This window comes from Dysidea avara, chromosome 7, assembly GCF_963678975.1.
Source record: "Dysidea avara chromosome 7, odDysAvar1.4, whole genome shotgun sequence".
In the NCBI taxonomy this organism is placed as follows: Eukaryota; Metazoa; Porifera; class Demospongiae; order Dictyoceratida; family Dysideidae; genus Dysidea; species Dysidea avara.
Window position 1 is genome coordinate 21,466,222 of NC_089278.1, and position 140,131 is coordinate 21,606,352.

Consider the following 140,131-nt stretch of genomic DNA (forward strand, 5'->3'; position numbering starts at 1 on the left):
TTCCCCTTGAGGTTGCAAAAATAGCACAAACGTGAAGTTTGTGCAGACTTGATAGCACTGCTGACACGTGAGCTGACATGGTTTCAAATGAGCCTGTCAGTATGCAACAATAACCGGAAAATAATGGAAGAATACGGAATAATGGAATATAATAGAGCTGACAGTAACTAGATGCGGGCGGCAGACGGGAAACAGAGAATTTATTTGGAGTGGCCTAATGGCCTTTTTGTTGGACCTACTTGACATAACTACTATAATGAGGTGGTCTTATTATACAGGTGGTCTTATCATAGAGGTAGTCTTTGTTAAGAGGTACCTGTTAATATGAAGTTTTGACCAATTTTAGTCTTTCGGTTTCAGTTTTTAATTTCCACTATTTCCAATGTCCCGCCTCAATCCTAGACACTATACATGAAGCTTAAGTGTGCCAAGAGGTAGTCATTCCACACCATCGTTTGATACACTTGCAAGAATTTTGATTGTCAACATTTGCATTGATTACTTGATTTCACCTACAAATGAGTGCCTTGATTTCACCTATAAAAGAGCCTTGATTCTTGATTATCTGTAAAATAAATTCTTAAAAGTTACCTTATTATACACTGCAACAAGTCATAATGGTATTGTCAAATTGTAGCTATATAGCCTTCTATAGAACACCAACACAACTTTCCACTTAGCGTTATTTGAAGAAAAGCACATGTGTGTATATATACCAGATATCAGTTGGACTTTGACCCCAAAGTTGTCTTAAAAGATAATGAATGTATATATGGGAAAAATTTAGACACCTAATATGACAATGCATGGAACTGAAGTGCATTTTATCTCAGTGATTTGAAGTGTATCTTATATCAAGTGCTTCATGTCCATATAGCTAAATATATTTTACCATATATAGCTACATGAACTCATAGAGCATAGAATGCTCATGTGCAAGTCCAGCAGTGCATGTCTGGCTATATCATGTGCATGGTATACCTATGGTTATCACACTTTAGCTATAAGGGATGAACAATGACAGTATATATTGTGGTAACATTGATATATACTCATGTACATATGTATCTAATCCAAAACAGTCAAGCTGTAAAAAAAGAGTGCAGCCCTCAGAAAGGCTATGGTGAAAAAAGATATGAAATCCAAGGTGGCGGCCAAGAAATGGCTGTGATGGTAGGTTAATGGTAAAAATTTTAATAACAACAATTCAGGTGAATTTTGTGTCGCTTGGTAAAAATTTTAATAACGACAATTCAGGTGAATTTTGTGCCGCTTGGTCTTGGCACAAAATTCACCTGAATTGTCGTTAAATTAAAATTTTTACCATTAACCTACCATCACAGCCATTTCTTGGCCGCCACCTTGGATTTCATATCTTTTTTCACCATAGCCTTTCTGAGGGCCGCACTCTTTTTTTACAGCTTGGCTGTTTTGGATTAGATTTCACTTCTTTTTGTATTTGTATACCCCAAAGCTAGCCATAGACTTTTTAAACATATCATATTTTCTTTACCACAGGAAGAAGAAAAGATGAAGCAGATGTACTTTAAATATTTCTGATTTTATCAGTAAATGTACAAATTATATATATATATATAATATGTATATTTATTACAGAACTCTCCATGGTGATTTCTTTGTAACTGAACACTCTACAAGGTGACTTCTTCTAGCTTCTCTCTCTACAGGGTGAATTGTTTGTAGCTGAACGATCTACAAGGTAACTTCTTCTAGCTGATCTCTCCACAGGGTAATTTGTTTGTGGCTGAATTTTCTACAGGGTGATTTCTTTGCAGCTGAACTCTCTACATGGTGGTTTGTTTGTAGCTGAACTCTCTATACTAGGTGACTTCTTCTAGCTGATCTTTCTACAGGGTGATTTGTTTGTAGCTGAACTATCTACAAGGTAACATCTTCTAGCTGATCTCTCTACACGGTGATTTGTTTGTAGCTGAGTTCTGTACAGGTGATTTGTTTGCAGCTGAGCTCTTTACAGAATAGTTTCTTTGTAGCTGAACTCTCTACAAGGTAACTTCTTCTAACTGATCTTTCTACAGGGCAATTTGTTTGTGACTATGTTTTCTACAGGGTGATTTGTTTGTAGCTGAATTATCTACAAGGTAACATCTTCTAGCTGATCTCTCTACAGGGTGATTTGTTTGTAGCTGAGTTCTGTACAGGTGATTTGTTTGCAGCTGAGCTCTTTACAGAATAGTTTCTTTGTAGCTGAACTCTCCACAAGGTAACTTCTTCTAACTGATCTTTCTACAGGGCAATTTGTTTGTGACTATATTTTCTACAGGGTGATTTCTTTGCAGCTGAACTCTCTACATGGCAGGGGCGGATCCAGAGTTTGGAAAGAGGGGGGCACCTTTCTGAAAAACAGTTGAAGACCAAAAAAAAACTTGCTGAAAACCAGTTAAAGACCAAAAAAAAAAAAAAAAAAAAAAAAAAAAGGTCACGACAATAATAGCTAGTTATCCCTCCCAACTATATCACGTCTGTTATGTAAAATAAAATCCTATTTATAGCTTCATAGGTAAGCTACACTGAGTCATGAACATTGTGACTGCTTTATTAGAGTAATTGACTGCTCTATTAGAGTATCTCGATCTTGTATGCAATTTCTTGAAGGGACATTTGCCCCAAATGCCCCATCCTGGATCCGCCATTGCATGGTGGTTTCTTTGTAGCTGAACTCTCTACAAGGTAATTTCTTCTAGCTGATCTCTCTACAGGGTGGTTAGTTTGTAGCTGAATTCTCTACATGGTGGTTTCTTTGTAACTGAACTCTCTACAAGGTAACTTCTTCTAGCTGATCTTTCTACAGGGTGATTTGTTTGTAGCTGAATTCTGTACAGGTGATTTGTTTGCAGCTGAGTTCTTTACAGAATGGTTTCTTTGCAGCTGAGTTCTTTACAGAATGGTTTCTTTATTTATTTATTTATTTATTAATGCTTTACAGATCAAATAACACAAGTACAGAACATTAGACAAATCAAAAAGGGAAATTACGTGATCTGAGGGTCAGCTAGCCACCAGTGCCAGCTGCCTTAAATTAATTAACTACTTAGCTACTTATTTACAACTAAACTTTACTTACGTACAGTACAACTACAAAATATTAAAGTTACATGAGTGGAGAAGCTTACTACAGTTCCTACAAGGACATAAAAAATGCAAAGTACAATTACTTTTAGTGTCAAAAGTATTTGTAAAATGATTCCATAAAAAAATAATAAGTTTATGTTTGATAGTAGGGAGGGAAAGGGATAAGTCAATGATAGGTAATGCATTCCACAATCTAGGGATTCTGTAAAAATATGAATTTGCTGTAATGACATTGTCAGAATTTCTGCGGCATAACTTGCTGCTGGATGATCTGGTACGACTGTTGTTGAAGCAAACATGGTCGGATATGTTGAAGCTACTAGTAGGGGAGTTCAAAGATTTTATTAGAAAAAGAACATCATGTAATTCTAACACATACATCAAAGGTAAAAGCTTCAGATGAAACAATCTTGTTTTGTAATCCATAGTATAGTTATTCAATATAAATTTAGTTGCACGGCGCTGGACTTGCTCTAACAACAAAATGTCCTTCATAAGATGGGGTCGCCATAAGACAGAACAATATAAAAGCTTGGATCTCACTAGAGTCAGATATAGTGTTTTTCTAGCTTGAATAGAGAAAGTGTTCTTAAAAGTTCGGCGGAGTAGGCCAAAGGACTTATAAGCCTTAGCCACTGTAGAATCAATATGACTGGCCCAAGACAAATTTTTGGAGAAAACTATTCCGAGGTCACGATGTTCTGTGACATTAGATAGTTGAACACCATTAATGAAATAGTTTGTGTCGTGTAATGTGACCTTGAAATGTAGTAGCTGAACTCTCTACAAGGTAACTTCTTCTAGCTGATCTCTTACAGGGTGGTTAGTTTGTAGCTGAATTCTCTATATGGTGGTTTCTTTGTAACTGAACTCTCTACAAGGTAACTTCTTCTAGCTGATCTTTCTACAGGGTGATTTGTTTGTAGCTGAATTCTTTACAGAATGGTTTCTTTGTAGCTGAACTCTCTACAAGGTAACTTCTTCTAGCTGATGTCTCTACAAGGTCACTAGTTTCTAGCTGAACTCTATACATGGTGGTTTCTTTGTAACTGAACTCTCTACAAGGTGACTTCTTCTAGCTGATCTTTCTACAGGGTGATTTGTTTGTAGCTGAACTCTCTACAAGGAAACTTCTTCTAACTGATCTCTCTACAGGGAGATTTGTATGTAGCTAAACTCTCTACAGGTGATTTGTTTGCAGCTGAACTCTCTACATGATGGTTTCTTTAGCTGAACTCTCTACAAGGTAACTTCTTCTAGCTGATTTCTCTACAGTGTGATTTGTTTGTAGCTGAATTCTGTATATTGGTGATTTGTTTGCAGCTGAGCTCTTTACAGAATTGTTTCTTTGTAGCTGAACTCTCTACAAGGTAACTTCTTCAAGCTGATGTCTCTACAGGGTCACTAGTTTGTAGCTGAATTCTATACATGGTAGTTTCTTTGTAAACTGAACTCTCTACAAGGTAACTCATTCTAGTTGATACAAGGTAACTCATTCTAGTTGATTTTTCTACAGGGTGATTTGTTTGTAGCTGAATTCTGTACAGGTAATTTGTTTGCAGCTGAGCTTTTTACAGAATGGTTTCTTTGTAGCTGAACTCTCTACAAGGTAACTTCTTCTAGCTGATGTCTCTACAAGGTCACTAGTTTGTAGCTGAACTCTCTACATGGTGGTTTCTTTGTAACTGAACTCTCTACAAGGTGAACTCTCTACAAGGTAACTCATTCTAGTTGATTTTTCTACAGGATGATTTGTTTGTAGCTGAATTCTGTACAGGTAATTTGTTTGCAGCTGAGCTTTTTACAGAATGGTTTCTTTGTAGCTGAACTCTCTACAAGGTAACTTCTTCTAGCTGATGTCTCTACAAGGTCACTAGTTTGTAGCTGAACTCTCTACATGGTGGTTTCTTTGTAACTGAACTCTCTACAAGGTGAACTCTCTACAAGGTAACTCATTCTAGTTGATTTTTCTACAGGGTGATATGTTTGTAGCTGAATTCTGTACAGGTAATTTGTTTGCAGCTGAGCTTTTTACAGAATGGTTTCTTTGTAGCTGAACTCTCTACAAGGTAACTTCTTCTAGCTGATGTCTCTACAAGGTCACTAGTTTGTAGCTGAACTCTCTACATGGTGGTTTCTTTGTAACTGAACTCTCTACAAGGTGAACTCTCTACAAGGTAACTCATTCTAGTTGATTTTTCTACAGGGTGATATGTTTGTAGCTGAATTCTGTACAGGTAATTTGTTTGCAGCTGAGCTTTTTACAGAATGGTTTCTTTGTAGCTGAACTCTCTACAAGGTAACTTCTTCTAGCTGATGTCTCTACAAGGTCACTAGTTTGTAGCTGAACTCTCTACATGGTGGTTTCTTTGTAACTGAACTCTCTACAAGGTGACTTCTTCTAGCTGATCTTTCTACACGGTGATTTGTTTGTAGCTGAACTCTCTAATAAGAGGAAAACTTCTTCTAGCTGATCTCTCTACAGGGAGATTTGTTTGTAGCTGAACTCTCTATATGTGGTTTGTTTGCAGCTGAACTCTCTACATGATGGTTTCTTTGTAGCTGAACTCTCTACAAGGTAACTTCTTCTAGCTGATCTCTCTACAGGGCGATTTGTTTGTAGCTAAACTCTCTACATGATGGTTTCTTTGTAGCTGATCTGTATACAGGTTACTTGTTTCTAGCTGATCTCTTGAATTCTGTTCAGGGTGACTGCTCTATTAGGATGACTGCTCTATTAGAGTATCTCGATCTCGCACTTGCTACACCAAGTTGGATTTCGTGTTATAACTCCGTGGCTTTATGTCTGATTCTTCTACACCATTGAAGATCCTTTGATTACTCCATCTATACAGCGATTTTCAGAGCATTACCCTAAACGGTTTATCTAGTAGGCGTGGCAATCAGTCGTTATTTATTAGCTAATCTCGATTGCGTAGTTGTTACACACTGTTGGTTTTTCGTTGTATCTTCCTGGTTTTAAGCTCGATTTCTTTCAAACCACAAAAGGTTTGAGGTTCAATAGTTAACCTATTCACCCACCGAGTTTCAGCTTCTTTCCATACGCGGTTTACCCTGTAGGCGTGACAACATATTGGTGTTATTTTTCGTGAATAATCGCTCATAACGCTTTGCCTGTTTATCGTATTCCAGCCAAAGTTGGTACCGAGATGCGCCTTTATACCCCCCTTCTGTGTGCCAAATTTCAAGGCAATCGAGTGAAATGTCACAGTGAAGTAGTAAGTCACAGTGACATTGAATGTTCTCATAGAACTTTGCAAATTCTGTTTCAGTTTGAACTTTTTTGTTTTGTTTCAATACCATATAAAATATTTCTGTAAGGAAAGAAGGACATCACTAGCTGTCAAACCAGCAAGGCCCATGCTATGTTTTCAATCTGGGTGATTACAATTATGATAATGTTCTGTTACAGCTATTATAAGAGTCATACTTGACTGATGTGTAACCTAATTTACAAACTGTTGCAGGGGTAGATAGGATTTCACAACAAAATGGGCTAACAAAAGCGGGGAAAATGGCAGTGTGTGAAACACTATCTAGGGCAACCTGGGGATGTGCCCCCTAGTAAGACAAATTAAAAAAAAAATTATCTGATGATTTTTGACTGAACTTTGCTGTATAGCTAAGCATATTATTTAGCGCGTGAGTCACTTCATATTAAAAATGATCATTATCAGTCTCTATAGCAATGGTATACAGAGGACACAGTAACAATGGTGGATCCAGAGGGCCTCCCAATCCTTAGAAAAATCCATACAAAAGTATAGCTAAGTATGAAAACTTACCCAATTCACATGGGCACACTTATGCAGTTGGTCCTTTGTATGTCATTCTATTCTGATAATTCACTTTGCTCATATCTAAACTCATGCAAGGCTAAAATCCCCCACTCTGCTTTATTTATGTCTACCTACTACCTTGGTGGTGCACCCCCTTGCAACCTGATATAGTTTGCTGAATTTCAAGGAGTAAGGTGCAATTACAGTCAGCAACATTAACTTTTGTTCAGTTGTTGTAATTGTTCAATTTATTTTCACCAGGGGAGGGACTATGTTTTCATGATAGGGAATATCTAGTCAAAGTCAAATATACTGTAACTATTGTAGATATCTCCTGAGTAAGGAAGTTCGATTAAAGTTGCTTATGTAATTATGTTGATAAAAAAACCTTCAAATGCATCTGACTGTTTAAGAGTATATGTAAGAAATTGACTGCTCTATTAGATAACTGTATACACCACCTCTATACTCCCTTTTGCAATGCTTTTATGGGTAGCTATAGTATATCCAAAATAGAAGGGAGATAGAGTGATCACATTTTTAAAAGTTAGTAGGGCTGTACTGATACCACATTTTACATCCAATACTGATATTTATTGTCTATTTCCAATACAGGTTTTTTTATTAATTGATACCCCCCTTTAATTTCACAACTTTTTTTTATCCAGGATTTTTTGATGGCTGCACTCTTTTTTTTACATGCAGCTTGGCTGTTTTTGAGTGGATATCCTACACACAGCCGATACCTCAAAGCTGAACTGATATACATTACAACATAACAGAGTATGTAGAATACAATTATTACGCTTTTCAACAATCTAACCTTTTATTCGTTGGTACTTATGACTGTTCGCAAAGGAGGGATGGGGGAGATTTTTATTCAAACTTGTCTGTTTTTGTCGGTGCTATTAAAGAACAAAAATTCAACCACTAAAAAACAAAAAAGTGGTGCAAAAGCCCTCAGAACAAGAAAAAAAAACTCTTGACCAACCTGGGTGAACCCAGACTAACTCTTGCTAGGAAAGGCTACGAAAGAGTGGAACTTACCAGTTTTACCATTTGACAACTAAGTAATTTCAGCCAATAAGGCACTTTTTATGGTACTTTGACTACTTTTAATAGTGCATATAATTCTATCTGTGTTGTAGACTTGCAATTGACCGACACCGATACTCGTAATATCAGTATCAATACCATAATATAGGTATCGGTACTAAGTTAGATTATGCGTTGAGCTTGTAAGTAGTAACATATCCCATGAATTTCCAAGACAGAAATTAGAAATTTGGGTTGGCAAATTTCTATATGGTTGATGCATTTTGTCTATGTGAAGGACCCCTCAGCAGTCACGAGTTGGGTATGAGTGAAACTGCTGAGTGGACTACATTACTGGATAATATGGTGCAATTGATTTATTTATGGTAGAACAGACAAATGCCAATTCCTACTGTCAAGGTCTGGCATGTTGAATGGATAGGGCAGGAGGCTGAGCCAGCCCACCATTAAAAATGAATCATTTCATGGCTGCATGGGTTTGGGATATTTGAAATACAATAAGAAGTAAAGTACTGTAATTCGCTTTATTTTCATGCAAAATTTTTTATTTTTTGTGACAAATCTTTGTGTAAAAATCTTTTCATATGATTTATGTAAACGACTGTTCTATTAGAGCAGTTCGATCTTTTGTAAAAATGTTTGTGTAAGAAATTTTCGTACAAGTTTTGCATATGAGAATTATTTTACAATGAAAAAAAAGCAAATTACGGCACAAACTTAGTCAAATAAAATTACTATTGTAACTTCTGTCTTTGAGAAAAACACTGACTGAAAATACAAAAGGAAGTGAAATCCAAGCAAAAATAAGCTGTAAAAAATGATCAAAAACCAAAGTAAAGGTGGCAGCCAAGAAATGGCTGCAATGATGTAAATGCTATTATTTTTGCTACAACTGGAGGCAAGACTAAGGAAGATCATTGCTTCATTCAAGCTCTCTCAATGTTGGATATGAAATTATGCATAAAGAGCTGTATGTAGGGTTGGGCGATATTGAAAATTTCCTCCCACGGTTATTGTGGAGCTTATTATCACAATTATTGCAATATCACGGTATTGAAATGAACTACAGCAAGTACACTCAAAACTGTTTACACAGTATATTTGCATGGATGAACTTTGTTTACCAGCTACGGGCGACCAGCTACCACAACCGCAAGGAGTTTGGAAAAACCAGCCTAACTTATAGAGCATGGAGCATATATAAATTTTGAAGGAGACATAGCTAGTTTCTATGTATATAGCTAGCAGATAATTTGCTAAGGCTTACTAATGTGAAACCAGAATTGTTATCCCACAATCACAGTAGTGCTACATCCAGTATATGTGCCTCGCGTATATTCTAATAATTAGTGCATCACTTCGTGTAGTAGCGCATGGGTTAGGCTTGTTTGCGGGGGTCCTTCACATACAAAATCCATCTACGAAATTTCGAAATATGGAAATTTGCCAACCAAATTTCTAATTTCTGGATAAATTTCTACCAAATTTCCAAATTTCTGGCTTGGAAATTCTTGGGTGCTACGAAGTTGTAGCTTGAGTTGAAGTATATTCCGTGCCTTAGGCTACTGTATTCATGATGGTTTCAGTATGGGTTCAAGCCGAGCCAAACGGTTCACTATGATTATGGTTATGATTATGATTACTGAAAACACAGTTACAAACTGATATGTTCAGGTAAGGAAAAAACATTACAAATCACATAGATGAGAGTCAGTTATAATTTATCTAAAAATACTTGTAGAGATTGGGATTCTATTGTGTCAGTTGGTAAATTGTTCCAATCGCGGATAGATTTGGGGTAATAGCTGAATTTATAATGATCTGTTCTAGCAAACGGAATCTCAAAATGGAAGGGGTGGTGGTGGCGGGTGGGATATGTGGTGTTAGTGAAATAATTTGGGACTGTTAAGACTGATGAGGAGTAAACAATGTTGTAAACACTAGCGGTCTGGTAAGCTGTCGTGACTCTATCATGGTTGGGGTGAGGTAGGAATTTGACTAAAACACTCACCAGTAATCCACGGACACACCAAAACAACTTGCACTGTGGCCTTTGCACCGTGGGAATCGAATCAGCTCGAAAGTATACAACAAATTTACGAAGCAGATTACGGATAAATGTTAGTGCGTATAATCTAGATGGCGCTATACGTCTTCTATTGATAGTGACCCCTCTTCCTTGCATCTGGCCTCGTGTATATACACATATAACAATGGCGGATCCAGGATGGGGCATTTAGGGCAAATGCCCCCCCCCCCCTTCAAGAAATTGCATACAAGATCGAGATACTCTAATAGAACAGTCAATTACTCTAATAAAGCAGTCACAATGTTCATGAGGCAGTGCAGCTTATTTATGAAGCTATAAATAGGATTTTATTTTACATAACATACGTGATATAATATATTTGGTAAAGGATAACTAGCTATTATTGTTGTGACCTTTTTTTTTTTTTTTTGCTCTTCAACTTTTTTTTCAGCAAGGTGCCCCCCTCTTTCCAGACTCTGGATCCGCCCCTGTATAAATCCGTGCAATATAACTTACACTAATGAAATAATCAAAATTCAATGCCAAACATTATAAAAATTTTAATCATATGGATTTATGTATTTAAAATTTCAGTTAATATTTCTGAATTCCCAACAAAAATTTCTACATTTCTAATAAAAATTGCCAAATTTCTATGGTCATCGATGACATTTCTGGAAGTGAAGGACCCCTCGCTTGTTTACTAGTACAAGGAAGCTGAAACACTGATTGACAAGTACAATATGGTGTTGTTAACACGTGTAAGTGTGTAGTTGCAGCTGTATTCCCGCTATGATATTGCAATAACCGTTTATACCGGTATGGCGGTTTTTCAAAAACAAGGCGGTATCAGTTATTACCAGCTGTAATATCGCCTTGTTACCGTCATACCGGTATATCGCCCAACCCTAGCTGTATGCAAGCACAGAAGAATGAAAAGAGATATACAGCTGGGCTCAGAGAGCTAAGATTATAGCTAAGTCAGTCCATCATTGTTTAGCTTCTATATTATTCATGCAGTAATTTTGATAGCTTAGTGAAACAAGCTGCACTAACGACAATGCAGTAGCTAGCTATATGTACAGTGGAAACTCTCTTAAAGGACCCTCCCTGTAAAGGACACTGTATAGTTAGCCTCTTTATAATGGACAGTTACTGTGGTCCCTAAAAAACTATTATCAATGCAAATTTACCTCTGAAAGAGGACAACCTAACTATAACAGTAAAATTTCACTACAATTAGTTGATCCCAAAGTGTCCATTAAATAGAGGTTACACATGTGCACTTAACAGTTTTTCAAAAGCAAATGTGTAATAAATAGTCCACAGAGTTGGGCTCACATTTCTTATTAAACAGTTTGCATGCATGGGAACATGCAGACATTGTTCCAGTATTCCTAAAAGTCCCTGAAGCTGGCATAATTTTGTTGCATACTACATAATGATATTAGTTCACTCCTGGTACATGGTCTAGATTGTCCATGCTCACGACACTGCAGCAAATTAAAAGTTGTCCCTCTAGCTGCATAGTTTGGTACATTGCAGATCCTTCCACTGAGGTTTATTCTCGGGCTTATCAATCAGAGATTATATGCACCTGGTGTTTAAGCCTTTCTAGGGTCTGCAATGTACTATAGTGTGTACGTGTTGAGCTGAACTCTCAAAATATTTAATAGCTCATGAATGCAATGACGCACGTTCTTGAAATTTGGTTCATTTATTTGATCCACTAAAAATATTTCACAATATTTTTGCTCAAATGCCTGTTTATGTCCAATAAACTATACATTTTCTATGGGGAAGCCATAAAATGCACTGTCCATTATGGTCCTTTCCTGAACTTGTAATGGAGCCAAACCACATGATGTCTGTTGCTGACACCTTTACTGTCACCACTAATCATCTGGTTGGTTGAAATGCATATAAAGTAGATTGCTATTATCAGCGGCGGAGGAAGTAGTTCATATGAGGGGGGGCTGACCAGGGGCGGAAATGAACTGAAGCACTTACATTGTCTCTGGTTTGGTGAGGTGATACCAAAAAAAAGGGTCACAGCCAGCTGACAATAGCTGCCCACCTCATTTATAGCTGATACTATATAAAAATCCTTACACTGCTCTAATACTGTGACTGCTTTATTAGAGTATCTCGATCTTTATCACAGTTTTCAGCCCCACTTCAAGAAGGATAATTTCGGCGTGATATCATTCTGAGGGGGACATCAGCCCCCTAGCCCCCCCTTTCAGCCACCTATGGCTATTATTGGTTGATTAATAGCTAGCATGAGACATTTGCTACAATTGACAAGTACAGTTACAGCCTATTATATGAGCATTCTAAAGTTCAAGTGAATTGAGCACAAATACCAAATAAGACATGCATATTGGGCATATATACACAACATCTTCACATGTATGTCTGTCTGTACACACGTCAGTTCATTTAAAACAAAAAAAATAAACCACAAGCAGCCACAACTGAATGACCTTAAATTTGATACCTTACAATAATGATAGACCAAATCGTGACTCATATTTTATAGATACACAGTATTCAATATAATTATTGTGTTTATTTATGATATGCACATATACACAGAGATGAGGAATAAGTGTGAAGGCAGAAAATGAACCTTTATTAAACAAAAAAAATAATTGCGAGTGCAATGCTTGCAGGTAGCAAAATACCAACACAACAAAATCCAGCACCAAATCCACAACCAAATGGTGAAAAACAATTAGATACTTCAGCTGCCTTTTTAGCATTTTCATATCGACCAGCTTTGAAGTCAATTTCTGCCTAATAGTATAAACACATGTAACTACAGTGGAACTACAGTAGAACTTTGTTAAATAGGGTCATCCATGAGACCCACAATAAGTGGTCCTATAAATGAGGTGGCCTTATTCATATCAAAACATATGTATGGGATTTGTCAAATCAAGCATTTTCAGGTGGTCAACATTAAAAGTTTTCAAAACACTGGGTTAAACCTTTAAAAATTAAGAATTATGCAGTAAATAAATCTAATATCTGTTTAATATCTTTTTTGAAACCTCAACTTGGTAAAACAGGCTGATCATAAAATCTCATCATTCCTGGTCCAATACAAAATATACATTACATACAAAAACACTAATTTACAACCTTTAACACACAAAATCTCTACAGTGCACCATACAATGAAAGAAAGCTCTTGAATTTCTCTATCCAATTCCGACTGTACAAATGGGAAAATTCTGCCATAGTGACAGTTATTTACTGCTGATGATGACAAAATACACGCTCCATACATTAACCTATTGGAAAATTTAATTATCTCGGTGGGAAAATCCCAATTTACAAGTTGTTATCCTCAACCAAATTTGCTAAATTTGGTATCATTCTACGCAGCAAAGGATGCTTAATAAGTCTCTGACCGTACAAATTGTTAAACAGGTTAGTTTACAGAAATATGTTTAAAAACACGTTTTTACAGGCATTCTGAACACATAAATTTCATGGTACAAGGTTCCTTTTCAGCTTCCCCTTCGTTACTACACAAAGAACTTACACATTAATCGAATCACCTTTCATCAAGGAATCTGATAAACCAAATTTCGTGTCTGTCAACCAGAGTACGTGGAAGTTATGGCGCCTTGTTTAGAAGGCAGTGTTATTTTATATGAAACGGGCATAACCCATTCGGAAATCCGGAATATCTTACACAAGTTTGATATGTACTGAGAACCTTGGCCTTAAAACTGGTCTTGTAAAGGATGTTAACAAGCACACAACTGCATGGTTAGCTGTTGTAACATTCATCAATAATTTATGGGTTGAAGACATAAATACACCAGGAAGTGAAATCCATGCAAAACCACCAAGCTTTATAAAATGAGCGCGGTCTTCAAAAAACCAGGATGTAAAAAAGTTGTGAAATCAAAGATAGGCAGACATATTAATGATAATAAATTTATTATACCACCAAGTACTAAAGATAATACGAAATGCGGTTAAAATTACATCATTAATAATGAATGAATAATGAATGAATAAATAAATATAATAATGTTTGAGAAAACTACAAGGCCTAAGGCTTCGTACTCACTGGGAATAGAATCCATGTTGTATGAAGAGACAATGGGCGGGTGTTTTTGTGGAGGTGATAGAAACGTATGATTCTATTTAATGCCGATCAAAACAGTTAGCATGTGACACCCACTAGACAAGCGAACTACTGTTCATTTGTGTTTGAAAGTGGGCGACAGCGAGTATTTCGATTGGAAGATGAGTGGTTGCTACACCTGCTTAATAAACAACATGAGTGGAAGTTGCTACTAATCGCTGGAGGTTGCCGGGTCAAAACGTCTTGTTTCTTTAGTCTTGCATAACTAGGGTACCTTCACTCGTGTATGGGATGGGAGAAAGCCTCACCTGGCAAGTCATTGTGCGAAGAAGGTGCAGTTTCCAGCTGGTAAGTTTGTGTGATGATGCATGGCTCTCCACCTGAAGCCTTTTAGTGCCAGGAGTGCCCAGACTGATCACTGATATGGGCCCTGAGAAAACTACATAAATATTCGCTGCTAAATTGCATCCCATGTACTGAACGTTGATGGAGAGAACAAACACAACATACACAAAATGTGCCCTTAGGCTGATAATTGCTGTGTGCATGGTTGTGCTATTGTTATATGTAGCTAAGTGTGCCGCCATCAGCAATGCTCCACATACTTGTGCACACTGACATATCCATGAAATTCTGGTATTGCATTTCAGTCACATTTGTTCTCCAAATTTTTTTTGGTCTTGCAGCATATCCACAGCATCATGTGATCATTTTAGTACAAATAACCCAGCTCATGTTAAATATAATAACTCAGATATCAGTTGTAGGTGACAGACAGTTGAAATACTCTGCTTTTATCCCAATCTTACCGTGGTCTGCTCTTGGTAACTCCAGCCATGTCTTAATCCAGCGCTCTAATCCATCCTCATTATGTAATGCAAATTGTGTACAATTACATAAAATTAATGTAATAAGTATTCATTGGATGTTTAGCTTTACTGTTTGTAGGTGTCAGATTCAATACCATGATTCTCACAATTTAAAGTGCAATCTCACGTCCTCACATCTCCATGGTCGGATAATCACTGATTGTAATTGCATACTAATGCATCCCTTATGTTTAAGTGCCAGTCAATTCCTTTAGAATTGTATTACTGTGCATCTTTTCTACCTGCACACACTGTGTTGGCCATGCACTATTTGTACATACCCCATTAGTAGGTTGTCCCATTGGTGGTTGTACTTGGTTGTATTTGCCCTAGGCCTAGATAATGAGTATTAATAAATAACTAAATAACGCACAAAGGCCATTATTAAACTTTATTATCATTGCAGCCATTTCATAGCTGCCATGTTTGATTTCATAACTTTTGTTCACCCAGGCTTTTTGAAGGCTATACCCTTTTTATACAGCTTGGCTGTTTTTACATGCACTATTTAGTGATTTACAATATATATATAAAAAAACTATCCCAACATATAAGGGGCAATAGCATTAACACAATATTGCCATAATACAATTCTGGACTCTGCATGAAGAGCATTAATTAGATTGAGATACTCTAAAAGAACAGTCACACATGTGGTAAGAAATGTACATTTTCATAGATAGCTTGACAATGTAATGAAACTTTTAAAATCAATACTAGTTAAAGTACTGTGGCAGTAGCATGAGGGTGTGGTTGAGAGACAAATATAGCATGGGGCAAAGGTAAATATGTTATATTTGACTCAAGGCCACACCCAAGTGCTACATTTTCCATAGTGCACAAGCGTACATGGTGCTTAATGTATGGATCCAGAGTTGCAGTCAAGGAGAAAAAGTAAGCAATTAATGTTGACCTGGAATGGTGTGAATAGATTAAAGTGATCAGTGCTGAGTTATCACACAATTTCAGATTCAGAATTCACTGGACTTACAGTGATGGACAGTTTAGTGGACTGAGTTATACGATGGAATTACAAACATTCGTTGTACATCCACTAATTTGCCGTTAATTTCTAATAATAATTATAATATGGTAACATTGTTGACAGCTTTGTTAGTGAGGTAATTGTGGTTCTATCCCTGAAGCTATACATCAAAGTAAACAACTGGGAGTAAATGGTGTTTAAACCCCAGTACATATGTGACCCAGTCTGAGAAAACCGGTTTTATCGCCCATGTCAACAGATTCGATTGTTCACCCAGGACACACAGCTACATGAATAAACTATCTAATTCCACATTTAAAATCAGCTAGACTCGAGTGGTCTGGTTTTGCTGGCTGCTTTTCCCAAGCCCAGTGGCGATCCGTACGTGTGGTGTGGGGCCTTAATGGAGCTCTGGTCAGCCTGGGAATGACTGTGTGTGGCTGTACAGCTCTGTGGTGTTGATTAAGTACCTCTGCTGTGAGTTTCCTTTCATTTTAGCCAGTTTTGAGACCTCATTGGCTCAAAACTTGGCCTAATTCATCCCTTGGCCTTCCTATTCAATTTTTGAACACCATCTTGCCCGCCTTCCAGGGTCCCCGCCTCCCACCCAATTTGCAGCTCGCCTGATACAGTCAACCTCGGTTTAAAAACTATTTAAAATGGCGGGAAACTTAGTTGTTGGCTACTTGCACAGTGGATGCTCTGGAAGGTAAGGGATTGGTGTAAAACATGTGAAAATTTGGTACACATAGCTTCAACCATTGGCGAGCTACAACATACTAAATACTTAAAACCGGCATTTCAATACTTTTAAATAGGCGATTTTGATACTTTTAAATAGGCGATAAGCCGGGTTTTGAATCAAAGCAAATGGAAACCATACACACCATAAAATCTACATGTTCAGCAAAAATTGAAGCCATACCATTACAAAAACTACATATTTAGCAAACAATTAAGCCATACACAACTGACATGCTTATTAACACATTGTTTATTAACTTGACTACTTCAAAGTGTGGGATAGAAGATAGTTAAATCCCACCTGCACTTGTAGGATATCTAGTTATCAACACCTTGGCTTCATCTCCGATTGATAACAATATCCTATGAGTGCAGGTGGGGTTTAACTATAACTCATTCCAGTGTCTCTGTGGGTTGTGCATGGTTGTGTCACATTCACACAAAGTGTGCTTTATGCATATGTCAAAGCATTGCTGCATGAAAAATAAAATGCGAGGCACACGGCTGAGATGCTAATAAAGCACGAGGCAAAGCCAAGTGCTTTATTAACATTGAAACCAAGGCCAGGTGCTTTATTTTTCATATAGCACAAGCAAGGCAATGCTTTAAATGATTTATGGAACTTTCTAGTCGTGTAGCTAGCTGCACCATACACTAGGACTCGTAATTAACAAGCGTTGCACAAACTATTATCAGCCTGAATGCACACAAACTAGTTTAACAAAGTAACTCATGTATAGTTCACCATATTTTGGCATAGAAGACGTTCATCACGTATTATGGCAGGTTATAGTCAAAACCTACAATCGATTCTATTGTGACACATGGTGAAGTATTTCCGTGATATCTCCAGGATTTATCCGTTTACATTAACAGCAACGTTACCTTCTCCTACCCATCATCGAAGCATCTAGGTATGTCTATAAAAACAAGAATTTGTATTCACTGGGGGTGATTGATCACTCAGCGCAGCGAGGCTATCAGCCTTCACCGGCTTGGGTGATTAGTCGTACTAGCGTGAGCACGCACATGGGCAACTGTGCTTTATTGCCCACAAAGGAGGAAATTATACCATACTTTAATGAAAATATAGCACACTTGGCACAGTATGGAAAATAAAGAAAAAAATTTTAACAGAATATTCTACTAGCTAACTAACTGCCTGTCTGATTCCCTCAGACATGTGTAACTCAATAACAGCTAAGGGTACGGGCTTGATTTTTCACTGTTAGATGTTGCTTTAACCTGACAGGTGCTTTTTGGCATACCGGAGTATGTACAATGTACACATCATGGACTTGCCTTGCCCTCCTTATAGTGTCCAATGACAACACAAAGTGTCAATTTGTGGTAGTTAGCTAGTGTGCGATAGCTTCTCTATGTTTGTAACAGAAATTCTCTGTAATGACTGGATTGATTGCAGAGGTGCTTCCCATGTTTTCATTTGTAACATTAGGCCAATGAAACTTGATTACCAGTTTCTCGCTCAGATTTTTGAAAATTTGATGCGGGCGGGCGGTTATTATTCATTATTCATTATTTTTCCAAAAGCACAACACACATCCAAACATGAAGATTTCTGCCAAAAAACAGTGAGAACTACACTGATTACTCTTGAATTAAATAGCTAAAGTACGTTACTAATCTATAACAAGTGATTTTTCCATTAGAGTATAGCTGATTGCTCTATTAGAGTAAAAGTGACTGTTCTATTAGAGTATTTCGATCTGAATACCAATAATGAAATTCCATGCGGGCGTATCAAAAACATGCGGGCGATGATGCGAAACTGCTAATCAAGTTTCATTGGCCTTATGTATCAGGCTGAACGTAGCTGAAAACAAAGCATAATCACAAATGATAGGTGGGGTGAGCATTCAGAGGTATGCACTAGTTCACCAGTCCAATTCTAGTCTATTTCTACTGTGTTGGTAGCTACAGGTAAACTAAGTAACATTTTAAAAATACAAATGTGACTGCTGTATTAGATCTGAACATTTCATACCTTTGCTTGACCAGTTTCAGACCCCCCAGATATCCGCCTCTGGGTTTATAACCTCTGGACAGGGAAGAGTAACAACTTACCTGTCTCATAGATTGTAAATATAAACTCCTATCATTGTTTCTACTATAGGCATGATACTCATCAATATGACTAAAAATGTTGTTTACTCTGTAAATAAAAGTTAACATCATTGACTGTTACGGGAGGTAAAGGGGGGATAATGGGTCATGTGAACCATGCAGCATTACTATTTATAGCTGTGCATGTACGCACTCAACTCATGGCACAGACAAAAGTATTGGAGTTGCAGATTCTGTCCAGCTCTATCAGTTGAATAGCAGCCCATCATGCCGAAAACGTCGAAGAAGTCGAGTTCTTCAGCTGACCAAGACCTAACACAGGCCACTATCGCCCAACTTGCCAGGCTGACAGCAGAAGTACTACGTCACACCCTACACCCAACTGCAGCAAGTACAGCCGCAACCACAAGTACAGCCACAACCACAGCAGGTACAGCCACAACCACAGCAGGTACAGCCACAACCACAGCAGGTACAGCCACAACTGCAGCAACTACAGCCACAACTGCAGCAGGTACAGCTGTAACTGCATCAAGTACAACTACAGCCACAACCACAGCAGGTGCGGCCACAACTGCAGCACAGCTACAGCAAATACAGCCACAGCTGCAACAAGTACAGCCGCCATTGCAGCAATTACAGCACCAACTACAGCCTGTACAACTGCCACCACAACAGCTCCAACAACTTCAGCTACCCCACTACACAGCCCAGCAACTGTCAGTGCCAGTACCAACCCAACTGCAGCAACAGATCCTCAGAGGTGAGTATGTTGATTTCTCTGTACTGCTTGACAAGGCATCATTTGTTGATACTACACACACCACACAACACAGCATGCACAAACCTCCACCAATATCCTCATTTCCCATGTGGATGCAGGCATGGAACACCTACCTGACAGTTATTCTCACACACAACCCTGCACGTGCCCTTGAGCTGGTTGGCTACCAGAGAATTATCACCTCCACCAGCCAATCCCTTCCCTTAAAGACTTGGTTCAGGTATGGCAGCCAATCCCGCACCATGGCTGCCTCCAACCCTCACCTTAGGTGGGATCAACGCCTCCCAGACTTATGGCATGAAACTGTTACCAGCACTACTAATACTAACACACAGCATTGGCCATGTCCCTATTGTGGTGCCAAGAACTATTTCCCAACAACTTCCTTCACTCGCCCGTTCGTGACAGCTCGCAATGCACTAGACCACCTAATCGCAGAGAACCCGGACCTCCAATATGCGGTGACTATAACAATGGACAGTGCTCAAGAAACGCATGCACCTATCAGCACATCTGCTTGTCTTGCAAGGGCCTCCACCCCCGTATCTCCTGTCCAGACAGGAGACCAGTTACCCACAAACAGTGAGGCCATGCCTAGCCATGCATACACAACATACACTACAACTTTGGAACACACTCCATGCACTGAAGTTATAGGGTACACACGCACTAAACTTCACAACACACCTCATGCAGTAGCAGTGTAGGCAGTGGCCACAATGCATCATACATTGAACCTTTAGAATACAACTCATCCATGGAAGACTTACTCTATGTACACACCCCTTATACTAGTACTTTGGGACGTAATTCCTACATATTCACGCACTCTTGAACTAATACACACTCATTGGGCACAAAAGTTCCCCAGCCTACACACATACCATTCACTAATCCCCCAAAGTCACTATGCACCCCTGCAGAGCACCTACCACTGCAACTACAGAATCTTATTACAATACATAAGGTACACAGTACCCCAATCAACATACATAATCTCCATAGGGAACTTCTATCTCACCCCAATCAAACATATGTGCAAGCTCTTATTTACAATCTCCAACATGGCTGTGACATCGGCTACACCGGACCACACTTTATGCATTTTAGCAACAACCTCCCCTCCGCATCCCAGCAACAAGACATACTAGATGCCAACATCACCGCAGAGTGCCAAGCAGGTCGCATTTTGGGTCCTTTCAGAACCCCTCCACTCCCCAACTTCTGTTGTTCAGGACTGGGCTTGGTCCCCAAGCACGATGGGAGCTGGCATGCAGTTTACCACTTATCTGCTCCTTACGGATCCAGCATCAATGATTCCATCAATTCGCAGGACTATATGCTATCTTACTGCTCAGTGGACGATGCATTTTCCATGTTAGGAAGGGGTGCTTTAATGGCCAAGATAGATCTCAAGAATGCGTTCCGCCTCATCCTGGTGAGACCAAAGGACTGGAATCTCCTTGGAATTAAATGGCATGACCAATTTTACATCAATACCTGTCTCCCATTTGGCCTCCAATCTGCCCCCTTCCTCTATAACCAACTAGCTGATGCTATTCACTGGTCCCTCCAACACAACCATGGTGTGTGCCATGTTCTACATTATCTGGACGATTTCTTTACTGCCGGCTCACCTGGCTCAACAGAATGCTCACACAACCTGCAAGCAATGCTTTCTCTCTGCACAACCATCAACGCTCCTGTTAAGACCTCTAAAATTGATGGACCCTCAACCAGACTCACATTTCTGGGGATTGTCATAGATACTGAGGGGATGACCGCCGGTATCTCACCAGAAAGAAAGGCAGACCTCATTTTATCAATTCAGTTGCTTAGGTGAAAGGACAAATGCACCAAATATCAACTACTTTCCCTAGTAGGAAAGCTGTCATTCGCATGCAAAGTAATCCCAGCTGGTAGAATCTTCCTCCGCCGCTTGATAGACCTTAGCTGCACAGTATCACAAATGCATCACTGCCTCCACTTATGTACAGATGCACACTTAGATCTCGATTGGTGGCTGGCCTTTCTCCCCACCTGGAGTGGAACATCATACATCCTAGAGAGCAGCTGGTCCACCTCCCTATCAATGTCTCTGTATACAGACGCTTCCGGCACCTTTGGCTGGGGGGCTTACTGGTCTGGACGTTGGATCTAAGCAGACTGGTCACCTGACCAAATAGGCAGAGACATTGCATGGAAGGAGCTATTTGCCATAGCATCAGCAGTCAACACTTGGGGCCACCATTGGCCTCGAAAGAAAGTATTAGTGCATTGTGACAACCAAGCAGTTGTAGACATTTGGAAAAAAGGTTCCACAGTTTGCTCGCAAGTTATGGCCTTTGTCCGCATGCTTTATTTCTGTGCAGCACAACACAACATACATATCATAGTTACTCACATTGATGGCACTAACAATTGCATTGCCGATGCTCCAGGTACAATGTTTTCACAGACTTGCCCCGGAAACAGCCAACAACCCAGATACCATCCGTGCATGGCCGATCCAGCTCTTAAGGGACTCCTCAGCCACTATCAATCCTTAGGGGTTGCTGCATCAACCAGGAGAACATACCAAGCTGGAGTTAAGGCACTTCATCAATTCTGTGCTCAATACGCTATTGTAGCCTTCCCAGCCTCATCACTCACCCTACGATACTTCTGCTGCTATATGGCTTGCCAGGTATCGTATAAAACCATCAAAGTATACCTTGCTGGCATCCATCTGGAACACCTAGAGAGAGGCTTTGAAGACCCTACAAAAGATGAACTGCTTCACCTGCTCTGCACAGGAATCAAGAGGTCACAAGGCATATCAACTCGCACCCACCTACCCATTATCATCAGCGCCCTCCAAACATTAAAATCACGACTCCGTGTCGACTCTTCTTTCTCTCCCCTTGAGAAACGTCTGCTCTGGACAGCATTTACCATGGCTTTTTATGGGTTCTTGAGAGCCAGTGAATTTGCAACCCCATCCCTAACCTGGCAGTATGTGCAACTGGTTGGCAATAAGTATACAATTTTCATTGAGCAGTCTAAGACAGACCCCTTCTGTTGTGGCCATACAATCACCATTCATGCTAGTGGCACATCCACCTGCCCTGTCAGAGCACTGCAGCTATATGTTGAGGCAGTCCTCCAACCTCAGGACAATTCACCAGTTTTTAAAGGTGGCAGATTTTCCCCATTAAATAGACAGCAGCTCACAAACGCCATTCTCGCCTTCTGCAGGACACAAGCTACAGCCAGCAGAACTACTCTAGTCACAGTTTTAGAAGTGGTGCAGTGACCACTGCTGCTGCAGCAGGCATACCAGATTGGCTCATCAAAGTCCTTGGGAAATGGAGCAGTGCTTACCAACTGTACATACACTCCTCTCCAAAGATGTTACAATCAGTACCAGCACTCCTTGCCCATGCCAACATTTCCAGTGGGAATAAAGCAGCCTCTGAAGGTTAATCTCAGTTCCTCATATGTTAGCCCTGTTTGTTGTGTGTGTACTGCTAGATAGACTCATTCTGTATGTGTGCTGCTAGATAGGCTCATTGTATGTATACTGCTCAACATGTTCAGCTTATGTGTACTGCTAGATATGCTCATCGTACTGGTAGATATGCTCATCATATATGTGTACTGCTCAATATTGTATGTGTACTGCTCGATATGCTCACTGTATGCCCACTGTATGTCTTGTTATGCTCGTTGTTTGTCTGCTTCTCATCATGCTCAGTGCATTGCTCAATATGTTCATACTGCTTGACATGCTCATTGTATGTCTACTACTCATCATGCTCAGTGTATGTGTATTACTAGATGGGCTTGTTGACGTGTACTGCTTGTCATGTTCAGTGTATGTGTACTGCTCATCACACTCAGTGTATGTGTATTGCTCAATAGGCTCGTTGTATGTGTACTGCTTGATATGCTCGTTGTATGTGTACTGCTTGTCATGTTCAGCGTATGTGTGCTGCTCTTCATGCTCAGTGTATGTGTATTGCTCGATATGCTCATTGCGTGTGTACTGCTTGTCATGCTCGTTGTATGTGTACTGCTCGTCATGCTCAGTGTGTGTGTGTACTGCTTATCATGCTCAGTGTATGTGTATTGCTTGACATGTGTACTGCTTGTCATGTTCAGCGTATGTGTGCTGCTCTTCATGCTCAGTGTATGTGTATTGCTCGATATGCTCATTGCGTGTGTACTGTTTGTCATGCTCGTTGTATGTGTACTGCTCATCATGCTCAGTGTGTGTGTGTACTACTTGTCATGCTCAGTGTATGTGTATTGCTCTACATGTGTACTGCTCATCATGCTCAGTGTATGTGTACTGCTCGACGTGTGTACTGCTCATCATGCTCAGTGTATGTGTATTGTTCATCATGCTCACTGTATGTGTACTGCTAGACGTGTGTACTGCTCATCATGCTCAATGTATGTGTACTGCTCGACGTGTGTACTGCTCATCATGCTCAGTGTATGTGTACTGCTCGACGTGTGTACTGCTCATCATGCTCAGTGTATGTGTACTGCTCATCATGCTCAGTGTATGTGTATTACTCGACATGCTCAGTGTATGTGTACTGCTCATCATGCTCAGTGTATGTGTACTGTTCATCATGCTCAGTGTATGTGTACTGCTCATCATGCTCAGTGTGTGTGAACTGCTCATCATGTTCAGCGTGTGTGAACTGCTCGACATGCTCAGTGTATGTGTACTGCTCATCATGCTCAGTGTATTTGTATTGCTCATCATGCTCAGTGTATGTGTACTGCTCGACATGCTCAGTGTATTACTTGATAGGCTCGTTGTATGTGTATTGCTTGTCATGCTCAATGTAATGCTTGTCATGCCGTGTACTGCTCGACATGCTCATTATGTGTGTGACGCTGGATTTAGCTTATTACATGTGGGGACCCTAACCCATCTGCGTGTGCAATGTGGTTATTGTTTGTGCATAATTTTGAGTTTGGGAAAATTGGGCGCAGTGAAGCTGCTTGACCAGAATAATGCTCGCTACTTAATAACTATGGTGACGAGATCACGTCATTAATGCAGAATGCTGTGCACTAACTTGGTCAGGCACTTCACTCAGCCACATTCTGGGCTGCTCAATATTTTCCCAAATTAGGCCAATCATGCACCTGAGCTTGGGTAAGCTTGGCTAATACAATAAGATGTTTACTCTGTAAATAAAAGTTAACATCATTGACCGTTACAGTAGGTAAAGGGGGATAATGGGTCACGTGCACCATGCAGCGTTACTATTTATAGCTGTGCATGTGCGCACTCAACTCAAGGCACAAGTGAAAGTATTGGAGTTGCAGATTCTGTCCAGCTCTATCAGTTGAATAGCAGCCCATCATGCCAAAAACACCCACCCACCCATGTGGACATACATGCATACACCTGGTCAGTAACCCAGGACTAACAGGGTGCAGTGGAGCTGCTTGACCAGAATGATGCTTGCTACTTAATAGCTATGATGATGAGATCACGTCATTAATGCAGAATGCTGTGCACTAACTTGGTCAGGCACTTCACTCAGTCATGTTCTGGGCTGTCCAATATTTTCCCAAATTAGGCCAATCATGCATGCACCTGAACTTGGGTAAGCTTGGCTAATACAATAAGATGTTAACAACACACTTGGGTGCCATACATCCATAACCCTCATAAGTGTGTTAAAACTATATTGTACATCGTACATATATATATGTATGCTAATTGTTTAGTACACTTACTTTTATAGCATATATTAGTGCCATGATTCCTACAGGACAGCATAAGACTAAAGCAGCAATTGTACAACCCCAAGCAATGTCAGGCTTGTTTGTTATCTCTGGTTCAGTTGGAGTTGTTTCCGCAATACGTTGGCGCTCATCAGTCTAAAATTGACACATATATTATACAGTTTATACTAGGTCCCACACAATACATGTTTATGACTCTGATGTATGTGAAAACAGTATAGTTTAAGTAACACAATGCTAATATTGATATCAAAACAGTGGCCACTTCTTTTTCCAGCTTTGTTGGATTACCCAATAGACACACCAACAATTTTAATTGTAAATGCATGTTTAATTTTTCTTTATAACTCCATGGCTGTTAACCAACTACCAAAAGGTATTCCTAAGCAAAGAATTGAAATTCTATCAGCCAGCTTACTCTGTATTCACGACAACAAATTAGCCTTTTAAAGCAAGCATTTGTCTAAAACACTTCGGATACTTAATACCTAACTTGCCTTTAGACCCCATAAAATTTTATTTTCAAGCCAATCAGATTATGTACTTGTCAAGTGTGCTGAAGGACAAAAGAAACAAAATTTTGGTCCCTCTTACCTCATTGGGGGTGATTTCACTCAAATTTTGTATGTAAACTGCAGAAGCATTGGAAAGATAGAGAAACTGGCTAATGAGCAAATAGAGTAGTATTGTTTGGTGAGGCTCTTCCCTAATGTTAATGGCGTCCACCAAAATGCTGCTGTAATGCTGAACCATCATGGAAATATTAAGCAATGAAAATCACTTTTACAGAATAACCTTGGTGCATCAAGCAATCAAATTTAGCGTTAAAAACTTGCAGATGGCTGGATATCAAATTTTGAAAGTCATCAAACCTGATTTTTGGTCTGCCAGCTAGCATCTTCCTGCCTGACCGCAGTTGCAAGACTAGAGGCCAAACAAAGCAGTGCACTGCCACCATTTCATGTCACAATGACAAATTCTCATGGTTGGCGTGTGCCTTTTCTGGTTCACCTTTCTGTAGTTCCTTTTATTTTCAATTACATGGTCATCTTTTATTATTTATTAATGCTTTACCTTGTGCTGAAGGTCTGTAGGACACTTGTAGGACACTTGGTCCTACAGCCTGCTCAAAGACTTTAGCTACAGAAGGTGTGTTTGAAAAGTTGGAGAAAGGAGAAAAAATCCATGACTGGACCTAGGTAGCCTCGAACCTGCAGCCATCCGATTTACGCTCGAACACTTACAGGAGTCTACCAGGCAGTCAGGATGTTTTCTCCTTGTTATTTTCATGTAATTATATCCATAGGAATTCTAGAGAGTAACTCATTATCTCTAAGTACCCCAAGTAGAACCAAATGGACACTAGTTTATTTATATAATGCTTTACAACTTCTTAGAAAGAGAATCATACTGAGGTGTTAATTTTCCCTACTGAAATTTACCTTAGAGGAGCATATTAAGACACCACAAAACTATTTTTAACACTAAAAGGGAAGGTATATGTAGTTGCTCTTATAAAATGATTGCATGGGAACATGCCCCAGAACGACAAGAACATGTCACCATGCCCTTAACGATCTGAGCTTGGTAACCATACCTCTTTATGATCTAGCTGCAATCAGGTGCAGTTTTAGAAAACAAGATATGGTATCAAACCATGCCCATTGCATAGCTCAGCAGTGAGATCGAGATACTCTAATAAAGCAGTCATAGCCATATACACGTGTATCAGAGCTATGCTATAATAGAAAGGTAATAAACTAGTGCAATTAAATAATAAATGAAGCAGGTTAGATATAATGATGGTATATCACTATGAGGAAAAATTCCTACTATGGCATTGAACAGATGGTGGAATAGTGATGCACTGATAAGAGACTTTGCTGATTATCCGATTAACTGATATTGAAATTTACATAGTGGCTGATACTGATAACCGATCAGATGTTTATGTTTACCAAAATTTCACACATACACGTGTATTTGAAAAACTGCCATTTTTAAACTTTCATTGTTTTGAAAACAATAACATCAGGGTCAGTAAAATTACTCAGTTAAATAATATTACCAATACCAATATTGCTGAAATTTGGCCGATAAACCAATTTCTGATTATTTACTGATAAATCGGTGCACATCACTATGGTGGAAACATGCCAATGTAGGGATTTTCTCACATACGTAGATACCATCATTCATGTTTCAACACTATTTGTCACTAGAACTCTACTTCATTTTAAAATATCTTATATTTATGTGTTTATTACACGTGGTTTTGGCTTTCATGCATTACTAGTAATCACCAAAAAGTTTACAAAGCACTCTTACAATGTATCCACAGACCAAGATTCCATAAGTAGTTTAACCCTGATAACTAATTTTATACTGCTTTGAGTGCTTTCTACTAGAGTGTTGAACTAAACTCTGTATACAGATGAATAGGCTTTGATTATCTGAACAATTCACTTATGTGAATGCTTTCATTGTTGCCTGAAAGCATTGGAGTTAAGATAGCTAAGGATTTACTATGTTAAAGCATTGCAGCGAGTGCTGTATGAAAAATAAAGCATAAGGCACACGGCTGAGTTGCTAATAAAGCACGAGACAAAGCTGCAAGAGTGCTTTATTAGCATTGAAGCCAAGTGCTGAGTGCTTTATTTTTCATATAGCACGAGCAAGGCAATGCTTTAAATGATTTATGGAACTTTCTAGTAGTAGCTTGCAGATATACACTTGGACTCATAATTAACACGCATTGCATGAATTATTAGCAAATTAGTTTAACAAAGTAACTCACGTGTAGTTCACCATAGTTTTGGCATGGTAGATGTTCATTGCGTATTTTGGTCACAACCCACAATCGATTCTATTGTGACACATGGTGAAGTATTTCCGTGATATCTCCAGGACTTGTCCATTTACATAACAAACGTAACAGCAACTTTACCTTCTCCCACCCAGCATCGAAGTATTTAGATACGTCTATAAAAGCAATTCAGTGATAGAACTTGTGTTGGCTGAGGTGATTGACCACTCGGCACCTGCACTGGCTTGGGTGATTAGCTGTACTGGTATGAGCACTGCAGGCTATTAGCCTACACTAGAGCACATGGGAAACTGTGTTTTATTGCCCACAAAGAGTGCTTTAATCCTACAATACAGTGCTCTTTGGGTAATAAAGCACTGCATATTTGCATGCACTTTATGAAATTATAAAGTACACTTTTTCCTTTGATCTCACCCATACAAAGTACTGTACATTTTGACAGAAAGAAAAGCTGACAAATCATAAGCTTTTAGATCTAAACACTTTAAAATGCATTAACTTTGAAATACATTCTAGGTTTGATACAAATTTATCCAGAATTTGTCAAATTTTTCAGCTATTCCTACTGTGCCTATGTACATTTGTAAGCCACTCCATCCAATAGAAATACCAGCACTGCTTTTCACACTCAAAAAAATCAATTGCATGGATTGCATTTTTGCAATACTACAAACCTAGAAATGTTTGCATGCATTTCACAAAATAAACTTTTGTAACAAGTCCACACAATTGTCTCCAGATTTGCGGCATTTGATAATTTGATTATACTGACAAGACATATACCCTAACAATCAATAACACAGTAAATTATTAACCTGACGGTGTTCAGCAATTCGTTGTTGATATGCACTTCTACTTGCTCTATCTACAGACTGACCAGTAATAACTCCAGTTGTAGCAGTAGGGAAGGTAACTAGAGGAATTCCATTATATGGTGCGTCTCCATTATTAGCTTGAGTCTGTATATAACACAGTAACACTTATAATATATCTTTGTAGGGACATGACAGCACAACTCCTGAGTCACTGTATACTATATACACACACATGTAATGGTATCGCATATTTATCTAAATGCAATTGACATGCTATAGCATGAAGGCCTTTAAAATGTCTATCAAAATAAAGCACAAATTATGGTATTTAACATGAAATTGTATTGCATATAATATAATTTATTTTCATGCAAAAATTTTCATGACTATTATGTACAGTGGTCCCTCCATTATCCAGCTATTGATTAACCAAACATTCCATTATTTGAAATTACTGTTCTATTAGAGTATTTTGCCTAAAGTGTGCAGTCTATTAGAGTAATTGAACAGGTCTCTGTATGTAAATGAATGGAGTTCACTTTTTGATTATATATCTGGATTTTCATAATAGAGGCACTGTAATTTACGATGAATGAAGTCTTAGCTAAAGTCCTATAGCTATAACCTTAAAGGCAGTAAATCACCCACAGTTAATGCTTGGAAACAGCTACAAATTATAATAACGTAACAACATTCCTACTAAAAGATTTAAATAGATTTTTTTTTTTTTACAATAAAAAGAGTGAATACGATATATACAGAGTACATATCCTTGAGTCAGTTATATCAAATTTTCCCAATATTGTGTGCTCTATATAATGCTACACAGCATTACCTACTATTACTACACTTCACCTGACTCCAAGATGATTCTGATGATGCTACAGGGGGTACAGTAGTATCAATTGGCACAGAAGGTAATGGTGAAACGTGGTGAGGTAGTAGAGTATCAAAATATGATGGAGGTGGTATATTGGTATTACCACTAGATGGACACACATCTTCATATGAAGGTGGTTCCTGATCAACATTAGAATAGGCTGGTGGCAGATCTGCAGAGAAAAAACAATGCAATTATAATCATGATTGCAAAAATGTGTCCAGGTAACTTATACAGTAGCCACACGGCCTCCATAGTGGACATTACTTTTGTAATGTATTAGCTAGTTTCCTGCTATAAATACATTTGTGTGATTACATTGATATAATAATGAAGAATGCACAGATGGAACTGAGTAGAAAAGGTGCAAAGAATTTGATAATTGGTCTATTGCAATTTAAGGGAAGTTTGATAATAGGTAGTGGTGTTTGATTATCAGTAAAATTACGGTGTGCAGAATCCGTTCATATTACATGGAAAGTAAGTGGAATCAAATGCTCAAATTTATATATTCTACAAGGAAAACGCTACCTCCTGGTGAAAGTATTTCTGGAGATATTTACAAGGTAAACAGGGGTGTAGCAGGTAATCATTAGTGGTGCCCAGGCAGCAAGCCTGGCAAAACAGCACCCACCACACGTATTTTCTATTTTGGAGTGTACATGTCTTGTAACACTTCTGCTGGAACAGTTGCTATTTCATCAAAGATCGATTTAGTAAAACTTCTATATAATTTCCAGCATCATGTGAACACATTTTGAACTGAGAGGTTGTGAGTTGAATAACAAGGAATTTTAAATTTTAAGTGATTAGGGACCAATGAGGGAGATCACCTATATACCTGAAGATATAGTAGTAGACATTTAATCCTGAATGTCTACTGGTATATCTTCAGGTGTAGGTGATCTCCCTTGTTTCACTACTTTTGTTTCTTTGATTCCTAATCACTTAAAATTCCTAATGTTTACTTGTACTTGTTACTTTTTTGTAACATTATTGTGACTGGTGAATCCGTGCATACAAAGCATAATGACCACTTTGCTATTCAGTAATTGATAGCTAGGCTACATGCTCAGATGAAAACAATAAGCCTGGCACCGTTCTTATAATATGGAAGTTCAGCTATGTTCAGCCAGTTACACAGCTTTACAAATTATATAATTAAGTATACCATGAGAAATACCTCTGCTCACAATGGAAAACTCAAATGATTCCTGCTACAATAGTATAGGGAAGCCATCATGCAGCAGATTGACAGCTTGTACTGTCAGCAAAGAAAAAATGGGACACAAAGGAGAACACATTAAGTATGCATTGTACATACTGCAGTATGTCAAAAGGCACCAATTGGGCTCAATCAGTGAAAAAATCAAGCCCATAGTCTTAGCCAATATCGAGTTACGCTTGTCTGTCAGTCAGTTAGTCACAGTGGCTAAACTGAAAACTATTTTTACAACTAGCCCTAACCTGAGACCGGGGAGTACACATAGTGTTTGAAGTAAGTACTTTTTATGCTGTATATTACTATGATTGTCAAAACAGTTAAAGAAAAGAGAGGGCTGGGCTTGTGTGACAAAGTACCAGTAAAGAGGAAAACTGCAGGGATTTTAACTAGTGAGGTTTGGGGTATACTCCCAGAGGGAACTTTTGAAATGTAGGTGTGCCAAGATTGAATCTAGAAGCAATTTTAGAGAAGTGATTGAGATCTGGAAGTAGCTATAATTTATAGTGGACTGTAAGAAAGAAAATTAAAACTAGTTGGATTGTAAGGCAATTTTAATCAACGAGCAGACCCTTTTTAGCCACTGGTTAATCAGTAATTCAGTGTCAGTAGGAAAAATTGTAGCAACCTATTGGAAGCATTTCAGGTCAAACTGAAGGCACTTTTGGGTTTGGTTATACCTAACCAATACTACCAAGGTGCCATGAAGGCATTGTAAGGCTAGTTTTAGGGCCAGAGCCCAGAGATTTCAGGTTATCAAACTACACACTTTTTGTTGATCTGATGATGTGTAAGAGATTGTGTGATAAACAACTGCATGTATGGCAAAGCACACACGGTATGTTTAAGTATAGATAATACACATAATATTACGTGTATTATCTATGGTGTAAGCATGCATAGCTATATAGGAGAGTCTGGGAGAAATGCTCCCCCAGGAAAATAGATGTTCTGAAATGGCATCTGGGGGCTAAACCCTCTTTCTTCTTTTTGTTAGTGCTAAGGATATAGCTATCCTAGCTGGTAAATTTGTGCTATAGCACAAATGTTCAATTTCATTGATGTATAATTGGAACATTCTTCTGAATACTCTATTGTGATATTAGACCATCTCAATCTTTCAAGTAGCTGAAAAGTGGTCTGGCCAATTCCAGACCAGCCAGAACGTGCACTCTGACCCTGGGATATATTTTTGGCCAAACTGTCATGATCCTTAATATACAGTGCTATGATATGCTGCAGAGTGGACAACAGTACTGGATAATAAAATATTTGTTTTATAATGGTAGATTGATGAAAAACTAACCATACTGTCACCTGCCAGACTGTGCAGGCATGTTGTAAATGGATGGGGTGGGAGGAGCTAGTCTCATGCCCACCATACTGGAAGTGAGAGACTAAGGAGAAGTGAGATAATTGTTTCTCTCATTGAAATATGCATAAAGAGCTGTATGCAACAGGGATGGATCCAGGAGCTGGCAAAGGGAGGGGCACAAACCAGCTCAAAGCCACACCATTAAAAAGGGGAAGCCACTTTGAGCAGTATACCGTACACAAGGAAATTATGACGTAAGAAAAATTTGATGAATTCACACTTCAGCAGATTTGACGAATAAAATGTTGACGAAAATCAAGAAATTGTAGACAAAACCTGTAATTTTAAAGGTGCTTATAAGCATTTTACGAATTTAAATTTGACGAATTAAACCGATTTTGTCAAATTTTTCTGATGTCAAAATTTCCTTGCATACGGTAGCTAGCTACAGTAATATATGTTATTATGATGATGTTGATGCATACATTATAGCAGCAAACAATCATGTGTTTCTTTGTTGAATACCATTTAGGATTGTGAAGTCTTAAAAGCTGTTGCAAAAGCTATTAATGGCTTAAACGTCTGCCAAACTATAATTATTTTTAGAGGTGCTCACTATACATGAAGGTGCTAGGTGACATTTTGAGTTTAGTTTCAGGTGAATTTGTAGTAAAGGAAGGACATATTTCAGTAGTTCTTGCTGAGCTTTCACTTTATAGTGGCATATCAAAGTGATAGCTGAGCTCTTCAAGGAAATGCTGGATCCGCCATTGTGCAAGTACAGAAGAGTGAAAAGAAAAGTCAATAGTAAGGCCAGCTGGAGCTGTGATACCATATAGCCTAAATATTTCGAGGGGGATTTTTTTTGCTGATTTTGCGGTTTTGGGGGTTAACAACAAAAATTTTATCCTTGAAATATTTAGTCTTCCATTATTATAGTCTAATACATTTTGGGAGTGTTCAGTTGCAAATCCGTGAAAAATTTATAATTAGCAACAATGCTCAACCTCGAAAAATTTGTCCCTCGAAATATTTAGGCTTACGGTATGTCAGTCAATCATTCTTTAGTTTTATTATTTATGCAATAATTTTGATAGCCTAGTGAAATAAGCTGCACAAACAGTACAGCCTTTAGTTGTCTTGAAGTCTCCAATTTCTGTCTATTAGAGTGGCTGGATCCAGTTACTTAATTAATCTGTAACTTATTTATTTTTGTATAGCCACACCCTTGCCATGCCCACACAGGCCTTAGGTCATATTTGTGGTCACATCAGTGTCCGAGGACTCACCCGGGGGGTAGCCAGCGCCCACACAAAAGCCCAACATAGTGTACGAGAATCTCAATATTTAAGTATTTCAAAAATATTTCTGTATTTTGTAAATACAATATAATTCTTGATTTTTATCGTGATGTTTTTAACTCAAGGTTTTGCTAATAGTTGTACAGGAACACCTGAGAGAGTAGCTGACATGGATCAGAGGAACTTCAGAAGAGACACAGGTGTACTTTGCACTGTCAATTTGAAATGTTTGTACAGAGCGGTGACCGTAATTGAACTCATGAACGGACGAAAATGAGAATAACCTATTTTGCATGTGTTTCGGGATTTGGGATTTCTAAATAGTTAATGGCTTTCTCAGATAGTGTACGAGAGTCCCAAGATGTTGGCTACCCCTCGACTCACCCACATTTGTTTTTATAGCAGTTTGTATAGTGTTTACATCACTCCACTATAATGATGGTTTCTCTCTCAGACCTTCAGTGCTGGTCACCAGGGGCATAGCCAGAGCTCGGGCCACCCGGGCATCAATAATTCGAGATACTCTAATAGAGCAGTCAGATCGAGATAAATCAGTCTCAGTATTCAGAGAAGAAGTGTAGCAAGCAAGGTATGTATGTAGTTATAAATAAGGAGGTATAGTTGGTGGAGGGAGATCAAGGGCGTAGCCATGAAGGAAAAGGGGGGAGGGACGAACCCCCCCTCCCCACTTTCAGAGGCAGAATATTCTAAAACTAAAAATCACATCAAATCTTACAGTCTTGGAGCTCTCCGGTAGCTACTTGCACACTACCACTCTTCTGTACTATTCTTGATGGTCGAATTGTATTAATCGAGATCTATTGCATCACATGATCAGTAGTGCATGTGATGCATGGTGGCAGAGTGTTGATTGGTCGAGGCAGACATATTACAAGGCAGCAGCTGCGATAAACTTCAGTGGCCGTGTTATACATGTGTCAGGTGAGCACAAACTGTGAATAGTTGATGTATATCTGATGAATGGTTTGTTTATTTCTCACATGTTGCAGGCACATGATGTCTCGAATACATTGGAGTACAAGCCAAGTCTAAAAATACATTGGAGTACAAGCCAAGTCTAAAGTTACTGACCATCAACAGGAGGGCTGACCAAGAATAATGTATACCTGGAAGAAAGTATTGCCAACTAAGCGACTCGAGTGTGGAGGGTTCCCGTGTGCTAGAAAATTTGAAGTTGGTTGTCTGGAAGTGAAGATTTAAGTTAGTATTAGCTACAATAGGTTTATAGTTTCTGTAAGTTGCATAAACAGCAGTGTGTAAGTTTTAGCTAGCTAGATGCACAAACAGCACCTTACTGCCTAAGGGCACAATTTGTGTATGCATCATTTTCGTTCAGACATGGTCTAGGGGGAAGCACCTAGGCCTTCCCCCAAGAATATTCCACTTGCCTTTTATTTGGTCTTCAGCTTACAGCTAGGCCCTGGCATCACCAAAAGTCTGGCTACGCCCCTGCTGGTCACTCAGCAAAGCCATATAGATCCATAAAGGATCTATGGCGAAGCTAATAATTTTGAAATTCATACTGATGAGGTGTCTGACCTCCGAACTATAAACCATGAGCTTGGCTGGCTATAAACCTGAACTGTGTTCACCCTCCAGTGCCTAGTTATTAATACCTTACTCAATAACTAACAAGCACACCCTATAGGTAATTCTAACCAGCCATGCAGCCCCGCTACTAGGCTACTTGCGCCGTGATCACGGCAAACTGGCGTAACTTCGTAAGGTGTACCCTGCAGTTTAGGCCACTCCAAATAAATTCTCTGTTTCCCTCAAGCATTAGTTTGCATGCGGGCGGGCGGTCCATTCCATTATTTCATAAGACTGGCACCTTTTCAAGCCATTATTTACCTGGCACAACCATAAAAAGCTGATGTTTTTCAAGTTGCAAAAATAGTGCAAACGTGAAGTTTGTGCCAACTCGATGGCACTGCTGACACGTGAGCTGACGCTGTTTCAAGATGGCTTTTACCAAGAGTTAAGGTGGCGCTGAAGTAATTATGTGAAGCCGTACAATGCCTATTTGTCACTATTAAAATTAGCCCACGCGCTTAATTAGCTATTTTAGGGTGGTGGAGAATTCCACTTGTGAACCATGTAGTCTAAGTTTAAAGGATGCTTATGATAGTCTGTAATGTTGTAACCTAGCATGCCAAGTTTCGTGAAATCAACCGCTTTAATTTCGTGGCTATTAAACTCTGAACTTACGAGCCGATTTTAAAAATAACTCACCCCAGAAACAACCTAGCGCTAAGCCGCCTTGGCTCTTGCGGTTTCTCACCTTGTAGAACAACTCTATGGAATCCTTTTTAACGATAACAACGTGGAAACTGGTTAAAATGCAAACCCGAACTTTTCAACAAGTGATATCACGCCCGTCAACAGCGAATCGCGAAAAATCTTTTCATAGCCCTGTAAAGAAACGCTTCACCAGTGCCTCTGCCAAATTTTGAGGGTCTATGGTACATAAATACGGAGTTATTTCACGAATTGTAAGACAGTGTAACTGGCCAGGGCGCGCTCCGTAAAGCAGTAATCACGCGATGACAGCTGGTGTTGTTCACCGTGAAGTTACCAGAGTTTTGACAAGGTGATGAAGTTAGGACGTGAATATCGTTACTTGTATCAGCAATAGTAGCCTGACAGTCTAATAGAGTTGATTCTTTCAATATTTCGAAGCGCTTCGCTTTGTTTTACAGAAGTTTTCAAGTCGCTTGCGAAAACGTAGAACAGAAACGTTATCGTACACGTGACCCGTGATTCAAATATCTCGAACTAGCAAAGATTCTAGTTCAGTTCGCCAGCAAAATTTGATGTGTAGACTACTGTATGATAATCTTTGAATGATAGGCGAAATACACAAACGTTCATCAAAAATCATTTTAAGTCCTCACGTGAAATACGCACGTGATCACGTTTGTGTTTACCTTTTCGCAAGTAACTCGAAAACTTCTGTACTAGTTTTCCGTGTTTTTTGCGCATGGCCACAAACATGATGTCCCATTAGCATTGTAAGGCTTCATTTGATTACTTCAGCGCCACCTTGAGCCTCTCAGTATGCAAAAATAACCGGAAAACAATGGAAGAATACGGAATAATAGAGCTGACAGTAACTAGATGCGGGCGGTGGACGGGAAACAGAGAATTTATTTGGAGCTCGATTTGGAGTGGCCTTATCGTACATAATATGTACCTGTATTTACTCCTGGTGTTGGTTCCTGATTGTTCATGTTCACGGAACTTTTAAATCTAGACTAGTTGTATAGAAAGACCCAGATCTTTCCCCGCCCAGCGGGCACTACAATCCGCTCGATTTTCACCATTCCGTAATTGTATTTGTAGTTTACGGGTTACCGCTAACTTATCATGTTACGTCACTGAATGCACACACGAGTAAACGCGAGAAACGTTGAAACGCATGGATTCTGCAGGTGATCACGATGAGGTTAGTTAAGCAGTCAGCAACTATGTTATAACACATGTAGGACCAAATGGTGCTAATCTGCATCATCTAATTAGTTCTGGTTGACACGCGCGATTGTATTTATAATGACTATATAACATTATGTTATAGCCAAGATACCCGTGTCCTGTACATGAGTGTAGCAAGGTATACCAAAACCAAAGGACCTTACAGGAGCACCTGAAAAAGGTGCACTCACAAAAGGATATAGCTAGTGACTCGGGGACGATTTCTGTGGTCATACATTTTACATGCTACTAAGCTTGTAGAATGTAGAACACGAATCATGATTCTCCAAGTGGTACGTCACCAATTACAAAATAACAAAAGTATACATGCATGATACATGCACACATCCAACATAGGGTTTCAATTACAAACATTCCCAAGCTGAAACACTACCTTCTCCTTTTTTTGTAAAACCAACTGGTGAAGTGGTATCTGGGGAGACAAGTGATGGTACGTAAATATGAACACATGTTACCATTAATGTTTTGATGTACTGCATGTATACGTCTACTACTTATGCACAACTTTTGTACACTTAGTGGTATACATTACATCAAAATTATACAAATGTAATAGTACTAACCTTTTCATGGTTTACATGACTTTTGAAATGCAGGATCTACTCGTATGGTCATGTTTGTGTGCTGCAGAGATGGCAGCAAAAGAAGTCACACTGGTCCAACTAAAACTGGGAGCTGAGACAAGAAAATCTAAACACTCCCGAAAACTAGACAATTTTTGCACAGCCCGGATGACAGCAACCGGAAATCTTCAGTTGTTGATGGAAGGGTAGAGGTTAGGTACTGCTCAAATCACCAACCACGGACCAGATTTAACTGAATGTAAAAATCTTCCTCTGCCAACATCTATACAGGATGAAATAACATAACAGTTTGCAGCAGGATTATGGAAAGTGCGTCCATGTACACAGTACAAACACAATATGCCATGCACACAGTACAAAGAATTCATATAGCAATTTATTAACTTGACATTTGTATGACTGCAATATTCTTTTAGTTATGATGCGATGCTGGTACAATCACTAAAGTAGTGATTAGCATAAATGCATTCTACATCACAGATATCAAGGCCATCACCAGTATTGATCTATAAGCCTCAGGGAGTGAAAGATCCAGAGCTGCCAAATGTTGCCAAGGATGTCTTTTTACTAGTCATAATGACAGAATTTCAGGCAACACTATTTGAAAACTTTGGTGGGAAAATATCATGCATTGACTTTACCCACAAAACCAACAAATACCGCTTGAAGCTCCTCACCATTATGGTTCCTGATGAATATCATAATGGTACATATGTAAACAAAGTAGAATATAGCAACAAACTTCAGTTTCAAAATTACTATAATATATTTTTATAGCTACATCTAAAAATGGAATTTATATAATTGTAGGTCAACCAGTGGCATGGAGTATATATTTCTGATAAAGACGATGCTGATACACTACAGGCCTTATGGAGTGCTGTACACAAACGATGCCCATCGGATACTCTGTAGATGGCATGTAGACAAGTACGTACATTACTACAATTAATATGAACTACATGCTTACAGTGTATGTACATATATCAGCGGGCTGCTATTATACTTAGGCCCAGGTATAAAACTCCATAATGTATGTAATTATGTCTAAATCCTGGGCCTCATAACCAGTTACTATCAATGTACTTAGAGATCATCCTGCTACCCAAAAAAATTTGTTCACATGTACATAGGCCCTGTCTTCTGTGTGGCTAAATTATTTTGTGTTAACAAGCGATTATATTTATTGTTTAAGTTTGGGTTCTGCAAAGAACACATCACTACTCTACTACATGCTAGATATACTGTATTATATATAGTACTGTATATGGTGGGTGTGCAGATCAAAGGCCGCCGCCAGTGTTACAAATCAGTTGTAGACTGGTTTACAAATCAGTTGTAAAATAATTGTAACATGGCTAAGTACCTCCTTTTGGCCACACAGTCTGGCTACTAATTAGTTCAAAGACATCAAATGAAACCATACACCAGACCAACACAGGAAGTCACAATGCAAGGCTAAGGTCTGACAAGGAAGTAAATCGCTCTGGAATGAATGAACACACAACACTGCACTCGTCTGAATGAATGGGAAGCAGTACAACCGCTGGGCTGAGCCCGGTAATCTACCACACACTTGTTCGCCAACAAATTAAGCTAACCAAGACTATTATAGCGCTGCACCACTCAACAATGAATATCAGATACTTCAGCTACACCTGTCTAAATGATGCGGACGCTGTACAATGGTTGGAGTCTCAGTGCATGATTGGCATCGATGATGGCACCTCGCACTTGTGCATAACAAATGCGCTACCAATGAATAAACTAGCTAACAATGAATTAACTAACCATCAAGACAGTAATTAGTGAGTAAAATCGTTCCTTAATAAGGAACGATTTTACTCACTAATTTATACACAGCGCTCTGCGGTAGCCAATATTAGCCTTACATTCTTGCTCCTTCTGTGTTACAAATGGGAGCCTTTGATCTGCGCACGCCCCATACCACAAATCAGTTAGAACACACCCATTCAGTTTGAATCTGATTTGTAAACGGGGATTGATTTATTCACCCAACCTGATGTCAGCACGTGATTATTTTTATTGCACAGGCGCTTATATATTTCTTCATGGTCAACCGTGTTTTCTCCGCGTAACAAAACATTACGAGTGACTATGTTTTAACCATGGCCAGGACGGGCTTCTAGTCTAACAGCAAGAGATGATATGAGATCAGCAAAGTTACCAGATAGCAGCTTCAATCTGGAAGGTACATATTAACTGGTTTATGGGAGGGTTTATGTCACTGGCACAGTATATGTGTGCACCAAGCATAGCCTCATGTATGTGTAGGGTTGAGGCAATCACTTTCTGAGTTGTTTAACTCCAGTGTAACAATTCTGTCCCCTAAGCAAGAGTAAAATAATGTCCTAAGCAATGCACCCATTCAGTGCCATACTCGACCTACCCGGGTCGGGCAGTGGTGGGGAATTGCAATTTAGTTATTAGACGGTTCTTCACAAGTTCACTCTACAAATCCTCTACCTAGAAATCTGCTTACATGCATGTGCCTCTACCTTGAGGATGACTTAGGTAGAAATATTCACGGCCCAACCAGAAGTATGTGGGGTGTGACAATGTGTGTCCACTCTCTACACATGTGCAATTAAGCATACACCTTACACTGTTATGGCATAACTGAGTACACTTGATCATTTATTTGTATTGTACTGGTATCACCTTCCTTGATTCACATGATCGTATGTGTGTACAGGCTTCCTCCCTTCAACTGTCAGTATGACCGTATGACTGTTCCACAAAGTTTACATATCCAACATGGAAAGCATCACACCTCCATGACGCTGTTTAGCATCTGTTTAGTTAATAGTGTATGTGTACTAAAGTTTGAGGTGACTGCTATGTATATGTGGGTCCATGCCAGGGTTGAAACCAGGTCGGGTCATCTGGACTTATAGAATATTTATTTTGGGTTTAACTTAATTGGACCAGATTACATGTAAAATGAATTATTTAGTTTGATGATGTAGAAGTGTATTAACACGCACCATGGCTTTGTCCCACTGATCTGTGTATCTGTTTGACTTGTTTAGTATGGTGTCACTGTGCAACGCTGTGTGGGTATTGCTATCTACTCACTAGGTCATATATACCTTTAGTCCCTCCAAGGTGAATTAACTATATGTTTGTATACAATACTACATATACACTACTCATACCATGATGCACAGCTCACACACTTCTAAGTTACAAGTTTTAATCCAGCAGGTTTCACCATGCAGCAAAGAGGCCTGATGATGGAGTCGTTCTTAACGATAACTACCACCTACCGACATTAGTTCACCACTGTACAATCCACACTGGACTCCTTCTTTGCAGAGAGAAGAGCAGACAAGGTTTTCAACCACCCTGTATGGTTGGTGAGTGTGATTAAGAACCTTTGCTAGTATGCAGTGTAACATAGACACCTTAGGACCAACCACCAATAGTGTCGTTTGGGCCACTTTATGAACTAAGATACCTCAACATTATGAACCTGTTCTATTTACAGATTCCACTGTACACAAGCAGACATATACTATTTAGGCATACACATACAAAGCAAAACAGAAAAAGCACAGCCTTCAGCTACAGCTAGTGGTCATGCCTACCCAGTGAACCAGAACTGGGACACTTGTGCACTACTCAGGTACTTTGAGTCAGTGCCGGCAAAAGGGCAGGTGTATTAACCCGCAGGAGGCAGTACCATGTCTCGCACATGAAGTAGTGGGCACCCAAAGTCCCACCTGGACCTTTTACACACTATGCGAGATATGGACAGTTGGCGCATTTGAAACTACAGGCTTTGTGACCTCACACACACACTACACGGTCAAGACTTTATTCTGTGAACAGACTTAATGTGTTACTTGACTCACTAGATACTACTTCTATTATGAACTCTTGCCAAGAGTTATAAGTAAGTGTACCTAAATGCTGTACTGTTGCAAGTTGCAACTCTAGTACATACTTATGTGAACTATGCCTACTTATCAAGAACATTTGTGTGCTACTGTCTAGACATACATGGCACATACATTCCTCCACAAAATGGCTCATCATTGTGGCACTGTACAGAATTGCCTATAGTAGGGACCTGGTGTTTGTTTCAAGTTTACATATTATAGCATTGCAAGGCTACACTCCCAGTAACTAAACAAGACCAGGTGTTTATACGGGACCGGCCATAATTTGAGGTAATACAGTGTATACATAAACACACATGTGTATGTTATGTGCGTATATTATTATCTACTATTACAGATACTGAAATTTGGATGAATGGAGCACAGTATTTATTTACATACAAGAGAGGAATTGGAACCATTCGGGGTGGTGGAAACTGTTTGTTTCGTGCATTGTCAAGGATTTGTGTGGTAACGAAGATAACCACAGCTTTGTGTGGAGGACACTAGTTACATTTTTTTGCACATAACAAGAGCTTGTTGCAGAAATTTTGCCACCTGCTGCCAATTGAACAGCATATGAATGGACTGAAGCTGGACAGAATTTGGGGCACAGATCTGGAGATACATGTAGCTGCTTCTCTTTGGCAAGTACCAATCTATGTGTGTACCCAAAACCCCAAATACTTTTGGATACACTTCAAGCCAACAGAACGTGCTAAGCTGGTGTGTCCAGATGAGTGTACACAATTGCCACTCCGCCACTCCCACCAGGTGTGTTTCACTTTGAATTGTTTCATGCTTGGCAGTGTCATTATGATGTTAGCATTGGACCAGATGGCACCCTTCCCCTCTGCTCCCTCCAATGCAAGACATACAGGATATTTACATTTTTGTAACATGTAATGATGAGTCTATTTAATATCACACGATTCATCCTAATTACAAAAGTGTACTTCAAGGTTTATCAATGCGTAAAACCAAACTATTACCATAGTCATATATTACGTAGGTTACTACACTATTACAAAGAACAAACCTTTAACAATCCAAGGAAAACTGCATGTCCAAATTTGGGAAGATCCGAGGGAAGATCTCAGTACTGAACACCATACTGGTTTGTATGATTTTGATTGTGGTCCATAGCAGATTGGTTTTTTAATATAAATTTTTACATCAAGACCCACCTGACATAAGTATCCCAGAGCATTACTCACATCACTCCTTGTCTCACTATACACGATTATCTCACAATCAACAATTAATACCACCTTTAATCTCATCTAATTATTATCAGAAAAGCTTCTTCCCTCACACCATTATTGATTGGAACAATTTACCAAATTGAATGTTCTACCCTAGATGAATTCTCGTATCACCTAAGTTTTTATGTTATTATATTTATTACTGTGTAAACTCAATTGAGCTACAGAAATCACATCATTAAATAATCAGTCAATTGCTCTTTAAAAGTGTTTAAGGATGATGTAGTTACTAAATGATTGGGTAGATTGTTCCAAAGCTTGATTGTTGATGGTAAAAAGGAGTGTAGGAATAGCTGGCTTGTGGAATTCTGTATCATTTGTGGTGTTCCCTGGTGATTGATGTGAGTGGTGTAAGTTGCAAGGTTGAGATCTCTATAATGCCTTCAACAAGTTTAAAAAATATCACTAGTTTGTTGTAGGTACGACGTTAATCTAGATTTAGGCCATTTGAGATTAGAAAGCATATTAGCAAGAGTTAATAATAAGAGAGGCCTCTCTATATTATTAACTCTTGATATTAGTAACACTGCTATTTCATGAATAATCATTAAATACATAATGTGCTGCAATATGTTTGATCTTTTCTAATTGTTGAATATCACATTGTAGGTGTGGTGACCATACAAGGGATGGTTACTGACTCTAGGATTGGTCTTACAAAGGACTTATAACAATTAGCTTTGATATTTGTTGGACAGTAATTAATGTTTCTCTTCGGGAAGGACTTGGCTGTATTAGCTTTATTACAAATACTGGCAATGTGATGTTTCCAATTTAGATGTTCGTCAAATGTTACACCTAAGTGTTTGGCTTGTAAAACTCTTTGAATTAGTTGGCCACAAAGATGATAGTCATAGTGAAGGATGTGATGCTTGTTGGAAATAATAAGATGCCAAGGAGATCATTTGGAAGGGTTAAACTTCATCTGCCATATATTTGCCCAGTTTTGTAGAGTGTGTAAATCTTTTGTAAACGTTGACAGTCAGACAGAGAGTGTATATATCAAGATGTCATCTGCACAGAGCCTAATGGTACAGTTGATGTTTTGTGCAATGTCATTAATAAACAGTAGAAACAGCAAGAGTGCTAAAACAGTACCTTGTGGTATTCCAGATAAAACAGGACAAGGATCACTACAGTATCCAATAACCACCACTACTTGAGATTGATCAAACAAGAAATTTTTAATCCAGTCTAATAATTTTTCAGTAATGCCATAGTGCAAAAGTTTCTGACAGAGCCGTTCATGTGGCACCTTGTCAAAAGCTTTAGCAAAGTCAAGGAATAGTGCATCGACCTGTTCCCTGGCATCCAAGCACTACCCCTAAGTTTTGTATGATCACGTATGATTAGCGGCTGGACGAACATTTAAACAATCATGTAACTTTGATTTACAATGTATTGTGCTTATTATTTGGGATTATGCAGTTGCACCCCCCTGTGTTGTATCAGCCTTATGGCTTCCTTACACAGTAATAAAATCCAAATCCAAAATACACCATAGCTAGGCATGAGGCTATTATGCCCCAAATATTGAGCATTATGCTTTTGAGCAGTGCTTTAAAAATCACCTATTACGTTTTTGAGAATTGCTCATTAAGCCATATAAACTTAATTATTAGTTTCTCATCCTTCTCCTTATTTCATCAATGATTTTTTTACACCACTGGTGGCTGAGTGCAGCTATCCAGCACCTTCTAAAGTTGGTACCTTGCTAGAGCAGTCTTAGAAAACTGCATTCTGAGTCATTTTAGCTGGCTAATTCAGCTATGTAGTCAGTAAAAAATAAAATAAAAATCCACCCTCCTGTACTGCTTTTTTGAGTACAGGAGGATGAGAAACTAATAATTAAGTTTATGTGGCCTAAAGTTATTCCCAAAATTATGCCACCATAATTGGCTAATAATGCCAGTTTAATGCTGTATCAGACCATTTTCATTGATGTTTAAGCTTCAAATAGTCTAGCTGGTTGCTGTGTTAGAGTGTTTCATTTCAATGTGACTGCTTTATTAGAGTAAATAATATTCAGTGTTCTATTAGAGTTTCAGACTGCTCTATTAAAGTATCTCGATCTTTTTTAATGGAATTGTGCAATTTTGCAGATTTTCCTACTGTTAAAGCTTTATAATCACCTCAAAATGCTAGCATAATTCCTGATTCCCACACATACCTATTATGCCCGAAATTATGCTGGCATAATCGCTGCATCCCTAACCATAGCCTAGGATACCAGAAATTATGATTTGTGACAATATACAGAATGATAAATCTCTGCTCATAATGAGATCATTGCTCAACAGCTTCTTTAGTATACGGAGCTGCTGCCAATAGTGTAATGGCAAACTGAGAAGTTAGAAAAGTGGATAACTTATGCTGTAGCTACACTGTTAAAAATGAAGAGTAACCACATGACCACTCTAAAGAGTTCCCAGTGTGGGGAGGATTTAAAACCCCTGGAGAGTAACCAACATCCTGAAGAGAATAACCATTACTCTGAAGAGTAAGTGACACCACCTTCAGAGCATGCGTTACTCCTTTAGAGTAATATTACTCTTCATGGGTGTTAATTCCTCCCTACACTGGGAACTCTTTAAGAGTTGTGGTTACTCTTCATTTTTAATAGTGTACGTAAGTGAAACCAACAAAAATAATAATTATGAAGATGAACAAAATGGCAAATTTCAGGTTTGTCTGAAATACACATAGACTACTATTTCCTTTTCACTTGATACTTATAGTGGGCCTATACTCATTGCAAATAACCACTAGAGGGTTGTTTTGAGTATGAGGATGCTTTCCAAGGTGGATTTTAGGTGTGCGTTCTATTAGAGTTTTTGCAAAAAAAAATTAAAAAATGGCCTGGGCGATCCCTATTATGTGACCCACTATCGTGGTTCATGATATTGCTACATCTGATATGATTACTTGTACACACACATACAAACACGCACACACACATGCATGCATGCATACATGCACACACAGGTAGTCTGCATATGCAGAGAAACAGAAAATGTTGTGCTGTTAGAGCTGACGTGTCCTTTGGACTCTATCCAACATTTGGAATCTGCAAGAGATCGAAAGCAGACCAAGGAAGATTACTTACAGATTTTATCAGAACTGGATAGATTGGGAACTCCTTGTTACTATAATGCCATTGAAATTAGTGTTCTTGGCCATTTACAATCATCACTGTCTTCGCTGTGTAATGCTATATTCAACAAGCTACGGCAATCTTGCGGTCTCAATGTAGAAAGTTACTTGATGAAGCTGCTGGATTATCTATTACTGCATTTAGAAGAATTTTTCTAGTAAGGAACTGTGCTGAGTGGTTGGTAGAATCATACATAGGACTATTTGTTTATTCGCTGTTATTATTTTTTTGTTTGTTTGTTGTTTTGTGTGTTTTGTTGTAATTTCACCCCTTGCCACGCCCACATTATGGTCTTCCATGTTGTGGTCGCGTGTGCCCGAGGACACACCACACTTTCAGTTACTGTATAATCATATATAATATATGTATGCATTATTTTCATCATCATTGATGGTTCTCTCTCTATTTTTAAAGTGATGATTGCACATCTTACAAGTGTAAACTTGAATTCTTGAATGCATCAGTTTAATTTGTGCTGGCAGTTTTATAACCTCCTGTATATTGAATGCGCTCAAATTAATGCCATGACATCACTATAGTACGTTCACGTTGAGCTGAATCCTCAAAAACATTTAATAACTCATGGATGCAATTACACACGATCTTGAAATTTGGCTCATTTGTAGTACTGCTTGACCCGCTAAAAATATTTCAAAATCTTTTTGTTCAAATGTTTGACATAATATTTACGGCCAATCAAAATCTTCACAATACATTTCCTATGGGGAAGCCATATAAATACAGTGTCCATTACAGCCCTTTCCCGAACTTGTAGTGGAGCCAAACCATACGTGTCTATTGTTGACACCTTTGCTGTTACCAATAATCATCTGGTTAGCTGAAATGTTAACTCGGTTGAGAAAAAAATCTACTTTTAATTTTTAGCTGTTTTTCAGGATTCAGCTCAACGTGAACATACTATAGGTGTCAACAATAGACACGTATGGTTTGGCTCCACTACAAGTTCGGGAAAGGGCTGTAATGGACACTGTATTTATATGGCTTCCCCATAGGAAATGTATTGTGAAGATTTTGATTGGCCGTAAATATTATGTCAAACATTTGAACAAAAAGATTTTGAAATATTTTTAGCGGGTCAAGCAGTACTACAAATGAGCCAAATTTCAAGATCGTGTGTAATTGCATCTGTGAGTTATTAAATGTTTTAGAGGGTTCAGCTCAACGTGAACATACTATATAGTTTGGGAATCTCATTGTGTAAACAAATCGTCACGTGGGAGGGAATCCGTCGAAGTTCGCCGTCTCTGTTTATAAGGATGACTATAGTTTCAACACTAACCATCCTGCACTATTGAGAAGACGTGGAGAGATACGTAGCTAACTGTGTGTATTACTGAATGGCCAACCATATAGAGACACAAGAGATCAACACAGGTACGCACGTTGTTTCGCGTGGTCAGACCGCTTTTTCGCTGTTATTTGGTAGGGGTAGTGTCAACCAAAATAAAAGTGATGCGTGCGAGGGGTAGGTATTAAACGAACCGAAATCGTCTGCGAAATTTCAAATATGAATGCCCATAGTTCATCTTTTCAATTCATATTTCTCCGTATTCAAAAATTAAAAATCCGTAAAATTCAGTAATTTTACATACATTATCTAGCTATACATACATTATCTAGCTACAACTATAGACTAAACATACTACCTATACTTAAGGGGATTGTCATCAGCACCCTGAAGTTTCCAATACCTCAGGATCATCCTGGCATTGGTCATCCATAAAGCAACAGAAAGTTGCTCGAGCAGCTAGCTTAGTAGGAACACCACTACAGGGGGGGTGGTACGGTGAGCAATTGTCTGTAAATTCTTTAAGGCAAAAGGCAAAGTTTCCACCACTAAGGTAATAAAATCAGATTTCACTTCCACAATGCAACTTCCAAATGCTTCTCATCCTTTGCAATCTCTCCAGCAGCAGCAGCCACCCCAGCACAGGAAGCAGAGGAGGAATAAAACAGGCTGAGTGGTGCTATATATGGAGACATCAAAATAAGCAGGACGACCATGCTGGAAGTCAGGATGAAAAACGTCACCAGGGCGTAGTCCATCATATGAAGTTGGGTGTTCCTTATAAAGAACACGCATTATAAATGATGTTAACAAGAGTATCATGGCGACGGATTCTCATTGGGCCATGAGAGCAGCCTAGCAGATGGTCACCAAGGCTACTGATGTTTGAAAGGCAAGTGCACAAGGGAGAAACAGAAAATAAAGAAACTCCCAGCCATAGACGAAGATCAATAATGAATTCTGGGCCAGGTATGGCCAAACCAAGACAGGCTTGAGGATCAGCTTTAAGCCAGCCACTACTTGCACCAGAGGGATGTGCCAGAGCTGTCAAACAATCATCTAATGTGGCCTGCAGGTCTTGCTGAGAGGCTGTATAAATGAAATTATATAACTGGAGAAATCAGAAAAAACAGTGGCAGCAGCCTTCTCATCAGGGATACTGAGCTGGTCAGCATCCACGGAAAGAATGGTAGAAACTAAATCATGGGTGTTGTTACAAGAGCCTAAAAAAGCAGCTGCAGCAGAAAGGACAGATTTACATAGCCCAAAGCTCCCAAAACAAAAAGGTAAAGAAGCTTGGCATCATGAAGAGTCAGAAAGACTGCCTTGCATAATACGACCGAGACAGGTGTGAAGGTTATGGTCAAATTGGTAAAGAAAAGGCTTCAGGATGGAAAAATGGACAGTATGAAGTAAGTGAATGATTTTACAACTGCTGAGACAGCTACATAAAAGATGGAGTTCTACTTGAGGGTCATCCAATACATCAAGTTTGTCCTGAATTGAAGCTACCTTGTTCATGTGGGAAGAAGGAAACTCCCCAAAGAAACTGTCATCACCCCAAAGTGGAGAACCCAATAATTTCAAGCCAGTGACTCAGGAGAACATTCAGAAAAGGAATTCTCAGAAAGCTAAAACAGGACGGGTTCAAATGAAGTTCGAACTCAGGTCCTCGAGTGGCAGGGACAAAAAAGATAATAGAGAAGACCAATTACTAACCAATGTACCATCATCAAGGTACCAAAGATTTAATTGTACAAGATCACGTGATTTTAAATTTCTGTAAAATTCCATAAACTCCCATTACATCTGTTCGATCGTCAACTTTCATCTTTCAAATGTACAAAATTTCAGGCAATAGCTATTTCATCGTTCAGAAATAATTCAGCAGTGATCTATGAAATTTCAGGTCGTTACCTACCCCTTGGATGCATGCTAGCTAGCCAGCATCTAATGCCACTAGCTAGCTATCAAAACATGCCATTGGGAATTGCGAGGACAATTGTCAACCAAAGTGGTCAAAATACACCAAATTTTACTATTATAGTTCGTAGAGATTAGCTACATATGTGTAGAAGCAACTTAAAATCAACTTCTTAGCGAGGTCACATGATTTTTAAAAGTAGAAGAAACTTGATTTTAGCTAGCTACAGCACCTTTTAAGGAATGAAAAATACTGCAGTTTGATATATAGGTTTGCCATGTTTGCTATTGTAATAATAGTAACTGTTGTAAGTGGTTCTCCAGACATCTCTATTGAGTACCATTGGTAGCCATGGCACAAAACAAAAACAAGTGATGTATGTGGAATTACGTCACTTTGTATTATGAATTGCATAGCATTGCCAATAAACTATCATAAACATTTAAGTTGTATCTTGCAATGAGCAAAAACCATTCTACCCATGAGCTGGACCACTTCTCCACATGACAAACAATGATACTCTTTTCCCATAGGTTTTCTATGGAAAGAACAAACATTGGAGCTTGACTAAGCGTCTTTTTGTTCTGATCACAAAAACAACTCACCAGAAGAACACCATATTTATTAAGTCGACGCTATGAAACCAATGAACCTACCGTCTAACCTGTCTACAGGACGCGCAACCATTGTGCCGCTCTTGCTATGCAATTTATGGGAGAAAAAAATTCCATGATTTTTGCAGGGTTTTGACATCACTAACAACATTATGTCAATTTTGTAGCCCAACCCGGCTGATTGAAAAACCTTGTTGACAGGTATCATTTCTGCCTTATGTAAATAGCTACAGACTAAATACAAAAAAGCAGTCATTAGCACCCATAATCTCTGTACCAAACTATGAAAACCCTGGAATTGCTCTATTTATTTATTATTTCTGGGCAGACAGTGTACTGATGTGCAAAGGGGGCAGATAGTGCCCCAAGGAAAATCACGCACATACATAGTTACTAGTGCTGAAATAATTATTCGGTTATTTGACTATTCGGTCGGCATAGCACTATTCATTTCGTTAACACACTATTCGAATAATTGTTAGCACTTTGTACACTGTATTCAGGTGGAAAAGGCAGCCTTGAAACTTGAGATTATGAATGAAGTGATGTATCTATGCTGTAAAAATTCTATTTTAGAAAAGATAGAAATAGTTCTTAAGCTTTACCTTGCTCCCTTACAAAAAGTTTCAGTACTTATTTAACAGATGTATAAGCTTAAATAATCCAACAACTGAATGTGTTACTGTATAATACTCTCAATAGCAGCTTGACGTATTATATTGAAATACGTCAAGTGATTAGCCAATAGAATTAGTATTACACTTGTTTGTCAAGGTCCCATGACAAAAATGTATAATACTAATTTGATTGGCTAAAATAGTGTGGTGTGTTTATATTAGAAGTAAATGTCCGACATGACAACTATTGTTACCATAGTGATAGATGCCCCAAGGTATGACACAATATGGTTGCTTAGCAACGGTTGCTAGGAAACCATTGCTAAGGTAAAAGTCGTTTTGAGACCATAGCAATGATTGCCAGGCAACAGTTGCTAAGTGTGATTGGTCTTTTGCAGTGGTTATTTTTTGAATTTCTGTTACCTAGTAACAGTTGCTATGGTTGTCGGATTAATTTGCAATAGGACAGATGGCTGTGGTATTCGGGATTAATAGTTCTCGCATTGTAAACAGGAACGAAACAGTGCTCGGCTTCGCTTCGCACTATTTTACTCCTTCCTGTTTACAATGCTCACACTATTAATCCCAAATACCACAGCCATCCATCCTATTACATATACGAATAATCGAATATTCGGTCGCTTTGTTCACAACTATTCGAATAGTAAAAATTGCTATTCGTTTCAGCACTAATAGTTACAGTACAGCCTAGTAATTGTTTAGAAAATATACTAGACAGCTACTAACAGCATCATGGGGTGAGCCTGAGTGTGTATTTTGTAAGTATTGATGGCAGTAAAAACTGCTGAAACAACCTAGGGAGTTGTGTCAAGAGTTTATAATATTATTTATGTAGTAACTGCTAGTATAGCCTTTGCAAAATCACTGCTACAAGGTTAAGTTCATATGTACACCTCTGCAATGCTTTCATTGAATCATTGATAAGCAATGATAGGGTCAAGTCTTTGATCTGAGAGAAATAATAGATTATTTCTTCAAGCAGTGATTAATATTATGAACTTTTGGTTGCATATCATACAGTACGATAGTACTGTATAGTAGGGACCACAAAGGAGTAGGCATGGCCCACAAAATAATATCACCCAAAAAACAGCCTTAATTTCCCCTGGCGATGATGAGGCAGTATTGGTTAGGTGAAACTAAGCCCAAACAAGCTTTCAGATTGACCTGAAACGCTTTCAACAAGTTGCTAAGGAATTTTAAAAATAATTTATTTAACAGAATTTTCTACTGACTGAGTAAGTAACTGGCTGACTGATGCCTTCAGACAAGCGTAACTCGATAACGGCTAAGGCTACAGGCTTGATTATTTCACTGTTTGACGTCGCTTCGGCCCGACAGGTACCTTTTGGCATACCACAGTACGTATAATGCATTCTTCGTGGACTTACCAGTGTCCTCCTTTGTATCCCATTCATCTTTGCTGACAGTGAAAAGTGTCGATTTGGCGATAGCACGTGATGGCTTTCCTTCGTAACGGAAATCATCCGTATTTGTCATAGTGGCTATTTTGATAGCAGAGGAACTTTTCAAACAGTTCTTGATTCATACTGCTGTGTAACGGGTTGAAAATAGCCGACAGCGAAGCATAATGGATACTTCACTTTTCAGACAATAATTGATATAACTGGGGTACTCGGCACCATTTCTTTCGGTATGTGTGGATTGCAGAGGTGCTTTTTGAACAGTTCTTGATTCGAAATGCTGTGTAATGGGTTGAACATAGCTGACAACGAAGCATAATGGATACTTTACTTTTCAGACGATAATTGGGGCGCGTGGTGCCATTTCAGATGCGGTATGCGTGGGTTCACCAGTCATAATAATTATTTACAAAAAAATTAACAAACAAGTACACAGAAAAATTTGGAATTTTAACTAGAGTAGGGACCATAACACATCGATAAAAAGTACTGAAACAAGCTGGAGTAGTGTATGATATTAAATCACAGTAAAACAATAAGAAGTGTTATATCCCTACCATGTTCAAGATACCATAATGGAAATGCACAGTAAGGATATAACACTTCTTATTGTTTTACTGTAATTTAATATATATCGTACACTATTCCAGCTTGTTTCAGTACTTTTATCGATGCATTATGGTCCCTACTCTAGTTGAAAATTCCATATTTTTCTGTGTACTTGTAATATTAATTCTATAGCTAGCTACATAAAAGATTTATTGACACTATATGGTACAAATAGGCATGTGTGAAATAACTAGAGGGGCAAAAAATTGTAAATTTAAACAAGTAGAATAGGGATTGAACTGTTGTGATTCTGAAAACAACAAACTGCATAAACAAGAAGTAATAGGGATGGTGATTCACAGTACTGCTTAATACATCAATACAAGCCAAACGGCTTACTTTGTGTACATTGAATTTAAGATTCCTATTTTGACTGTTCAAACAAAAAACCGAAATAGGAATCTTAAATTCAATGCACACAAATCAAGCTGCTTGGCTTGTATTGATGTGTTGTGAATCACCATTCATATTACTTCTTGTTTACGCAGTTTTTTTTTCAGAATCACAACTTCGATCCCTGTTCTACTTGTTTAAATTTACAATTTTTTGCCCCTCTAGTTTGTGAAAATTAATGAAGTACAGGTTTTTGCAATTGAATTCGTCGCCTTTGCAATTGAATTCGTCCCGTTTGCAATTGAATTCGTCGGTATTGCAATTGAATTCGTTCCGTTTGCAATTGAATTCGTCGGTTTTGCAATTGAATTCGTCAGTTTTGCAGTTGAATTAGTCAGTTTTGCAATAGAATTCGTCGCGTTTGCATTACAATTCGTCATAAACAAAACGGCTCCAAGAAACCAACCCGTTCATTAAGAGATGAACTATTTTATGCCTTGGAGAGTTACACTTGAGACACTAGAAGGTAATTGAAGCTGGTAGTACGCGAAGCTGATAGCTGTCTGACAAGTTAATTAGCTTGCTCGCGAGTGACCACACCCATCGCGAATGGCGTAGTAGAGTTTGGAATGTTGCTGGAGAGGCTGTAGAGGAAGAATTAATGCCTTATAAAGAGTTGTTTACTACTGTTGTACTTGAACAAGTTCTTGTAGCAGCTGCTACATCATGTTTTCGTGTTTGCTCCAGCTGCCATTCTTGTTACCATAGGACGAATTTAACTGCAAAACCGACGAATTCAATTGCAAACGGGACGAATTCAATTGCAAAACCGACGAATTCAATTGCTAATACCATACCTGTTTCACTGCCCATACAAAAGTCTCAATAGTAGCAGTGAAATTTATCCCTTATTTCACTGACAGCAGTGAAAAAGTTGTAATTGTAATTTCATTGGCTAGAATTTATGTTAACAATGTAGTGCCAATTAGTTTCGACGCATGTTTAGTACATAGTGACAAATTGCGTACATAGCAATGCTAATGCACAGCATGCGTATGGTATTAACTGGGAATAGCATGGGTAGCAGTGAAATTTGGGATAAATACCACTCTTGTTGTATTGGAAATGGTAAATTTCCAATACAACACTCGTGATATTTATCCCAAATTTCACTGCTACCCATGCTATTACTAGTACAAACGGGACGAATTCAATTGCAAACGGGACGAATTCAATTGCAAAAGTGACGAACTCAATTGCAAACGGGACGAATTCAATTGCAAAGTCGCCGAATTCAATTGCAAAAACCTGTAATAATATATAGTACTGCAGTAATATAGTAATCTAATCAAAAACAGCCAAGTTGTAAGAAAGGGTGCGGCCTCCAAAAAAACCAGGGTGAAAAAAGATGTGAAATCAAAGGTGCGGCCAAGAAATGGCTGTGATGGCAGGTTAATGGCAAAAATTTTAATAATGACAATTCAGGTGAATTTGTGTTGCCTCTTCCAAGTTTGGCACAAATTCACCTGAATTGTCATTATTAAAATTTTTGCCATTAACCTGCCATCACAACCATTTCTTGGCCGCACCTTTGATTTCACATCTTTTTTCACCTTGTTTTTTTTGGAGACCGCACCCTTTTTTACAGCTTGGCTGTTTTTGATTTAATATCACTTCTTTTTGTAATTTCATACGTAAAACCAGCCTATGGCCAGCTTTAGGTATTTCTTTTAACTTGTCTTTTTCTTACTACAGAGAGAAGATTATTATGAAGATTTTAATGATTTGTTTAGCTACATGTGCATTTAGGTAATAATTTACAAACATTATTGTGTTGATTGATCATAAAAATAAATCACACAGGTTGAACTGTTCGCAGCTGAACACTCTACAGGGAATGGTGTATGTAGTTCTACAGGGAGCCTCACAGTGTAACTGTACTCTTTGACTACATGGTGAATGATTTGTAGTTGAACTCACCACATGGTGGCTTATTTCTAGCTGAAACACTCTACGAAATGTAGCTGAATTTCCTGCTGATCTCTCTACAGGGTGACTTGTTTCTAGCTGATCTCTCTACAGGGTGATTTGTTTCTAGCTGATCTCTACAGGGCGAATTGTTTCTAGCTGATCTTTCTACAGGGTGACTTGTTTCCAACTAAACTCTCTACAGGGTGACTTGTTCCTAGCTGATCTCTCTACAGAGTGACTTGTTTCTAGTTACACTCTCTACAGGGCGACTTGAAATGTAGTTGAACTCCCTACTGGGTGACTTGATCAAGCTGATCTCTCTACAGGGTGATTTGTTTCTGGCTGATCTCTCTACAGGGCTGCTTGTTTCTACTGAGCTCTCTACAGGGTGACTTGAAAAATGCTTGTTGAACTCTTGCAGGTAACAGTTACCGGTAACTTGCCTAACTGATCTCTCTACAGGGAGATTTGTTTCTAACTGAATACTGTACAGGGTGATTTATTTCTAGCTGTTCTTTCTATTGAGTGATTTGTTCATAGCTGGACTCTCCATGGGGTGGCTTGAAAAGTAGTTGGGCTTTTACAGCGTGACTTTATCACACTGATCTCTCTACAGGGTACCTTGTTTCCAGCTGATCTCTTTATAGAGTGATTTTGTAGCTAATCTCTCTACAGCATGATTTGTTTCTCTCTACAGCATGATTTGTTTCTAGTTGATCTGACTTATTTCTAGCTAAACTCCCAGGGAAGCGCTTGAGAAATTGCAATGGTAAACAGGGGCGTAGGAAGATATTTGACTTATGGGTGCCCAGTGGTAAAGCTAAAGACAAAAAAAAAGTCATTGACTGCTCTATTAGAGTATCTCAATCTTTTCAGTAATATGTAGTACAGTGTGCTGACACCCGTTAGTTATGCAACTATAAATATTTATGGGTGCCCAAGCACCCATGGCATCCATGCTTCCTACACCCCTGGTAAACCATGAAATTTTATGTAGTTTTCATGGACACTGCCTATAAAAAATTGACAATTCATGGACACTGCTTATGAAAATTTGAAAATTCATGGCCACTGTAACCATGAAATTTTCTTGTGCCATGAAATAATTTGTCAGTAATATGAAATTACCATGAAATCTCCACTTTGAGTATTTCATGGCATGGATATTACCATGAAATAATAATGAAATGACTTTCATGGCACTTTATGGGGATTATTTGACTATTCATGGATAATCCATAGGTAATTGATGGCACTGTTCTCTGGTAGTGCTACACGGTGACTTCATTCTATCTGATCTCTCTACAGGATGACTTGTTTCTAACTGATCCTTCTACAGGGTGATTGAAATGTAGCGAATCTCGCTACTTGGTGACTTATTTCTAGCTGATATTTCTACAGGTGATTTTTCTAGCTGATTTCTCTACAGTGTGACTTCTTGCTGGCTGAACTCTCCACAGGGTGACTTGTTTCTACCAAGTCTTTGATTTGTTTCAAATTGATCTTTCTACAGGGTAATTTGAAATGTAACTTATCTCTTTACAAGGTTAATTATTTCTAGCTGTTCTCTCTACAGAGTGACTTCAAATGTAGTTGAACCCTTTGCAGGATAACTTGCTTCTAGCTGATCTCTCTACTGAGAGAGTTTGTAGCTGAACTCTCTGCAGGGTTGCTTATTTCTAGCTGAATCACTCTATGAAATGTACCTGAATTCTCTCTAGGTGGTTTGTTTCTAGCCGATCTCTCTATGGGTGACTTGTTTCCAACTGAACTGTCTACAGGGTGACTTATTTCTATCTGATATCTCTACAGGGTGACTTGTTTCTACCAGATCTCTCTACAGGGTGATTTGTTTTGAGCTGATCTCTCTACAGGGTGATTTGAAATGTAGCTTATCTCTTTACAAGGTTACTTGATCTCTCTACAGGGTGACTTCAAATGTATTTGAACTCTTTGCAGGATAACTTGCTTCCAGCTGATTTTTCTACTGATAGAGTTTGTTTGTAGCTGAACTTTCCACAGGGTTGCTTGCTGAAACACTCTACAAAATGTAGCTGAATTCTCTATAGGGTGACTTGTTTCTAGCTGATCTCTCTACAGGTGGTTTGTTTCCAGCTGAACTCTCTACAGGGTGACTTGAGTCTACCTGATCTCTCTACAGGCTGATATGTTTCTATAGCTGATCTCTACAGGGTGAATTGTTCCTAGCTGATCTCTACTGAGCTCTTTACAGGGTGACTTGAAATGTAGCTGAACTCTCTACAGGGAGATTTGTTTGCTGATAAACTGTCTTCAGGGTGATTTATTTGTAGTTGAACTCTCTATAGGGTGACTTGTTTGTAACTGAGAACTCTCTACAGAGTTATTTGTTTTTGATACTAGTTGAAGGGTGACTTGATTGTAGTTGAACTCCCTATTGGGTGACTTGTTAGCTGAACTCTCTACATGGTGACCTTATTGTAGATGAATGTTCTAATAGAGTGACTTATTGCGCAGCTGAATGTTCTATTAGGGTGACTGCACTATTAGAGTATCTCGATCGTGCACTTGTTACACCTAGTTCACTGTAGCTCAGTGGTCTGATTCCTTGTAAACCACTGAAAGGTCGTTCTTAAATGATTTGTCTACCTCTCTACCTGATTTCAGCTGATTCCGTTAACTTGTTTACCTGGTAGGTGTGGCAAGTATTACTTTTTATTAACAAAACTCGATCGTGCGCATTTTACATATGGTTGGCGTTTTTGTTATAACTCCTTGACTATCAGTGCGATTTGTTTCAAACCACAAAAGGTTTGCACTACGAAGATTACTCCATGTACAGACCGATTTTCAAGTCACCCCTTCAAACGGGACAAAAAAATCGCTATCAAAATTTTCGAACATCGCGTATAAGTCTCTCGTTCTTTATTTATTTATTAATACTTTACAGGACTGTACAGATCAATACAAGATTAAACTTAAGATCGTAACTATTAAATTACAGACCTGAAGGTCTACCAGTGTCTTGCACTGATAGCCATAATTAATTACCCATGCACAAATTACAATTAGCTAGACTATATATATCTACAAATAATAATTAAAGGGGTAGCTACAAACAGTACAAGTTAAAAAGTAAAATAGTTTGTAGGAGCTTGAGTGTTTAAACATTTGGAACAGGGGCAACGGAAGTAAAAAGTACATAGATTGTTACTGTCAAAATTGTTAACAAAACGATTCCAAAAATAATTCTCGAGTTTGAATTTGATAGTTTGGAGGGTTTGGGATAGATCAATTAGTGGTACTTTATCTGATGTGTACAAAACTTGGACTGTAAATGTGCTTCATTACATTCTTACTGCCCTCCAAATTTGAGGAAAATCAACTAAAGCATGTGCCAGTTATAGCAATTTTTCTAAGTGTTGCGAAAAGAAGAATAAGAAGAAAAATACGAAGAAACTAAGACGAACTTTGAAGACGCATATCTCAGTGATGGCTTGGCGGATTCAGCTCAAATTTGAAACTGGAGGTGCCCCACCCCTAGGGAATTACCACAGCAAAAATGGTTAACTTCCGGTCAGGCACTATCGAGCTACAGATGCGTGAAAACAACGTTTTCCTGGTTCCTGTAAGATACACACTTGTCTGTCGCGCACCCGTAGTCTACTTGGCCGCACAACACACTATCGTTTGTCTTTATATAGTATATTATGAAGGCTTGCTCCATGATGCTCAAGCATCTGTCTACTAGCTACAGGTAGAGTGTTTACTCATGATCGGTCTTATGAAATAGCTATAGACTCTGAAAAGGCATAATCATGCAACAGGCTGTATTCACCCTATGTGTTAAATGCTTTGATCCACAACAATAAAGGCATTGATGGCACTGTAATTATATAGCTAGAAAACCCTACCAATCTGTAAAAAGTAGCTATCCGTAGCTATTATTTAGTCTTCTCTCATGCAGATCCTTTATAAGACAACTGCTCTCAATCTTTCAATCATATCATATATGAAGGTGACACGCCCTCTTTTTAATTTTGTAATTTCCGGTAACTTATAAGGCCTGATACATATACTGGATGCAAATTCTTTCCCCCAAAGCCTGGAGCTGCTCTTAATTTTCGATCGCATACAAAGGAGACACTAACCCTTTTCAATTCGAAGAGTTACACTATTTCTGATAGCTTACGAGGCTTGTTACGTCAATTCTTGACTGATAAACGGCTGTAGCAGCCCTTAGGAAAGTGTCTGGAATGCGGTTCAGTGACAGGCTATGTGCCACACTCCCTTCATGAAGAACTCTAAAATGTTCAGAAACAAATTTCAGAGAGCAGCATTTATGTTTTAATGGTTAGTTTAATACATCTTGATGCGTTTTAGTCCCGTGCATTGCTTCAAATGGCATTTTTTAAACTGCTGTAAGTTACTTTTGCTTTTATGGTGTTGCCGGTGTCTCAAAGCCATGACTCTTGCTCTATATCTCGCAATTGCCTTAGAAATAAAGATTTTGATACCAGGGTAGGAATAATTTTAAAATACACCATACATTTTTAGTGTTGATATCTACTTCCTGTGGGCTGTAGACGCACGAAACAAGAAGAAGATGGAGATTTGGGACAATTTTGGAAATTTTTAAAAACTCCCAAAACCACTTCCCTTGTGCTTTATACTTCCAGGTCAGTATTTACAACGCTAGAGGAAGGTCTGGAAGGTTTTTGAAATGCATACAAAGCCTGGAAGGCTGCTTTTGGCATGCGTTCTATTAGAGAGTTTTGAAAATGTTTGCCCCGATCCCTATTATGTATCGTGGTTCATGACTAGTGTAAAATAATAATTACAATTATAACAACAACAAAAAATTCACAGGTGTAGTCAGCAAGTCAGTGGGATATACAATGGATGAATTTCATAATAGCTGAAGTTGCCACTAGCAACCTGAATTTTACAATATTTGTAGGGGTAAATGTCTATAGTAACATCTCCAAATTTTAAAAGGATAGCATATATAGGTCATAAGATATAACATTTTAAAGTTTGTCATTTTTCCATACATTGCCTATGAGAGGGGGCAACAGTTGCCCCTTCTGGGCAATCACACAAATAATGTGTGGGAAAACAACAAATTCAATTGATGTCATTTCTCAATTTAACATTATTTGTAGCTGTGAATCTCACAATTAACCTCTCCAAATTTTAAAATGATGGAGTATATAGATCATGAGATATGACATTTTGAAATTTGCGGCTTTCTCATACATTATCCATGTGATTGCCCAGAAGGGGCAACTGTCACCCCCTCCCATAGATAATGTATGGGAAAACTGCAAACTTCATCATTGTGTGAAGTTGTCCAATATTGATCATCATCCAGGTCATCCTCCGAGACACTTCCCCAGCCCCATTCATCTATGTGTTCACCATCACTGGCATCCCCATCATTTATCAGTGCAGTTACATGTGGCCAGACAGTAATCTACTTGGATAACTTGTTGTGACATAAACCATCCTTGGCACACGTATGGCAAAACAGTAATCTACGCTGATAACTACCGTGATATGAATCATTACACATTGCCAAATATGGCAAAGCAATAATCCACACCATTAACATGCTGTGATATAAAAGCTTCTTTCACACTTAATCTGTATGACACTTTACTCATTACTGCTATAGAAAATAAACAACTTAATTGCATGATTGGGCAGGTACTACTGTGTATCTGAAAAGTGTAATATTACTGGCACAATGCATATACCATATAGTTTACACTGAGGAACTGTGTGTGCAATTGCTTGACCTGGCACAACTATTTCACTAATCCTGCTTACACTCTAGATCTAGATCTGCTTAAAGGATCATACATTAAAGGTCATAATTAAAATTAATGGCACCCGTGTGGGGTTTTGTATGGCAAGAGGTATAGCTATGTGTCACTATAACATTAAAATGTTATGTACATAGCATAGGGCAAGTTCTGAAACTTTGCTTGCCAAACTGTAATTACAAATTGTGTTGGCTTTAAATTATGTGCAAGTTCATTTCTTTTTGTTGACAGTAAAATATTTATTTTTGTTGACAGTAAGGTAAATGTCATGTAGAAACTGAAACTGTGCTATGTGTATACCACCTGTCATGTAGGCATTGCCTTAACTTGCATGTAGTTTATTAACTAACCCTGTATGTTCACTATATGAAAGATGGTATAAGGATCATGGACTATCAACATGCATGCTACCATAATATTTATGCTTGGCCTGGTTCACAATATGTTATCATGTCACATTAGTTGTCCTGCATGTAAAGCAAATACCAATACTTTATGTTTGTTCTTTACAACATGTGCAATAACAGTGCACTGGTAGGGAAGACTCACTGAATAATTGAGCTACATTCCTGTCAAAACGGCAGACAAAACAAACCTCATGTTTTTAAAAAGCAACATTGTCATGTATGCTACATAACCACTTGGTGTTTAATACTTGGTCTCTGTTTCCAGCATTATAGTCCTGCAGGTAGGGCAGGTACCAATGCTAGTCCATGTATATATGAGACAAATTACAAAGTATTAAGTTAAAATTATGGTGATGCTTGATGACGGTGGCGATGGAGTACCCCTTGATGATGGCGGTGATGGAATACTCCTTGATGATAGTGGTGATGGAGTATCCCTTGATGACGGAGGTGATAGAGTGCTCCTTGATGATGGTGGTGATGGAGTGCACATTGATGGCAACAAAATATTTGGTGATAAAGGACCCAAGAGTGTTCGTGATGGACAAGGGAAATTATCTGCTGATGGATTAGGGTTATCACCTGACGTTGAATTGGATTGCATTAAAGTGGTCTCATTTGTTGGGAGGAGCATAGTCACATTATTTGCTGATACAAGTGATTGGTTATTATGCAGTGGTTCAGATGAAGTACTTACATTGTGTTGCACATCTTCATGAAGGCGTTCTTGAAACCGTTTATGATACCTTTCTCTTCTTTGTTGTAATAAACTATCATGATGCTCAGGTGTCATCTTAGCTTTTCTCTGTCTGGTATTCTCGCTGTCTGGCTACTCTTGCTTGTTTCTGTTCTAAACTTTCTTTGTCGCGTCTTTGTACAGTTCCCTATGCCTTCATCTACATCTGTCTTCTTGACTTTCACAGGAGTGTTCAACAGTAGCACCTTCCATTCTCCTTTCACTCGAGTCTCAGTGTCCTCTAGTATTTTTTCCAAGGGCACTAATGAATTTACGATTCACCCATTTTTGATTAATACTGATGAAGGATACTGGAAGTCTCAATGAGTAGTGTCAGGATTCATAACGTAATTTATCGTGTGATGTTTGATAGCACCAATTAACTTCGTATTTGTTTGTAATTTATCATAAACGTGTCCATTAAACTGCTGACTCACTAGTGTGGGGCTCGCTTGCACTGAAGTTGACAAATTATTTGACAATTGCTCATGGAGTGCCAGTAGTAGCTGGTACGTGTACTCAGATGGATGAAGTGGTTAGGGTGGTGTTGTCTAGTTGAACATGGTTGTGTGGTTAAGAAGTATGATAGTATTGATAGGCCAGATAAGTTGTGGATTCCTTTTGCAGTCTGCTGATCTTATGCCTTGATACAAGTGTGGGACACTTTGAAGTTTTTTACATGTTTGATACACTACTAAATCTATCATAATCAGACACAACTCACCAGGCCCCTCTATGTTGAACTTTATCTATGGTTTAGATGGCAATTGTTGATGTGGATCTCAGACTGATGCTACACAATCCATGATGGGATGAACTATGATGAGGTAATCAGAAGAAGAAGAACAGTTGCTCAAGTTCTGTCTTAGACAGTTCAATACTTACAAAACACCCAAATAGGAATAAATGTGTTCATCCCTAGAATGTGGTTATCTAAAGGGTAGGTGACTGGAGCATCTGATTAGTACACATTGAACTTCATTTGCCAAACCGTGGCCCATTAGGATAGCAAGTCGAGGTCATTTTGAAGGATGACAGAGCTAGTCGTTCTCAGATTTGATAGCCAGGAAGATGCAAGGCACTCCATTAGCAATATCATTGATATACATGATACAAAACATTAAGGGACCTAAAATGATACCTTGAGGCAAAGCTGATATTACAGACACTGGTAGAGAGGTAGTACGAATAACAACAACAGACTGCATGTGTTGAGGAAACCACCAATTTAAACAAGATTATTAATTTTAGTTTATTGAGAAGACGTACATGTGGGATAGTATAGAATGCTTTGCTAAAATCCAACAAAATTACATTAGTCTGAAATCCATCATCCATAGCATTGGATATGTCCTCCATTAGTGAGATTAGCTGTGTCTGGGAAGAAAACCCTCATCTTAATCCGTGCTAGTTATCAATTCAAATGTCATTACATTGGACATGGTTCATTATGGAGTGGAATATTGTAATATTACAACACGGATATCCACAGCCACAATATTCAGTGCTGTCAATGGGGAGTGATCACCCAGCCTCTATGCACTGACAAGGCCATTGCTGACATTCAAGTAACATTGCAACTGAACACTGCAATAGCTATTAATAGATTTTCAAGTATGCAAAAAGTATCATTTAAACTAGTTTCACATGGTCAGATCACTGTTTTCTCTTGGGACCTTTTATTATCATACACTACGATAGTATCAATAGTAGGGACCACAAAGGAGTAGGCCGGCGTGGTCCACGGAATAACATCACCCAAAAACCAGCTTCAATTTTCCCTGACGACGATGAGGCAGTATTGGTTAGGTGAAACTAAGCCCAAACAAGCTTTCAGATCGACCCGAAATGCTTTCAACAAGTTGCTAAGGAATTTTAAAAATATTTTATGTAACGGAATTTTCTACTGAATGACTGACTAATGCCTCCAGACAAGCGTAACTCAATAATGGCTAAAGCTACGGGCTTGATTTTTTCACTGTTCGACGTCGCTTCGGCCCGACAGGTGCCTTTTGGCATACCGCAGTACGCACAATGCATTCTTCATGGACTTACCAGTGTCCTCCTTTGTGTCCCTTTCATCTTTGCTGACAGCGAAAAGTGTTGATTTGGCGATAGCACGTGATGGCTTCCCTTCGTAACGGAAATCGTCCGTATTTGTCATAGTGGCTATTTTGATAGCAGAGGTGCTTTTCGAACAGTTCTTGATTCGAAATGCTGCGTAACAGGTTGAACATAGCTGACAATGAAGCATAATGGATACTTTACTTTTCAAACGATAACTGGGGCGTGCAGTGCCATTTCAGATGCAGTATGCGTGAGTTCACCAGTCATAATAATTATTTACAAAAAAAAGTTAACAAATACACAGAAAAAATTGGAATTTTAACTAGAGTAGGGACCATAACACATCGATGAAAAGTACTGAAACAAGCTGGAGTAGTGTACAACAACGTTGAAACCGGGTCACTACTGCTGACCCGGATGTGACCCGGATTAATTAAAGCCGAGACGTGTTTCAGCTAGTCTCGAGCGAGCGAACGAGTCTACATTTTGAGCGTTCCATTCGTGTTGAGTAAATATTGCAACTTCAGCCTAGCTGTAGGTTGAAGACCAAAAAAAAAAAAAAAAAAAAAAAAAAAAAAAAAAAAAGGTCTTCGCCTACTGACAATAGCTACCCCTCACCATAGATACCCTCAGTTTCGTGCTACATACTACACTTACTAACAAATGGGCGTGGCTGAGCGTATGTTGGTAATGCGATAAGTGGGCGTGGCTCACGAAAGAGCTACGCGAAAGCGTTTATAAGTTTCCACGTCGTCAAACGAACAATTTCGTTTCTCACGTGATCCAATCCGGGTCAGACCCGGATAAATTGTAAACCGGGTCAGACCCGGATGACCCGGAGAAAATATGACCCGGATGACCCGACCCGGTTTCAACGCTGAACAATCACAATAAAACAATAAGAAGTGTTATATCCCTACTGTGCTCAATATACCATAATGGTAATGCACAGTAGGGATATAACACTTCTTATTGTTTTACGAGATTCATTCTCCAGAGGATAGTAAAACCCCATACAAGAGGATATTAACAGGCTACAGGAATGGCCAGGCCAAATGTTGGATAATAAAATTGAATCTCACAAAATAAGAGTAATTAGTACATAAGTCTTCACCTTCAATATTTTGTAAACAATGTTAGGTTCCACCAGCCTGGTATATGGATGCTTATATTGATTAAACATTTTCTTGTATTTTCCTGTAATCAAAGCCCAACATCCTGGCAAAATTGCCCCCTTTATGTTAAAGAACGTTGCTATTAAAATTGCACAAAATTGTTAAAGAACTGTGCTGTTGAAATTGTTCCTATTTTGCAAGTCATCTTTGAGCAGTCACTGAACTCAGGAATCCTTCCTTCTGATTGGCTTTCTGCAAATATCTGTCCCATGTTCAAGAAGGGGAACTGTAATGATCCATCTAATTATTGCCCCACCTCTCTAACAGCAATAGCCGTGAAAGACCATCATTACAATCACATTGAAAAGTCTGCTTGACCACGGTTGCAGATAAAAATACAGCATGTGCCTGTGTAACACTCCCTTGTACAGTGTTATAGGTATAACATATGTAGATCTATGGCTTGACCCTTGAGCATATTCCATGAAACATTAAGATTGTTCAACCTTGTACAGGACAAGCTACAGGGATTTTTTTGAGTTTCAGACTCCACCTTTAACTACCATAATTTGCTTTTTTCTTGTAAAATAATTTTCATATGCAAAACTTGTACAAAAAAGTCTTACTTGAAAATTTTTACACAAGATCGAACTACTCTAATAAAGCAGTCATTCTTCATGTAAATGATACGAAAATATTTTTGCACAGAAATAAAGCGAATTACGGGTTTACTACTGCAAAAGAACTGCATGCACTAATAGGTACTGTTCATGGTTAGGTCACCATATGCTGGTATGTCTAGAATGGTGTTAGTCCAATTCAGAAAAATGTATGAAACTAGCAAAACCATTAATAGCATGACATGCTTAAAGCTACTTTTCTTCACGGCAACATTATTAAAATGCTCCTTGTGATACCAATGTAGGGTTGTTGGCTGTAGTGTTTTAATGGTTTTTAGCATTGTTTTTAACTGTAAAAATCTTAGTCTTTTGGAGCTACACTCCCTGACTTAAAAATAAACTTAAACCACACTACAACACTGTCTCCTTACGACACTATCTTTAGAATTTTTTCTGCTTGAGACTGATGATGAATGACCAGTTTCTTTCATCATGCAGTGATGCACAATACTCATTCAATAGATTTCACCATACGTATGCTGTGCTTATTCAACCAATGAACATACCACGCAATTGGATACATTTTAAATACTGTACCATGATAAATTCTAGAGCTGCATAAAAGGGACAGCTGAGAAGTTTTTAGGATCCATATTTAGTACATAGTTCAGTGCATTAAGTTTCTAAAATTAAGGCAAAAACCACACAGCAGCAAGCTATAATCTATCTAGCTACCAATACATTAATTTGTACATCATTAATACTGACTGATTACATCATTAATACCATACCTGTTTCACTGCCCATACAAAAGTCTCAATAGTAGCAGTGAAATTTATCCCGTATTTCACTGACAGCAGTGAAAAAGTTGTAATTGCAATTTCATTGGCTAGAATTGATGTTAACAATGTAGCGCCAATTAGTGTTGACGCATGTTTAATACATAGTGACAAATTGCGTACATAGCAACGCTAATACACAGCATGCGCATATGCAGCGAGTATGGTATATGATGTAATCAGTCAGTATTAGTACTAGTAATAGCATGGGTAGCAGTAAAATTTGGGATAAATACCACCAGTGTTGTATTGGAAATGGGGATAAATTTCATGAGGCGAATCCCCATTTCCAATACAACGCTCGTGGTATTTATCCCAACTTTCACTGCTACCCATGCTATTACTAGTACTAATACTGACTGATTACATCTGATTGTGAAGAGTATGCACAAAAAAGGACATTATAGAGTAGGTCTGGTGGACCTGGCACTTTCCAGACAAAAATGTTCACAGTAAATGTATACTCTAATAGAGCATTCAGGAGCTCTAATATAACAGTCAGTTATTCTAGTGCAATAACCACATATGAACTGTCATAAAGGAGCTAATGATTAATTTATTAGACAAGCTAAGTATATAGCACCTCACTACAATTTTTTTGAAGGTTTAGTTGTGTGTCCATACAAGCATGGTATTTTAAACACATTTGCATATTGTTATGTTATGTGTTACCACTATCAGTGTATCCGGTTACTGATGTGATTCCACCCTCATATGAAGATGTGTATCCTTCTGGTGCACCTCCATCCTACAACGAAGCACTTTCACATCACATCACCTCTGCTGTTACATATAATGTCAATCCTCCAGTGCAAACTGAGCCCATTGCTGCTGTGAGAGTAGTGCCTCAGAACTCAACATCCTGGAGACCACAACAACGGAGTACCAACAGACAGGTTTGATGTTTACAAACACAACTCTATGAACAATATATAAAAGCTTCTGAATACTGAGTGTGTATATAACAGTACAGTTGTTGATTGCACGACACACTTTGGTGTCTTTGTGCTATCTGGTATACGCTTATAAGATTGATAAGCGGTTGTATGTTATAGGACCTGATTAAAGGTATCTCTGCAGCTGGGACAAATTATGACTATGCCATGGATAATTACAATGTAGAAAAATACTATTAACAGTGAATCATATACACTACAAAAGTGTCATGTAGACAGCATTACATTGTTGCAAAAAGGTAGACTATTTCTACATACAATTTCATTAAAAGCATACATGGAAGTGTGATAATATTGTGGTATTATCATAGCTATGGCTGCTAGTGTTGCACCAGTAATTGGATCATTTTTCGGAAAAACCATATATCGGCTGTATTTTTGTGTATCGGTATTGGATCAGTACCATGACAGAAAAAGCAGCAGATACAAATATATGTATTTATTTAGAAATACATGCTCATGTGCATCAAATGATGCATCTCCTGCATTACAATGTTGTTGTTACTACTTAAATGTATTATCAACTATATTTGTAGCAATATAAATAAGCTAAATTGGTCCTTTATAATCAAATTTCTAGTAAAATTTGCAGGAAGATACCCTTGTAGTACCATATCGGATTGGCTATGTTTATCGGCATGAAAATATTATTCAATATCTATCGGCTGGTTATTGGAATATCAGCAAAATCTATATTGGTGCAACAGTAGCTGCAGGGGTGGATTTAGGATTTACAAGGGGGAAGGGGGGGCTAACTCAAGGTACTAATCTCTCATGTAAAGGTGTGCAAAGCATGCCTTAAAGCATGCTGGAACTAGGGAGGTCTGGAGGCATCCCCCCAGGAAAATTTTGAAAAATAGATGCTAAAATATCGCAATTTGGAGATATTTCCACATACAAATGCTTGTTTTGCCTTTAAATATTTTATATACTGTCCTTTAGATTAGGTAGCCCTGCAGCATATTTTGTCAATGAAAGGTTTGGGTAAGTTCAGACAACCAACACCCTATCACAAACTAGAAAACTTTGAAATTTGACTGATATGTACAAGATTGAATCTCAGAGCATTTTCAGTTAAGTACATAATGACTGTACAAGTATTGATGAATCAGTTACAATGAAGGCCTTTTAAACAAATGAGTGCACTTCAAAGTGATACAGGCCCTTGTTGTACCTTAAGTACAAATCCAGTGATAATGCCTTCAAAAGGTGGTTATAAGGTGGATTTAATGAGTATTTGCACTATTAGTGATCATTATAACTATGCTAAGACAAAAGTTCATTATAATCTTCATATCAAGTAAAGTCTAAAAGTGAAGGAGGGGGGCTTCAGCCCCCAAAGCCCCTCCCCTAGATCCACCCCTGAGCTGCCACAATACAGTTGTCAACTTGTGCCAATTGGAAAAACTTTAAGCCTGGTTTTATCATAGGGTTAAATGTCATAATATGTGACCGGATCTGCGAAAAGGGGTCTTATAGCCTTTCCAAATTTCCAAGTTTGACAAGTCATAACTCATCTTGTGTTTGTCTTAAAATTACATCCAGGAATAGTGCTGTGTTAAGAGTGTACAGTGACCAATTTCAGGCTGGTACCATACTCACCAGTCAAGTTATGGATTGCCAAGTACATGCAATTGGAAAGGCTATAAGACCCCATCCGATCACATATGTTGCCACTATGATACCAGTATTGCATTGCTATACATGTCCATACTGAGTCTGTTTACTAAGTCAGTATGGCAGTCAATGAATCACTAGCTACATTATCACCACAATGGTTTAACCACATAGCATAATATATTATAGGGATTCAGGGGCATATCCAGAATTTTTCCAAGGGGGTTTCCAAATTTGATAGTGAACTTGATGCAGAGGTCTGGGGCACAGCCCCAGTTGCTGACAGATTTCAAACATTAAACGCTTCACAATTTACTAGTTTGTACTCTATGGATAATGCAAACTATGGCCGTCTTCAATATGTGCTTAGTTGCTTAGTTCCCTTTAGGTTCTATCAATTATGGTTTTAATAATTATGAAACATTAAATTTTGATTCTTTAACTGGAGAATTTTGGATATAATTACAGCTATTTGGATCTGGCACTACAATACTGCATTTACATTATTCTTACCTGCAATCTGTTATGGATGTTCTGTTACTGTACTTTAGACTGCTTTATTAGAATACATCTGTCTGCTCTATTAGAGTATCTTGATCTTTATTAGCGTTTTCCTTGAATAGTTAAATTCATACTCTTGGACTTGGTCTTCCTAAAACCTTTTAAACAAGTTTCTTATTACATAAACTGTAGCTAGCTCTGCTCTATTCCCATCTTTCTGTATATTCAAACTACGATGGTTTCACTTTAGTGTTGTTGCTGCAAGCCCACAAGTTCAAATTTCAAAAGGGGTTTCTGGAACCTCAGGAAACCCACCCCCCTGAATACGCCCCTGGAATTGATACAACTAACCCATTTGAGCTTAAGTTATATATGTATGTGTATCAATTTTAGGTTGCAGCAACCCAACGTACTGTGATTATCGACAACTTCAGGGTTTGCTCAATCGCTGCTATATTTTTATGTTTCCCTATAGGGATTGTGGCACTAATATATTCAATAAAAGTAAGTATGCATGCACTAGCTGCAGTAGGATCAAGTCACACACTTAATTTCTTAATAATAATAATAAGCCTTAAATATATTAAGGCTCTTGTTTCAGCATTGCTGAATTTGCTGTGTATCATTTGATATCCTACATGTGATCAAATTGCAATAACTATAACAAGCCTGTACAATACTATTATTCATTCACCTAGAATATTCGGTTAGCTATTGCTTAAAGTGTGTTGAAATAATGACTGAATTCAGTGTGTATAATTTATCTGATTGTACAAGCCTCCAAAAGAAATTTATATACACACAAAGTATCCCTTCACTTTACATGCTATGAAAATAGTGAATGCACTAAGAAAATTATGTGTAACCTTCAAAATTTTTCACAAGAAAATAAAAGTATGTTTGTAGTGACCCAGCTTTGATCTGCAAATATAGAGCCTTAAACACTGCTTGCAATAGCCACATGTATGCTTGATATGTACAATTAATATGTAGCTTGAATATGCTGTAATTATGTAGGTAGACTATCACTCAAATGCTGGACGACATGAAGCAGCTAAAATGGCTGCCAAGACAGCAGGTAATGCTGCTCCTATTGGTATCGGACTAGGATCTGCATTATGTATAGTTTTATTTTTTACAATTGTTTCAGTTATTTTTGCTGTATTTACATAGATATAAGTTCCAGTTCTGCCATCAAACTTTATTATCTGTAAATATACACATGGCATTAACACTAGTAATAAGATTTTGAAAATTAATTGTGACATTTTGCTACTGTCAACCCACGCATGTATTCATTGGTGTGATTAGTTTGTTTCTTTGCATGATTCTTATATGTGCACCTTTAATTATATATTAAGTTTTTCTTTATAAGTTGTAACTTGATTTTACAGACAAGTAAAAACTATCTGAAGTGGTCACATCACTCACACCAAGCCAGTTCAAGTCAAGAGATGGTTTGATATTATCTAAAGAAGTTTTTTTTTATAACTCATAGGATATTTTTCTAGCTATCCGTACATTGTATATATAGATCAGGAACCTTACAGGATTATGCCTTTCTTATAAATATTTCCTGTTTAGTAATAACTATACATGTGATGTTAGTGATGACATCACTACAGATCATCACCTGATGTCATACAATTACTAGATAAAGAAGACACTTAATTCACTACAGGCTCACATGACCATCTACTGCCTTATATATGGACTTACATGAATGTATTTTGTGCCTTTGCTTAGTGGCAAACCTATATCTCTTAGTGTGATTATTACACATGTATATGGGTATTGTAGGATAGCATAGGTAGTGTGGTAGGGGCTTCCCCTCAAATGTGATAGGCATTTTATAAATTTGTACTCTACTTTTGTCTTCATTAAGTATGAATCGTACCAGTGTATGGATTAATTCCAGTAGTCATTTCCATGAGTGACTGCATGCTGATCTGTGATACAATTAGTTATGAACAAGTACTTATGTTTTACCATCGTTCCTGAGGTGCAAGTGACATTTGCTGTGATGTAAATTATAGCCAGCCTTCTTTAGAAATATACACGTGATTGATAACAGCAATAATGAAATTATACTCTACTTATCATGGGGGACTTCAACTCACCTGACATCAACTGGGCAACTCTGTCTGGGTCTTTTCCATTCTCTAATGATCTGTGTGACCTTGTCTTTGAGCATAACCTCTCTCAAATTGTTAATTCACCATCTCACATTTGTGGAAACATTTTAGACTTAATCTTAACTAACTTTGAGGTCGACATTCATTCCTTAGTGCAACCATGCCTCTCAGGTGATACCATCAGATCATTTTCCCATATCATTTAGAGCCTCAATTGATTATCACACAGTAACTAACATAACTCCTAGATTTGTGTACGATTTCTCCAGCTAAGTATATTAGTATCCACTTGTCAAGCTGTGACTTTACAGCCTGCTACAATTCTTCTGATGTTGGAAGAAGTCTGGGCCATTATCAAACATCACATATCCACTGCCATGTCTTTATTATTAATTACTAGGCAGACAGCACCGTAGGATGTAAAATCAACAATAGTGCAGTGCATGTTACAATTAATAAGAATACATATGCTACAATTACTAATTGTGAACAAAAAGTTACAGTATGTATGTGTTACATAAAAAAAGTTGGCTACGTTACAATTACTAATTTTAAATGTGTATGTTCCTTATGAACAGTAAGTTACAGTACACATATACAACTACTAATTACAAACAGTACGGTGCATGTTACAGATTAACAGTAAGTTACGATATGTATGTTACAATTACTAATTAATAAGAATCATTAACTTACATAATCAATTTGTAAAACAATTTAGAGTGCTAGCTTCAATAGCCAGGATAGGTAGTAAGTTCCAATCACAAAAAGTATTAAAGTAACTATTATGATAATGATTAGATCTAGCAGTTAGTTGGTATGTTATAGTGAAAAGGATGTTGGAATCTAGTTAATAGGTGGTGGTTGTGATGTAGGTTGGTATTTCTAATGATTTTAAATTATGAAGTCCTTGGTATAGGATTGTGAGCCTTGAAATACGTCATCTAATGTTTAGTGCTGGCCACTGCTACTCTGAAAGCATACTGGTCACACTATATTTTCCCAGTTATAATCAGATTTCACCCATGTAGCCGCAATTCTCTACACCCTCTCAATAGCTTGATAGATAAATGGGGATCCCAAACTGAACCGAGATGTGTATTCTAGTTTTGGTCAAACTAATCCCAGGTAAGCAGCAGGTTTTACTGATTCATGCACATTTTGTTTAGGTTGCATCTCATAAAGTTTAGTGACTTAATTGCGCTACTTTTAATGTTGTTGATGTGTGGAGAGAATGACATTGATGAATGAAATAGGACTCCAAGATACAGATGTTGAGTGAGTGTTTCATCGCTGTCTACGCAATACTGGAATTCAGGTGCATGGTGAGGTAGATCTAGAGCAGGTAAATATAACACATTTGTCGATATTTAGGCTCATTTGCCATTGTTTGGTCCATTGAATAATACAATTTAAGTCTTGCTGTAGATGACAATGATCCTGTTCTGAGTGAATGACATGGTATAGAACACAGTCATCTGCAAATTATCTGATAGATGAAGTAATATTGGTAGTAATGTCATTGATGTATAATAAAAACATAAGCGGGCCTAGAACTGTTCCTTGAAGAACACCTGAATCAACATGAACGTAAGTTGAACTGTGACCCTTGATGACGACCCATTGTGTTGTCTTCATAAGCCAGCTGAATATCCAGTTATATACACTACCTTGAATTCCATAATGGTATAGTTTCTTCATTAAGCATTGGTTTGAAACAGTATCAAATGCTTTACGGAAATTACTAATAAGTCAACTGAAAGATGGTGATCCATTACAATATTAAGTAACTGGGTCTTACATGAATGATTGGGCCTAAAACCATATTGTTTGTCACTAAGTATTTGGTAAGTGGTTAAGTGCAGGGGCGGATCTAGGATTTATAAAGGGGGGGGCTAACTCAAGGTACTAATCTCTTGGGTAGAGGTGTGCAAAGCACACTTCCCAGCATGCAAAGCATGCTGGAACTAGGGGGGTCTGGGGGCATGCCCCCCCCCCCCCCCCAAGGAAAATTTTGAAAAATAGATGCTAAAACACTGCAATTTGGAGACATTTCCACATAAAATTCATAATATTTCTGCCTATAGATATTTTATACTGCCTTTAGATTAGAGGTATGGCTCTCTGAAGCATTTTGCTAATGGAAAAGTTTGGGTAGGTACAGACAACCAAGTACATGATGCACCCCTCTCACAATTTGCACAACACTGAATATGTGCATGTTAGAATAAGTATGTTGAAAGTGGAAAATTTTGAAATTTGAACAATACAAGATTGAATCTGAGAGCATTTTCAATGGTAATTGTGTACCTGAATTAAGTAGTACCATACGTATTAACTACACAAGTATAGATGAATGAAGCCTTTTAAACAGACCAATGCACTTCATTGTATGTATAGACGCAGGCAGGTTTGGAAAAATTCCATAACAGAACCAACTAAATTGTATGTATAGACGCAGGCAGATTTGGAAAAATTCCATAACAGAACCAACTACATGTTTCCAGTGAATGTTCTATTAGAGTAGTTAGCTGACTGCTCTATTAGAGTATCTTGATCTTGTACACCTCCAATGCTGATCCAGGTTCTTGTTGCATAAACTTTAGCATAAATCCACTGATAATACCTTGGAAAGATGTTTATAAGGTGGTTTTATGAGTATTTGTATTATTAGTGATCATATAATTATGCTATAAGACAAAATTTCATTATAATACTCAGCATATTGATCAAGTAAAGCCTAAATATGAAAGGGGGAGCTTCAGCCCCCAAAGCCCCCCCCCCCCCCCCCTGGATCCGCCCCTAAAGTGTGTTCCATTATACAGTGGTAGAGGATGTGTTTATTTATTTATTATTACTGGACAGGCAGCTCTGCTGATGTGCCCAGGAAAAAGAAAAAGAATTTACAAGTATTAGCTAGCTACAATGAGTTAGTAAGTTATCAGTAAAATAAGTTCAAATCATCATGTTCGATTATTACAGTGTGTAGATTGTTCCATTCATTAACTGTTTTAGAGTAGAAGCTCTGTTAATATGTTACAGTAGATGAATTTGGAATAGTGAAGTGTTGGGGGTGATACTGTCTGGTGTGCCTTGTTGGGTGGACATAGTGATGTGAGATTTCAAGAGCATAGTCATTGTGTAAAATTTTAAATAGTGTTTTGACATGCATCTTTTTTAAGAGTGTCCCATCCTAAATGTTCCAACATAGATGTAACTGAATTATGTCATCCATAATCATTGAGTGCCCATCTTGCAGCTCTGTGTTGTACCTTTTCCAAATGTTGGATATGGTGGGAATCCCAGACTGCTGCTGCATATTCCATTTAGGGATGGACCATTAAAAGGTGAGCTGTAGCTTTTACATCTGTGTTTCTAACAGTTTACTACATATGGAAGTCAGAGAAATAGGTCAATAATTACTAGGGTTATAGCTCTATATCTCCTTTTTTGAATATTGGTGTAATATTGGCTGTAAGCCAGTCTTCTGGTAAGTTGCCTGAGTTCAAAGATTGAGTAAATATCACTGTTAAAACTGGAACTATTTCATCACAACAATACTTGAGAATTTGAGCTGGTATGTTATCAGGACCACACAATTTGGATGGGTCCAGAGTAGATAGTAACTGTTTAACCCCATCAACTGAGATTGGAACATTAAGCAATGGTGTTATGGGAAGTCCAGAATATTCAGGAATATTTTCAAGACTCATCAAGACTCACGGTAGTGAGTCGCGCGGCCAAGAAACTACAAAGCGCACGCCCAATTAAAAGACGCGCGGCCACTACTGCGAGTTAATTACGTGTAGGGCCGATTTCGCAATATTAGTCCTGGATTACGCAACATCTCTCAATAGATTTGTATTGCGTTAGCTACGTGATAAAAAAATCTTAAGGAGTCGTCATCATAGTTTTCTTGCGACCTCGCTAAAATAAAAAGTAGCCTTCACAAAATAAAAAAATAGGCGTATTTCACTTTATTTCTCTACCTTATCAGGGGCGTAGGGAGTAGGGGTTCCGGGGGGTTCAGGAACCCCCCTTGTAAAATTTAGACTTCTGCAAGCAGGATCCTAACACACCATTTAGTGTGGCAGGACAAAATGAGTGAGTAATATAGCACAGCACAACAATTGATAAGGTTTGCATTCATCTCTCAGGGAAGGATTTACAGAGGTAACATGAGCCCTAGGCCTCTTCAAAACGTGTTAAAAAGATCGATATACTCTAATAGAGCAGTCAGGTATATACTCTAATAGAGCATTCAGGTATACTCTAATAGAACATGCATGTAAATATATCCATGTCGACCATATGGAGTTTTTCAGACATTCTAACATTAAATGCAAAACTTAGCATGACCTTATACTGCTATAGCTTTGGTGTGCAGTGTTTAAAGATATAGAGCTCCAGTAATTTATCACTTGTGTTATGCAAAATGAATTCATGCTATGCATATTTGTATAGTTATATTGTTTTGATTGTAAGTCATTCCATTTGTATCAGTGGATTCATGGCTCTTATACCACAGTGAGATAACTATCACTTACAGATTACTATGTGTCTCTATATATGTGTTATGCTGTCTGTTTCCACTAGGTAGCTTTATCTAGTAATACCTTCATCGCGGGGCACTTATATGCATCATAATTAATGTACTTTTTGCATAAAATATATAGTAATTTGCTGAGTTTTGATTCATTAAAATATTGAAAGTCTCCCAGCGGCTGGGGGCTGTGCCCCCAGGCCCCTGCTTCTGGTAACTCAATGTTGGTGCTGGAACCCCCCTTCAAAAAATCCTGGCTACGCCCCTGCTTATGTTACAACTACTGTCAAGCTATACCATTCAACATAGCCATGTTTGTACAGTCCATCTAGCACTGATATTATCCAATTCTGGTTTGCTTATACGCTTCAATCAAACCTCTAATCCCTACAATAACTTTTAAAGACACAACGTGGACACAAACTCTAATGCCTGATAAACAATTGCAAGTCACATGCAGTTAACTGCACTGATATTGAAAGTAACAGACAGTTTAATAATATATTACCACTTGTTTGTTTTATCTTAAGGTCAATCTGCATGAAAATCATCAGAAACAATGAAAAAGGCTGAGGCATAATCTTATTTTGCAGTGGAAATCATGAAGGGATTTTGGTCATGTGACCACTTTTTGGATATTTAACTACTTGTGCTGATATTGAATGCTGCAAACAACCCAATAACAAATTAGCACTTGTTTGCTTTATCGTAAAGATAAATCTGCATAAAAATCTCTAGAAACAACAGAATGAAGCATCTTCCTATTTTGAGTGGAAACCCTAATATACTGCGCCCAGCACCACACCCATGATTCCAAAGGCCGGGAGATTAGCGACCACCCGCAGGTCTACTACTACCTTGTCTACTAATCGTTTGTGCCCAGATCTTCGTTCAGACAAGTGCCAGGTGCCGCTGTAAGCCGTCCCAAGTCGCCGTGCCAGCTGCCAGTATACTGTGCGTTCATGCGGATTATTAACAGAGGTAGACTATGTTTTCATGTTGTAACACTGTTTGCATTGTTTGTTTGTACTGTGTTTGTATTTAACTACCCAGTAACAATAAATAAAATATTATCTCCTGTTGCTGTAAAGTACCAATCACTACTGTAGCTGCCATTCAGTGTTTGCACACCACTGATGATGTGCCATATCCATAAGTATTCCTTTGAGGCACTGCCACATTTCACGGCAATCTGCTACACATTTTATTTCATCTTGCAAGTGTATCCAAGACAACATCTGACCATTTTTTGACATATCGGCCCATCTCATACTTAAAAATGTGACTCAGCGGATGAGTCAGATAATGGTTGTGTGTGACACATAGTGGAAATACTCGGCTTCTTTGTCCCAGATATCACTGTGGTCTGCCCTTGGCAACTCCAGCCATGTCTTAATCCATCACCATGATCCATCCTCATTTAAACAACTGGTATATACCACATGAGGAGGACAAATTGGGTACAGATACATAAATTAATATTCTAGACTTAATTAAGTATGAATGCCTGCTATATATATATATGTATATAATTATATTAGAGTGCACATGGCTGTTTTCTTGATTATACCAAATAAAGCTTAACCATCTGATTTATAATTGCATTTATGTGCCAACACACACACACACACACACACATACACACTGTACTGGTCATGCACTGCCTTATTGGTAGATTGTCCCGTTGGTAATTGTACTTGGTTGTATGTACCCCGGGCCTAGTATAACTAATAGTAATAATAATAGTATGATTTAAATAAATGACTGCTCTATTAGAGTAGTTCAATCTTAAAAAATTTTGTGTTAGAAATTTTCGTACAAGTTTTGCATACGAAAATTACTTTACAATGAAAAAAAAGAAAATTATGGTACAAACTTAGTCAAATAAAATTACTATTGTAACTTCTGTCTTTGAGAAAAACACTGACAAAAGGAAACTAAGCTGTAAAAAACCAAAGTAAAGGTGGTGGCCAAGAAATGACTGCAATGATGTAAACGCCATTAATGGTCATGCAGGGGTGCATTATTAAACTGAGCATCATTGCAGTCATTTCTTGGCCACCATCTTTGACCCGGGTCTCAAATAAACGAAGAGCATTTTATAGATCTAGAGTTCCTTTTAAGCTTGAATCTGTGAAATATGCTGAGGGAAACATCAAGGAGAGTCCAACACCAAGGTATCAGTGAAGCTGACTTGTGAATGCTGATCAGGTATATAAACGCCGGTCTCATTTAGTAGCCAGGGTGAAAAGAAATAAATACCCAGGTCGTAAATACCCGGGTCCTACTGATGTGTGGCAAGCTATCCTCGCTCAGTTTTCCTTATGTGTGACATTGTTTCCGGTATTCCTGAAAGTCCCTGAAGCTGGCATAACTTTGTTGCATAGTGCATAATGATATTTGTCACTCCTGCATGGTACTGATCTAGATTGTCCATGCTCATGACACTGCAGCAAATTAACCTCTAGCTTCATAATTTGGTACATTGCAGATCCTTCCACTGAGGTTTATTCTTGGGCTTATCGATTATATACACCTGGTGCTTAAGCCTTTCCAGGGTCTGCAATGTATTATAGTATGTATGTATTGAGCTGAACCATCAAAACATTAACTCATGGATGCAATTACAGAAATTTGGTTCATTTATTAGTACTGCTTGACCCACTAAAATTATTTCACAATATTTTTGCTCAAATGCCTGTTTATGGCCAATCAACTCTATGGGATGCACTGTCCATCACGGCCCTTTCCTGAACTTGTAATGGAGCCAAACCACACATGTCTGTTGTTGCCGGACTGTTACCACTAATCATCTGGTTGGCTGAAATGTATGTAAAGTAGATTGCTATTACTGGTTGATTAATAGCTAGCGTGAAACAATTGCTACAATTAACAAGTACAGTTACAGCCTATTTCTGAATATGTGAGTATTCTCAAGTGACAAATGCCAATGAAATAACACATGCATATTGGGCATACATATACACAACATTTTCACACGCTTGTCTGTCCATACACATGTCAGTTCAATTCAAACAAAAATAAATCACAAGCAGCCACAACTGAATGACCTTAAATTTGGTACCTTACAATAATGATAGACCAAATCATGATTCATATTAAAATTTTTATAGATACACAATATCCAATATAATTACTGTGTTTATTTATGATATGCACATATACACAGAGATAAGGAATAAGTGTGAAGGCAGAAAATTAGCCTTTATTAAGCAAATAAAATAAATGGGAGTGCAATGCTTGCAGGTAGCAAAATACCAACACAACATCCAGCACCAAATCCACAACCCAATGGTGAATAACAATTAGATACTTCAGCTGCCTTTTTAGCTTCTTCATATCGACCAGCTTTGAAGTCAATTTCTGCCTAATAGTATAAACACATGAATGCAGTGTAACTACAGTGGAGCTTTGTTAATAGGGTCATCCATGGGACCCACAATAAGTGGTCCTATAAATGAGGTGGCCTTATTACTGAGAACCTTGGTTGGCTGGTCTTGTATTTTTAAGGATTTTAATAAGCACACAACTGCGCTGCATGGTTAGTTGTTGTAACATTCATCAATAATCAATGTGATCAATGTGTTGAACACATATTATCATCAACATCATTGCAGTCATTTCATGTTTGATTTCGTAACTTTTTTTCAACCCAGGCATTTTGAAGGTGCACCCTTTTATACAGCTTGGCTGTTTTTGCATGCACTATTCAGGTCTATAGCAATTTGTCACACTGGCAATATTAAAAAAAAACAACTATTTCAACATAATTTGAGGTATAAGGGACAATAGCATTAATACAATATATAATACAATTCTGATAACAAACTGGACTCTGCACAAAGAGCATTAATTAGATTGAGATACTCTAATAGATCAGCCACACATGTGGTAAGACATGTACAGTTTCATAGATAGCTTGGCGATGTAAAGAAACTTTCATTAAAAGATTAATACTGGTTAAAGTACTGTGGCAAGTGCAATATGGAAAATATAGCATGAGGGTGTGGTTGAGAGACAAAGATAGCATGGGGAAAAGGTAAATATGTTATATTTGGCTCCAGTGGCATAGCCAAGGGGGGGGGCAAGGGGAGGCATTTGCCCCCCCGTCACTATATAAGTGATGTTTTTTTTAACTTCCGTCACAAGCTTTCCAGTACTAACTGACACGCATCCCAAATTACTGTTTGTGCCCGCTACCACGCGAGTGCACACAACATTCAACTCGTTTGAAAATAGTGATAATAATACGATGATTTCTTGCACATTACAAGCAATTAATAAAACGATGCGCTAAAAATAAGGTATTCCCGAATCCCCAGGGGTTCCCCCTTATAGACACTAGAGATGCCTTCACCGAACGAAACTATTAGACATAATTCTATAGTTAGCCTACACTACTCAAGTGATAGTGCATTTTTCGAATCTAAAGACAGTAACCCGCTTGAAGTGATTTTGCAAGAGTCGCAACTCAGAAGTGACAAGTGATATGCAATGATGCTACAAACCTACGAGGTGATAAAGTGTTAAATGGGCCAACTTTATTTTCCCGAGTTAGTCACACTGGATCTTTGTACAGTGTAGTGACATGTCAGTTCATTTTTTTTCACTTTGTCAGTCAGTCAGATGATCCATCACAAGCTTACAAATTCTGTTAACAGGAAAGGTGTAGAGTTGGGATTTCGTGCCAATACATGGCGTTTGACTTTCGCTGGCTGAATTGAGTGAGCTCGTCATACTATGCCAGTGTGCTAGGACTGCAACACAGACTGTGGCTAACGTAAGTGACTGTGACACATTGTATTTGTACTAAAATATTCACAATATAGTTCTACTGGATTGTGGGCGAATTTGTTGGAGTACAGTTGTGGCATGTGCGATGATGCTCGATGAAAATATTTCCATTGATAAGTGATAACTGATAGCAATCAGTAATGAAGTAGTTATGTAGCTAGTTACATAAGCTGTAATAATGCAACACCATATGTTGGCTAGCCCATGATTGGGTCATTAGCCGTTTGTGCAATTATAAACAATGTCGAGTTGTGGGGATGCCTGCCCCCCCCCACCACCGTCTGGCTAGCTACGCCCCTGTTTGGCTCAAGGCCTCACCTAAGTGCTACATTTTCCATAGTGCACAAGCGTACATGTTGCTTAATGTATGAATCCAGAGTTGCAGTCAAGGAGAAAAAGTAAGCAATTAATGTTGACCTGGAATGGTGTGAATAGCTAGATCAGTGCTGAGTTATCACACAATTTCAGATTCAGAATTTACTTAGTAGTGGGATAGGATGACGAGGAGAACAACTGTGGTCATCAACGTAGTAAAGTTGAAGGCATCAATATCCAGCAGCCACTGAATCTAACCCTGGACTTACAGTGATGGACAGTTTAGTGGACTGAGTTATATGATGGAATTACAAACATTCGTTGTACAACCACTAATTTTCCATTAATTTCTAATATAGTATGGTAACATTGTTGACAGCTTTGTTAGTGAGGGTAATTGTGGTCATTCCAGTGGGTTGTGTTGCCATACAAAGGAAACTTTGGCATAGTATGGAAAAAATTTAACAAGAATTTTCCACTAACTAACTGCCTGTCTGATGCTCTCACACAAGTGTAACTCAATAACAGCTAAGGGTACAGGCTTGATTTTTCACAGTTAGATGTTGCTTCAACCTGACAGGTGCTTTTTGGCAAACCGGAGTATGTACAATGTACGCATCATGGACTTGCCTTTGTCCTCCTTATAGTGTCCGATGACAGCACAAGATGTCAATTGGTGGTAGCTAGTGTGTGATAGCTTCTCTACGTTTGTAACCGAAATTCTCTGTATTTCCCCATAATGACTGGATTGATTGCAGAGGTGCTTATCGTGTTTTCATTTGTAATGTTATGTAACAGGCTGAACGTAGCTGAAAACAAAGCATAATCACATTTTCAGTAAATGATAGGTAGGGTGAGCATTCAGATGAAAATATTTTTGATGTGGTATGTACTCACTGGTTCACCAGTCCAATTTTAGACTATTTCTACTGTGTTGGTAGCTACAGGTAAACTAACTAACATTTAAAAAAATACAAAATGTAACTGCTGTATTAGATCTGAACATTTCATACCTTTGCTTGACCAGTTTCAGAACCCCCTGGATATACTCCCTTGGGCTTATAACCTCTGGACAGGGAAGAGTAACAACTTACCTGTCTCATAGATTGTAAATTAAACTCCTATCATTGTTTCTACTATAGGCATGATACTCATCACTATGACTAAAACAACACACTTGGGTACCATGTATCCATACCCCCATAAGTGTATTAAAACTATATTGTACATCATACATATATATGTATGCTAATTGTTTAGTACACTTACCTTTATAGAATATATTAGTGTCACGATTCCTACGGGACAGCAGAAGATTAAAGCAGCAATTGTACAACCCCAAGCAATGTCAGGCTTGTCTGTTATATCTGGTTCAGTTGGAGTTGTTTCAGCAATATGTTGGCGTTCATCAGCAATACGTTGGCGTTCATCAGCCTAAAATTGACACATATATTATACAGTTTATACTGACACATGTACATGAAATCATATCTGTAGGTCCCACGTAATACATGTACATGACTCTGATGTACATGATAGTTTAAGTAACACAATGCTAACATTGATATTAACACAGTGATCACTTCTTTTTCCAGCTTTGCTGGATTACCCAATAGGTATATCTAACCTACTTCATTTATTATTTAATTGCACTATTTAGTTTATTATCTTTCTATTATAGCATAGCTCTGATACACATGTATATGGCTGTGACTGCTTTATTAGAGTATCTCAGTCTCACTGCTGAGCTATGTAATGTTTGATGCGTACCATATCTTGTTTTCTACAACTGCAGCTAATTGCAGCTGATTGCAGCTAGATCATAAAGAGGTACAGTGAACCCTTGGTTATCTGAACCCCTTTGTTTCAGGCAATGATAAAAGTGTTTAATTGTTCAAGTAACTGAGACCCATACATTTATATACAGAGCTCTGTTGAAAGAGAACATACACCTATAATACTCTAATAAAACAGTCATTTCCGTATTTCAGATAAATGAGGGTTAGATAACTGAGGGTCTACTGTATGGTTACCAAGCTCAGATCATTAAGGGCATGGTTACATATTCTTGTCATTCTGGGGCATGGGCCCGTGTGATCATTTTATAAGAGTAGCTACATATATCTACTCTCTTTTAGTGCCTAAAATAGTGTTGTGGTGTCTAAATACGCTCCTCTAAGGTAAATGTCAGTAGGGGAAATTAACACCTCGGTATGATTTTCTTGCTAACATGTAATTAAAATGAAAGAAAAGGCAAAGCACAAAAGACAATTAAACCAGAAAAGGCACATGCCACCAATGAATTTGCCATTGTGATATGAAATGGTGTCAGTGCACTGCTTTGTTTGGCCTCTAGCCTTGCAACAGTGGTCAGACAGGCAGGCACTGGCTGGCAGACCAAAACTCAGGTTTTTACGACTTTCAAAATTTGATATCCAGCCATCTGTAAGTTTTTAACACTAGATTTGATGCTAGATGCACCAAGGCTATTCTTTAAATGTGATATTCATTGCATATTAATATTTCTATGATGGATCAACATTACGGCAGCATTTTGGTGGACACCATTAACGAAAGTCCCCCAAACAGTAGTACTACCATATTTGCTCATTAGCCAGTTTCTCTATCTTTCCAATGCTTCTGCTGTTTACATACAAAATTGGAGTGAAATCACCCCCAATGGACCAAAATTTTGTTTCTTTTGTCCTTCAGCACACTTGACAATAAATAGTAAGTACATAATCTGATTGACTTGAGGCAAGTTAGGTATTAAGTTGGTGCCAATTGGATCAATATCACACAGATGCTTGCTTAAAAAGACTCATTTGTTGTCGTGAATACAGGGTAAGCTGGTAAAAAAAGAATGAGTGATATTCTATACTTAGGAATACCTTTTGGTAGTTGGTTAACAGCCATGGAGTTATACAGAAAAATTAAACATGCACTCATAAATTTACAACTGAAATTTGCAAATTAAAATTGTTGGTGATAATGATGGTATATAACTATGTGGAAAAAATCCTACTATGGAATTGAACAGATGGTGGAATAGTGATGCACCGATAAGAGATTTTGCTGATTATCCGATTAGCCAATATTGAAATTCCCATAATGGCTGATACTGATAACCGATCAGATGTTTATGTTTACCAAAATTTCACACATACACGTGTATTTGTAAAATAATCATTTAAAACCTTTTATTGTTTTGACAACAATAACATGAGGGTCAGTATTGAGGGTAATTTGGCCAATAAACCAATTTCTACATGATTACTCACTGATTAATTGGTACACATCACTATGGTAGAAACATGGGATTTTCTCACATGGATACCATCATTCATACATCATGTTTAAACACTATTATAACTAAAACTGCACTTCATTTTAAAATATCTTTTATTTATTGTACTGGTAGTATCTTGTCCATGTGTTTGTTACACATGGTTTTGGCTTTCATCATGCATTACTAGTAATCACCAAAAAGTTTACAAAGCACTCTTACAATATATCCACAGACTGAAATGCCATAAGCAGTTTAACCCTGATATCTAATTTTCTGCTACAGTGTTGAACTAAGCTCTGTATACAAATGAATACAATTCACTTATGTGAACACTTTCATTGTTGTCTGAAACCATTGGAGTTCAGATATGTAGGTAAGGATTTACTGTACCGTACATTTTGACAGAAGGAAAAGCTGACAAATCATCAGCTTTCAGATCTAAACACTTACCTTTAAAATGCATTTCAGGTTTGAAAAATAGAAGTTGACAAGGATTTGTCAAATTTATCAGCTTTTCCTGCTATACCTGTACATTTGTAAGCCACTCCATACAATAGCAGTAGCAGAGCTGCTTCTTACACTTAAAAAATCAATTGCATGGATTGGATACTACAAACCTAGAAATGTTTGCATGAACACGGAAGCACTTCACAAAATAAACTTTTGTAACAAATAGACACAAAAGTCTCCAGATTTGCGGCATTTGATAATTTGATTATACTTGACAAAACATATACACTCTAACAATCGATAATCTAATAATAATTATATATAACACAGCAAATAATTAACCTGACGGCGTTCAGCAATTCGTCGTTGATGTGCACGTCTAAGTGCTCTACCTAGAGACTCACGAGTAATCACTCCAGGTGTAGCAGCAGGGATAATATCTAGAGGAATTCCATTATATGGTGTGTCTCCATCATTAGCTTGAGTCTGTATATAACACAGTAATATAACACACTTAGTATAGGGACATGACAGCACAACTCCTGAGAGTGAGCAGTGCTTGAGGGAGAGTGCATATACCAGTTATATTGCAACCAACCATGTTATGAATGTTATATTCCACACCCCAGTAGATTAAACGATCAGAGATAGCTATTTATAATGACACAGTAACTATCTGTTAGTGTTCAAATTAGTAGAATGACTTAGTGGATGAGCCATTTGAGAGTCTTAGAGATGCCATGCCTAACAACTTGTACTTACAGAGTTATTCATGACAGACAGAATTCATCAACAATCCACTCAGCAACCCAGACAAATATTGGTTGGTTGATCTAGGAACTTGTTATTAGAGATTTGTTTACCATTTAGGTAAAGATTTCTACACCATACATGGTGAACGTAGCACAGACCATCTTATATATGTTATATACCACAGCATAGCACTTTTGATCTCCACCACAGGTGTGGTATATAGGCACACATATTTGCAGGTTGCTATGACGGAAAGATTCAGGGGTACATGAATGGAATACATTTATCATTATGATCTATATGGGGTTGATACAATTCTTAAAATATTAAAAGACTTTGTTTTATTATTTGACCTGTACACTATACACACATGTAATGGTATCTAAATACAATTGACATGCTATAGCATGAAGGTTTTAAAATGTCTATCAAAATAAAGCACAAATTATGTAATATGGGGACCCCACTACCTATTAAACCAAAAGAAAGTTGAAACAATTCAACAAAGAGCAACAAAATTGATAAACAATTTGCATGATAGTGACTATGGCACAAGACTCACAGATTGCCCTCACTTAATTATTGTCGTCAGCGTGGTGACATGATATTTCTATATCAGATATTTAATAATTTAGTGGATATCAATGTAAATGATTTTTTCACACAGTCACCAGGAATTACCAGAGGATATCATTTAAAAATTTACAAGTGCCATTCTTCTTGTTTGCTACGAAGTAACTTTTTTATCATCATGCAGTGAATTCTTGGAACAGTTTACCGCAGCATATTATTGAGGCACGCTCATTGAACGACTTCAAGTCAAAGCTGGATATGCATTGGACTAATAATATGTATCTTTAGGCCCGTTTACACTAGTGTCTTAAACCAGTTTAAAACGGTTTCAGAACCTTACAAGTGCTAGTGTAAACGCATTCCAAAATAATTTGAGGCGACTTCAAACTAATTTAGCTAAACCACCTCAGCAGGTAGTTTAAAACCACTTAGAATATTGACGTAAACAGGTGGCAACTGTTAATCCAGTTTAACTATGGCGAGTTGAGGCTTATTGTGGACTAACAGTGAAGTAAAAGTTCTAATTACAATCTGGAGTGATGATAAGATTCAACACCAACTTGATGGAGCACAAAACTGTCCTTGAGAAGGTAGCTAGAAAAATGGCAGAATTAGGCTATGAAAGACACTGGGTACAATGTAGACAAAAGATTAAGAATATGAAAACTGACCAACACACTAATAGGAAAGGGAAGGAAAGAGTGAAAGCACTTTGAATTGCTTGACAGAATCATGTGTAAACGTGCTGATGTAAAGCATACAAGGAAGTAGTGGCAATGGTGATGTCAGTATTACTGTATTAGTCAAGGATACTAGTTGATGATGTAGAGCATTCACTGTTTGATGACAGTTTGACACAAGTTGATGATCTCACTCAACTAGATGATGATCTCACACAGGTTGACGCTGACCTTCTTGCAGCTTGCCTTCTACTTTGTAACAACTTGAGAAGTAACCACATGCTTAGTAGACAACGTACTAACTCCATTGCTAAACCTCGTGGTGAAAAGTACAGCTTGTTATGATTTTAGGTGCTTGTTAAAATTAAATTAACACTTAGGGATTCACCTAAACCACTTGACCATAACAACAGAGTAAACCCACTGCAACTGCATTAGAAATAAACCAGTTTAATACAGTTTAAAGTAAACGGGCTTCTTTTCTATCATGATTTGGTGTACAGGCTATTTTAGCCTCTTTGCCAAAATAATAATAAATAAATTATGTTATTTAACTATTGCAAATAACATAAAACAAAAATTTTCATGACTATTATGTACAGTGGTCCCTCCATTATCCAGCCATTGATTAACCAAACATTCCATTATTGAAATGACTGTTCTATTAGAGTATTTTGCCTAAAGTGTGCAGTCTATTAGAGTAGTTGAACAGGTCTCTGTATATAAATGAATGGACTTCACTTTTTGATTGTACGTATGTCTGGATTTAGGATCTAGATAATAGAGGCACTGTAATTTACAATGAAATTAAGTTATTGTCTTAGCTGAAGTCCTATAGCTATAACCTTAAAGGCAGTAAGCCACACAGAGTTAATGCTTGGAAACTTTGGCTAGATAGCTACAAGTTATAATAACATAACAATATTCCTGCTAAAAGACTTACATAGATTTTATTTTTATTTTTACAATGAAAATAGTGAATACGATATATACAGAGTACATACCCTTGAGTCAGTTATATCAAGTTTTCCCAATATTGTGTGCTCTATATAATGCCACACAGCATTACCTACTGTTGCTACAATTCACCTGACTCAAAGATGATTCTGATGATGCTACAGGGGGTACAGTAGTATCAGTTGATACAGAAGATAATGGTGAAACGTGGTGAGGTGGTAGAGTATCAACATATGATGGAGGTGGTATATTGGTATTACCACTAGATGGACACACATCTTCATATGAAGGTGGTTCCTGATCAACATTAGAATAGGGTGGTGGCAGATCTGCAGAAACAACAATGCAATTATAGTCATGATTGCAAAATGCATGATTGCAAAATGTGTCCAGGTAACTTATACAGTAGCCACATGGCCACCATAATAATAATAATAATTACATAACCAAGTAATAAGAATAATAAGAAATGACATCATAAATAATTAATGTACAGGCAAAACTACGTAGCACACACATGAAAAGTCACCGGCATCGGGTTAGACGATAGCCGAACGTCAAAACAATAAAACAGTTTGTTAAACAAGGTCCTCGTTCATTAGTTTGGTTTTCCAAATAACGCCACCTGGCTATTCAGTTCCTAGTAACCAGTTTAAACACACGACGCGTTAGTTACGAGAAATGCCACTTGCATAACCTGTTTGGGTGTTCGGCAAACATTTTATATACACTGCGCCTAAAACTAAACATTGAACTCGTATAACCGGGTTTGTATTGTAGTTCCATAGTAACCAGAACATATGCGCTGCGCGTTAAATTAGGTGTTAGAAACGTACTTCAAACTTTCAGCCGACGCTTTGAGGGAACTTGCTGGGTGTGGATAAGACATAACTGGCTCAAGCAGCTACCATACGTACTCTATACAAGTTAAAATCGAGATTGGGTCGCGTGTTTCACGACTGAAAAAGCCAGGGAGAAACGCGACGAAAAATGAAGCAAGAAGATTTACAACTCAAAAAAGTGTTGTAAGCTGCTTAGATTAAGTAGCAGGGGCGGATCCAGGGAGGTTCAAAGGGTTCCATGGAACCCCCCTTTTGAAAAAGCCTTTCTTACTCGAGATACTCTAATAGAGCAGTCAAGATCGAGATACTCTAATATAGCAGGCTATGTGTGGAGTTATAAATAAAGAAATATAGTTGGTGAGGGTATCTATGGTGAAGGGCAGCTATTGTCAGTAGATGACCTTTTATGTTAGTTTGTTTAGTCTTCAAACCATAGATAATTATATTATCTATGTTCAAACTTACAGCCAGGTTGAAGTTACAATTCCAGAGTGGAATCCCCTTTTAATAAGTCTGGATCCGCCCCTGAGTAGGAAAAGGGTCCAACAGTTAGCATAAGAGAGATGTCAAACATGTCAGATATTAAAATAGAGCACCCTATAAATGTTTTAATATAACATATCTTAATAGAGCAGCCATAAGGGCTCCATACATTTTTTATTTGTTCCTTGTTTTACTACAAAAATGGGATTTTCCCATTTATTTCCAGTAAAGATGACTTTCACATTAGACCGTGTCTCTAGCGTTGAAGGCAGAAGAGGTCTGTAATGAATTTCAACCTGATAAAAGTATTTGCCCCTTCATTTTATTGGTCATCGTGTTGTGTACTTGTACTTCACACAGTTTTAAGTGACTGTAGAAACTAGTATAGAGTAATGGTCTGGTCACACTAACATTCAAAATTTGTAGTATGTAACTGAAAACAGATAACACCAATCAGATTGTATTGCTGGTACAGTAATTACAAAGTATCTGTTATGTTTGTTTTGGAGTTACCACTTGATGCGCGAAGAGTTTGTGTGAAGATGTGATATAACTGAAGCTGATTGTAGCCGTCAATAGGATGCTCTTTAAAAGAAAAGATGGAGGTAGTAAACTGGTAATGGAAAGAAATCTTTGGTTATGTTAATCCATATGGAAAAATATATTTGGTCGTTGATCTATTTCGAGAACTGCTCACTTTGTGTGGATGTTGGGTGTGCCATTCTTACTGACATTGTGACATCACTGTTTAATTACATTCCACTGTTGCAACTCTAGAGTGACCAAATTATTCCTCTCTACGTGAAGAGGCAGGCACTGCCAGACTAGATAGAAACACTATTAACATCTGTAACATTAACCGTACTAAATTTCTAAGCCAAACTATTGGTGCTTCTTTCTCAGGTACTCACAAGTTAGACTGAATTAATGATTGTTCTATGGGAATGCAAAGAGTGGAATCTAAAGAATTTTTAACATCTGTTTTTCATTTTAACACTGCTGTGCAGGTCGTAGCCAGACTTTGCCATTGGGTGGGCAAGTCATATTTAGCCATGCAACATGCTTACACATGACCATTTTCATAAATTATGGACATCAATACAGCATTTCAAAAAATAATGTATGTGTTATGCATTATGTACAATACTTTTCCTACACTACCGCATGTAAGATGACTAATATCACCTTACAGCCCTAGCTGGCTATTGATCTGCTTAATTATAACCAATATATATGTCTGCATGCATGCATGTGTCTTTATAGTTTATACCCAACTATAAGAAGAAACTTGAAAAGCACGTGATTTTTAAAATATTCTTTCACATGATAAATATGCCCTCTTCCACTAGAATTGCTAGCCTAGAAATAAAGAACAACTGTTGATTGAAGAAGTATACCACACCATTTGAGCTATCACTAAGCAGTATACACATTACTAGATGAGTGCTAATGTCTAAAATACCTTACTCTATTCTCTGTTTGGACCATACCGAACACTACATAACTTAATCCAAATGTTCAAATGTAAACTGTCCAACCCACTACTACTGAAATAGTTAATGCCAATCCTTTGTTCCACAATACTGAGTAGTTTTGTAATCATGCACTGCATCACATGATCTTGCTTCTATTTATTGCCTCCTAATATTCGGACACAGTCAAGTTATTTATAGAGAATAGCCCCACTTCTGTCCATTCAGTATATAGCTGAAAATGACATCGGTGAAATTGAATTAAGCTGTGCTACTTATTGTTGTATAATGGTTAAGTACAGTAGACCCTCAGTTATCCGACCCTCATTTATCCGTACCCTTGTTTGGAAATGACTGCTTTAGTATATACATTAACAAATTTACTTGGTTATGTGTGACCCAGTCCTAGTAATAATAATAATTATACAACCAAGTACTAAGAATAATACGAAACGCGGTTAAAATTACGTCATAAATAAATAAATAAATAATTAATAATTAATGTTTGAGAAAACTACGAGGCCTAGAGACATGAACTAACCGGGGATAGATTCGCCTGTGAATGAAGGCACAAACGTATAATCGTCGCTCCTGTTTGTGCTGATGACTTGACCATACGTGTAATTCTATATAACGCCCAGTACCTCACCCTTACTTAATTACTTACATATTGTGCGAAGAAGATTAGTGATGCCCGTGCAGGAGAGCCAGAAGCCACTTGTGTAAACAAGAAGATTTTACAAGTAAGTTTTTATGTTTGTAACATCTCAAGTCTCCATGCCAACTGCTAGTGGATTCATTCACGTAAATAAACAATACAAGAAAACATAGTTAAACTGACACATGCCACGCTCTTTACAATAAGCCTACAGTTACATATAAAATACAAGTAAACAATTTTGTCTTGTGTAGCTGGCATGGCGAACTTTCTTTGTATTGGTGTCAGGCAATTCAATACGTGCTTAATCTTTTTTGCCTTCACCTGGCGTAGCTACTAGGCTCTAGTGGCTTGGCTATCTTCCTTTATCTGGTTCATCTGGCTTGCATACGCCTACAGCATTGTGTAGCTATCTCCTGAAAGTTGTGTATGCATAACTATAGTGTGTCACCCATCACTGTGCCATTGCTACATCACTGATGAACCTTACTTAGCTCTGGTTGATGTTGATATGCATTGCTGTATATTGGCTAATAATTTTTATCTGCATGGTGATGTTGCCTATAATGTATTGCTGCATACAATACTGCAATAATGTATAGTTCTCTCCTGTATGTTTTGTATACATATACTTTGTACACATCACTGTGCCATTTATACCACACCAATGATGTACTGGCACTTAGCTACTGGTTACGATGCCACTATTGTGTTATAACTGTCACTACTGTGACATATTGAGTTGATTTGGGGATAATGCATTCACCACCTAATAGCCTCACCGGGGGGCTGTCACGTTGGTGTATGTACTTGGTTGTATGTGACGCGGTCCTAGTAATAATAATAATAATGCTTTACAGAATAGTAATTCTGAGGGTCTACTAGTGACCTACACTGATAGCCTAACATACTTTGTGGACATTACTTTTGTGTGATTGCATTGAAAGAATGCACAGATTGAACAGAGGTCACCTAACTAGAAAAGGTGCAAAGCGTTTTATAAAAGGTCTACGGGGAGTTCGATAATAGGTAGTATTTGATAATAAGTAAAATTATGGTGTGCAGAAATCCATTCATATTACATGGAAAGGAAGTGGAATCAAATGTTCAAATTTGATATCAAGACAGACAGTAGTGTGTTGTGCGGCCCAAGAAGCCGGCACGCAATACCCGTGAGTATATTGACAGGAAGAAAGAAAATGCAATTTTTGCACCTCCGTAGCTCTGTGCTTCCTTAATGAAACAAGACGATTTTTGCTGTGGATACTCCTTCAACCTTCAGCACTCCACATTCCAAATTTGAGCGAAATCACTTCAAGCGTTCCCGAGATATGCGACTTCAAAAATTGGCTTAGTTTCTTTGTTTTTTTCTTATTTTTCTTCCTCTTTTTGCACACTTACAAAAATTGCTATAAAACGCAAACACCATATCCGATTGCCTTGAAATTTGGCACACGGAAGAGGGGTATAAAGGCGCATCTCTGTACCAACATTGGCTAGAATACGATAAACAGGAAAAGAGTTATGATCAATTATTCATGAAAAATAACACCAATATGTTGTCACGCCTACAGGGTAAACCGCGTATGGGAAGAAGCTGAAAATTGGTGGGTGAATAGGTTAACTATTGAACCTCAAACCTTTTGTGGTTTGAAAGAAATCGAGCTAAAAACCAGGAAGATACAATGAAAAAACCAACAGTGTGTAACAATTATGCAATCGAGATTAGCTAATAAAAAATGACTACTTGCCACGCCTACCAGATAAACCGCTTGGGCTAATGCTTTGAAAATCGCTGTATAGATGGAATAATCATCTTACAAAGGCTCTTCACAATGGTGTAGAAGAATCAGACTTAAAGCCACGGAGTTATAACACGAAATACAACTTGGTGCAGCAAGTGCGAAATTGAGATACTCTAATAGAGCAGTCATCCTAATAGAGCAGTCACCCTGAAGAGAATTCAAGAGATCAGCTAGAAACAAGTAACCTGTATAGAGATCAGCTACAAACAAGTCACCCTGTAAAGAGATCAGCTACAAACAATTCACCCTGTAGAGAGATCAGCTAGAAGAAGTTACCTTGTAGGGAGTTCATGCAACTATGGAAAGAGATAGTTCAGCTAGAAGAAATCACCTTGTAGAGTTCAGCTACAAAGAAACTACCATGTAGAGAGTTCAGCTATATACAAATCACCCTGTAGAGAGATCAATAGAAGAAGTTACCTTGTAGAGAGTTCAGCTACAAAGAAACCATCATGTAGAGAGTTCAGCTGCAAACAAATCACCTGTAGAGAGTTCAGCTACAAACAAATCTCCCTGTAGAGAGATCAGCTAGAAGAAGTTTCCTTGTAGAGAGTTCAGCTACAGAGAAACCATCATGTAGAGAGTTCAGCTGCAAACAAATCACCTGTAGAGAGTTCAGCTGCAAACAAATCACCTGTAGAGAGTTCAGCTACAAACAAATCTCCCTGTAGAGAGATCAGCTAGAAGAAGTTTCCTTGTAGAGAGTTCAGCTACAAACAAATCACCCTCTAGAAAAATCAGCTAGTAGAAATCACCTTGTAGAGAGTTCAGTTACAAAGAAACCATCATGTAGAGAGTTCAGCTACAAACTAGTGACCTTGTAGAGACATCAGCTAATAGAAGTTACCTTATAGAGAGTTCAGCTACAGAGAAACCATCATGTAGAGAGTTCAGCTGCAAACAAATCACCTGTAGAGAGTTCAGCTACAAACAAATCTCCCTGTAGAGAGATCAGCTAGAAGAAGTTTCCTTGTAGAGAGTTCAGCTACAAACAAATCACCCTGTAGAAAGATCAGCTAGAAGAAGTTACCTTGTAGAGAGTTCAGCTACAAAGAAACCATCATGTAGAGAGTTCAGCTGCAAACAAATTACCTGTAGAGAGTTCAGCTACAAACAAATCTCCCTGTAGAGAGACCAGCTAGAAGTTTCCTTGTAGAGAGTTCAGCTACAAACAAATCACCCTGTAGAAAGATCAGGTAGAAGAAGTTACCTTGTAGAGAGTTCAGCTACAAAGAAACCATCATGTAGAGAGTTCAGCTGCAAACAAATCACCTGTAGAGAATTCAGCTACAAACAAATCACCCTGTAGAAAGATCAGCTAGAAGGAGTCACCTTGTAGAGAGTTCAGTTACAAAGAAACCATCGTGTAGAGAGTTCAGCTACAAACTAGTGACCTTGTAGAGACATCAGCTAAAAGAAATTACCTTGTAGAGAGTTCAGCTACAAAGAAACCATCATGTAGAGAGTTCAGCTGCAAACAAACCACCTGTAGAGAGTTCAGCTACAAACAAATCTCCCTGTAGAGAGATCAGCTAGAAGAAATTACCTTGTAGAGAATTCAGCTACAAAGAAACCACCATGTAGAGAGTTCAGCTGCAAACAAATCACCTGTAGAGAGTTCAGCTACAAACAAATCTCCCTGTAGAGAGATCAGCTAGAAGAAGTTTCCTTGTAGAGAGTTCAGCTACAAACAAATCACCCTCTAGAAAGATCAGCTAGAAGAAGTTACCTTGTAGAGAGTTCAGTTACAAAGAAACCATCATGTAGAGAGTTCAGCTGCAAACAAATCACCTGTAGAGAGTTCAGCTACAAACAAACCTCCCTGTAGAAAGATCAGCTAGAAGAAGTCACCTTGTAGAGAGTTCAGCTACAAAGAACCATCATGTAGAGAGTTCAGCTGCAAACAAATCACCTGTAGAGAGTTCAGCTACAAACAGATCTCCCTGTAGAGAGATCAGATAGAAGAAATTACCTTGTAGAGAGTTCAGCTACAAAGAAACCACCATGTAGAGAGTTCAGCTGCAAAGAAATCACCCTGTAGAAAATTCAGCTACAAACAAATTGTCCTGTAGAAAGATCAGTTAGAAGAAGTTATCTTGTAGAGAGTTCAGCTACAAAGAAACCATTCTGTAAAGAGCTCAGCTGCAAACAAATCACCTGCACAGAATTCAGCTACAAACAAATCACCCTGTAGAGAGATCAGCAAGAAGAAGTTACCTTGGTGATAGTTCAGCTACAAACAAATCACCCTGTAGAGAGAGCAGCAAGAAGAAGTCACCTTGTAGAGTGTTCAGTTACAAAGAAACCACCATGGAGAGTTCTGTAATAAATATATGTATTATATATATAATTTGTACATTTACTGATAAAATCAAAAATATTTAAAGTACATCTGCTTCATCTTTTCTTCTTCCTGTGGTAAAGAAAAAAAGACAGGTTAAAAAAGTCCCAAAGCCGGCCTATGGCCAACTTTGGGGTATACAAATACAAAAAGAAATGAAATCTAATCCAAAACAGCCAAGCTGTAAAAAAAAGTGCGGCCCTCAAAAAGGCTATGGGGAAAAAGATGTGAAATCCAAGGTGGCAGCCAAGAAATGGCTGTGATGGTAGGTTAATGGTAAAAAGTTTAATAAAGACAATTCAGGTGAATTTTTGTGTCCCATAACCTTTTTGAGGGCCGCACTGTTTTTTTACAGCTTGGCTGTTTTGGATTAGATATATATTCTACAAGGAAGACACTACCTCCTGGTAAAAGTTGTTCTTGGAATATTTACAAGATAAACAGGGGCGTACTTACACCTGGGCCTGCATGGGCACAGGCCCAGACAATCATTAGTGGTTCCCAGGCAGCAAGCCTTGTAAGACAGCACGTATTTTCTCTTTTTGGAGAGTACATGTCTTGTATCACTTCTGCTGGAACAGCTGTAAATATCGATTTATGTAGTGAAACTTCTATATAATTCCCAGCATCACACAAACACATTTTGAATTGAGAGGTTGTGAGTTGAAGTTACAACTAAACAACTAGTAGACAACTAATCCAAATGTCTACTGGTATATCTTCAGATGTAGGTGATCTCCCTTGTTTCACTACATTTTGTTTATTTGGTTCCTACTCACTTAAAATTCCTAATGTTTACTTGTGCTTGTTACTTTTTTGTAACATTATTATGACTGGTGAACCCATGCACACTGCATTAGAAGAATGGTTCCAGGCTTATTGTTTTCATTTCAGCGTACACCACAACTATCAATTACTGGAATAGCAAAGTGGCCATTATGCTTCATTCAGCTATGTTCAGCCAGTTACACAGCTTTACAAATTAAGTACACTTCGAGAAGTATCTCTGCAGTCGCAATGGAAAACTTGGATGATTCCTGCTATGGAAGCCATCATGCAGTGCTACCACACAGTGGCGTATCTAGACTTTCCCTATTGATAGGGCACAGCTAGGACCTCGACTGGGGTACTGTATATGCTACTGAGGGCAGGGCATGTTCCTCCCCAGAAAAATTTTGAATTTCAACAGCTGCAAAATGGCATCTGAGGCCATTTCAGCTACAAAAAACATGCTTTTAGATTTTTATGAGTATATTTAGCTATATAATTAGTTAGCTAGATTGTACAGTAACACTAACAGCATTAGAACAACACAATACTACACCTTATACATGATGAAGGATCTATAGATATGATGATTATAAAGTACTAGGAAGACACGTCCTTATCAATATCACCAACAACAGGTGATATATCACATGCTCAATAACTGGGCGTTAATTAGAATCATTGTAATTATTGGCTTCATGACAGCTCTATACTAATAATTTGGTGAGTAATTTAGTATAGAATAAGTTTCACTTATTAGATAATGCAATGACCCATGAAAAGCTGGTGATTGTGGATTTCGTAGTCTTCAGTTTGGTAGGGTACTAGCCAAACTTAGCAGGGCCTAGTCCCTACAAAGCCCTGCTGTAGATACGCCACTGCTACCACAGATTGACACTTTGCACTGTCAGCAAAAATAAACGGAGGACAAAGGTAAGTCCATGAAATACGCATTGTACATACTGCGGTATGCCAAAAGGCACCCATTGAGCTGAAGCAACATCAAACAGTGAAAAAATCAAGCCCATGGGCCTTAGTTGTTATTGAGTTACGCTTGTCTAACAGTCAGTTAGTTCGTCACAGTGGCTAAAAAACCTATTTTTACAAGTGAAACTGGTGGGGGGTACACACAGTGTTTGAAGTAAGGAAGAAAATCCATCCCTCCTGGAGGAAGACTAAGCGAGAGACTGAGTGTGGCCCCAACCAGACATTGGGTGACCTGCAGTTTGAATCCTGGGGTTGGAGGGATTTTTTCCTTACTTAGGCCCCTTTTCTGTTACACCTTATCAGTCGCTAGGTCACTAGGTCAAGTTTAGTCCTTAAAATTAGGTTAGGTAATCCTTAGGCTGCAGCACATGTTGCTGTCGGACCTTCAGTGCTGGTCACTGTAAAGTGCTAATAATAATAATAAAGTAAGTACTTTTGTGCTTTATATTGCCATGATTGTCCAAACAGTTAAAGTAAAGAGAGGGCTTGTGTGACAAAGTGCCATAGTAAAGAAGAAACTATAGGGATTTTAACTACAGCAGAACCTCAGTTATCCACAGGGCCGCCCAGAGAAATTAAGGGGCCCAGGGAAAAGAGTTAAAGTGGGGCCCTTGACCCAAGTTGTAAAAGTGAAGACCAAAAAAAAAAAAAAAAAAGGTCACAACCTGCTGGCAATGACAATAACTACCCATCACCAACCATATTTCCTTATCTATAAGCTTGCTACACTGCTCCTCTGAAGAATACTGTGACTGCTCTATTAGAGTATTTAGATCTGACTGCTCTATTAGAGTATATCGATCTTTTAAACAGGTATTCAGGGGGCCCTTCATGGGGCCTCCTGGGGCCCCTTTCAGGCTGGGGCCCAGGGCAAAATGCCCCAGTTGCCCTCCCCCCCTGTGGGCGGCCCTGGTTATCCAGACCCCACTTATCCAGATTCTCGGTTAACCGAACTATGGAAATGACTGCTCTATTAGAGTAGTGACTCTTCTATTAGGGAGTTGAAAATACTGATATTTTAAAAAATTATCTTTTTATGCTATTTTAAGGTTATTTATACACAGTTTCAGAGATACAAACTTTTCAGACTTATGGACCACCCCTGGTCTCAAGGGGTTCGGATAACTGAGGTTCCACTGTAGTGGGGTCTGGGGCATACTCCCACAGGGAAATTTTGAAATGTAGGTGTGCCAAGATTGAATCTGGAAGCAATTTTAGAGAAGTAATTGAGATCTGGAACTGGAAGTAGCTAATTTAAGAAAATAACAAGCTGAAAGGGAAAATTTAAAACAAAGAACTACGCATAATGCAAGCCTCATTGTACTGGATTTTAAAGTAATTTTATTTTATAGTGGAGTGTAAGAAAGAAAATTAAAACTAGTTGGATTATAAGGAAACTTTTAATCATCAAGTAGGCCACAAATGAAAATTTAAAAAAAAGACTATCGTAAGATAGGTATATCCACACAAAAACAGCCAAGCTGTGAAAAAAGATGCGGCCTTAAAAAGCCTGGGTGAAAAATGTTGTGAAATTGAAAATCTCACAAGGGTCCAGAGGACCTGATGTGAGATTATAATTCTATTTAGTGACCAGGTAAGTACATGACATCATATTTGGCCCCAAATACCATTCAATACTCAGCAAATTTTAAAGCAGCTCTATTAATAATCAAGCTCACGTGATAATAGCTGGCCTCTAATGTGAGGCAAGAATGTGTTCCTTTTGGGTGAGCATTTTGCGAGCCCAACAATACAATATGGAGTAATTTGTTAAATTCTTTTGGTTTGCATTGTAATAAAAGAAAATTTAATGTGTAGTAGAATGCATGCAGGCTTACCATGCGATGCTGATAGAATCTGTACAAATTTCATCATAAACTTAAGCTAGATTAGCTCACAAGATCCACACACCAATCATTGTGCAGCATCAAGTAGCAACTCTTGATCCTTTACATTGCTAGTCTAGCATGCAGTACATAGTAGTACCATATGAGCTAAATTATCCAGCTGGATTAAGTCTCAGGCTGTAAGATTACCTGAAACAATGAGTACATTGTTGGGAAAAAAGTAAAGAAAGGGAGCCAATAGTACATGACAGTGTAGCTGGGAGGGTATTATTTCTAGGGAGGAAAATACACTGTCATGTACTTACCTGGTAGTATGAGAGGATTGTCAGGCTAAGGCAATGCAATGTTGGGAACATTTTTCCTCTGCATGGATATCACAGAATCTGTTTCAAAGCAATTCTGCAGTTTCTATTTTTGTTAGTGTAGTGCGATATATAATATTTTGCATATTGCATGCATTTATTTCCCCTTTCAGTAGTTTAATCTATAATAGTCTGATACCTTTTAAATGAAATGACACCTTTGGTGTGGTTGTTAGCAGCCTTATAATGTAGGCTTGTAGCTGTTTATTTGAAAAACGTATATATATATATACATTTGGTAAGATCTTCACCTCTCAAATACAGGTGCACTTTTATGACACCTCAAAATTAATGTCACTGAATTTTAGACATTTACTAGAATAAAATATTCTTTGCTGTAAAGGTGATAGCGGGGCTTCAACTCGAAATTGGTATTAAATACATACACACAGTCGCTGGTAGAATTACGCAGTTTTTCTACAATAAACATCAGGTTAAGTACCATGGAGGTACTGATTCATGGTGCTGACACCAACCAATTACTGATGAGTGGGTGACCCAATGCTTGATAGTAATATACCCTCTCATGTGATACCTTTTAGTGTAGTGGTATGGTTCATGTTACAGATAGAAGCAGCCCTGCTGGATAGTTCTCCTATATACACACATGCTTTGATGTGTAGGTCTGGTGACATTTTCTGACAACATTAACTAAAGGCTATAGTATTTGTCATGAATATTCAGCCCCCAGAATATGTCTTGAAGGCTGCATGACTAAACCTTCTTGGAATCTCCTTATTACTCTCTGATGTGTGTCATCTGGCTAATTGATAGCCAATTTTGGTAGCTAGCTACTTGCTCTTTATTAAAAGCATAATCTTATACATGCACACGAGACTGTACCATTTAGCTACAATCAATTGACACCATGGTAATTTGCAACAAATGAACTGAATATTAGTACATTAAAATATGTCTACTGAGCTTAATGCTGTGGAAGATAACTCCTGGCTCCAATGGCACAAGTCTAGGTGATACCCGGATGGATTTCCAACCGAAGATTTGGCTATGGTGTTTCATTAGTATAAGTTCTTTGGTTGTTGAATTCTGTAACTTCATAAGCATCGATGCAAAATGCTCATTGGCTATGTGGGCACGATTCCTACTGCTCTTCATACTAGCTTGTATGACTTGGTTGCCACAAGCCTTTTCTTCTTGGACACTGTGTCTTGTGAATTCCCATAACAACAAGCTTTACATTTTGGCTTTCTAGCTCTTGCAGGCAGACACTTAGATACGTAGAGCTAAAACATAGGTCAAGCTTGGCTGGCAAGCTGTGATAGCTGTACACTAGCTTGATCTGACCTATGTACATCCCTCAGGGTACAGGGAATCATATTTCTAACAGGCCCAGCACTTTTGTAGCTGGCGAGCTATTGCATGTCCACCATATGCAAGCTTGTTCTGACCTGCTATAACATAGGTCCAGCTTGGCTGGCGAGCTGTGGTAGCTGTACACTAGCTGGATCTGACCTATGTACATCCCTCAGGGTAAGGGATCATATTTCTAACAGGCCCAGCACTTTTTTAGCTGGCAAGCTATTGTATCAAGTTCATTCTGACCTGTTATAACATAGGTTCAGCTTGGCTGGTGAGCTGTGATAGTTGTACACTAGCTTGATCTAACATCCCTCAGGGTAGGGTATCATATTTCCAACAGGCCCAGCATTTTTGTAGTTGGTGAGCTATTGCATGTCCATATGCAAGCCCATTCTGACCTGTTATTACATAGGCCTAGCTTAGCTGGTGAGCTGTAATAGTTGTACACTAGCTCAATCTGACCTGCATACCGTATAGCTGGTAATTCTTGAAAGGTTTTATTTTCGGACATTTCGAAGAGGCCCTTCTCTTTGAAAATAAATTCCCACATCCAGTTGTTTTTCGAAAATAAATCCCCACAAGTGAAAGCAACCGTCCAACTTTCGGCGATTCGTTCGTGTATTCTTTGAGTTTTAGCTCAGTATTGCTGATGATAATGGGTAAACTGTATCATTACTGTACCAATAACCAGAAAACAGGTTCCAGAATGGGCATCTGCTCTAGAATCTATGGTATATGATTGAGCGTGATCGTGCCAGTGAATTCACTCCACCTGAGACTCCCTCAGTCTTCTCTCCAGTGCACAGGAATGGGGATTATTCCATCAGTAAGTCAGTTTTCGGCAAACATTCACACATCTTCATAATTTGTGACACGGATTTCCGTTTATTTGAAATCCATCTGGACTTCGAAATATGCACTCTTCAAAATTAAAAGCTTTCGAAATTCAGATTTTGCTTCTTGTGCGAAAATTTCTGTTTCAAAAATAACCGGCTATACGGTAATGTCAATGTCTTGCGACTGGTCCAAAACAGACCTGCAGTACAAAAAAATATCACAAAATTATCAAGCCCTCTGAGGGGTGGACTGGAATAATCATCAAGCTGAATTACTGTCAATCCAACTGCAAGATTGGTGGACGGTACTATAACTGTCAGACCAGATGAGTGGCAGACTGAATCACTGTACAAAATCAACTATGCTAATAACAGACTGCACTAATTTCCAGACCGATCAAATGTCAGGGTAGACTGAATCAATCACCATGCCAACGAAGTGACAGAATAGATATCTATAGTGACAAATCAAAACCAGCTGAGTGGCTGCCTGAATCAATTGTCAAGCGAACTAAGTGGCCACATACTTACAGTCCAACCAACTTGTACTGGCCGGGGATTCTCACGCCATCATCGATGGGTCATCATATATCACAATTAGAGCTATCGGTCCTTTCTCAGTGGCCATGAGGAAAAGGTGGAATTTTGAGATAATCGACAAATCTTAATCCCTTGATGATCAAGCTCTTTCAACAATTGATAATGGTTGATGAAGCACTAGTAATGCCATAGGAGTAATATTATGGCTGCAATACACATTTAACTTAATGGCACCAAAATACACAACCACCTCTGCCGAGCAAAATAAGAGGCCAGCTATTATCACCTGAGTTTGATTATTAATAGATGCACTTTAAAATTTGCTGAGTATTGAATAGTATTTGGGGCCTAATACACTGTCATGTACGCAACCTCATCACAACATAGAATCAAAGGTGGCAGCCAACAAATAGCTGCAATGATGTTGATACTATTTAACAATGGACAACCATTATTAAATTTTATTAGCATTAACATCATTGCAGCCATTTGTTAGCCGCCACCTTTGATTTCACAACTTTTTTCACCCAGGCCTTTTAAGGCCGCACCTTTTTCACAGCTTGGCTGTTTTTGTGCGGATATCATTTCTTTTTATAATTGCAAGTTCCAAAGCCAGGCTATGGTTGACCTTGATAATTCTTTTTAAATTTTTTTCCTTTACTACAGGAATCATCGAACACTGCGAGGCTATATGAAGAATTGAAATAAGATGAAATTTGAAGGTGCGTATATCCCAATGATAGCTGGGCAGATTCGACTCAAACTAGGAATGGAAGATACCCTACCCTGAGGAAGCCTCCACTGCAGTAATGGTTAATTATACCGTTCAAGCACTATGGAGCTATGGATACTTGAAAAACTTTTTATTTAGATTTTTTATTATTATTCCCAGGGTTACTCACCATCACCCCTTACCACCACCCTGACATCACAGAACTATATGACACTACTCCTTCTGAAGAGACAAGGAGAGCAAGTCTTCTGTAAAATACAGCACTGAGCAGCATGACCCATACCACCCCTTAATGTCAAAAATACAAGTGGGGTAAAAGAACCCAATTTCGTTGTTCATACTTTAGTTATTTCCCACATTCAAAACGTCAATAAACTACGGTGAGGCTCAGTAGCTACTTGGGTACTACAATATGAAAGTGCAATAGCCTTAACTTTGACATTAAAAAAATTCCTTCAGATGTTTGCTTATCTCTCCAGAATCCTGAAACATAAACGTCTACATGATCTCCATCCTCATTATTAGCTTTTGCATATCAAAGGACGGGTCTCACCTGTAAAGAGGCTGCGACGGATGCATGAAAACAGCATTTCTGGGGTCTACTTGGCCACATGACATGGCTACTTTCATAATTTTTGTAGAATGTTCTAGGTCCCTGGTTCGAACACTGGTGTTATTTTTTTGACATTTTTATGCACCTTTTTATCCTGCAGTGATTGTTCTATTAGAGTATGTCTACCCCGGATTTACAGTTGCTTGATTTTTGCCTTGTAATTCTGTAGCTGTAAATACAATTTCATTTAAACCACAAAAGGTTTGAGCTATGATAGGTAACCTATATGCATACTAATTTTAAAGTTATTCCCAAAAGTGGTTTACCCTGTAGGTGTGACAAAAAGTCGGCCTTTTTTAATGCAAATAACTGTCCATAGCTCCATGAATATTAATCAGATTTGCACCAAACTTGGTACATGATTGTGCCGCAATACATTTTTAAAGTGTACCAAAGTTCAAGACAATTGAGCTACACACTTGCATTTTATAATGGCTTTTGTAAAGTGTGCGAAAAGAAGAATCTAAGCCCCCAGAGCCCCCTAAACAAAGAAAACAAATGAAGAAATTAAGTCGAATTTTAAAGGCTTTTATATTTCATGATTGCATTAAGCAATTTTGCTCAAATTTGGTATGTGGGGTCCTGAAGGTGGAGCAGTATAAAAGTGATTCCAATTTGAGAAGGGAGCACGGAGTTATGTATACGTGAAAACCACATTTTGTTACTTCCTGTAAATATACTCACGATGTGGAGCGCCGGCTTTCTTGGCTGCACTACTTTTAGTCAAATTCCTGTATTAAACTGTAATGTACAACGCGCAACTTTGAGTTTATACTTTTCTGTGGTGCAACTGGCTATTTTTGCTTAAGTTAGCCCAATCACAATTTACAACTCATTTACAACTAGCTTTTTGGCCACAACTAACCCTTTTTAAGTCACTGATTAATCAGTCGGACAGTCATTCAGTCAGTCAGTAGGAAATTCCACTGAATAAGTAAAAGATTACAATGGAGGTTATATAGTCAGTCACACACACATTTCATTAATCTGATAATGTGTAAGAGATCACAATTGTGTGGCAAAGCACATACAGCATGTGTAAACATGCAAAGCTAAGGGAGTCTGGGGGAATGTTAAAATAGAAATGGCATCTGGAGGCTAAACCCTCTTTCTTCGTTTTGTTAGTACCAAGGATATTGCTATCCTGGTAAATTTGTGATATAGCACAAATGTTCAATTCCATTGATGCATAATAGGAACATTCTTCTGAATGCTCTATTGCGATGACTGCTCTATTAGATCATCTCAATCTTTCAAGTAGCTGAAAAGTGGTCTGGCCAATTCCAGACTGGCCAGACCATGCACTCCGACCCTGGGATATTTTTTTTTGCTACACTGTCATGATCCTTAATATACAGTGCTATTGTACTGTATGATATGCTGCAGAGTGGACAACAGCACTGGATAATAAAGTAATTGCTTTATAATGGTAGATTGATGAAAAACAAATCATACTGTCACCTGCCAGACCATGCAGGCATGTTGTAAATGGATGGGGTGGGAGGAGCTAGTCTCATGTCCACCATACTGGAAATGAGAGATGAAGAAAAAGTGAGACAATTGTTTCTCTCAATGAAATATGCATAAAGAGCTGTATGCAAGTACAGCAGAGTGAGATAAGTCAGCCCATCATTGTTTAGTTTTAGTTTCTATTTATTCATGCAATAACTTTGATAGCCTAGTCAATACAGCCTTTAGTTATCTTGAAGTCTCCAACTTCTGTCTATTAGAGTGGCTGGATCCAGTTACTTAATTATCTGTAACTTATTTATTGTATATTTGTATAGCTACACCCTTGTCGTGCCCACAGGGGCCTTCTTGTGGTCGCATGTGTCCGAGGACGGACTCACATATATTTGCTATTTATATTTGTATGTTTTCATCATCTCATTAGGCCAGGCAAACTTGATTACTTGTTTCTCATACACAAATACTCCAAATCAAGCTGTCTGTTACTATAAAGGTTAGCTAAAGCCTTTAAGAACTAGTACTTATGTTTTGCAAGTGACATTTGCTGTGCTGTAAAATGATAGCCAGGCTTCTTAGCATTAAAACAAGTGTGCACGTGATTGATAACAACAATAATGAAATCAGAGGTAGTGGGGTAAAAAGGGATGTGGAGAAACAATTAATTAAGTTTGCCTAGCCTTAATGATGGTTTCTGAAATCCAAAGGTTACAGCGGCACAAGTTGCTGTTGACCTTCAGTACTGGTCAGGTCACACAGTAAACTTATCTTTGAAAATTCATCAAGTCAGTTAAGTCAAAGGGGAGCCTGTATTCCGTGGAATACAGAATAGTGGAATAACGGAATAGCAGAATAACGGAATAGCAGAATTACGGAATAAGCGAAAATCACATTCTAAATATTTTGTAATTGTTTATAGCCTCTATAACATTTTAATATACATTCTTCACTTCGTAGAGAACACAATCACGATGGCACCGATCCTCGGGGCGATCTTTAAATAGGATATGTTTTTTATTATTTTTATTTTTTTATTTTATTTTTTTTTGGAAGATATAAAGAAAATAAGATTAGAACATACAAATAAACAGTTAACCAATTAAATCAAAAACTGAGTCTCTGATTGTACCAAGGCCACAGGAGCACTTTTGATGTAATGACCTTGTGAAGATCGCGCTCCTCTAATGCACTGGATTGCTGAACGCAGCAAACAAAATGACAATTTACCATCCTAGTACTGTGGCATAAGGGTCATTCCATTTGTCAGACAATAAACTCGCCAATCTCTTGTAAAATACACTGGCTTCATGGCCCATTTCTCCGGAAGCAGAGAACACTAGAGGGGTAAAAGAACTGTGTTCCACTTCACGGATTCGTAACTCATAAGCTCTCTTCTTTGTTATTTCGTGTTTCCTGTAACATGACTGAAGGGTGGTTCCACTGTTGGATGGTGCAAGTGGGTTAAAAACTCTGACGTCTGTATAACATTTTTCATAACGACCACCCCAAAATCCATTCATGGCAATGTCCAAGCGTACGCCATCCTGAGTGTTGGCAGTCTTCTGTTGAAACCTTTCATCACTTAGAGACTGCAGATGAGGCTCAACCTCCACATCATGGCACACTTCAGATAATAATTCAGCTGTGATATCCCTCACTTCGTTGTGGCATATTGAAGGGAATCCACCCTTTGGACAAGATAGGGCATGATTAACAGAAAAGTTGGTACCACACGCACAGTGAGAAGGTGTACGAGAGGGAATCCAGCCATACCTCAAAGCAAGGGCATCTTGAAAGGCAGTCTTGTGTAGGGAGAAACCATGTTCCTGCACAGGTAGGGCAGTAAGCCAGCTAGAAGCACCCTTTTCCTGTGCTAAAGTAACAGCCCTCTGAAGAGTGGGAGTAAGCTTAGAGAACAGTTCCTTAGAAAGAGTGGACAAATTGATAGTCTTGGATTGTTTAATTTCAAGCTTACGGGAGTACAGGCTACAATGAGTATCGGCAGTATAGCCAAAATTCTGTGATAAAATGAGTGATCGTAAGGGTGCTGTGACATACATTGAAGCAGAAAACTCAATAGATGATAAAGAATCAGGTGCAACAATGCCTAGACCACCAAATCTAGTTGGATGGGCAAAGAGTGAACATTGAAGAGCACCAGGAGGGTCAAGGGCAGTCAAGGCTGGAATAAACTTTGTCAATAAGGCTTTCTCGAGTGACTGGAAACTAGAAGATGTATCTGGGACTGTACGTGTTACATACAGCCAACGGCTAAATAGTTCATGAGTAAAACATGTATAAACAGCATGAGGTTGGGAGATAGCGATGGAGGACAGTGTATTAACTTCAGAAACCCACTGGCTAATCTTATCAAAAGTAAATCTTTCCACATACTCAGTGGTGCCAACTGGAGCACTAAAGTGAGGTCTGCCATCAGATGTAACATTTACAGCAGAGTCATGAAACAGTTCCTTACCAATAGAGCAAAACTGAGTCTTAGTAACAAGCCATGTCTTCTTTGCATTGGGGAAGTAACCAAAGCTAGGACCCAGTGAGGAAACTTGGTCCCACCACATACGAAGAGCAGAAATTTTACCACAGGCAGCAGCATCATCTGCATACCACACCTGAGTGACAGGTGCAGTGAGTTTCTGAATTAAAGGTACAGTGGCTAGAGCATAAGATTGCATTGCAAGTGGGTCACCTTGAGTTGTCCCTTCCTCAGAGTAGAGAACATCACCATCAACAAAGAGGCAAGCAGGATGTCGGTAAATATTTATTAGAATGGTGGAAAATGATGGACAGAGACACTGGATGTTGTACAAAGCCACGGCTCTGTTAAGAGAGTTGAAAGCATTAGTAGCGTCAATTAGTAGCATGCCCTCAGTATCATCATCATTAAAAGCTTCCCTCATAGCATGAACAGCAGCTTCCCCTCCTGATGGTTGTCCTGCACACAGATGCAAAGAGCCAGCAGCAAACTGAACATCTTCACCAATCACACACAAAACAGCTTTAGCAATAATACGTCTAACTGTTTCACCAATGCCAATAGGTCGGACACCTAGTTTCTTGTCTAAAGCTATCAGCCGACAAGCCATTAGGGGGAAATCATCACAGGATCAACAAACATGGTACGCAAACGATGGGCTAATAAAGCAATGGAAGAACAAAGTTCATCCGAAGCAGAGCAGAAGGAGGAACACAGCCTTCGCCAACTGTGAGCATCAATTCCAGAAGGTCCAGAAGCACCTGAAGTTCGCAGGGCAGCAGCTTTTATAGCTGGACCATCCAATGCATCAAAGATAACAGAATGCACAGGATTTGTAGTAACACTGTCAGGTAGTAAAGCTTCATAACGTAATGGGGCAGCAGCAGGATGTTTTGACTTGAGAATATCATATACTTTACCAGATCCAGGTATGGTATCATCTAAACACAGAACTCCTCCTCTCCCGGGTTCAGAGGCTAACAGCTGCATAGCAGCTGCAGTCTTACCTGAGAACATCAACTTAGCAAAGGACTGTGATAATGAATTATTACTAGAAGCACGATTGTTGGTCTTAAGACGATTTTGAATAGCTCTGCCTTCTAGAATCAACTCATTCAGATTGCCATCACTCCACAAAAGCATTTGTCGTTCAAGACAAGATATGTGGTCTTTTGATTTTGAAGTACGTGTTGGCTTCTGAGTCACTAAGGTGCAAAATGTGAAAGCAGTCTTCAAAGCAATGGACTCCAAACTGGATCCCTCCCCAGCTGAACGAAAGAGTCTGGCCAGCTCCAGCACAATTTTTTTACCAACATTTCCAGAGGTATTATAAAACTGTTGTTTCTCCAGTGAACAACTTCCCTATAACTTGCTTCAAGCGAATGACAGAAAGTGTCTGAGTCAACAGATCCCCAGTTAAATACAGAACTAGATGAAGGCTCAAAGTCCGGTAGGGAACAGCGTTATGTTATCAGATATTGACACAATGTTATTATAATGTTATATATGACACAACATTGACACAATACAACACAATGTTATCAGATATTGAAATAAGTAGCGAAGAAACGTCAGTCGACTTGATATCAATAGCATTATTTAAGTCTGCTGGTAGTGACGCTTGAGTCGTATCGGCTAAAGCACTAGCAGTAGAAGGTGGAAAGTTGGGCTGAGAGTTTGCGCCAGCTTGCAATTGAGAACTTGGAGGGTACGGCACACCAATAAACCGGCAACAACGTTTACCCGAGTAATCCACGAAAGAGTCCAAGTTTCGGGAGAGGGGTTTATCTTGATAGCGGATGGTATTCTTCCAGTTTTTAGCAGAGGCTTTACCCACTTCACGCTGAAACTCACTGAAACTCACAGGGTGTCAGGGTTCGAAATAGGATATGTAGCTACAAAGATAATAATTATTATTTATTTACCTATACTGTACAACTTCAGAAATGAAGAAAAATGTACAGACAAATCACAAAAAAAATAATTCAATACAATAAGTAAATTACAATTTAATTATAGATTTAAATACTTCAAGTGAATTAGAGTCTTTAGCTAGGTTAGGTAAATCATTCCAAAGTGAAATTGTTGCTGGAAAAAATGAGGACTGATATGAGGTCTTTGATGCTTGCAATGATAGGAGGTTAAAAGGATGATAATTTCTTGTACTGGAATATGTTGCAAAGTTAGTATACAAATCAAATGGGATATCAATTTTATTGTGGATAATTTGGTACATCATGGATAATCTTAATTTTAATCGTCTGCTTTCAAGTGATTCCCAGTCCAGCTGGTTCATAAGGTTAGTTACGCTAACAGTAGGGTCACGTGTGTATGTATTGGTCACAAACCGGGCTGCTCTTCGTTGTATCTGCTCTAACCAGGATATTAAGGTAGACTGCCTTGCTCATACCAGCTGTCACACACGAGCAGCTAGCTAGCTAACTGGCCGAATAGTTTAGGACAAAACAATCCACCCCCTAGGTAGCTACCCTGCATGCATGGAATAACTATAACTCTGTTACCATTTCCTAAAGTGTTTCAAATAAATTTAATACTGCTTTCAGCTCCCAACATCAGAGCTCCAACCTTGGCTCTAACACTTCGTATATAACTGTAATAAATTCGGACAGTTACTCGTGTGTGACAGCTGGTATGAGTCAGCGCTGAAACCGGGTCGGGTCATCCAGGTCACATTTTCTCTGGGTCATCCGGGTCCGACCCGGTTTACAAATTATCCGGGTCTGACCCGGATTGGATCACGTGAGAAAAGAAATTGTTCGTTTGATGACATGAAAACTTATAAACACTATCGCGTAGCTCTTTCGTGAGCCACGCCCACTTATCACGTTACCAACATACGCTCAGTTACGCCCATTTATTAGTAAGTGCAGTATGTAGCACGAAACTGAGGTTATCTATGGCTATTTTCAGTAGGTGATTACCTTTTTTTTTTGGTCTTCAACCCACAGCTAGGCTGAAGTTGCAATATTTACTCAACCAGCACCTGTTATCTCAAACCAGCACTTTCTCAAGTGATATTCGTGGTGAACAACTTTTAATAAAAAATGAAATATATTGCATGAAATTTTCCATGACATCTTCTAACAAAGCATCTTTACTAGAAGGGGCTACAACTAGTCTAAAGAGATCAATTGAACTAGCTTCTGAAAAGGGAGCTTCAAATTGGTTATCTGTTCTGCCTTTGTAGGAGTACAATTTTTCTCTTCACAAAACTGCCTTCCACGACGCTGTTGCACTTAGATATGGATGGGATCCTGCCAGGCTTCCTCAACATTGCGCCTGTGGAACTAAGTTCACTGTTGAACATTCCTTTACTTGTCCCAAGGGTGGCTTCCCTTCTATCCGTCACAATGAGATCCGTGACTTAACAGCAAGCTTACTTACTGAGGTCTGCCATGAGGTGGATGTTGAACCACATTTACAACCTATTACTGGTAAGCAGTTCACCTTAGCCTCTTCAAACATCGAAGATGGTGCTCGACTAGATATTTCAGCCAATAGTTTTTGGGGTGGCCGTTGTGAGAAAACTTACATTGATGTTAAAGTCTTTAACCCACACGCTCCTAGTAATCGTACCACCAGTGCCAGTGCCATTTACAGAAAACATGAATTGTGTAAGAAGCGTTCATATGAAGCTCACATACGTGAAGTTGAACAGAGTTCCTTTACTCCTTTAATCTTTTCAGCTACAGGAGGAATGGCTAACGAAGCAACCATGTTTTACAAACGCCTTGCTTCCTTGCTATCAGATAAATGGGATTCAAATTATGCTTCTGTAATGGGGTGGATCCAGTGCTGCTTGTCCTTTTCACTTCTGAGGTCAGCAATTAGATGTCTGAGGGGTTCTAGATCCTCAAAGAGCTCCTTTGGCCACTCTTTAGGATCAGCACCAATTGACCTCATTCTAGTAGAGTCAAGACTCCCATTAATTAAGCAGTAACTCTTATTGTATTTTTTCCCTCCTTTCTTTGTATGTTTAATTTGTTGTTTCTATTGGGAAAAAAAAATTACTCAACACGAATCGAACGCTCAAAATGTAGTCTCACTCGCTCGAAACTAGTCGAAACATAGCTCTTATCGCACGCCTCGGCTTTAATTAATCCGGGTCACATCCGGGTCAAATCCGGGTCTGACCCGGATTGCTATCCGCGTCAGTGGGTCATCCGGGTCAGCAGTAGTGACCCGGTTTCAACGTTGGTATGAGTAAGTATAGCACAAAGAACTTCTAGTTTTCTAGCGATTGTGTAGTGAAGTGTATTTGATGGTAGTTTAGCTTAGTTAGATTATTCTAGAGTGAATAGAGCAGTTTCAAAACCATGGTAACCAAAAATTACGCAATGGACCACACCCAAATCGCCATGTTTTTGTACCAGATTGCTTGATGTTGCAAGTTGAATTCCTCGCTAAATCCATGCCAAGACTTATTAATACTTGAGTAAAATAGATGCCAGTGATAGAATAAAATGTGCAGGAAGGTTATTAGGCATTAAAAGATACGTACTGCCTCCCAACAGGGCAGTTTCGAAGGAAAGAGAAATGCGTAAAAATGGATTTGGCCAAATTACGACCTATTCACCGCCCAAAGGTGGTTAAAACTAGGGGAAACTTACAGTATAGGTCTTTACCCAGCACCACAGCAGCGTACAGCCACATCCAGCTATCCCAGGATTAGCCAGAGCTCCTGAAAGGCACGAGACCGGTAATGGCGTACTACCAAAACTGTGATAAAACGCCAGCAAAAGAAGACTCTTAGTGGTGAATTTTGCTAGAGTTAAGTTTTATTGTCGAAATCAACCATCAGTTAAACTTTAGCAGTCTTATTTTGCTGTCCGCTTTTTCACACGAAGTGGGAATCCCAGCACATGAGCGATTCTGGCTACCTCGGGGATAGCTTGATGTGGCTGTACGATGCTGTGGTGCTGGATAAAGATCTATACTGCAGGTTTCCCCTAGTTTTAACCACCTTTGGGTGGTGAATAGGTCACAATTTGGCCAAATCCATCTTTACGCATTTCTCCTTCCTACGAAACTGCCCTGTTGGGAGGTAGTACGGATCTTTTAATGCGTAATAACTCACCTACATGCTTTATTCTATCACTGGCATCTCTTTTACTTACGTATTAATAAGTCTTGGCATGAATTTAGCGAGGAATTCAACTTGCAACATGAAACAGTCTGGTACAAAAACATGGCGATTTGGGTGTGTCCATTGCGTAATTTTTGGTTACCATGGTTTTGAAACTGCTCTATATCTTTGTAGATATCCTATATTTAAAGATCGCCCGAGGATCGGTGCCATCGTGATTGTGTTCTCTACGAGGTGAGGAATGTATATTAAAACGTTATAGAGGCTATAAACAATAACAAAATAATAGAATGTGATTTTCGCTTATTCCGTAATTCCGCTATTCCGTGGAATACAGGCTCCCAAGTCAAAGTCCTTGAAATTAGGTTAGGTAATCCTATGGCTGCAGCACACATGTTGCTGTCAGACCTTCAGTGCTGGTCACTGTAATGTGTTAATAGAGGACTTGCAGCGTGACGTAAATCATCGTAATTGCTAAGCAACCGTAGCTGTCGGCCATGTTTCGGGACAGTGTTTTGGCTGAAAACCGCTTTCTCAGGATTTGGTACAGGCTGTAATGAAGCGAATCAGTGTTGAGTTGTGTTGTAAATACCACACAGCTCGTTAAAAAAGGCGACGAAGTTAGAATTGGTGAGTAATGTATCGAAATTTAATTAGCCACCTATTTCACGAAGCCAATGATAAGATCTTCTATTTCGAAACCAGCCCCGCTTCCCAGTGCCACTATACCCAGCGCTTAGTGAATAAATCTCGTTACCTTCATTCTGACCCAATATGCGCCATAGAAAGTTGTCCCGAAACATGTCTGCCTAGCAACAGTTGCTTCACGCGTGCAAGTCCTCTATAATAATAATAATAATTATACTGATGTGGTGCCTGACCTCCGAACTATGAACCATGAGTAAACTTGAACTGCATGTGTTCACCCTCTAGCAGACTCTAGTGCCTATTCAAGTAAACAGTTACCTTACTCTATAACCAAAAAGCGAACCCTATAGATAATTCTAACCAGCCCATGCAGCCCTGCTACTCTAGGCTACTTGCCTGATCACTGCGGACGGCTCATCATGAGCTCGGCCGCATGCAGTGGCAGTTATTATCGTACATATGTACCTGTGTTTACTCCTGGTGTTGATTCCTGATTGTCCATGCTCACAGCACTTTTAAGCTCGATCTAGCTGCATATAGAGACTGGTACATAGCATTCGTGCCGGGCGAATTTTTTTTTGGGCACACTGGACTTAAAAATTTTCACGAAATATTTTTTCCAGATAATGTTGTGTACGTATCCCGGATACTGACATGTTTTGAAGACTAGTTGGCCAACGTCGTGTTCTCCGCCAGGCTGGCAGCTGCTAGAAAAGAAGGGCGAAAAAATTGAGCCAGTCTAGAAGAACTCTTTTCTCCTGCCGTTTTTTTCAGAAGGACTGTTCTTAGCTACCTTGTTTCTCTCACTGGCTGCCTCATCACTATGAACTGATTTGTCAGTGGCGTCTCGCATTACCTGGCAGCACAGAGCTATTCACAGGTATTGGTGAAACTGATTATGTGAGTGTGAAGCAGCTTGTGTTTTATTCTTGTGACACCGCTGTGTGTGTGTGTGTCATTTTTGTGCTATATAACTGTTTGTACCTCCTGCAAGGAAGAACAGCTTAAGCCGATTGCATTGAATTTAAACAATAAATCAAATCTGTGCGTGCGTGCATGTGTGTGTCACTATAGGTGTTATGAATTCTCTCATGGAAGAATGGTTCTGCCGAATGTGTTGAGTTTAAATTTTAAAAAATTCTGACATTAGATAACTAATTGTTTGTTTTTATCTGCTTTCCCAGTTATAACTGAACAAGGGATGGTCACTACCTATGTATGGTCCTGTAAAACCATCTGTGACTGTGATCAAGGTATTTGATCAACCTTGATTTCATCTCAGGAAAAGGGGACAAAGCTTAATTTACCGCTTTGTTAATATAAGCCACTTGATTGCCTCTTTTAAGTCAGTAGAAACTAACGTCACAGTGTTGATCTCTTGATTGATTGGTGTCGTGGATAGTTTTACAGGAGTATTATATATGTGTGAACAAGCAATTGTGCTTTTGATGGGTTTAATAAAGAGATGATTTGGTCCTTGGACGCTATGATATTTGTTGTATTGGAGATAACTTTGATTCAACGAGTTCTACGACTATGCTGCTGTAATCTATGGGCCTCATTAATAGGGTGATATTAACAGAGTTGAATCACTTAAACACAGAGCTTCAATACTAGTTAGTGACTTTCATCGTTATGAAAGACTCCATCGTTTACAACCATCCACCTTAGTATACAGAAAATTTAGAGAAGACATGATCACCACATATCAGATGTTTCATGGTAACATGCACCAATCCTTGCAGCTTACCAGATCCACCATTTCCCATTGACATTCAATTGTACAAGCATGCAGTGCATGAAAATTTGTAAAGAAATATTTTCTAAAGAATAATAATTGAACATTGGAATGTACTACCGAAACATTGTTATAATGGTCGACAATTTTAAGCTAGATTACTATAAAAATAAAATGTGATTTGAATTGATCAGCCATCTGTCTCAACCTTATTAAGTATTAAAGGAAGACATACAAAAGCATGATAATTATGTGTTTGTTATTTTATTGTTGTGACTGCAAGTTTAAAGACTGAATTACATCACAATTCACAATATAAAGTAGTATTTTCCCTAATTTGCCACTCAGATGTTTCTTGTACTACAGAAATGTTGCTGTTTTTATGTATGTTATAGGTATATTATATTAGATAATGATTCACTACTTTATTATGTGGTGATGATTTTGTGTGATGATCTATGATTGAGTATGATGTTCTTAATTTGTAGGTGGATTCACATTGTTATTGTGAATGATTTTAACCAAGCTACTTCTCGTCTAAATGAGGTGTGGAACAATGAGTCCATACTATGGTGATCTTGTGAGATAACTGATCTATGTTTAATGATGAACAATTTGACTGTGAGCTTCAAGGGTAACAGCAACAACAAAAGACATGATTGAAGTTTTGCATTTAGGTGTATATTACAATAGCACCAGTGTGTGTATTGTAAAGCACCTTTACACAACTAATTTTTATTGATGGCTACATGTTATTGATATTGTTCTATGCCATATGCGTATTTTGTACCGTACGCGTATGGTATGTACCATACGCGTATGGTACATACCATACGTGTACGGTACGATTTTCCGTACCATACGCGTACGGTATAGGCATACGCGTATGGTACGTACCATATGCATATTATGCCTTTTCTCAGTGTCTTCTAGCCTTGCCATCACCTGGCTACAATGGGCTATCTTTACAAGCATTTCTAGCTGAGTAAACTTAGAACACAACATAATAATCTGCTTAGCTGTAATTATAAAATTATTCATCACCACACACCCATGCATGCATTTTTGGCCTTGCCATGCATGCCCATGCATTTCCCACTATAGTCCTACTGATGTACCTAAATCTTATGTACATGATCTCACGTTGTGTGCAGAACTTCACATGAATGGTACTGTGTATGCTACTTTATAGCTATCAGATGGTCTTATATATATACTCAAATTATATAAGTGTGGATAACTGACAATTTAGAACACAATTGGGTAAATAAGCAAGGAGAGCAATTACAATGTCACCGTGCATGGTATAGAACCTACAGCACAAATTAATTTGGATGTTGTTAACCTTAAAGAGTATATATACATTCAGATAAGAGTAGCTAAACACATTGTCCCATCCAGTGAGTGGCTACAGCACACTTAACAATGAAACAATGCTAGATAATATACATTCGTTACTGAAATATTCATTAGAACTCATAAACTCACCATAAAATCTCTGCCATGTTATGTTTTCCTACTTCATCTCAGTAGGCAATGTGCATGCCTCATTCAACAGCAAAGATTCAGTTTAAAAAGAATTTATTGCACATGCAATTAATTATGCTATATAATAATAATGCTACGCTACAGCCAGATTTACATTAATTTGCAAACTGGAATATTGCTTTCTCTACAGTTAAATCTCTTTGCTACCTGAAGAAGACTGAAACAAAAATTAAAATTTACAATACGGTTTCAGTGTATGTGGTTGCTATGCAACAGCTAGATAATTAACTCGACTACTCTAAAAAACATACAGTACTGGTATACCAGCTTATGTACTTTCAAAGTAATGGCATTTCCACTGTGGAGAAAAAAGCACTTGTGCATTCAGGAGTGGAAGGGTAGAATGTGACAGTTTTATTATCAAAGTCGACCACTCATCATAGTATTATTGTAAAATATTACATCATCTGCAGTTTCACAATTGACGTAACATTCCTGGAATTTCAACAATCTACAAACAGTACACAACATGCACTATTAGTCAGTCAGCAACTTACTGCTTAATTCAAATCTATACTTCAACATTGTTTCAAAATGTATATAGCTAAAACCTATATCACCAAGCCTGGAATTTGATTGTGGGTTTAATTTCACTCGACTGAGGCTACCTTAAGATATATATGGGCCCCCATTGATCATCTCTCTGCTGTTGACTGTATTAATCTAATGGAAATTCTATGAGTTAATGTTAATCAAGAGTAAATTTACTCTTGGTTAATGCAAATTGGTTACTTTATTGATACAAACATACTGGCTTTGTTCACCGACTTGAACTGTCACTACAATAAAATGTGTTTTGTGCATATCACATGCACACACACACACACTTTGGCAGAGTATATGATGTTTAGGAGATGATGGTTCACATTTGCTAACTAATGGACAAATGTGGACAATCATCTCCTACATATCACATACACCACAGGAGTGCATGCTATGTACGGCACATTTATAGAGCATACCACATAATTATGCACAAATATACACATTTTATTGTAGTGTGTCTGTGTAATGGCTTAGCACAAAATAAGTTTATTTATAGCACATAAATTCAATAAAATTGATGCTTTTCTATACATCCTACTAGCTCTAAATGATATAGGATGCCATCTACACCAATATACGGCCACACTGCTTGCCTTGTGTGCTTCACACACTATAATCCTGAAAGTGTGCCTGCACCCCAAGGGTGTGCTGCTGGTTAAGTGAGCTATGACCACCTTAGTTTTAACAGCTAGTGTAGGTTTGCATCTAATTACAGTAAAGCAAAATACATCTCAGCTCTAGAGAATAGAATAGCTAATCAGACCAAAATATGATTGCTCTATATACCTAGCTAGTTCGATCTTCACTGAATCAGTACAGAAACCGCTAAGCGAGACTAGCCCCTTCCCCGAAAATAAATGAAAGCAGAGTGCCATCCGGCATAGTCAATAGGTATACGGCAGTGCAAAAACCTTCTGCTTGATATTATATGCAAAGCAGGTTAGCTATAGCCTATACTCAGATGGTACGATTTTCCGTACCATACGCGTATGGTTCAAAATACGCATTATGGTATAGAACAACAGGGGCGTAGCTAGCCAGAAGGTGATGGAGGGGCAGGCATGCCCCCACGAAACACTCAAAATCATTCATAATTGCAAAAAAGGCTAATGACCCAATGGTGGGCTAGCCAACATACGGTGTTGTATTATTACAGCTTATGTAACTAGCTACGTAACCATTTCAGTACAGACTGCTTCCAATCGAGGTAGCTATATTTGTCGAGCATCATCGCACGTGCCACAACTGTACTCCAACAGATTCATCCACAGTCCGGTAGAGCTAATACTTTAGTGCAAATACAGGTTACTTTACGTTAGCCACAGCCTGTGCTGCAGTCCTAGCACACTGCTGATAGGATGACGTATTCACTCACTTCACTCAGCGAAATTCAAATGCCATGTATTGCACGAAATCCCACCTGTCTTGCTAGCAGAACTTGTAAGCTTGACTGATCCACCTGACTGATTAAGTAAAAACAGACTGCACTGCCGTACGTACAAAGGTCCAGTGTGATCGACTCGATAAAATAAACTTGGTACATTTATTTAGCTAACACTTTATCACCTCGTAGACAGTAGGTTCATAGCGTCATCTGGTCTCCTTTGTCACTAGTGAGTTGTGACTCCTGCCGTGGAGAAGCGGGTCACTCTTTTTAGATTCAAAAATGTTCTATCACGCGAGTAATCTAGGCTAAATATAGAAGTATGTGTCTAATATTTTCGTTCGATGGATTCGCGAGCGAGTTGAATGTTGTGTGTGCGCATTCACTAGCAGCCCCTGGTGATACCGCGTAGTAGTGTACATAATTTACAGTCATTTGCGTGTCAGTTTAATACCGGTAAACTTGTGACGAATGTTTAAAAAAAAAATCATTTAGTGATGGGGGGGCAAATGCCCCCCCTTAGCTACGCCTCTGGTTGAATGTTGTGTGTGCGCATTCACTAGCAACCCCTGGTGATACCGCGTAGTAGTGTACATAATTTACAGTCATTTGCGTGTCAGTTTAATACTGGTAAACTTGTGACGAAGGTTTTAAAAAAAATCATTTAGTGATGGGGGGGCAAATGCCCCCCCTTAGCTACGCCTCTGTAGAACAATATCACCCTCTTTAAGAAAATGGTATATTCTTTTTGCTGGAGTGTAGCCAATCGTATTTTGCTGTACATAGAGTGTATGCTCACCTCCGAATATGCTAGCTGTATCCTCACACCTGAAGGCTGCATTAGTGTTAGTGTAGCAGATTTAGTGCAAGTTATTTGCTATTTATCCAATGGTAAATTTGCAAAGTACTTTTATTACTCCATGATTTATAAGGTAGTTATACTTGAAAACTTATTGTTTTAAATAATGCCTGCATTGCTGACGGCTGTAAAGAAATTACTCGTACAGTGCTTCCTAACCCCTAGGTACCAAGACATGTTCAGATAATCAAAGCCCATTTTATATACAGAGTTACTCTAATGGAATGCACGCCTTAGACAAAATACTCTAATAGAACAGACACATCTACTGTAAGTAAGTGTGTTGATAGTCGAAGGTCAGATAATCAAGTATTCACTTCTATTAGGTGTGATATATCCATTGTTGTGACAGCTATAGTGGATACTTTATGTGTGTACTAATTGTGTCACCATTTCATCTCTTGTACAACTAATGATAGCCTAAAGAATTAAGGGGATAAAAACGAAGTTGTGAAGTTTACTCTCCCATAGCCATATACTACTGGTATCAGTTCTCAGGTACTATAATATAAGAGCACATGTCATTCAAATTTTCCGCAATAAAAATCAATGCATCCTCATCAATTTTATAGAGTATATCTACTGTACTTCTTTATGTATGTGTGAACTTGAAGTGCTATTGTTACTGTTATTAACACTTTACAGTGACCAGCACTGCAGGTCTATTTATCTATTAGTGAGTTAGTGTCAGGTCATTTGGGTTGCATTTCAAGGGACTTAAGGTGGAGCCATACTCATGCACCATTTGAAATTGTTTTTGGTGTCTTAAGTGATATATGGAGCCACACCCACATCCTCTATGGTATTATGCCCACTTATTGGGTTTGTGTTGTTGTAGGCAACAAGTCTACATGGCATCAAGAAAAGTGCTATACCTGCTTATGGGAGCCTGTAGACTATCATGGAGCCACACCCACTTATCGATCATTGAATATGTGTGTTTTGATACCTGTAGCTACTTGTTCATTTTTGCATACAATTCTTCCTGTTGGTCGACAACCTTGACTTGCACCATGTAACTCTTACTCCTGAATTTAAAAAGCATTGATGGATTATCTAACTGTAGAACCTCTCTTAAAGTACCCTCCACTATAAAGAAACATTTCTGTGGTTCCTATAGAATACAATTTAAAGGACAACCTCTCAGTAAGATTTCATCAGTTGGTCTCAAACTGTTCGTTACATAGTGGTTCCAATAAATAAGTTTATATGTGCGTACATAATTATACCATACATGCACTAGGTCACTCAACAGTTCAAGTATGCTTGACTCATACTGTACGGGAGCAGTTCTAATTACCATTAATATTAGAAATGTTCCTGTACAAGAACCTGTATAAGAGATAGCACTGAGAATTTACAAATTTGTCTATAATGAAACCTCTTAAAGATTGGTAATTTTTGTCCTTTATAAAAAAGATGTACCTTAACTGTATGGTTGAGTCATATATGTAGAACTATGTACTACATTAGCCAGGAAGTAGACTGTCAGTCACTCAATTAAATGATTAACAGTAATCACATCTGTGGATCACAATTCTTGCATAGTATGTAACATAGTTATTAGAAACTACAGTGAGTTTCTTTTCTGTTTTCATCTGCTCCCACATATTTACCCATTATTGCAGATTTAACAATTATTTTGTCTGAATAACAAAAAACTTGAATATGCAGCCATTTAAAAAAAATTGCAACATTTGTATATTGCTACCTAACTAGTCTCACTTGCCAGACAGTTTGTGTGGGGGTGGGAAATAAACCGTCTGGTCACTGTTGGTCACTGTTGTACACTTTCCATGAATAAACTGACATGCAATTATAGATTACATCACACTATTGTTTTGTGGCAAGGATGAATCATACCAGTCACGTCTGAGCAAGCTGAGGCAAAAATTGTACTGGTAATGTCATGATGTTTTTGAAACATCGCTGAAGGTCTTCCTCGACAATTCCACTACTTCACAAATCCATAGCGAACCAATGATTATAAGAGCTCTGTACAAGGGGAACAAATATCCTAAGCCTATGGTATTGTTAAACTTCAGTCCTTTATTACAGTAAGAATTTGAATAATTGGTGTTTGTTTTATATAGAGCCCGCAAGGAAATCTGACTGGCTCTGCCAACATTCTGGCAGTGGTCACAGAATGTGTGCAACAGCGACTAGAAGGCTTATTTGCCACCCCCAAACAAACCGTCTGGCATGGAGACTAGTTGGAACAATGAGTCCTTATTCTCACAGTGATTGCATAAAGATGAGATGACTTTGATCCAATAAGCATTTCTTGGCATTCTGTAGTGTGTTAGGTTACCTCATTAGATGTTAAATTCCCTAGCCAGTTGCTTGTAATATCTGAGTTTCCACCTACAAAATAACATCATACCCAATACACACAACATCACACAAAATCATGACCATGATACCACATAATAAAGTGGTGATGAAAACTATAATATCTATAATGCACCTATCAATGTATTTACAGGGAGAATTGACACAAAACTGTTGCCGCACTATAGCGCATTAATTTTGATAATCATTCATTAAGCACACAAGTACTTTTTCTTGTAACTTGTCATATCCCTGTGTGGATAAGTGAGGATTTGACACAATAGGTTTGCCCTTCTATGGGTCATTTGACATTCAGCTGTTTGAAATCCCCATATATGCCCAAGGGCGGGATAGTGGGGTAATACATTGATAGGTGAATTAACATATATAAAAACAGTAGCATCTCTATAGGGCAAGGAACATCTCTAAGTAGTGAAATGTTATTTTCTATTGGGACTTAATGTCACTACAAATATCAGTCACTTAATTGTTACTACAATAGAATAGTAAATAATTTTTCATATTTCTTTCTGAGAAATTAGAATTTGGTAATACTAATAAGATGACAAAAACCACAACTGATGTTCAGCAACATAATATTATAGTTCCAATACTCCTGTGTAGGACCATCTGCACAGTTGTAGATGGTTTTACAGGACCATACATAGGTAGTGACCATCCCTCGTTCAGTTATAACTGGTACAACAGATAAAAACAAACAAGTTATCTAATGTCAAATTTAAAAAAAATTTAAACTCAACACATTCGGCAGGGCCGTTCTTCCATGAGAGAATTCATAACACCTATAGTGACACACACACAGATACAATAAACTCAGTGCAATCGGCTTAAGCTGCTCTTCCTTGCAGGAGGTACAAACAGTTATCATTACCAGAAATTTAGTACATTTTTTGGTCATGTGCATTAGTGTAGACAACCTGTGTAAAATATTCATATAATACAATCACTTTTGAATGCGATGTTTTTAAAGCTATGCATATGTTGGAATAAGTGTCTAATGATTGAAACCAACACATTCCAAAGGGTTTGAAGCCATTTAGTCCCTAACCACAATATAATCTTGCACTAACCTCAAAATTTGCTTCCACTTAGTACACTTCAAAGCCATACTGTGTATGTAGTGTGTGTCTGTGTCTGCATGGTTTAATCATGGCACATTTATACCTCATAAATTAGAGTGTTAACCACATCAAAGGGATACTCGAAATAACTGTTTGTGTGCTTTAACTTTCTCAGTTAAGGAACATTGTGTGAAATATAAACTGTTTGTTTCTTATTTTTTTTCAATTTCTGTTGTAATTTACAAGTACATGTTCCTTTATAGCCTGCAGCTCGTCTATACAAAACCATTCATACGGAAGCCACAAGTCACCGACTAAACTGATGATTGTTTCTAATGTGCATGCATGTGTGCATGTTATTGCATTTTTAAATTAATTGAGTTGATTGACTATTATGTAGTCTGTATCACAACGCGTACGCCATAAGTGTCTTGTCCTGGAGGAAGCTGGTCTATCACATCATACTTCAGTCGTTTTGCTTAGTTATTATCGCTAGCATAGCTGGTCGAGCAATTTTTGGTCCAAATTTACACCAGATTTAACCTTAGATGGGTAAATTCTCAAAAAACCTTCTGCAGGGGCATGCCCCCAGATCCCCCTAGACGAGAGCATGCTAAAGCATGCTCTAGGTTTTGCACTGTGTACGTGCATATATGCTCAAAACTCCTTACTTTAAAACAGCACCCATCATAATCTGCTGATTTTATTACAAGCATTTTCTAGTTCGATGTACATGATTTTAATATACCCTGAAAAGTAGACTATCTCATTTGGCGCCAGTTTCAGCTAGCTACTACTTTCGTAGTTTACTTGCTGGAGAAAACAGAACACCTATAATTAGTTGGATTGAGCTTTCTAAGTAAGGTCAGTGCTGGATTGCCTATTAATGACGAATGACGTAGGCAATACGTCATAGACTGAAGCAGTTTCTAATTTGTTGGAGCACCGCTGGACATTTATGGACGGCCTGAAACCACAAATAGATGGCTGTATTTAGCGAAGGTTTTAGCCTACGCGTTAATAATAAGGTGAAAATGATTGGTTACATGCAGATTCAACCGACTTCGTAGGGTGAGTGAGTTTATTGTATGTTAAACCCATACATTTGGGCCTACCGAACCATAGTCAGTATTGCCACATGTAGACGGACTTCAATCCTACCAAATGGGTCATTTAGCCTCTGTTATACATATTTCATTACCTTCACTACAGAGCGGGCATTGTACACCGCTATTTGAGAAGTATTGCCAATCCAACACTGTATGTCAATTTAATTTTTAATCAGTAGGCCCATGACCTCAAATTTCTGGTATTGTATAGCACACACACATACGCACGCACACACAGTGGTGTCACAAGAATAAAATACAAGCTGCTTCACACTCACATAATCAGTTTCACCAATACCTGTGAATAGCTCTGTGCTGCCAGGTAATGCGAGACGCCACCGGCTGACAAATCAGTTCATAGTGATGAGGCAGCAGTGCAAGGTAGCTAAGAACAGTCCTTCTGAAAAAAACGGCAGGAGAAAAGAGTTCTTCTAGACTGGCTCAATTTTTTCGCCCTTCTTTTCTAGCACATGTAGCAGTTGCCAGCCTGGCGGAGAACACGACGTTGTTGGCCCTGCTAACAGTCTTCAAAACATGTCAGTATCCGGGATACGTACGTACACAACATCATCCGTAAGTCCAAAGTGTGCCCAAAAAAAATTTCGCCCAACCCAGTTTGTCGCAGAATAAATCAACAACTTTTCAAATAGGTATGGCCTAACTACGGTCGTGAAATCCGCGATACCGGTACCACCAACAAACACAAAACGTGATTCGATATTTGTGCTAAACTTGGCTTCCTGTGCGTGATTCAGTGAATGCCATGACATCACCTGTTAGTGGGGACTATTCTACGGAACGGAACGGAACGGAACGGAATGATAGACTAAACCACGGAACGGAACGCTTTCTCAAATTGAAGCTTGCAACTTACCATTGCTGAAACTTCCCTTATAAGTTAGCAGTGGCATCTCCAGTGGGTGATTAAACATAAGATAAAAAGAATTAACGGATCGATTGTGGGTTTTTGTTGGTTTGTCATTAGTAACGAAGTATTATTGTGGGATGAGCTGTATCAGTGATGTTCATCCATACGGAAGGGAACTTTATGTGAGCTGTTTTTCTTATTTAGACTTTAGAAAACAGTCTGGGCCGGTCTTTCAAGTCACAAGTCAGTGTATAAATAAAGCAAGCAGGAAGATACTGGTAACAGGAAAGAGCCAGCTGAATTAAAACTTGAAGAATTTTGTGCAGTGTGTGAGGAGCAAATATTTTGGCAGACCACAAGGAGGGTATATTCTGCAAACATCACTGAAGTGTATGCATGGAGTTATTTATATATTAACAGCTGGTGCAGTGGACTAATGCCGTATTCAATAGTGAGCTGATTTTATCTGTTGCACAATTCAAGGATGTGTCTGACTGCTAGCCTTGAATCAGGCTAAATGCCAAAACTCCCAAGATCAGCCAAATCTCTATTATAAGCCGCATGTGAAACCATGCCCGTAGCCACCAAGCAAACGTGATTTGGACCAGGATGTGTGTGTAATTTCAATGTATCTAGTCAGACCTGAAATGGAATACTCACATTAATTACATACCACCTAAGAATCGTAGGATTTCTTAAGTGTAACATTTCACATGCTTCACTTCAAACAAAACAGGTTAAATTTGTTCGTCTATTTTCAAGTGATTCCCAGTCCAGCTGGTCCATGAAATTACAATGGGATCGCATGTATTTGTTACAGTGCGGGCTGTCCTGTGTTGGATCTACTCTAGAGTTGAAATTTCAAGGTAGATTCACTGCCAATGTACTGACACTAGTACTGTTGTAGCATGTTTAAGTGGAGGACAAATGAAATAGTAATGCTAGATTATTTATGTATACAAATTTTTCATAATGAAATTGATATCCCATTTTGATTTGTACTTCCACTTTGCAACATATTCAAGAACAAGAAACTACCACACTTAATTTCCAACCACTGTCATTAATTAACCAAGATCTCACTAGTCTGTAATTCACCTTACTGTAGTGATTTTATTGATTCATCTGTATGTTTTCTTCATTTTCCTTTGAAGTTGTACCAAGAGTTCATAATAAGGTGGAGAGTGTCTAACTTGAATGCATTCACCAAACACCCTGCTTGAAGTAACACCTCGGCCTTATTTCAGAACAAAGGCTTTACCTTCTTCAGCAACACTAATCAACAGTTTTCTATCCCCTAGTAAAGGTGTTGATTTGATGAAAGGTGAACTTTACGCAGGGTGTTTGTACAGGCCATACTGAGAGTTAGACACTCTCCCCCATACAAATCAGTATTACAAACTCTTGGTTGTACAGTATAGGTAAACAAAGATAAGTTTCTCTCCCATCTTATTCTAGGATTTCTATTGACAAGGAAAATTCAATTATTTGTATGCAGGCTCAAAATTGAGAAAATATAAAGAAAGTGAAGTAATATTATACAGTCAGTTTGCTTTTGGATATTTAATGTCTCCAACCACAACAAAAATTCGATGAATCCATGCATCTCATCACTGGTCGTCTGAACATTCTGAAAGTGATACCTCACTCAATCAACCATATATTCTGTTTATTAGACTGAATAAAGTCATGATTACCTAAACAATCACTTAATTAATGTTTTATAATTATCCTATTCCATTTTCCTGGAGGTTCCACTGATAAAATGCAATTTCAGCAATGATAGCAGCTAGCCAAGCTGCAAGTTGATTCAGAAAGCATTCCATTCTGTAAAATAGACCCCATCCAGAATTCAACTCAGTACTCAGGCTGAGATATCTGACAATAGTCCACTACTCTGTTAATGAATCATTGATGTTCACAAAATATAGCCTCCTTGAGGTATCTGAATGTTTGCTTTTCACACACTGCACAAAATTCCTTTAGATTCTGCTTAGACTGAGTTGATTCAGCTTGTCACCATACTTGTTTCCTTTGTAGTGTAGCTATACACATACTGATTTATGCCGATTAGAAAGGCTGGGCCTCAGACTGTACATTCTAAAGTCAAGTAAGTAAAAAATAACTCACATACTAGTAAAAACAAGTCATGCATTAAGTTCCCTACTTGATATATCCGAAGATGAACACACTGAGTCAGCTATTCCCACAATTAGTACTTCGTTACTAATGACAACCAACAAGAACCCACAATCGATCCTTAAATTCGTTTTATCTTTCTTGGGGTACGTTTGATTACCTGCTGGAAGTGCCACTGATAACTTGTACAGCAATGGTAAGCTGCAAGCTTCAATCTGAGAAAGCATTCCGTTCCGCAGTTTAGTCCATCATTCCGTTCCGTTCCGTAGAATAGACCCCACCCACCTGTTTGGGAATCTCATGATGTAAACAAATCGTGGGCGCGGGAATTCGAAGCAGCCTTGCATTCGCCGTTATTGGAACTCTGTTTATAAGGACTAACGCTTTCTAAGGATGACTAGTTTCAACAAAACATCTGCACTATTGAGAAGACGTGGAGAGATACGTAACTACTGAGCCAGCTTGCTAGCAGTCAATGGCCAATCAAGATCTAGAGCGAGGTATAGAAACACAAGAGATCAATACAGGTACGCACGTTTAAATGATATAGTTTCTCGTGATGGCTGACCCGAGGTCAGACCGCTTTTTCACTTGGTATGGGACTATGGGTGTAGCTATGTCAACAAAAAATATTAATAAGGTGATGCCTTTTCAAATTTGCTAGCTAGAGCCGGTCTAGTACCTAGCTATCAAACTATACATTGGGAATTGGAGGGGAATTGTCAACCAAAGTGGTCAAAATAAATTTTGCACACTATAAAATTTTACTGTTATAGTTCTTAGGGATTAGCTATGTGTAGAACCTTAAAATCAATTTTATGTCGGTTTTGTAGCCCATACCAGTTGATTGAGAAACCTTGTCAACAGTTATCATTTCTTGCCTTATGTAACTACAGACTAAACACAAAAAAATGGAAAACAAAGCAGTTATTAGCACCCATAATTTCTACACCAAACTATACAAAAACTCAAATCCCTTGAATTGCTCTATTTATGTATTATTTCTGGACAGATGGTGTGCCATTGTGCATAGGGAGCGGATAGCGTCCTAAGGAAAATTGCACACATACATAGTTACAGTACAACCTAGTAATTGGCAAATTATTCAGCAATTGTTCATAGGAGTGCCAGTAGTAGCTGGTACATGTACCTGGATGGATGAAGTGGTTAGGGTGGTGGTGTCTAGTTGAACATGGTTGTGTGGTTAAGAAATATGATGGTATTGATAGGCCAGATAAGCTGTGGATTTCCTTGTAAAAAGTTTGCAGTCTGCTGATCTTACGCCTTGATTCAAGTATGGGGTAGTTTAAAGGTAACATGTTTGCATGATACACTACTAAATCTATCATAACTGGACATAACTCACTGGGCTGCTCTACGTTGGACTTTTTCTAGTTTGGATGTCAATTTGTTGACTAGATCCCAGGCTGATGCTGCATACTCCATGATGGGATGAACTATGTTATGGTGAAGTAGGTAGAAGAAGATGAGCAGTTGCTCAAGTTACATCTAAGAGAGTTAAATACTTACAAACACCCATATAGGAACGTTCATCCCTTACATCTAGAATGTGGTTATCTAAAGGGTAATTGGGTTAAGTGACTGGGAGCATCTGATTAGTACACATTGAACTTCATTTCCAAACCATGACCCATTGGGATAGTAAGTCAAGGCCGTGTTGAAGGATGACAGAGCTAGTCGTTCTCAGATTTGCTAGCTTGGTATAGAATACGGTCATCACTGGACACTCCATTAGCAATATCATTGATATACAACAAAACCTAAAACAATACCTTGAGGCACACATGATATTACAGACGCTGGTAGAGAGGAAGTACCAATAACAACAACAGACTGTGTATGTTGAGGAAACCACCAAGTTAAACAAGATTATCAATTTTAGTTTATTGAGAAGACATACATGTGGGACAGTATAGAATGCTTTGCTAAAATCCAACAAAATTACATTAGTCTGAAATGAATCATCCATAGCGTCTCCCATCAGTGAGATTAGCTGTGTCTGGGAAGAATAAAACCCTCATCTTAATCCATGCTAGTTATCAATTCAAATGCCATTACATTGGACATGGTTCATTATGGAGTGGAATATTATAGTTTTACAACACGGTGCTGTTAGAGAGATAGGACAATAATTAGATGAATTACTATGGTTACCCTTCTTGAACATGGGACAGATGTTTGCAGAAAGCCAATCAGAAGGAAGGATTCCTGAGTTCAGTGACTGCTCAAAGATAATTTGCAAAATAGGAGCAATTTCAATAGCACAGTTCTTTAACATAAATGTCAAGACATTGGGCTTTGGTTACAGGAAATTAAAAGAAAGTGCTTAATCAATATAAGCTCCAGGCTGGTGGAACCTAACATTGTTTATGAAATATTGAACAGTGGCGGATCCAGGATGGGGCATTTGGGGCAAATGCCCCCCCCCCTTCAAGATCGAGATACTCTAATAGAGCAGTCAATTACTCTAATAAAGCAGTCACAATGTTCATGAGGCAGTGTAGCTTACCTATGAAGCTACAAATAGGATTTTATTTTACATAACAGACGTGATATAGTTGGTAAGGATAATTAGCTATTATTGTTGTGACTTTTTTTTTTTTTTTTTTTTTTTTGGTCTTCAACTGGTTTTCAGCAAGTTTTTTTGGTCTTCAACTGTTTTTTCAGAAAGGTGCCCCCCCTCTTTCGAAACTCTGGATCCGCCCCTGTTGAAGGTGAAGACTTGTGTACTAATTATTCTTATTTTGTGAGATTCAATTTTATTATCCAACATTTGGCCCGGCCATTCCTATAGCCTGTTAATATCCTTTTGTATAGGGTTTTATTATCCTGTGGAGAATGAATCTCTCTGTAGAGAAGAGCATCATCTTTATACAACTTGAAAGTAGACTTAATTTTATCAGGCATGTCATTCACGTCCCAAGAGTAAAAGTGGTCTGACCATGTTAGACTAGTTTAAATAATACTTTTTGCATACTGAAAATCAGTTGCTTGTCAGGTTGGGTGACCACTCCCAATTGACAGCACTGAATATTGTAGCTGTGGATAATAAAGATGGAGTCCGAAACTCCACAAAATCCTATACCTTGTCCCATACAAGGATGAACAATCTTCATGTTGCATGGAATGTGTTCAAGGGTCAAGCCATAGATCCATGTTGCTATATCTACAAGGGAGTGATACATAGGCATACACACTGCATTTTTATCTGCAACCGTGGTCAAGCAGACTTTTCATTGTGATTTTAATGATGGTCTTTCACAGCTATCAGTAGTACGCATCAAGAAATTATTATAGGCTGCTATATATAGTATGATCACACTGGTATAGGCTGCTATATATAGTATGATCATAGGCTGCTATATATAGTATGATCACACTGGTATAGGCTGCTATATATAGTATGATCACACTGGTATGTCTTTTTCCTTTGTGATGTAGCTAGGAACTGGCATCACTAAAATCACTGGAAACCAGTCGTCAAATTTCTGGAGCTGCTCATGTTAATTGCCTAAGAATGAAAATCATTAGTTGTGCCAGAAAACTGTCTGTTCAATCAACAATGGATGCAGGTCCATAATTGACAGTTTATTGTAATAAGCGAATCATCTATGCACCTTGGATCATTATTGCGAATATGGTAAACTATATATAGCTACTATAGCTAAGTTTACTACTGCAAAAGGACCACATGCACTGATAGGCACTGTAGGTCACTGTGTATGTCTATATAAAAATGTGAAGATATTAGTCATACAGTTTGTTACCATCCACAATTCAGAAAAATGTATGGCATTAAAATTAAAACTAGTAAAACCATTAATAACATCACGTGCCACGCAATTGGATAGCTGAAATTACATTTTAAACAATTTTTGTTTGATTTGACTTTGATTTATGAATTATCCTCTGACAATTGACAGCTACCGTTCTTCCTTGCCAGGGAAGCAATACAGTTACAGCTATCCAACCAGTACAAAACTTAACACATGGATACTAAACAAATACATAGATACAAATACTAAACACATGGATACAAATGCAACAACACTGCACCATGGCAAATTCTAGAGCTACATAAAAGGGAAAGCTGAGAAATTTTGTGGATCCATAGTAGCTCAGTACATCAGTTTCTACAATTAAGGATTTAGCAAGCAAAAACCACATAACAGCAAGCTATAATCTATCTACCAATACATTAATTTGTCCATCATTAATATTGACTGATTACATCTGATTGTGAAGAGTTTACATAAAAGGTTGCATTAGAGTAGGTCTGGTGGATCTGGCACTTTCCGAACCAAAATTTTCCAGTATACAAAATTTATGTACTCTAATAGAGCAGTCAGACACTCTAATATAATAGTCAGTGCAATAACTACATAGTATAGGAACCATCATATAGTCAGCTAAAGGAGCTGTTAATTAATATATTAGACAAGCTAAGTATGTAGCACCTCACTACAATTTGTTTGAAGGTTTAGTTATGTGTCCAAGATTGCTTCCTACTAGTCAATGCTAATTATTAGGCCGAGGCTATTGATACCAATCGTCAGTGTCAATAAGTGCCATCTAAAGCTATTGACACCGACCAGCAAAAACTTTGACAAAAAAAACAAAATTTGCACTAAAGCAGATCCCCAACCTTTAGCCATTACCTAGGTTCTAGTCTACCGTGCTAACTATTCAACTACCAGTTCCAACTACTGATTTCTCTTCTTTTCTACCTTATAAATGTGAGTTGAAAAGTACTATATATCAGAAGACCATGGTAAAGAAGAAGCCAAGGATGAACCCAACCCTAATCGTAATGCTCACACTGAAGTTTGCTTGTTGAGCATAATGATGTCTTCCACTGTCTGTATGAAGGTAAGTTTTTGGTGAATTTGAGAGTTTGCCAGGCTTCACTGGGACAATTGCTTTGCTCCTTCCAACCCTAGTTCACCTCGAACTCACCATTAACTTACCTTCATACAACTAGTGTGTTTGATGCTTCAGTGACACTTACTGACACCAACGATCATTGGCAATCAACACTGTTCAACAGCCACTGCATAATTATTATGGCAGAACATGTTTTAAAGTGGGAAGGGTGCCTTGTATGCATGTACTTCACATACATTTGATCACGTTGTTATGTTATGTGTTACCACTATCAGTGTATCCAGTTACTGATGTGAGTCCACCCTCATATGAAGATGTGTATCGTTCTGGTGATCTTACTGCACCTCCATCCTACAATGAAGCTCTTTCACATCACCACATCACCTCTGCTGTTACATCTAGTAGTGCTATGACTGATGTTCATCCTACAGTAGTACAAACTGAGCCTGTTGTTGCTGCTGTGATAGTAGAGAACTCAACATCCTGGAGACCACAACAACCGAACACCAACACATCCTGGAGACCACAACAACCGAATACCAACACATCCTTGAGACCACAACAACCGAATACCAACACATCCTTAAGACCACAACAACCGAATACCAACACATCCTGGAGACTACAACAACCGAATACCAACACATCCTGGAGACAACAACAACCGAATACCAACAGACAGGTTTGATTTTTACAATCATAACTGTATAAAACTAAATGGACAATATATGAAAGCTTTTGACTACTGAGTGTGTACAGTTGTTGATCGCACGACACACTTTGGTGTCTATGCTTTCTGGCATACATTTATAAGATTGATTAGTGCTTGGCTGTGAATATAAATAAAGACCTGATTAAAGGTATCTTTGTAGCTGGAGCAAAAGCTGTTTTATTATAACAATGCCATGGATAATTACAATGTAGAAAAATACTATTAATAATGACTACAAAAGCATCATGTAGACAGCATCATGTTGTTGCAAAAGAGGTAGACTACTCCTACATGTATTTGCACATGCAATTACAGTGGTATGGCTATGGCTGCCACAATCAACTTGTGCCAATTTAAGGCTGGTTTTATCATTATAGGGTCTAATGCCATATTATGTTGTCACTATGGTGCCAGTATTTCATTGCTTCTTTATGTACATGAGTCTGTTTACTAAGTCAGTATGGCAGTTAATGAGTCACTAGCTATATTATCACCACAATGGTTTAACCACATACAACTAATCCATATCAGCAGAAGTTATGTATGTATGTGTATCAATTTTAGGTTACAGCAACCCAACATACTGAGAGTCCTGACAACTTAAGAGCTTGTTCAATTGCTGCTTTAATCTTATGCTGCCCTATAGGGATTGTGGCACTAATATATTCAATAAAAGTAAGTATATATACATGCACTTAAAAGATTAGGAGTTTTGAATGCTACAGTAGGATTAAGTCACATACATATTTAATTTCTTAATAAGGTTCTTGTTTCAGCATTGCTGTATAGCATTTGATATCCTTGTTGCTATACATGTGACCAAATTGCAATAGCTATTACAATGCTTGTCCCTATAAAACACTATAATATATTTGGTTAATTATTGCTTGAAGTGTGACTGAATTCAGTGTGTATAATTTATCTGTTTATTACGAATGTACAGGGCTCCAAAAGAAATTTTATATGTACATTAATTAAGTTTCTCTTCACTTTATATTAGTGCATAAACGAATGTTGATTTTATGCTTCAAAGGTTTGAATGCAGCGTTCGAATGTTTGATGAATATTGTATGGTGCCATAGCTACAATATTATTATGTAGGTGGCATAATTTTGAGTGTATTGTGGCTTAATCCAGTTTTTATTTTGGCTCCCTTTGGAAAATGGAATTTCTCATATTGATTCGTCTGTTTAACAAGATATAGCTAGCAGCTGGAGAAAACACAAAACAAGATGTAGCTGCTGCTAAAAGAGCTTACAGCAGTACACAACTCAGGAATATTCTTCCTCTACAGCTTGTCCCAACTGCACTTCTCGATTAACGGTGGGCATGGCCACTTGTGGTGTGAGCTAATTATCTTGTCCAGCTGAAGAAAACACAAAACAATATGTAGCTGCTGCTAAAAGACCTTACAGTAGTATGCAACTCAGGAATATTCTTCCTCTACAGCTTGTCCCAACTGCACTTCTTGATTAATGGTGGGCATGGCCACTTGTGGTGTGAGCTAATTATCTTGTCCAGCTGAAGAAAACACAAAACAATATGTAGCTGCTGCTAAAAGACCTTACAGTAGTACACAACTCAGGAATATTCTTCCTCTACAGCTTGTCCCAACTGCACATCGCGATTATAGTGGTGGGTGTGGCCACTTGTGGTGCGAGCTAATTAACTTGTCAGACATCTAGTAAAACCACCTTCCATTACTTTCTAGTGTCTCAAGAGTAACTGCCCACAGCAAAAATTATTCATGGCGTGATGAGCAGTTGGATTCTTACAGTCTTCTGCTCGATAATATGACCAGGTTGTGCATGCACAAAATTCGAACTTTGCTTATGTCATTCAAATGATGCACCCTTTGGACCATTGAATGAATACAGTACATTCGTTTATGCACTACTTTATATGGTATGAAAATACTGAATATGTTAAGAAAATTATGTGCAACCTTCGAAATATATTTCCCACATGAAGATAAAAGAATGTTTGTAGTGACCCAGCTTTGATCTACAAATTTCACAAAGTTTGGAGCCTTAAACACTGCTTGCAATACACACATGTATGCTTGATATGTATAATGCATTTTAATATACAGCTTGAATATGTTGTATTTATGTAGGTAGACTATCACTTAAATGCTGGACAATATGAATCAGCTAAAATGGCTGCCAAGACAGTAGGTAATGCTGCTCCTATAGGTGTCGGACTAGGATCTGCATTTTGTTTAGTTTTAATTATTGTAATAGCTATAACTATTTTTGCTGTAGCTACGTAGATAAATGTTCATCAAACTTACTCACTTTTATTATTTGTAAATACACAGTGGTAATAAGAGTATATTTTTAAAATAAATTATGGTATTTTGTACTATCAACCCATGCATTCATTGGTATTATACTTTTTGTGTGCCTTTAATTATATATCAGAAAATTAAGTTTTTAAAGTTCTGGAACTTGATTCTACAGTCATGTAAAAGCTACATAACTATACTGCCTTGTAAATGGACTTACGTGAATAGCTTGGGAAGGTTTACATTTTCAACATTTAACATAGTTAAACAAAAAGTGTGCATGCCTTTACTTTGTGGCACATCCATATATCTCTTGGTTTAATTACTACACATGTATATGAGTGTTGTATAGGATGGCATAGGTAGTGTGGTAGGGGTCTACCCCTCAGATGGAAGTAAGTATTTTATAGATTAGATTAGATTAGATTAGATTATCCATTTTTGTCAAAAGACAAGGGTACACAAAAGGCTAAGCCTGTAAACGTGCTCCCCTTCACAAAAAGCACATACAAAACAACACACACACATGTACACTGAATAAAAAACAAACAAACAAACAAAAAAACACTAAACAGATGTATTAAAAGCTTATACAAAACTGAAGACATATAGTTGATGCTACACAAAAAGAAATCGACGAAGAGCAGAGTGAAAAGCAACACGATTCGACAGTTGAAGAATACTGTGAGGTATTGAGTTCCACAGAAAAGGAGTGTTGACAAAGAAAGAGTGACGATAAGGGTTGATGGTCGATGAGGGAATGGAAAGTGATTGAGGGTGAGATCTTGTGTTTGTAAAAGAAAATTGGAAATACTTGTTAAATGGGATTGAAATTCGATTGTGTAAAATATCATGAGCTAGGCTAATAGAACTGAAGGATCTCCTAGAGTGGAGGGTAGGCCACTTAAGCTGATGCAAACATGAGTCAGAGGATTTAGTCCAGTTTCTAGTAGCAGAATTCCACCTGCTACCACAGACCCAGCGTGCAGCACGTCTTTGAATTGATTCCAGCTGCGAAATATCTTTAGAAGAATGAACACACCAAACTGGAGAGGCATATTCAAGGATTGGCCTGACCAAACATTTATATGCTACTGCTTTAACATGTGATGGACATGAAAACAAAGTGTGTCGTAGGTAATTAAGTGAACGAGTTGCCTTAGCTGTCAGATGTCGAACATGATGGTCCCACTTAAGGTGGGAGTTGATGAATACTCCAAGGTAGCGTACCACTGGCTTCAATGGAATGGTTTGGCCAGCTAGGGTATAGTCATGTGTAAGAGGATGATGCTTATACGAAATACAAAGATATTCACACTTGACTGGATTCAGGTTCAACTGCCACAGTTGGCACCATTCATAGATTGAAGTTAGGTCTTCTTGAAGAAGAGATTGGTCATGAGGAGATATAATTTCTCTGTAAAGTGCAATATCATCAGCAAAAAGTTTGATGGTGCTGTGATGGATAACTTTGTTCAACTCATCAACATAAATTTGTGCTAAAGTTTGTCTCCATAAGTATGGGTTGTGCCAGTGTAGGGATTAATGCCAGTGGTAATTTCTGTGGGTGGCTACTGACCTGTAACATAAAGACAGATGCTGGTGTGAAAACTAACATTTGTAGCACTAGAACTTTTGCAAATGAAGGATTTTTATCATTGGAATAGCTGACTGTGCTATTAAAGTATCTTGGTTAGAGAAGTGACATTCCACCACTGGCATTTGGTACATAGTTACTAGACAAGCCCCTTAATATGCTGCGTTGATTGATTGATTGATTGATTTTTAGTTAACTTCACGGTAGTTGGCAAAAGCCGTTCTTCCCTACCAAAGCACACATGCAACAACAAACACAGTACAAAACACAACCACTAGACAACCATGTTACACATACAATAATACAAAAGGCTATATCCTTTTTCTGTTTCTTCTTTAGTTTAGCACAACACAGGTATCCCAGCTGTCATGCCTCAATCTTGGTTGTTGTGCTATCTGGCATAGTAATTCCTTCATCAGTTTATTTAAGTAAAAGTCCTTAACAGAGGATATAAATTCACCATAATTATATACAAGTAACCCACGTGGCATCAGTGTACATAAATTATACTATTAGTAGAGCGGCATAATGCAAAACTTGTGCAGTATTTGTTGGAAAAGCACAAAACTTTCCATATCAATTGTACTCCTATTTATAGTGCCATCACAGATTTAACTTTCAGTGTCTTTCCCACCCATATTTTTCAGGTAATTTTTCTTATCTCCCTGAAGCATTATTTCACACTAGGGGTCTCAATTAAGTCAGTAGATACTGTAATCCATGACCTCGTTGTTACTACTTATGCAATTGAAATATGAAAAGGATTAGTTTATATATGACAACTTGAAGTGATAATTGTAATGAGGCGTGTTTATGGGTAGAGAGAATAGAAGGGAGAGGAAACTCTGTGACATGTTCAGAATTCCAGGAGACTCTAATAATTTTAAAGTGACTGGATTTGTGAAAAGGGGTCTTCCACACACATCCAATTCTATGAACTTGAAAGAACATAACTTAGGTTTTGAATAATATTCAAAGCTGAAACTTTCTTCATTCATTAACCTGTTGGCACGTATCACTGACCAAATTTCAAGTCAATAGCTTAATTATACCGATCTGAAGTTATGAGTCACCAAAGTTTGTAAATTAGATGTGTGTGGAAGACCCCTTTTCGCAAATCCGGTCAGGACTAAGAACACATTATTAGCCACAAAGCTGTATGTAATGTTGAGGTGAGTAGAAATACTTTATTGCTTACCTTGTTAGGTTAGCCATATCTTATAGTGAGTGAGAACTGAGGTAATTGCTGTGCTGACTTTACTCTTTAAAGTTGGTAACAAACATAATTATTATGGTGGAAAAGTGCTTTATTTAATTTTAATACTTTTAATTAAGCAGCAGCAGCATGTATGGCTATAGTCGTTTTGCGGTTTAGTTGGGGCTAGCCCATGGGCATAGAATTTCATGGCTATAATATAAATGATCATAACTTTAATTGGCTTCAAATAAAAACCAAATTTTTTCTTTCAACACAACCTTTAATTTGAAACCATGTATTAACAAAATCATGTGTAATAATGCCTCAGGGAGATTTATAGTCAAAATATTTTTGAATTTTTGGTGCAAAAAAGGTCGCCAACTGAGTGAAAGGTCAAGGTGCTATGTCCAAATTAAACTATGTCATTGGGAGTAAAAGCTATGGGGAAAGGTTGATGCTTTTCTCACAAAGTGTACAAAATCATGTGCTAGTCTGCTCTACTGCATCTAGTTAGGCTGTGAATGACCACAATGCTGAAGTTGGAAATGCTGTTGTTATATCTGAGTTTTGCACCTATGTAGCTAACTGTGTGCTAGAAAGCATCTTAACACTATTTTGTAAATGTAACAGAAATCTTTGTAAGGTTAAATCAAGTTAATAACAAACAGCATTGAAATTACATGTGCTTGCATATTTTGCATACAGAAATACTCATAGCCATTCACGTTTGTACACACAGCTATATCTGACTATCTCCATATGCATATAGCAATTCTTCCCAAGCTTTTCAGCCATAAAATCCAACTGTATAGATGCAGCCACTAAATAACTGATGATACAAACATAATTTACATCATGGTTCAATAAGAATGATTGAACGTGCATGCAACACATTTTCGGGTACACAGGCTATGCCTTTTTACTGCACTGCACATGCATCACATTACATATATATATATATTATATAGTCCACTTACAATATACCATTACGGCTTGATAAGTCACTAAAGTCATTATGCATCTTTTACATTGAGAAATGATGTAACTTTGAGTCTCAGCAATGGGAAATATCTCAACAAGTAAAGCCATAATCTTTATATATAATAGTAACAGATATATTAACGATTAGGCTCAAGTTACTGATGCACAAATTTCACACCTATTCTGTTCCTAATTGTGATTAATTATTTGTTTTGCAATAATACACATGATTTATGTTTTAGCTATATATGTAATGTTGTAGCTATATATATTGCTACCATGCAGTGTTTACAAGTATGAAATAGTATATTTGGTGATGCTATATTACCTGGAGTTAAACTGTTTTTGTCAATGGCTTGGTGAAAAGCTAATACTATAGTATTCAACTACTTAAACAACTTTAGGCAAACATATATCTGAATTTATAGCCCATGCAGTTGCAGTATTTGTGACATCTGTATAATTTAGAGACCTGTGAGAAAACTAAAGCCTGTATGTTCTCTATTAATTATGTTGCAGGATTCACAATATACATACACAGTATAGAAAGTAGTGATTGCAGGGTACACACAATTCTGAAGGTCTACCCTATTAATACTAGCCTAGCTATTAATTCCGAATAATTATAATTGTTCTTGTAGGAGTCTTGAAGCAGGGAGTACATGCAGGGACACGGGCAATTATAAGCAGGCGGTCAGATATTGTCACTGGTTAAACAATGTTTCTATAACCTACTATAACTATAGAAGTATAGATATTGATGGCAAGGGAGCATGCATCTTCTAATTAAAAAAGCAGCACACCTTCAGGGTCTTCAACAACAGAGTATAGCTTCTATATAGCTCCTCCCAGAGATGAATGTAATGTCACCTCTATAATTCTGTTGCCCTTGCTATACCATACACTATAGAATGGTTCCAAAACTATGCCCCCCTTAATCCCTGTACTCACCTTCCTCATCACGTCCTTTACCCCACTCCCACTTGACACTTTACCCTTATTTGTGATTAACTCACCATCCTGCTAATCCTGAGTGGGAGAGTTTTAAATTTAATGGTCAATTCAAGTTTCATTCACTGAGCATACAATGGAATCTCTCTATTACGAACAAAATGTTTGGCCACTCTCTTCTATAATATAGTTTTCCTCTTTCAGAGGTAAAAAAAAAAGTATTATTGGGACCAAAACGTTTGTCCTTATTATGGAGGTTTTTCCCATTGTGTCCTTAATTCTGGCAAGAGTTTGATTCCGGGAGTTAATTTGTTAAGAGAGGTTCCACTGTATAGCCAAACTTACACCCTAAGCCACCATATAGCTACTGAAAGTTTGGTTTTAAAAAATATTTCAACTTCTGTTGTCTGATAAATATATATATATATATATATATTTTTACAAGCAATAAAGATAGTAATATAAAACAC

General features: G+C 38.1%; 4 protein-coding genes and 2 long non-coding RNA genes across 9 annotated transcripts; 4 read left to right on the forward strand and 2 right to left on the reverse strand.

Moving 5' to 3' along the window:
• Positions 1-12,421: 12,421 nt before the first annotated feature.
• LOC136260760 (uncharacterized) lies at positions 12,422-37,052 on the reverse strand. Its single transcript, XM_066054620.1, has 5 exons — positions 36,903-37,052; positions 29,826-30,022; positions 28,971-29,114; positions 25,320-25,463; positions 12,422-12,795 (listed from the first exon to the last, which is right to left on the reverse strand). Exons 1-5 carry the CDS (start codon positions 36,937-36,939, stop codon positions 12,634-12,636), a joined length of 684 nt encoding a protein of 227 aa, XP_065910692.1. The 5' UTR covers positions 36,940-37,052; the 3' UTR covers positions 12,422-12,633.
• LOC136260761 (uncharacterized) lies at positions 35,763-42,984 on the forward strand. Of its 3 annotated transcripts, none has more exons than XR_010703666.1 (5): positions 35,763-36,299; positions 37,798-38,094; positions 38,596-38,715; positions 41,014-41,165; positions 42,049-42,984. It is a non-coding gene; the product is annotated as an uncharacterized lncRNA (long non-coding RNA). The 3 variants fall into 3 exon arrangements; XR_010703665.1 differs by lacking the exon at positions 35,763-36,299 and adding an exon at positions 37,165-37,631; XR_010703664.1 differs by lacking the exons at positions 35,763-36,299; positions 37,798-38,094; positions 38,596-38,715 and adding an exon at positions 39,847-39,997 and having other exon boundaries at positions 42,049-42,980.
• Positions 42,985-47,320: 4,336 nt separating this feature from the next.
• On the forward strand, positions 47,321-70,930 carry LOC136261614 (uncharacterized). Of its 2 annotated transcripts, XM_066055642.1 has the most exons (5): positions 47,321-47,504; positions 67,204-67,418; positions 69,990-70,100; positions 70,614-70,674; positions 70,770-70,930. In XM_066055642.1, the coding sequence occupies exons 1-5, from the start codon at positions 47,468-47,470 to the stop codon at positions 70,808-70,810; spliced, it is 465 nt and encodes a 154-aa protein (XP_065911714.1). In that variant the 5' UTR covers positions 47,321-47,467; the 3' UTR covers positions 70,811-70,930. The 2 variants fall into 2 exon arrangements, with proteins under 2 accessions (XP_065911714.1, XP_065911713.1); XM_066055641.1 differs by having other exon boundaries at positions 47,322-47,504; positions 70,614-70,930.
• Positions 70,931-79,376: 8,446 nt separating this feature from the next.
• On the reverse strand, positions 79,377-114,052 carry LOC136260416 (uncharacterized). The gene is made up of 5 exons (XM_066054142.1): positions 113,892-114,052; positions 88,239-88,435; positions 85,486-85,629; positions 82,674-82,838; positions 79,377-79,662 (listed from the first exon to the last, which is right to left on the reverse strand). The coding sequence occupies exons 1-5, from the start codon at positions 113,926-113,928 to the stop codon at positions 79,504-79,506; spliced, it is 702 nt and encodes a 233-aa protein (XP_065910214.1). The 5' UTR covers positions 113,929-114,052; the 3' UTR covers positions 79,377-79,503.
• LOC136260424 (uncharacterized) lies at positions 113,218-115,923 on the forward strand. Its single transcript, XR_010703531.1, has 2 exons — positions 113,218-114,326; positions 115,653-115,923. It is a non-coding gene; the product is annotated as an uncharacterized lncRNA (long non-coding RNA).
• Positions 115,924-127,160: 11,237 nt separating this feature from the next.
• LOC136261411 (uncharacterized) lies at positions 127,161-135,087 on the forward strand. The gene is made up of 4 exons (XM_066055413.1): positions 127,161-127,557; positions 132,211-132,617; positions 133,212-133,322; positions 134,764-135,087. The coding sequence occupies exons 1-4, from the start codon at positions 127,506-127,508 to the stop codon at positions 134,917-134,919; spliced, it is 726 nt and encodes a 241-aa protein (XP_065911485.1). The 5' UTR covers positions 127,161-127,505; the 3' UTR covers positions 134,920-135,087.
• Positions 135,088-140,131: the final 5,044 nt, after the last annotated feature.

Bases quoted from the DNA above. Each gene is read 5' to 3' on its own strand.
- LOC136260416 (XM_066054142.1), bottom strand. From the start codon at position 113,928: ATGGACAATCAGGAATCAACACCAGGAGTAAACACAG. The intron at 85,630-88,238 runs GTGAATTGTAGC...TGTTATATACAG, and splicing joins CAGAATCATCTTTGAGTCAG to ACTCAAGCTAATGATGGAGA. The intron at 79,663-82,673 runs GTAAGTGTACTA...TTATACTATTAG, and splicing joins CACTAATATATTCTATAAAG to GCAGAAATTGACTTCAAAGC.
- LOC136260760 (XM_066054620.1), bottom strand. From the start codon at position 36,939: ATGAACAATCAGGAACCAACACCAGGAGTAAATACAG. The intron at 30,023-36,902 runs GTACATATTATG...TTTTCTCTGCAG, and splicing joins AACACCAGGAGTAAATACAG to ATCTGCCACCAGCCTATTCT. The intron at 12,796-25,319 runs GTAAGTGTACTA...TTATACTATTAG, and splicing joins CACTAATATATGCTATAAAA to GCAGAAATTGACTTCAAAGC.
- LOC136261411 (XM_066055413.1), top strand. From the start codon at position 127,506: ATGGCCAATCAAGATCTAGAGCGAGGTATAGAAACACAAGAGATCAAT. The intron at 127,558-132,210 runs GTACGCACGTTT...TACCACTATCAG, and splicing joins AACACAAGAGATCAATACAG to TGTATCCAGTTACTGATGTG. The intron at 132,618-133,211 runs GTTTGATTTTTA...TATCAATTTTAG, and splicing joins AACCGAATACCAACAGACAG to GTTACAGCAACCCAACATAC.
- LOC136261614 (XM_066055641.1), top strand. From the start codon at position 47,468: ATGGCCAACCATATAGAGACACAAGAGATCAACACAG. The intron at 67,419-69,989 runs GTTTGATGTTTA...TATCAATTTTAG, and splicing joins AACGGAGTACCAACAGACAG to GTTGCAGCAACCCAACGTAC. The intron at 70,101-70,613 runs GTAAGTATGCAT...GTAATTATGTAG, and splicing joins CACTAATATATTCAATAAAA to GTAGACTATCACTCAAATGC.